At 46.5% G+C, this 110,384-nt stretch overlaps 2 protein-coding genes and 1 pseudogene across 7 annotated transcripts; 1 reads left to right on the top strand and 2 right to left on the bottom strand.

Annotated features, from left to right (window-relative positions):
* Window positions 1-5,092: 5,092 nt before the first annotated feature.
* LOC110569258 (large ribosomal subunit protein eL39-like) lies at window positions 5,093-5,320 on the bottom strand (annotated as a pseudogene).
* Window positions 5,321-11,045: 5,725 nt separating this feature from the next.
* Window positions 11,046-50,191, top strand: TCTN1 (tectonic family member 1). Of its 4 annotated transcripts, none has more exons than XM_021675521.2 (15): window positions 11,046-11,265; window positions 17,184-17,304; window positions 24,459-24,589; window positions 26,988-27,139; window positions 29,759-29,846; window positions 31,946-32,055; window positions 34,254-34,274; window positions 38,467-38,601; window positions 39,110-39,235; window positions 39,629-39,714; window positions 40,336-40,476; window positions 43,139-43,301; window positions 45,335-45,475; window positions 45,900-46,044; window positions 49,323-50,191. In XM_021675521.2, exons 1-14 carry the CDS (start codon window positions 11,046-11,048, stop codon window positions 46,041-46,043), a joined length of 1,779 nt encoding a protein of 592 aa, XP_021531196.1. In that variant the 3' UTR covers window position 46,044; window positions 49,323-50,191. The 4 variants fall into 4 exon arrangements, with proteins under 4 accessions (XP_021531196.1, XP_021531197.1, XP_021531195.1 ...); XM_021675522.2 differs by lacking the exon at window positions 49,323-50,191 and adding an exon at window positions 47,174-47,385 and having other exon boundaries at window positions 45,350-45,475; XM_021675520.2 differs by lacking the exon at window positions 49,323-50,191 and adding an exon at window positions 47,174-47,385.
* HVCN1 (hydrogen voltage gated channel 1) lies at window positions 46,936-86,414 on the bottom strand. Of its 3 annotated transcripts, none has more exons than XM_064379848.1 (8): window positions 86,393-86,414; window positions 85,683-85,766; window positions 80,326-80,365; window positions 59,514-59,792; window positions 54,061-54,162; window positions 49,345-49,576; window positions 48,286-48,398; window positions 46,936-47,618 (listed from the first exon to the last, which is right to left on the bottom strand). In XM_064379848.1, exons 3-8 carry the CDS (start codon window positions 80,344-80,346, stop codon window positions 47,553-47,555), a joined length of 813 nt encoding a protein of 270 aa, XP_064235918.1. In that variant the 5' UTR covers window positions 80,347-80,365; window positions 85,683-85,766; window positions 86,393-86,414; the 3' UTR covers window positions 46,936-47,552. The 3 variants fall into 3 exon arrangements, with proteins under 3 accessions (XP_064235918.1, XP_064235917.1, XP_021531199.2); XM_064379847.1 differs by lacking the exon at window positions 86,393-86,414 and adding an exon at window positions 86,166-86,231; XM_021675524.2 differs by lacking the exons at window positions 80,326-80,365; window positions 85,683-85,766; window positions 86,393-86,414 and adding an exon at window positions 61,675-61,791.
* Between the last annotated feature and the right edge of the window lie 23,970 nt (window positions 86,415-110,384).

The following is a 110,384-nucleotide window of genomic DNA, read 5'->3' as shown; positions in this document are numbered from 1 at the left end:
AGGCTGGAGTGCACTGGTGTGATCTCAGCTTGCTGCAACCTCTGCCTCCTGGGTTCATGTGATTCTCCTGCCTTAGCCATCTGAGTAGCTAGGATTACAGGCACACACTACCACACCCAGCTAATTTTGGTATTTTTAGTAGAGATGGGGTTTTGCCATGTTGGCCAGGCTGGTCTTGAACTCCTGACCTCAAGTGATCTACCCACCTCAGCCTCTCAAAGTGCTGGGATTACAGGTGTGAGCCACTGTGCCTGGGCAGGTATTGTTATTCTTTTATTGGTATTGTTATTTAGGACCATGCTAAATGTGTATTTTAGGATAAAGCAAATAATAAATTATGTTGGGGTTGTTGAGAACCAAGCTTTATGGTGTGACAAGAGATACATACATAAGATGAATATGGTTAAGTGAAACCTCCATAGTATTAATTTTAATTGGAAACATCAGTATGATGGATTTTATCTTTAAAGAGTACATATTTCTGACCTGGCACAGTGGCTCATGCCTGTAATCCCAGCACTTTGGGAAGCCGAGGTGGGTGGATCACTTGAGGTCAGGAGTTTGAGACCAGCCTGGCCAACATTGTGAAAACCCGTCTCTACTAAAAATGCAGAAATTAGCTGGGTGTTGTGGCACGTGCGTGTAGTCCCAGCTAGTTAGGAGGCTGAGGCAGGTGAATGGCTTGAACCCGGGAGGTGGAGGTTGCAGTCAGCTGAGATGATGCCACTGTACTCCAGCCTGGACAACAAGAGTGAAACTCTATCTCAAAAAAAAAAAAAAAAGAAGAAGGAGAAGAAGAAGAATTTACTAATAGGCTGTAGCTGGTAAAAGGTAAGTGAAAGAGGAACTATCTGGAAAGAATGAACACATATTTACAACACAGAAACAGAAACAGTAGTGGGGGAGGGGAGAGCAGGTCCTCAGTGGGACCAGGAAGCCAGCTCACTTTCATTTTTTGAAGCTCCTTATATACAGAAGAATAAACTATTTGTTCATTTCACATTTGACAAATACTTACAGCACCCCAAGATTAAAATGCAATGTAGATGTGTGTTACCAGGTGATTGGATTTCTTAAAAGCCAGTTAATGAAACTGCAAGTGGAAACCACCATACACACCTATCAGAATCACTAAAAACAAAAATGAAACATAGCTGACCATCCCAAGTGCCTGTGAGCATGGGAAACTGGGACTCTCATACATTGTTAGTGGGAACGAAAATAGGCAGCCACTTTGGAAAAAGTTGGGCAGTATCTTATACATTTAAACACATATTGACCATACAACCCAGAAATCTCACTCCTAGGTATGTATCTAAGAGAAATGAATTATTTTTAATCACCAAAAACCTAGAAAAATCCAAATTCCTTCAACTGATGAATGGATGGATAAATTGCAGAAGAGCCATTTTTGGAACACTTATCACTAATAAAAAGAATGGACTGGGCCAGGCACAGTGGCTCATGACTGTAATTCCAGCACTTTGGGAGGCTGAAGCAGGAGGATCATTTGAGGCAGGAGTTTGAGACCAGCCTGGGCAACATAGTGAAACCCTATCTCTACAAAAAATAAAAATGAACTGAAAGAAATCTTTGCATATATGGCTAAAGGAGTTTTGACAAGCATGCCAAGACTACACAATGGAGAAAGAAGAGTCCCTTCAACAAATGGTGCTGGGAAAACTGGAAATCCACATGCAAAAAAATGAAGCCGGATCCTTACTTTATACCAGATATACAGAAATGAATCCAAAATGGATTACAGACCTAAATGTAAGACCTCAGACTATTAAACTCCTAGAAGAAAACAAAGTGAAAAGCTTCAGGACATTAGATTTGGCAATGATTTCTTGGCTAAGAAACCAAAAGCACAGATGACAAAAGAAAAAATAGACAAATGGAACCATATCAGAGTAAAAACTTGTACACATCAAAGGAAAAAATCAACAGAGTGAAAGGCAACCCAATGGAATAGGAGAAAATATCTGTAAATCATATATCTGATAAAAGGATAATTTCCAGAATATATAAGGAACTCCTACAACTGAACAATCAATGACAATAAACAACCCAATTTAAAAATGGGCAACTGGGCTGGGCACAGTGGCTCACGACTGTAATCCCAGCACCTTGGGAGGCCAAGGTGGGCTGATCACTTGAGGTCAGGAGTTTGAGACCAGCCTGACCAACATGGAGAAATCCTGTCTTTACTAAAAATGCAAAATTAGCTGAACATGGTCGTGCATGCTTGTAATCCCAGCTACTTGGGAGGCTGAGGCAGAATAATTGCTTGAACCCAGGAACTGGAGGTCATGGTGAGTCAAGATCACACCATTGCACTCCAGCCTGAGCAACAAGAGTGAAACCATCTAAAAAAGAAAAAAACGGGCAACTGACTTGATAGACATTTCTACAAAGAAGATATACCAATGGCCCACAAACACACAAAGAGATTCGCAACATCACTAAGCATTAGGGAAACCAAAACTATGAGATATCAACTTATACCCATTAGGATGATAACTATGAAAATAACAGAAAATAATAAGTGTTGACAAGGATTCAGAGAAGTTGGGACACTTTCGCACAGTTGTTGGGAAAGTAAAATGATACAGCCATTATGGAAAACAACCAATTTTTTTACTTTCATAGAGACAGGGTCTTGCCAGTGGCCCAAGCTGGCTTATGAACTCCTGGCCTCAAGTGAACTTCCCACCTCTGTCTCTAAAATTGCTGGGATTACAAGCATGAGCCCCCTCACCTACATGTTCTACATCTTGATTATGGTTGTGGTTAACATGATTGTATGTGTTTGTTAAAACTCCCAAAATTAGGCTGGGCACAGTGGCTCATGCCTGTAATCCCAGCACTTTGGAAGGCCTAGGCAGGTGGATCACTTGAGGTCAGGAGTTCACGACTAACCTGACCAACATGGTGAAACCCCATCTTTACTAAAAATACCAAAAAAAAAAAAAAAAAATTAGGTGGGCATGGTGGTGCATGCCTGTAATTCCAGCTACTTGGGAGGCTGAGGCAGAAGAATCACTTGAACCTGGGAAGTGGAAGTTGCAGTGAGCCAAGATCGCACCATTGCACTCCAGTCTGGGCAACAAGAGCGAAATTCTGTTTAAAAAAAAAAAAAATCTCATAAAATTGAGCTAGGACTATAGGCACACGCCTGTAGTCCTAGCTACTCTGGAGACTGAGGTGGTAGAATCCCTTAAGCCCAGGAGTTCAAGGCTGCAGTGAGCTATGATCACACCACTTTATTCTAGCCTGGGCAACAGAGTGAGACTCTTTTAACCCAAAAGTTTAAAAAAAAAAAGAAAGAAAAAATATTCATAGACTTGCACATCAAAGAAAGCTGTACACTGATGTGTAAGAAAAACCTTACATTAAAACTATTACACAGAAAAGTATACTGAATACAAATTATCCCTCTATAAACCTAAGAAAAAAGAAATGTGAAGCAAGTATGTCAAAATGTCAATTTCTGAATAATCTTGGAAGAGTACACAGTGGCCACCTTTTCTGTGCCTTTCATCCCGTTAGGAAAATTTCAATCTGAAAGGAATAAAAACAAAAATAATTATAGCCGAGATTATTCGAACTACAGTCTGGTTCAACAATAGGTTGCAAAGTTAAAACTGTATAGTAGGCCGAGCGGTGGCTCACGCCTGTAATCCCAGCACTTTGGGAGGCCGAGGCGGGTGGATCACGAGGTCAAGAGATCGAGACCATCCTGGTCAACATGGTGAAACCCCGTCTCTACTGAAAATACAAAAAATCAGCTGGGCATGGTGGCGCGTGCCTGTAATCCCAGCTACTCAGGAGGCTGAGGCAGGAGAATTGCCTGAACCCAGGAGGCGGAGGTTGCGGTGAGCCGAGATCGCGCCATTGCACTCCAGCCTGGGTAACAAGAGCGAAACTCCGTCTCAAAAAAAAAAAAACTGTATAGTAAACTGGGCGTGGTGACTCACACCTGTAATCCCAGCACTTTGGGAAGCTGAGGCAGGTGGATCACTTGCGATCAGGAGTTTGAGATGAGCCTGGCCAACACGGTAAAACCCCCTCTCTACTAAAAATACAAAAATTAGCCAGGTGAGGTGGCGGGCACCTGAAATCCCAGCTACTTGGGAGGTTGAGGCAGAAGAATCCCTTGAACTCGGAAGGTGGAGGTTGCAGTGAGCTGAGATTGGGCCGCTGCACTCCAGCCTGGACAAACGAGTGATACTTCATCTCAAAAAATAAAAAAAGAAAAAGAAAAAAAAAACCCTTAAAACAAAAAAAAAACAATGGTATGGTAAACAAGGAATTTTTATTTCATTCCTGTCGGTGAATGTCTGTGACTGTATGTATTACTTTGTTTTAGAAAAGGTCAAATGCAAATGTGAGACCTTTCAAGAATGTGAAGTCTGCTCAAATAGCCCTTTTGTCCCTTAACTTTTCAGAAAACACTTAAAGAGCAAGAATAGTACTTGATAGTTGATGAGGTAGGTGGGGAGGGGGAGAATGAGAGCAGCTGAGGATTATTTTCTTCTGGGCGTTGATCTGGAAATCAATTACCCGACTGGTTACTTCAGTCCAAATGGTACAGCCAATCCTCCATCTTCACACATTCTTGACCCCTTTGTAGCTCTAAAGTAACCCCTTTAGGAAGCTTGATGACTCTGCCTCCTCATTTGTGAAATATTTGGGTGAGATGAATAAAAATAGACATACTGATTACTAGAAAAAAATTCATACTTTTTTTTTTCTCTCACTATGTTGCCCAGGCCAGAGTGCAGTGGTGTGATCACAGCTCACTGCAGCCTTGACCTCCTGGCCTCAAGTGATCCTCCCACCTTAGCCTCCAGAGTAACTGAGACTACAGACACGTGCCACCTTGCCCAGCTACTTTATCTTTTATCTTTTTTTTTTGAAAGGTCTCACATATTTATTACTGAACCCAGCCAACCAAAGCCTTCTTCTTCTTCTTCTTTTTTTTTAAACATGAATAATGGAAACACTGTGGGTTGTACCAACTAATGCCTTCTTAACAGATCCAGAGAGAAAACTCTGTTCAAAGTTCTCCAGATAGTGGTGACATTTTTCAGCTTGATTTGGTAACATGATTGTGACCTTCAGACAGCATAAATATGTGTGTCATCTCATGTGTAATTTCTTCTAGATCCATCTTGGTTCTTCTCCAATGTCTCCTTTTGGAGTTGTACCTGATTTTATTACCAGCTTTCATCTGAATCCACTGGGGAATGGGATGATTTTGCTTTTGTTTCTTGGCCAGGAATCACTTAATCCTGAAAGTCTCGTGAGAAGACATGGCGAGAAATGGAGTAAAGCACACACCAGGATGGCGGAGAAAGGAAGAGAGAGCTTTTATTTTTATTTATGTATTTTTTTGAGATGAAGTCTCACTCTTGTTGCCCAGGTGGGAGTGCAATGGCGCTATCTGGGCTCACAGCAACCTCCACCTCCTGGGTTCAAGCGATTCTCCTGCCTCAGCCTCCTGAGTAGCTGGGATTACAGGCATGCACCACCATGCCCGGCTAATTTTGTATTTTTAGTAGAGATGGGGTTTCTCCATGTTGGTCAGGCTGGTCTCAAACTCCCGACCTCAGGTGATCCACCTGCCTCAACCTCCTGCCCTCAGGTGATCCACCTGCCTCGACTTCTCAAAGTGCTGGGATTACAGGCATGAGCCACCGCACCCAGCCTTATCATTTATTTTTTCTAGAAATGAAGTCTCACTATGTTCCCATGCTGGTTTCCAACTCCTGACCTCAAGCCATCCTCCCACCTCAGCCTCCCAAAGTGCTTGGATTACAGGCATGAGCCATCACACCTGGCCAGATACCAAATTTTAAACAGGTTAGAAGCCATGACTTCAGCATAACAACAACAAGAATAGTAACCAAGTCACCTCAAACCACACCAAAGAGCAAGACAGAGTGGTTGACACTACCTTGTGAAGTCAGCCTTAGTTTTCTTCCCTACTTACATCCTCCTCCTATCTTTGATTTTTTTTTTTCAGGCTCCTAATATGTGGCAGCTTCTCGGCACAGAATTCAAAAAGCTGAATTGTCTTGATCTTCCCAACGTCAGCACACACTATAAGGAACTGTGAATGCCAATAATCCTGGAGAAACAGATGGATATTTAAAATCACACACATTTATGCACAAACCAAATGTTAAGGTTTTGGGCACAATATGGAACTCGATCTTAGCCACTTTTGTGTCCTTCCATCCTAATGAGGGAACCTGCTAAGGCCAGGGGCAAACAGAAGGGAGAAAGGGTGCTCTGGGTTGAAAGATGAAAACAGGCTAGCAGAAATTAGTCACCTGTGAAATGAAAAGTTCTACTGTTCCTAAGGTTTGCAAAATGTATCTGGGTAGGTGCAAGCCTCATTCAGAGTCAAATGTCATAAAATTACTTTGGAGTCATCTACCAAGTGTTTGTTTGAGATTGGACAAAAGAGGTAAACCATATCATAGCAGGTCTTGTTTGGAATAATGGGATATCAGACTTGAAGAGGACCTCAGAGGTCCCATAACCATAAAGACAAAAATTATAAAACTGGACAGGAGTGGTGGTTCACATCTGTAATCCCAGCACTTTGGGAGGCCGAAGTGGGTGGATCACTTGAGGTCAGGAGTTCAAGAGCAGCCTGGGCAATATGATGAAACCCCATCTCTACTAAAAATACAAAAGTTAGCCAGGCCTGGTGGTGCACGCCTGTAATCCCAGCTACTCGGGAGGCTGAGGTAGGAGAATTGCTTGAACCAGGGAGGCGGAGGTTGCAGTGGGCTGAGATTGTGCCACTGCACTCCAGCCTCCTGGGTGACAGAGCGAGACTCTGTCTCAAAAAAAAAAAAAAAAATTATAAAGCTGAAGGATGATTTATCAAAATTTAATCCAGCAACCTAAAATTTCAAAACAGAAAATTGTACAAAATGATTCACAGGATTTAGGAATAGGAAAGAAAGTAGAGGCCTGGAAGTAAAGAGAAGGCTCAAAAGCGAAAACAAACATGCCTGGCCTTTAGAAGTTATGAGATGGAGGTTTGGAAAATATACTTTTGGCTGTTTTTCTTTCTTTCTTTTTTTTTTTTTTGAGACAGAGTCTTGTTCTGTTGCCAGGCTGGAGTGCAGTGGTGAGATCTCGGCTCACTGCAACCTCCGCCTCCAGGGTTCAAGTGATTCTCCTGCCTCAGCCTCCTGAGTAGCTGGGACTACGGGCGCGGAACACCAGTCCCGCCTAATTTTTGTATTTTTAGTAGAGACAGGGTTTCACCATGTTGGCCAGGATGGTCTTGATCTCTTGACTTCGTGATCTGCTCGCCTCGGCCTCCCAAAGAGCTGGGATTGCAGGTGTGAGCTACTGCACCCAACCTATTTTTGGTTGTTTTTTTTTTAAAAAGGGGAAGCATTTCATCAGTTATTAAAAGCAGTCCAGAGTTTCAGTCAGATGCTAAAGCAATCCTTTGCAGAAAAAAGGGAAATATCTGTCTTACACATTTGAGTGATTCAATTATATATATATATATATATATATATTTTTTTTTTTTTTTTTTTTGAGACGGAGTTTCGCTCTTGTTACCCAGGCTGGAGTGCAATGGCGCGATCTCGGCTCACCGCAACCTCCGCCTCCTGGGTTCAGGCAATTCTCCTGCCTCAGCCTCCTGAGTAGCTGGGATTACAGGCACGCGCCACCATGCCCAGCTAATTTTTTTGTATTAGTAGAGACGGGGTTTCACCATGTTGACCAGGATGGTCTCGATCTCTTGACCTCGTGATCCACCCGCCTCGGCCTCCCAAAGTGCTGGGATTACAGGCTTGAGCCACCGCGCCCGGCCCTCAATTATATTTTTATACACTGTCTCTGGAATGCCACAGGAAGGTGCTAAAGATATCACTTTGATTATTCAGTTTTGCTAAATACATTTAATAAACTAGATATATACTATTTGGCATTCCATATATATATAGAGATATAGATATATACTGTTTGGCATTCTTCTGAATTGATACATACATTTCTTGAATAAATACTGTGCTATGTTTAAGGTTTCTTTGTTTTGGAGTGCAGTGGCACGATCATGGCTTAGTGCAGCCTCAACTGCTCCGGGCTCAGGTGATCCTTCCACCTCAGCCTCCTGAGTAGCTGGGACTACAGGCACCTGGCTAATATTTGTATTTTTTGTAGAGATGTGGTTTCAACATGTTGCTCAGGCTGGTCTCAACTCCTGGACTCAAGCGATCCTCCCAAAGTACTAGGAGTACAAGTGTGAGTGCACCTGGCCATGTTTAAGTATTTTGGCATCTACTTCTGAATTGTAAGGAGATTAAGTGTCAAAGGTGTAGCCAACATCTCTGGGCTTGGGTACCTCCTAAATAAGCCCATTGAGAATGGAGAGGCTTTCCTCAATCTTAGAGTCTCCAGGTCATTTTGCAGTGTTACAGTGGATTTGCTTTGTTTTCTTCTTTAAGACATCTAAATTATTTTACTTAATTTTTGTAAAAAACTTTTGTCTTTAAAAAGTTCTTGGCTGGGTGTGGTGGCTCATGCCTGTAATCCCAGCACTTTGGGAGGCTGAGGTGGGTGGATCACCTGAGGTCAGGAGTTTGAGACCAGCCTGGCCAACAGGGTGAAACCCTGTCTCTACTAAAAATAAAAAATTAGCCAGGCATGGTGGTGCACACCTGTAATCCCAGCTACTTGGGAGGCTGGTGTAGGAGAACTGCTTGAACCTGGGAGGCAGAGGTTGCAGTGAGCCGAGATCATGCTACTGCACTCCAGCCTGGGCAACAGAGTGAGATTCCATCTCAAAAAAAAAAAAAAAAGTTGTTAGACCTGGTGTGGTGGCTCATGCCTGCAATCCCAGCTCTTTGGGAGGCCACGGCAGGAGGGTCACTTGAGGCCAGGAGTTTCTGACTAGCTTGATCAAAATAGTGAGACCCCCCTCTCTACAAAAATAAAAAAAATACAGCGTTCATTTGTCCCCTTTATCACAATACAGCAAACAGAAGTTATCTAATGACCTCATGAGATGCAGCTAACACAAAAAAGGTGAAGCCAGTGTTGACAGAGTCAGGGATAGAGAGAATTCAGGGACAGTGATCTGACAGATCCCTATGCTCCTTCAAAACACCCACATTAGTGGGTTTTTTTTTCTTTTTATTAATGAACATAAAGTACCCAACTACAAAGTTACATTATGAGGTGGATAGTAAGGTTCATTTAACCTCAATTTTTCTGTCTCCTTATAAACGTAATATTGTAGAAAGGTTACCAAAATGTTCTTCATTCTCAAAACTGAACTAAGGTCTCTTTTTCAAACTGTGCCTTTTGTTTGAGACAGAGCCTTGCTCTGTCGCCCAGGCTGGAGTGCAGTGGCGCGATCTCTGCTCACTGCAACCTCTACCCACTGGGTCCAAGTGAGTCTCCTGCCTCAGCCTCCTGAGTAGCTTCCCAAATTTCCATCCAGCTCAGCTACTTGTGTCGGGACGTTTGTTAAAAATATTCATTCCTCAGCTGGGCACCGTGGCTCACACCTGTAATCCCAGCACTTTGGGAGGCTGAGGCAGGCGGATCACCTGAGGTTGGGAATTTGAGACCAGCCTGAGCAACATGGAAAAAACCCTGTCTCTACTAAAAATACAAAATTAACTGGGCATGGGGGCACATGCCTGTAATCTCAGCCACTTGGGAGGCTGAGGCAGGAGAATTGCTTGAACCCGGGAGGCAGAGGTTGTGGTGAGCTGAGATTGCACCATTGCATTCCGGCCTGGGTAACAAGGGTGAAAATATATATACATTTATTCCTGGTTGAAAGTGGTGGCTCGTGCCTATAATCCCAACTACACAGGATTTAGGAGGCCGGAGCAGGCGGATCACTTGAGCGCAGGAGTTTGAGACCAGCCCCAGGCGATGGAGGGAGACCTCATCTCTATTAAAAAAAATAGAAAAATTAGCTAGGTGTGGTGGCAAGTGCTACTCAGGAGGCTGAGGTGGGAGGATTGTTTGAGCCCCAGAGGTTGAGGCTGGAGTGAGCCGAGATTGTACCACTGCACTCCAGCCTGGGCGACAGAGAGACCCTGTCTCAAAAAAAAAAACCTCCAAAACTGGGGTACTGGGTCCTGCCTTAGACTTACTGATTCCCAATCTCATGAGGTGGTACCTGGAAATCCTCCCCACCTTTTTTTTTTTTTTTGGTTGAGACAGTCTCAGTCTGTTGCCCAGGCTGGAGTGCAGTGGCACCCTCTTGGCTCACTGTAGCCTCCACATCCCAGGTTCAAGCAATTCTCCTGCCTCGGTCTAGCCAGTAGCTGGGACTACAGAAAATCCGCATTTTTTTTTTTTGAGACGGAGTCTCGCTCTGTATTTTTGTATTTTTAGTAGAGCCGGGTTTCTCTATATTGGTCAGGCTGGTCTGGAACTCCCGAGCGCAGGAGTGCCCGGGGGCACTGGAGTGCAGTGGCACGATCTCGGCAAACTGCAACCTCCGTCTCCCGGGTTCAAGCGATTCTCCTGTTTCAGCCTCCTGAGTAGCTGCGATTACAGACATGCACCACCATGCCCAGCTAATTTTTTTGTATTTTTAGTAGAGACCGTGTTTCACCATGTTGGCCAGGATGATCTCGATCTCTTGACCTCGTGATCTGCACGCCGTAGCCTCCCAAAGTGCTGGGATTACAGGCGTGAGCCATCGCGCCCGGCCAAAATCCGCATTTTTTAAGCAAGCGCCGTAGACCCATTGGAAACTACACATGGGATTGACACGCCCCTCGTTTCCGCCAGCCTCACACCCGCCAAACTCACTCTCGCCCCCGCTGCCTGCCCAGGCTGCCTCACCCACGCTCCGCCCTCCGGCCTCATCCCCCTCCGGTCTCCGCCCCCTGCCTCGCCCAGGCTCCTCCCCCGCTCGTCTCTGGCTGCTTCTCGCGGCTTTGCGAGCTCCTTCCCATGATGCCCCGCGCCTGGCTGTCGCGGTTGCCCGGCAACGCAGGGTCCCTGGAGCAGGCCTCGCTGGAACCAGCTGGGCGATGAGGCCGCGAGGTATCCCGCTGCTTCTGGTGGTGCTCCTGGGCTGCTGGGCTTCCGTGAGCGCCCAGACCGAGGCCACCCCGGCGGTGGCGACAGAGGGCCTCAACTCCACCGAGACAGCCCTGACCACTTTCGGACCTTCCCCGTCGACCAGGCCCCTCGGGACGCCCAGGGCTCCAGGACCCACCTCGGGCCCCAGGCCTACCCCAGTCACGGATGGTGGGTACCATGTGCCAGCTCCTGGGGTCCACAGTGATTCAACCTGAAGAGGGGAGCCCGAGTGAGGACGTAATAATAATATAATAATAATGATAGCTAACGCTTACTGAGCACTTACTGTGTGCAGACGCTGCTGAGAGTTCCATAAACGTCAGTTCTCTAAACAATAACCCTGAGAGGTAGAGGTTACTATCACTGTCATGTAAATGAGAAAACCGGGTCTCAGAGAGTGTAAGTGGGACGGTATCAAATCTTTGAAAATGCTTGAAGTGGTCCCAGACGAGAGTAATGCAAAGAGTAATAATGAATGAATCCTTGCAGCCCAAGACGAAATTAAATCGTTTCTAGACAACGGTGGAAATTAGTGCCTAGGCTGCATTGAACTTTCATTTATTTAGAGATGCCAAAGGTCTAGCATACTAAATGTGACTAAGTTAAGACTCTTGTCTGTTGACCTGAATTCTAAAAACCCAGGATTCCTCTTGTGTTGAATTGGAGGTGGGAAGGTATGGAGGGAGGGGTTATGCTCACCTCTTAGGATTCTTATTTAGGAATAATTAACATTTTTTTCAGAAAGTGATTGTCTAATCCTAGAATTACACGTTTAGTGAAAATACTTTATAATCTAATTTGACGTTTGACTGGAACGGTTGCTCACACCTGTAATCGCTGCACTTTGGGAGGCCAAGGCAGGTGGATTGCTTGAGGTCAGGAGTTTGAGATTAGTCTGGTCACCATGGCAAAACCCTGTCTCTACTAAAAATGGAAAAATTAGCCGGGCATGGTGGTGCATGCCTGTAATTCCAGCTACTCAGGAGGCTGAGGCGGGAGAATCGCTTGAACCCAGGAGGTGGCGGTTGCAGTCACTACCACTGCACTCCAGAGAGGGTGACAGAACAAGACTGTCAAAAAAAAAAAAAAAAAAAAAAAAAGACATGGATAACTTCGGAGAATGTGACCCCCTAAGATTGAGTGCAAAACTTTGTGAATATGCCTTTTCCTGAGATGAGAATTCATAGCCGATTCTCCAAGTGGTTCATGATCTCAAAAAATTTTTTTTAATTTTCTGTTAGTGTGAATTGAGACTAACCCCAGTAGATATACGATACTTTTAATCTTTTTTAAAATCTTTTTTTTTTTTTTTGAGACAACGTCTTGCTTTGTTACCCAGGCTGGAGTGCAGTGGCACGATCATATTTCCTTAGCCTCAATCTTCTGGGCTCAAGGGATTCTTCTGCCTCACCCACCAGAGTAGCTGGAACCACAGGTGAACACCCTCAGCTTGCTAATTTTTTAAATTTTCGTAGAGATGAGGGCTCACTATGTTGTTCAGGCTGATCTCAGACTCCTGGGCTTAACTGATCCTCCCACCTTGGCTTTCCTAAGTGCTAGGATTACAGGTGTGAGCCACTGTGCCTGGCCTATCCTTTCTTAAGATCTTTTCCACCGGTCGCAGTGGCTCACACCTGTAATCCCAACACTGGGTTGAGGTGGGCAATCACAAGGTTGATCGTGACCATCCTGGCCATACAAAAATTAGCTGGGCATGGTGGCGTGCACCTGTAGTCCCAGCTACTCAGGAAGATGAGGCAGGAGAAACTCTTGAACCTGGGAGGTGGAGTTTGCAGGGAGCCGAGATCACGCCACTGCACTCCAGCCTGGCGACAGAGCAAGACTTTGTCTCAAAAAAAAAAAAAATCTTTCTCAAATTGATTTCGACTCAGTATTAGTTAAAAATTCATCATTGGCTGACATCCTGAACTCCAGGACTTAACTTCAGTTACTGAACCTTTATTTCTCCAAAAGTATTCTCCTTTCTCTCTCTCTCTTTTTTTTTTTTTTTTTGAGGCGGAGTCTCGTTCTGTCACCCAGGCCAGAGTACAGTGGCATGATCTTGGCTCACTGCAACCTCTACCTTCCTGGTTCGGGCAATTCTCCTGCCTCAGCCTCCCGAGTAGCTGGGATTACAGGTGCATGCCACCATGCCTGGCTAATTTTTTTTGTATTTTTAGTAGAGATGGGGTTTCACCATGTTGGCCAGACTGGTCTCAATCTCCTTACCTCATGATCCACCCGCCTCAGCCTCCCGAAGTGCTGGGATTACAGGCATGAGCCACCTCGCTTAGCTGTGTTTTAAATTGTTGATTTGATGAATTAGTTGGGAAGTTAAATTAGCGATAAACTGGGACAGAATAAAGCCAAGTATTCAGTGCCTGAAATTCTCTAAGGTTTTTGGACTGGATTTTCTTTTGTTCATGTAAGTACTCCATCTGTTAATGCATTTTCTCTCCAAAATAAAGCTATGCTTGAAATATCATTATTTTAGCATGCGTCCAAGGCTGTTTTTCCTGTATAGGGGACGAATTTGTACTTGTCCTTACACTTTTTATTTTTTTGGATACAGGGTCTTTGTTACTCAGGCTGGAGTGTAGTGACATGATTGCAGCTCATTGCAGCCTTGACCTCCTAGGCTCAAGTGATCTTCCCACCTCAGACTGCCAGGTAGCTGAAACTACAGGTGCACATCACCACATCTGGCTAATTTTTTGTAGAGACGGGGTTTTGCCTTGTTGCCCAGGCTGGTCTCAAACTCCTGGTCTCAAGTGATTGCCTGCCTCAGCCTCCCAGAGTGCTGGGATTACAGGCATGAGCCACTGCACTCTGCCTGTCTTCACTTTCTAAAAAGACTCCTCTTTAGACTTGTGACAGTAATAATAACTCATTTGTTAACTGTTTACTCTGTGTCAGGCACTGTGCTAAGCATTTTACCTGTGATGTATCTCGTTTAATCTTACAACGACCCCATGATGAGGGTACTGTTATCTCCATTTTTCAGGTGGGTAAATTATTTGCCTAATTTTAGGACACAACTTGTAGATGTTGGAGCAGGAGGCTGACTGAGTGGAGAGCTGGATGGAAAATTGCAGATGGCTTGAATGCAGTGTTGATGGAGAAGAGTGATAATCCTTCATCTTGAATCTGGGCTCTTTTCATTAGTACCTTGCTCTATAAGGCTCCTGTGCAGATGCACTAGGCGGCAAGAGCAGCTCAGTGCTGCTTAGACCTGACAAGGGCTCAACGGCCACTTGTTGGATGATTAAGTGCACTCATATCCTGGATAGAGACCTCCTTTTTCCCAAGTGAAGTTATTAAACACTATTGCTTTGTCCTTCGTCATCTTACAGCTACCTACAAGGGCTTTAAGTTTTGAAAACAAAGGAAGATAGTAATTTTCAACATAGAGGGAACCTAAAGCACATTTTATTATTATTTTTTGAAACCAAGTCTCGCTGTGTCATCCAGGCTGGAGTGTAGTGGTGCGATCTCGGCTCACTGCAAACAAACTCCACCTCCCTGGTTCAAGCGATTCTCCTGCATCAGCCTCTGAAGTAGCTGGGACTACAGGCGTGTACCACCACGCCCAGCTAAATTTTTGTATTTTTAGTAGATACGGGTTGCACTGTGTTAGCCAGGATCGTCTCCATCTCCTGACCTCGTGATCTGCCTGCCTCGGCCTCCCAAAGTGCTGGGATTACAGGTGTGAACCAAGGTGCCTGGCCCCACTTTTTTTTTTATATTAGCGTGCATAACTTATATCATTTTACTAAGCACATAGGAGAGTTCTCTACTAGAGAGAAGCACTGTAAACTTTCGGGGGAAAACTTTTGTGTCTCAGACTAAGAAATCATTGCATATTAACAAAGCCTTCCCCTTTACCTCACACACTTTTTTCCAGAGTATATTATACCTTGTATGGGGTAGTTCTTTCTTTTTTTAGAGGGAGACAGAGTCTCACTCTGTTGCCCAGGCTGGAGTGCAGTGGTGGAATCTCAGCTCTTGGAGATTGAGATTCTGCCAAGAGAATCTGGCAACCTCCACCTCCTGGGTTCAATCAATTCTCCTTCCTCAGCTAATTTTTTATTTTTATTTTTATTTTTAGTAGAGACGGGGTTTCACCGTGTTGGCCAGGCTGGTCTTGAACTCCTGACCTCAGGTGATCCATGCTTCCCAGCCTTCCAAAGTGCTAGGATTACAGGCGTGAGCTATAGGGTACATTTTTCTAAAGCTCCTTGTTATTGTGAAATAATTCGTATGTACAAATAAGAATGTTGGGTGGACACTAGCAGCATTTGCTTCAGATTCCTTTTTCATTATTGTTTTTTGGCTTGAGCTTATTTATTTATTTATTTTTGGTATTATGGTGTCTCGCTCTGTCTTCCAGGCTGGAGTGCAGTAGTGGGATCTTGATTTACTGCAACTTCTGCCTTCTGGGTTCAAGCAATTTCTCCTGCCTCAGCTTCCCTAAGTAGCTTGGATTACAGGCACCCACCACCACGCCTAGCTAATTTTTGTATTTTTAATAGAGACAGGGTTTCACCAGGTTGACCAGGGTGGTCTCGAACTCCTGACCTCAAGTGATCCACCTGCCTCCCAAAGTGCTGGGATTACAGGCGTGAATCACAGTGCCTGGCCTTGAAATCTTTTGAAAAAGAAAACATTACAGGTAAAATTGAAGGTTGATGTTATTTCTTCTCTTTCAGCAATAATCAAACCATAAATTTATTCTCTGCTATTTATTTAAAAGGGGTTTCTTTCCCTTATTTGATAGAATAAAATAATTAAAAATCCATATAATCATCTTTGTTAGAAAGCAGCAAAGAAAAATCATCCTTATTAAAAATTAAAAGTTGGCCAAGATCGGTGGCTCATGCCTGTAATCCTAGCACTTTGGGAGGATAAGACTGGCAGATCACTTGAGGTCAGGAGTTCAAGACCAGCCTGGCCAACATGGTGAACCCTGTCTCTACTAAAAATACAAAAAAAATTAGCTGGGCGTGGTGGTGCATGCCTGTAATCCCAGCTACTCAGGAGGCTGAGGTAGGAGAATCACTTGAATCCAGGAGGCGGAGGTTGCAGTGAGCCAAGATCAGGCCATTACACTCCAGCCTGGGTGATAAGAGCCAAAACTTTGTCTCAAAAAAAAAAAAAAGAAAAAGAAAAAGGCCGGGTACAGTGGCTCATGCCTATAATCCCAGCACTTTGGGAAGCTGAGGTGGACAAATCTTGAGGTCAGGAGATTGAGACCATCCTGGCTAACATGGTGAAACCTTGTCTCTACTAAAATACAAAAAATTAGCTGGGCATGGTGGCACAAGCCTGTAATCCCAGCTACCTGGGAGGCTGAGGCAGGAAAATCACTTGAACCGGGGAGGCAGAGGTTGCAGTGAGCTGAGATTGCACCACTGCACTCTAGCCTGGGTGACAGCAAGGCTCCATCTAAAAAATATATATGTATATAAAATACTTAAAAGTTGCGAAGTGGGGAGATTCCTACCCTGCCTTTATTGTCTAAATCACCAAAGACATTCTAAGCACCTGAGCCAGTTTGATTCTTGGCCACGGGTCTGTGAATATCAGTTCAGCTTCAAAGCAGCAGGTTATAGATGAAGAGAAGGGCAAGGTTGAAAAACCTCTTTCCAGAAGGTTTAAGTGGGGTCTTCCTCTGAATTGTAATCTCCAGAGGAGGGGTTTAAGGACTTTGCAGTTTTAAACTGGTGGTTCTTCTGGTCAGGCAAATGGTTTAGGCATGCTGGTTCTTAAACTTGTCTAATTATCAGCATCACTTGGAAAGTTTCTGAAAATTGCAAACGCCTGGGTTTCATATTTAGCTTACCAAATCAGCATCTCTGTAGGTAAAACTTTAACAGAACTTTCCAAGCGAGTCAGATCATTAACCACTTTGGGGAAGGCTCTGATTGTGGGGTGCTCAAACTGACTCATTTCTACCTCACAAATTTCCCCCAAAGTGCAAGAGGAAAAATGACCTTTTGTATGAAATTGACTTATGGTACACTGTGGTGGCAGGGGGCAGTCACTGCCTGCTGATACTCTGGATCCTACCCCTCTTTTTTCTGCAGTTGCTGCTCTGTGTGTCTGTGACTTGTCCCCAGCACGGTGTGATGTCAACTGCTGCTGTGATCCCGACTGCAGCTCTGTGGATTTCAGTGTGTTTTCTGCTTGTTCAGTTCCAGTTGTCATGTAAGTTTACGTATAACACATACAATTTTGATGAAATTTGACCAGGTTAATACAATTTGGGGAAAGGGAAGACTTTCCCAGGCTGAAAAACTGAAACCTCATTTCCTGTATTTTGCATCATTCCAAAGCCAGGCTGTCTAAACAAATATGTAAAAAAAAGTAGCTGTCCCTTATCTGCATTCAGCCAGGTGACTGTGCAGGCAAAAGAGAAGAGAGAATGTACATTAAAAAATGTAATGAAGGCCAGGCATGGTGGCTTGCACCTGTAATCCCAGCACTTTGGGAGGCCGAGGTGGGTGGATCACAAAGTCAGGAGTTTGAGGCCAGCCTTACCAACGTGGTGAAACCCTGTCTCTACTAAAAATACAAAAATTAATTGGGCGTGGTGACGCGCGACTGTAATCTGTTATTCAGGAGGCTGAGACAAGGGAATCACTTAAACCCAGGAGGTGAAAGTTGCAGAGAGCCAAGATCGCACCACTGCATTCCGGCCATTCCAGCCAGGGTGACAGAGTGAGACTCTGTCTCAAAAAAAAAAAAAAAAAAAAAAAAAAGTTATGAAACCTCTGTGTTTGGAGATTGAATTACATTTCAGTTTGAATTGTAAACAGACAGTGGTCACATTTTTTGTATCAATGAATTAGTATAGCCTAGGGTGAAAAGTGCAGTTTAATTTTACAACTTTTATTGTGAACACAGTATTTGTAACAAAACATTAGATAGAAAGCTTTGTTTTTACTTTTCTGATATGTAAATCTACCAGGAATTCTCACAGTTTGCATTGTATAGAACAATGGAAAATGACATTCCCAGCTGATTATAAGGTAAAGAAATAATCTGTTTTGAATGATCTCTTCTCATGATTGAGATTTCAAGGCTTGTTTTTTCCTTTTTTTTTTTTTCTTGAGATGCAGTTTTGCTCTTGTTGCCCAGTCTGGGGTGCAATGGGATGATCTTGGCTCACTGCAACCTTCTCTTCCTGGGTTCAAGTGATTCTCCTGCCTCAGCCTCCTGAGTAGCTGGGACTACAGGCATGCACCACCATGCCTGGCTAATTTTTTTGTATTTTTAGTAGAGACAGGGTTTCTTCATGTTGGTCAGACTGGTCTCAAACTCCCGACCTCAGGTGATCCACCCACCTCGGCCTCCCAGAATGCTGGGATTACATACAGGTGTGAGCCACTGCACCCAGCAGACTTTTTTTTTTTTTCTGAGACAGAGTCTTTCTGTGTCCCCAGGCTGGAATGCAGTGGTGCAATTGTGGTTCACTGCAACCTCTGCCTCCCGGGTTCAAGCAATTCTGTCTCAGCCTACTGAGTAGCTAGGACTACAATCACATACCACCATGCCTGGCTAATTTTCATATTTTTAGTAGAGTCGGGTTTTACCGTATTGGTCAGGCTGGTCTCAGACTCCTGACCTTAGGTGATCTGTCTGCCTCAGCCTCCCAAAGTGCTGAGATTATAGGCATGAGCCAACGCTCCTCGCTTTAAGGCTTTTTGAAAAACTAGCAGCACTTAGAAGAGGCTCATTAATTCAGGGTGGGACCAACCTAGTATTCAGTGATAGCTAATTTAAATTTAGTTTTACAGCAGATTTTAGCAATTGATACTTCATAGGTGAACCCTTTTTAGAAGTACAATGGGTTTTTCCTGTGAGAAACTATTTTATTGACCAACGGGAAATTGAGTCTATTTCTAGTATTGTAAAAATACTCAGAGAACAGGGCATTGTAGTCAGATTAATTTTCTGGCTACCTGGCCTGTAACATGTTTCAGTATTTGTTGAAAATCATTCTGTTTTCCTCCTTTAGTAAATACAGGAGCCTGAAAGTGAGATTTCTGCTCCAACTTGGGGCCATTTTTTTTAGAATGTCCTTTTTTTTTTTTTAGTTAGCCGATACAGTAATTTAATTTATTTTTAATTATTTAGTTTTTTAGAGACACGGTCTCGTGCTGGTCCACTGCTGGAGTTCAGTGCAGTGATCATAGCTCAGTGCAGCCTCAAACTCCTTGGCTCAAGTGCTCCTCCTGCCTTAGACTTCCAACCCACTATGCCTGGCTAATTTTTCTTTTTCTTTTCTCTTTTGTGGTATAGATGTGGTCTTGCTATGTTGCTCAGGCTGGTCTTCTTGAACTCCTGACCTCAAGCAACCCTTCTTTGGCCTCCCAAAGCACTGGGATTACAGACAGGCATGAGCCACCATGCCTGGCCACATTTTTTTTTAAATTTTGCTTCTGACTTTCTGCTAAATATAGAAATAACCATACCAAGAGTCATAATCCCAATTAACTGAGTATTCTTGTTACGTAAGTTCCAATTCGTAAAATGTTTATATTTGTTAAACCAACAATTCTGTCATCTAATAATTTGTAAATTTATTGGTAAATTTATTGGATTAGTGCCTGTTTTCCCCATTAGCTGGAAGCCTCATGAATGTCAGAAGAACTCTTTTCTTTACTTCTTTTTTTTTTTTTTTTGAGACGGAGTTTCGCTCTTGATACCCAGGCTGGAGCGCAATGGCGCGATCTCGGCTCACCGCAATCTCCGCCTCCTGGGTTCAGGCAATTCTCCTGCCTCAGCCTCCTGAGTAGCTGGGATTACAGGCACGCGCCACCGTGCCCAGCTAATTTTTTTTTGTATTAGTAGAGACGGGGTTTCACCATGTTGACCAGGATGGTCTCGATCTCTTGACCTCGTGATCCACCCGCCTCGGCCTCCCAAAGTGCTGGGATTACAGGCTTGAGCCACCGCGCCCGGCCTTCTTTACTTCTTTACCACTAGTCCCTAGTAGAGCTCCTGCCACATAGTGGGCCCTCATTAAGAATAAGTGGAGGCTGGGTGCTGTGGCCCACGCCTGTAATCCCAGCACTTTGAGAGGCCGAGGCAGGCGGATCTTCTGAGGTTGGGAGTTCGAGACCAGCCTGACCAACATAGAAAAATCCTGTCTCTACTGCAAATACAAAATTAGTTAGGTGTCGTGGCACATGCCTGTAATCCCAGCTATTCGGGAGGCTGAGGTGGGAGAATCGCTTGAACCTGGGAGGTGGAAGTTGCAGTGAGCTGAGATCGAGCCATTACACTTCAGCCTGGGTGACAAGAGCGAAACGCTGTCAAAAAAAATAAATAAAAAGGCCAGCACAATGGCTCATGCCTGTAATCCCAGCACCTTGGGAGGCTGAGGTGGGTGGATCACAAGGTCAGGAGTTCAAGACCAGCCTGGCCAAGATGGTGAAACCCCATCTCTACTAAAAATACAAAAATTAGCTGGCCATAGTGATGGGTGCCTGTAATCCCAGCTACTTGGGAGGCTGAGGCAGGAGAATCACTTGAACCCAGGAGTTGGAGGTTGCAGTAAGCTGAGGTGGCGCCACTGCACTCCAGCATGGGCAACAGAGCAAGACTCTGTCTCAAAAAAAAAAAAGAGAAAAGAAAGAATGAGTTGAATGGATGAGTGAATTCTCCCCTCTACCTCTGATTTTCTAGTGTCCCTTTTTGACTTCCTCTAGCATTAGTCTTTTAGACAGATAGCAGGCCAAAAACCTGGAGGCTCCCCTGACACCTACCTCTTCTTTCCTTTTTCTGTTTCAGCAGTCTTTCCCTTCTCCCCAACCTTTCTTGAGCACCTCCTGAATGCTAGCACCAGGGACATAAAGATGAGTTACGTACTCTCCTGCCTTCAAAGGGCTTACCGTCAAGTAAGGGAGACAGAGGAGTGGATGGCAGTTTCTGCATCAAGCACGATGAGAAGGCAGAGGAATGGCGTCTAACTCAGCCTCACTAAGGAATACTCCTTAGTGAGAAAACGGGAGCTGAGCTGAGTCCTGAAGGACACATGGAAGATGGTCAGCATGGACTGAGGGGAAGGGTATTCTAGGCCAAAGGAGCTACATGAGCAGAGATAGGGGGATGTGGGATGGCCTTCTTACTTAACTGCAGGTAACTCAGTGTGGCCAGAGAAGGGTGGGGTGAGAGGAGTGTAGTGAAGAGATCAGGGGTCAGGTCCCCAGGGGCCTTGTGTGTATGCTGAGGGGTTTGGACTCTTCCCTAAAGTCCCCAGGGGCTGGGTTGTAAGAGGATCAGATTCCCATCTTACATAATTCTGCAGCAGCATGTTCGGTGGATCACAAAGGCAAGCCTGTGGCAAAGAACCAAGTAAAAAGCTATTGGAGACAAGGATTAATGGTTACCCTCCCCGCCCCTCCCCAAAAGCTGTGACAGTGGAGCTAGGGAGAAGTATCTAGATCAGATGATGATACTGAAGTACTACACAGGATTGGGGAGCTGGCTGACTAGAGGGGAGTTAAGGAGTCCCATTCTCTGGAGCCTTCCATCACTCTAGCCCTCATGGTCGTCCATCCCTACCCCGGCTATATGAACTCATATCTCATCCTGTCAGGCACTCACTGAAAGACCTTCAGAAGTTGTCATTACCTGTAGACTCCCTAGTCTGGATTCAGATTGATTCCCGCCTTCTTTCAGAACGTATCGCCTGCTACTGTCTGTCTTGAATCCACTCCAGCCCAACCTTGGTACTCAGAGTTTCCCAAAGACCATGAGTTGTTACCCAGCCTCCACCATTACTGTTCTTGCACTTGGATTTGCTTCCCATTCCTACTGTCTGTCTGATTTCTACTTATCTTTTAAGGCCCAGTAAAAACTGAATGGTAATATACAGTATTGGCAAGAGTACAGGGAAATAGGCACTCTTACTACAGTGTTGGAGAGGATGTGTGTTTCACCCTTCTAGAGGGCAATCTGGCAGTGTGTCTCAGAAGCCTGAAATAATGTTACCTCCCTTTTGGTTTAGCAGTTCCACTTCAGGGAACATATCCTAAGGAAATAACTGGAGACACTCATAAATATGTATGTAGGCCAGGCACAGTGGCTCACGCCTATAATCCCAGCACTTTGGGAGGCTGAGGCGGTTCATGAGGTCAAGAGATTGAGACCATCCTGGCCAACATGGTGAAATCCTGTCTCGACTAAAATACAAAAAATTAGCCAGGCACGTCCCAGCTACTTGGAAGGCTGAGGCAGGGGCATTACTTGAACATCTGGGAGGCAGAGCTTGCAGTGAGCCGAGATCGAGCCACTGCACTCCAGCCTGGCAACAGAGCAAGACTCTGTCTCAAAAAAAAAAAAAGATGTATGTATAAGGATATCGTTACAGCATTACATATAATTGGGGAAAATTAGAAACCTAAACCAACAGTAGAGGATTGGTTAAACAAATTGGGAGATATTAATAACCTGGTATACAATGAAGCTACTTAGTATAATACTGCAAGTGCATGTTAGGTATTATATATTGAGAAAAGCCTTAAAACAATATGTAGAATATGGTCCCATTTTTGTTATGACTCTATATACCATTTATCTATCTGTCTGTCTATCTATTAATCTAATCAATCTATTTATTTTTTTTGTAGAGACAAGGTCTTGCTTTGTTGCTCAGGCTGGTCTTGAACTCAAGTGATCCTCCTGCCTTGGCCTCCCAAAGTACTGGCATTGTAGGTGTGAGCCACCGTACCCAGCCTCTATATTTTTTTGAGACAGGGTGTTGGTCTGCCATCTAGGCTGGAGTGCAGTGGCAGGATCATAGCTCACTATAACCTTACTCCTGGGCTCAAGCTGTCCTCCTACCTCAGCCTCTCAAGTAGCTATAATTATGGGCATCTGCCAGCATGCTGGGCTAATTTTTTCTTTACTTTTTGTTGAGATGGGGGTCTTTCTGTGTTGCCCAGAGTGGTCTTGAACTCCTGGCCTCAAGGGATCCTCCTCAGCCTCCCAAAGTGCCAGGATTACAGGCATGAGCCATGATACTTTGCCTATACCATATCCATATCTATAGCAAATTGATTGGGGTTTGTCAAATCTGGGATTGGTTAAAGACTTAACTTATAACTTTTTTTTTTTTGTTAACTTATAACTTTTTTGTTGTTGTTTGAGATGGAGTCTCACTCCATTACTCAGGCTGGAGTGCAATGGCACAATCTCAGCTCACTGCAACCTCCACTTCCCAGGTTCAAGTAATTTTCCTGCTTCAGTCTCCCGAGTAGCTGGACCTACAGGTGCGCACCACCATGCCTGGCTGATTTTTGTATTTTTAGTAGAGACAAGGTTTTACCATGTTGGCCAGGCTGATCTTGAATGCCTGACTTCAGGTGATCCACCTGCCTTGGCTTCCCAAAGTGCTGGGATTACAGGTATGAATCACTGTGCCTGGCCTTGTACCATAACTTTTAAGCATTAAACCTTCCAAATGACTCCACATTCTCTTACTCTCAAAATCATTTGAAGACAGCTTTATTCTATAGACAAGGAATTTGGATCTATTCTGGGTGCTTATAAAGAATCTGAAGGGTCTGCAAAATTTTTTCTAATTGATGCTATCAGAGTTTATAAGGTTCACTGATATCAAAATTATATCCTGATCTACATTCTTGACAAGATTTCCTTAAAGGTTATTCTACTTGCTTTAATTTTTTTTTTTTCATTAGAAGGAAAAGTTCTAAATACCAAACTTTTTTTCTCTCTTAAAAAGAGATAAGGGTCTCACTGTGTTGCCAGACTGGCCTCGAACTCCTGGCCTCAAGTGATCCTCCCATCTTAGCCTTCTGAGTAGTTGGTACTACAGCTACTGTACCTGGCCCAAATGCAAAATATTTTAACACAGAATAACTAAATAAAAATAGATCAGCTGGGTGTTGTGGCTTATGCCTCTAATCCCAGCACTTTGGGCGGCTGAGGTGGGTGGCTCACCTGAGATGAGGAGTTTAAGACCAGCCTGGCCAACATGGTGAAATCCTGTCTATACTGAAAATACAAAAATTAGCTGGGTGTGGCAGTGCACACCTGTAGTCCCAGATATTCGGGAGGCTGAGGCAGGAGAATTAGTTGAACCTGGGATGCAGAGTTTGTAGTAAGCCAAGATCGTATCACTGCACTCTAGCCTGGGTGACAGAGTGAGACTCCATCTCAAAAAAAAAAAAAAAATGGATTCAATTCTAATGTAATATCATGCTTTCATAAATATCCTCCACATAACTGTTAACATAATACATTACAAGCATCTGACAATTTTTAAATAATCTTGCTAAGATTATGTGCTTATGTCTTGTAACTTTGTATTATTTTTTTTTAATTTTCAGGGGTGACAACCAGTTTTGTAGTCAAAAAGCAGCCATCTATTCATTGAATTTTACAGCAAACCCACCTCAAAGGGTATTTAAACTCATTGACCAGATTAATCCATCTATTTTCTGCATTCATACTACAAACTGTAAGTATTTGACATTGACGTGAAACTCTGGACAGTTTTTCTCAAAGTAATGGAAAAATGTCTCAGATTTATTGTATTATTATTATTATTTTTTGAGATGGAGTCTTGCTCCGTCACCCAGGCTGGAGTGCAGTGGCGCAGTCTCGGCTCACTGCAACCTCTACCTCCTGGGTTCAAGCAATTCTCCTGTATCAGCTACCTGAGTAGCTGGGATTACAGGTGTGTGCCACCACGCCTGGCTTATTTAATTGTGTTTAGTAGAGATGAGGTTTCGCTGTGTTGACCAGGCTGGTCTCAAACTCCTGACCTCAGGTGATCCGCCCACCTCAGCCTCCAAAAGTGCTGAAATTACAGGTGTGAGCCACCGTGCCGGGCCCTGTTTTATTCTTTTTTCTTTTCTTTTTTTTTTTTTTTTTTTTTTTTTTTTTTTGAGACAGAGTCTCGCTCTGTTGCCCAGGCTGGAGTGCAGTGGCATGGATGTTGGCTCACTGCAACCCCTGCTTCCTGGGTTCGAGTGGTTCTCCTGCACCTCAGCCTCCCGAGTAGCTGGGATTACAGGCACCCACCAACACACTTAGCTAATTTTTGTATTTTTAGTAGAGATAGGATTTCACCATGTTGGCCTGGCTGGTCTCAAACTCCTTACCTTAAGTGATCCTCCTGCCTCAGCCTCCCAAAGTGCTGAGAATCTGAGGCCTTGCCCAGCCCTCAGATTTAAAACAACTATTCTATGTTTTGGTATATGTATAGTGTATATCTTTAGAGACCATGTCAGAGGTTAAGGAAGTAACTTTATATACCTATGGGCATGCACATTTTCTTTAAAAGTAACTATGCTCGTGTAGTTGTCTTTTGAAACCTTATACTTATCTCAAAGGTGTTTATAATATGCAGACATATATAGGAATCCAGGTTTCTATATATATATGTGTTTTTTTTAACTTTATTTCCTCCTGGTTTAATGGTTGAAAATCAGGTTCAGCTTTGAACATTACCTGTGGTTTCTATTTCCTTTTTTTCTTTTATTTTTACTAAGAATATTTGCATGAAAACAGGATCTTTATTTTTATCTGAGCATTTAGCTCAAATATATGTCTTGATCCAAAGTACATGTACGTATAAAATGTTATCACGATATCAAAGATCAGAGACATGTTTATGCTTTTGTCAATCAAACTCTGTCATATTTTCAGAATATCTTTATAGATTTTGGTTTTGTTCTCTTGTGATTTAAAACAGACTCTGTGCTCTGTATGATTTGTAATCTGAAGTGATAACTGGCCAGGGACTGTCAGGTTCTCTACCATAACACCAGCCCAGTGAACGTGCCAGCCTCTCTCTTGTGTACACAGCACATTTTGCTTCTGGGCTTTCATGGTGGCTGTGTGCGAGTAGAAATTAGATTCTTTCATTCCCGTAGCCATCTGGAGAGAGCTTCTCCTTACAGGTTGATACAGCAGACTCATCAGTCCAGAGGCTGGAGAAATAGACAGATTATTAATGGCTTCTGATGTACTGTTTACTTGTAGGTGCTAGAAACTATTACTTTCCCATTATTAGAAGAAGCAGGCTGAGTCTGGAGGTCCTGCTTATTTAATAAGCTTAAAAGATCCTGAGAGAAGTGAATATGGAAAAGGACACTTTGTTGTTTTTTTTTTTTTGAGACAGAGTCTTGCTCTGTCGCCCAGGCTGGAGTGCAGTGATACCCTCTCAGCTCACTGCCATCTCTGCCTCATAGGTTCCAGCGATTTTCCTGCCTCAGCTGCCCGAGTAGCTGAAATTACAAGTGCATACCACCATACCCAGCTAATTTTTGTATTTTTAGTAGAGATGGGGTTTCACCATGTTGGCCAGGCTGGTCTTGAACTCCTGACCTCAGGTGATCTGCCTGCCTTGGCCTCCCAAAGTGCTGGGATTATAGGCATGAGCCACTGCACCTGCGCCAAGATACTATTTTTATTTCATTTTATTTTTTTTTGAGACAGAGTTTCCCTGTTGTTACCCAGGCTGGAGTGCAATGGCGTGATCTCGGCTCACCACAACCTCCGCCTCCTGGGTTCAGGCAATTCTCCTGCCTCAGCCTCCTGAGTAGCTGGGATTACAGGCACGTGCCACCATGCCCAGCTAATTTTTTGTATTTTTAGTAGAGACGGGGTTTCACCATGTTGACCAGGATGGTCTCGATCTCTTGACCTCGTGATCCACCCGCCTCAGCCTCCCAAAGTGCTGAGATTACAGGCGTGAGCCACCGCGCCCGGCCCCTTTTTTTTTTTTTTTTTTTTACATCAGCCTAGTGCTACCAAAAACTGTTTCCAAAACCTATATATAGGTCATACATATTATACATATATTTTATACTGATTTAAAATACTGTTTTGTTTTTTTTTAAAAAAAACAGATAAACCTGCATTATCCTTTATTAATCCAGAAATGCCTGATGAAAACAGTTTTGATACATTGATGAGAACAGCTGATGGTTTTACATTGAATGCTGAATCAGATATTTCTTTCACAACCAAACTGGATGTTCCTTCTACTGCTAAATATGAGGTGAGCCTGAACTTGATTGATTCTTTTCATCCCATCACAAATATCTTGTCCTTGTAAGTTAATTTCCAAGGTTACTAGCAAAACTGGCTTCTCTGAGACATAGAGTTGATATTATAGACTAAAAAACTTAATGTTCATGCCTGCAAATCAAAGATCATGAAAATTAAATCTGAATATTTGAATTCTGAATAGGATATAAAGTTGTTTATTCTGTGATAAACTTGTATTTTTGTCTCTTCAGAGTTCTTTGTTCACCTCAACCTTAAAAGATATAGCCAAATGCTGAGATCTTGGAGTAGATTAGTTGGATGCCTGGTCATCTTCTCAAAATTGTATTTAGTTTTACAGATTTTGAAAGATTTTGCTGTTTTGTGTCTATTCAGTAGTACACCTTTAAATGTGACACATATTAACTTTGAATGAACCCTAATTTTTTGGGAAGCATCTTTTTTTCAAAGCAAAATATAAAACCAACATGTACTAATTCTAAAAGTTCAAAGTATAGAGGCATATAAGTAAAAGTTGAAAGATCCCTCTATCCATTAAAATTCATACTGCAAATCACTTTGAAAAGATTGGTATGTATTCTTCCTGATTTTTAAATATGTCTATTTTAATGTATATATAGTGTTGTATAGAAGTGGGATTTATAGCTATCCACATTGTTCTAGAAAATTCCTTTTTCAGTGATAAATCATGTGCATCTTCCCACAACAATGTAAAAGTTACCATTGAGCATTTTCCATGTGCCAGGCACTGTGAAGAGCTTTTCAGGCATTACTTCATGCACCCCCCTGGGAGGGATGCACTATTGTCTCCATTTACCTGATGAGAAAAACTTAAGCACAGGAAAGTAACTTGTCAGAACTAGTGATAGAGCTGCATTTTTTTTTTTTTTTTTGAGATGGAGTCTTGCTCTGTCACCCAGGCTGGAGTGCAGTGGCGTGATCTCGGCTCACTGCAACCTCTACCCTTCAGGTTCAAGCGATTCTTCCATCTCAGCTTCCCGAGCAGCTGGGATTGCAGGCACTCGCCATCATGCCCAGTTAATTTTTGTATTTTTGTAGAGATGGGGTTTCACCATATTGGCCAGGCTGGTCTCGAACTCCTCACCTCAGGTGATCTGCTGCCCTTGGCTTCCCAAAGTGCTGGGATTACAGGTGTGAGCCACCTCGCCTGGAGCTGTAGTTACAAAACATTCTTGGCTGGGCACGGTGGTTGACGCCTGTAATCCCAGCACTTTGGGAGACTGAGATGGGCAGATCACTTGAGGTCACAAGTTCCACACCAGCCTCCACAATATAGTGTAACCCCATGTCTACTAAAAATACAAAAACTGGCTGGGTGTAGTGACACATGCCTGTAGTCCCAACTACTCAGGAGGCTGTGCATCAGGATTGCCTGAACCCAGGAAGCAGAGGTTGCAGTGAGCTGAGATTGTGCCACTGCATTCCAGCCTGGGCAACAGAGCGAGAATCCGTTTCAAAAAACAACAACAAACAAACAGAATATTCTTTTTCTGTGTATGTATCTGAGCTGTTCCAGTCTTAACAGACACGTTTCCAGTTTTTGCTATTATAATCCACAATGAACATTCTCATATATACATATATTTTTGTACACTTCTCTGATTAAATCCTTAGGATATATTCCTATGAATGAGTTAGTTTGGTAAAAATGAATGGAAAACTTAAGTATTGATACCAGATTGCCCTCCAGAAAAATTGCAGTGCTTTATACTCTCAGTTCCAGTGAGTGGAAGGACTTGTTTTTTTTTTTTTTTTGAGACGGAGTTTCGCTCTTCTTACCCAGGCTGGAGTGCAATGGCGCGATCTTGGCTCATTGCAACCTCCGCCTCCTGGGTTCAGGCAATTCTCCTGCCTCAGCCTCCTGAGTAGCTGAGATTACAGGCACGCGCCACCATGCCCAGCTAATTTTTTTTTTGTATTTTTAATAGAGATGGGGTTTCACCATGTTGACCAGTATGGTCTCGATCTCTTGACCTCGTGATCCACCCGCCTCGGTCTCCCAAAGTGTTGGGATTACAGGCGTGAGCCACCGTGCCCGGCCCATGGACTTGTTTCCCATACTCCTGCTGGCACTAAAGCTTTGGATAAACTTTCAAATTTGAGAAAATTGGCTATAAGTCTAATAGATATCAATCTTAGTTTTGAAGATTGAGAAATAATTTTGTGGAGTTTGGTTTTGGGAAAGAAGGCATTCTTTCATAAAATTGATTTATAAAAAATGATTTTTATGATTTTAATGTATACTGTGTTATTTAAATAATTAATGCTAGTGAAAAATAATTCTCTCACCCCTGTGTCCAGTCACTTGGTGCCTGTCTGCAGAGGCAAACCCTTATGTCAGTGTCTCTTCCAGAGGAATTCCACGACTAAGAAGCCTACAAATACAGTAACATGCACACCCAGAAACACACATCCTTTTAAAAATGGTGAACACAGCTAGATGTGAACTTCTTGTGGGCAAGGACCACATCTGTTTTTTGCTCATCACTATGTCCCTGACGCCTGCAGTGCTGCTTGGCACACTGTAGATGCCCAATAGTGTTGAATGAATGCCTAATTATGCCATAATGACTGTTGGTTGTGTTTGCAGTATGGAGTTCCTCTGCAGACTTCAGATTCTTTTCTGAGATTTCCTTCGTCCCTGACGTCATCTCTGTGCACTGATAATAACCCTGCAGGTAAGAAAGTGGCCATTCTTCTCTCCTTAAACATTTGCTTTTATTAGGTTGGTGCAAAAGTAGTTGTGGTTTTGGTCATTAAAAGTAATGACCAAAACCGAAATTATTTTTGCACCGACCTAATACTTTACATTTATAGTAGGCATAATTAAACAGGCCTCGTAACTAGAAACAGAATCTTTGGGTTACAAGAGGCCTCAAAGGTCATGTAGTTCAATTTCCCGCCCAGGGCCAGTCTTTTCTACCACATGCAGTCACTGCTTGAGCACTTGTAGTGATGGGGAACTCACTACCAGAAAACAGCCTTCTCAATTGTTTAACACTTCCAGTTGTTGGAAAGTTCTAAAGTGTATCAACAGCTAACAATTATTAAGCACTTACTGTGTGCTGGGTATTGTGTTAAGTGCTTGCATTTGTTTTCCCTTAAAGCCTCAGTATAATCCCTTGAGGCCAGGTTAGTGTCTCCATTTTTTAGATCAGGAAACAGAGATGTGCAGATTCTTGCTTAGGTTCACTCAGGCAGTGGGGGAGTTGGGATGGACCCCATGCAGTTGGCCTGCAGCCTATGCTCCCCTATGCTCCTCTCTGTTCAGGAGCCTCCAGTAGTTTGCAGAATGGACCCCTAGGCAGTGGAAGGCAGCAGGCTTGGCTCTCCTATCCCCAAGGGGCCTCACTATGAAGAAGCTAAGTAATGGACAATAGGAAAATGTATTCTGCTGAGAAGACAGTCTTGCACACACCAAGAACAGTGTACATTAAACCCAAACCAAAGTCTGGATGAAGCAGCTAATGCCTATAATCCCAGCACTTTGGGAGGCTGAGGTGGGTGGATTGCTTGAGATGAGGAGTTTGAGCCTGGGCAACATAGCGAAACCCTGTCTTTATATAAAAATTAGCCAGACATGGTGGTGCACATCTGTAGTCCCAGCTACTCAGGAGGCTGAGGTAGGAGGATTGCTTGAGCCAGGGAGGTGAAGGTTGCAGTTGCACCACTGCACTCCATCCTGGGTGACAGAACAAGACCCTGTCTCAAAAATGAAAAAAAACAAAACAAAAACAAAAACAAAAAAACAAACCAAAGACAACCCCACCTCCTGCAAAACCAAAAAACCAAACCAAACTGAGATACTGTTTTCCCCTGTCAGATTGGCAAAGCTCAAAAAAACTGAAGCTGTGGGGAAATAGGCACTCACCTACATAGCTGGTGAGACTATAAATTGGTACAGCCTTGGTGAAGGGCAGCTTAGCAATTTGTATCCAAATTACAAATGAATGTGCTTTTCAACCCAGCTGTTCTATTTCTAGGAGTTGATCCTACAGAAATTCTGGCCCACATGAGAAATACTAGATTGCTGTATTGTTGGTGATAGCAAAGATGGAGACAACTTAAATGTTCATTAATAGGGAATTGGTACAATAATTATGCCACATCTATAATATATTAATTATCCCCAAGAAAGGAGGAGCTGCTTCACGTAGCAACAGGCCAATCTCCAAGATATATTGTTCAGTGAACAAAATGAGGGGCGGAATAGTGTATATATTGTACATTTGTTTCCAAAAGGGGAAAGAAACAATAATTCAAATATATGATGTTTTTTACGTATATATTTGCTTTTATTTGCATAGAATATTTCCAGAAAGATACACAAGAAGCTTCATGCCAGTTGCCTCTGGAGAAGGGAACTGGTGGTAGCTGGAGGGCAGGACAGGGATTGGAGGGGGACTCATTATCCTTTTGTGCTTTTTGAATTTTGAATCTCATAAATGTATTACCTATTTGAAATATAATTTAAAACCCTGTTTAAAACATTGTAGGCCAGGCACAGTGGTTCACGCCTGTAATTCCAGCACTCTGGGAGGCCAGGGCGAGTGGATCACTTCAGGTTAGGAGTTCGAGACCAGCCTGGGCAACATGGGGAAACCCTGTCTCTACTAAAAACAAAACATAACAAACAAATAACAACAAAATTGTATTTCTATGTTGTAACTTATTTTACAGTTTTACTTAGATTACAATTTTTTTGTTGCCATTGGACAATTGAAAAATTTCTTCTCTTTTGTATTTCTTTTTCCTTGGGAATGTTAATGATTTCCAGCATTTCTGGTGAACCAGGCTGTTAAGTGCACCAGAAAAATAAATTTGGAACAGTGTGAAGAAACTGAAGCCCTCAGCATGGCTTTTTACAGCAGCCCAGAAATTCGGAGGGTAAGAATTATTTTGAAGTGGAACTGATTCATTAGGTATGTTTCTGTTCTTTGTGCCTTTTTAAAATATGACAAGTACAGAATAATTTCAGTACGTGATTGACACTCGAGTTTAAATTTCTCCAGTACTTTTATATCAGTGATTGTTGAAATAATCCTTTAAATAATTTTTATTTTTATATAGTTAGCTCATATTTTGCTTTTGTTGATTTTTTTCTTTCATTCATTTTGATGGTAACCAATAATAACTGTCTTCTGAGTAAAAACAAATCTCTGGGGTCTGTTGGGGGGAAATAGGGGAGGGACAGCGGGGGGTGGGGAGTTGGGGAGAGATAGCATGGGGAGAAATGCCAGATATAGGTGAAGGGGAGGAAGGCAGCAAATCACATTGCCATGTGTGTACCTATGCAACAATCTTGCATGTTCTTCACATGTACCCCAAAACCTAAAATGTAATAAAAAAAAATAAAAAAATAAAAAATAAAACCCAAATCTTTACTAATAACTAAAAACTTTAGAAATCATCTTCATGTCTGTGACAGAGATCTTCAGAAAACATATTCATATCTGTGACAGAAATAATCTTATTAGCCCCAAAAAGGGATCTCTCTCAGAAGCAAGCCAGAAAATAAGAGGAAATCCACTTTCTGGTTGGTAGATGACACAGGCAGTCAGGAAAGAACAGGAAACAGGAGAAGAAGGCATGGTGGTGAAAGGTCCCCTTTTCTCTGGTTGCAGTGACTGAACCCTAAACTGAAGAAATGAGTGAGGCCACTGGCCAACATGACAGATGAGATGGAGGGTGGCAAGGGAGGAAAACTTTTCAATGATTAAAAGCCATATAATAGGCCAAGGCAGGAGGATCACTTGAGGCTAGGAGTTCAAGAACCAGCCTGGGCAACATAGTGAGACCCTGTTTCTACAAAAAATAAAAAACTAGTGGGGCATGGTTGGGCGCACCAGTAGTCCCAGCTACTCAGGAGGTTAAGACAGGAGGATCGCTTGAGCCCAGGAGGCTGAGATTGCAGTGAGCTATGATTGTATTCCAGGCTGGGTGACAGTGAGACCTGGTCTCTCAACCAAATGAAACAATCCCCCCGCCAGAAACATATGATTATTGTTATAGGGGTCTCCTTCCCAATTTCCTTTTTATGAGTGGTATAGGAGTAGAGTGGTTCATGGCACCATTATTTATCTGGACTTCAGTTTTCTTTCTTTCTTTTTTTTTTTTTGAGACGGAGTTTCGCTCTTGTTACCCAGGCTAGAGTGCAATGGCATGATCTCGGCTCACTGCAACCTCCGCCTCCTGGGTTCAAGCGATTCTCCCGCCTAAGACTTCCAAGTATCTGGGACTCCAGGCATGTGCCACCACGCCTGCCTACTTTTTCGTATTTTTAGTAGAGATGAGGTTTCACCATGTTAGCCAGGATGGTCCTGATCTCCTGCCTCGTGATCTGCCTGTTTTGGCCTCCCAAAGTGCTGGGATTACAGACGTGAGCCACTGCGCCCGGCCTGTAACCTTCTCCTCTTCCCTCCTTTTCCCTCTCTCTCGTGTAAGTCAGCCATCTAGGCTTGTGAATTCTTCCGGTTAGCTTGACCTAACAGTTGTCTTGAAGTAGCCTTCGGACATCCAGGTACAGTTCTTTTTCAGCACAGGTTTCTCCAAACGTGTCTATTTGTTTCCCTCCCCATATCTCCCAGTGGGCCCTTCAGAAAGACAGCTCTGGCTCTACTGGGGAAGCAAGAGTTTGTCATCAAGGAAGCTTGGGCCAGAGGCAGGAAGACCAGTTAGGAGGCTGTGGAAATTGCCTGGTCAAGCAATGATGGCCTTTCAGTATGGACAGGTACAGTGAGAGTGACCAGGAGTGCAAGAACCGTGCTTCCTACAGTGCTTATGGCAGTGAGACCATGTGGAAATACAGAATAATGACCCTGGAGCATGGAGGCTTCCTGAGGCTAGTGTGGTGAGCTTCACCTGGAGGAAATGAAGATAGAAGGAAAATGCAGTGTGACCTCTTTGATTAGGACATGGATTCAAACATATGCAAATAGGAAGTCTTGATCAAGGAAATTCTGTTTTCTTCTTTGTGAAACCTTTAATAAGGTGAATATAATCTTTAACCCAAGATCTGAAAAAGCAATGAAAATGCTTCTTTTTGTTGTACTTAACACAATTTTTTGTGATTTCTTTTTATCTAGGTACCTGATTCAAGAACAAAGGTAAGAGTATTTTAGAATGGAAAGTAAGATAGTTTATGATATTCTTATTTCTGAGCCCTTTTAAATGAATACAGTTATAATTAGAAGGGGACCTTGTTGCCAATAACAAGTACATTTGCGAAAAGCAGGCAGAAGTGCAATAGGGAAACTCCTTGGTGGGAGTCACACTTCCGGGCTCTCCAGCTGCCTCCGTTGTTATGGTTTTGTGGTCTTCCGTGGTTCGGTGACACCACTGTCATGACCAGCAGTGGGTGCGATTGACTTCTGGACATTCAGCCCGTCCCTTGCTCTCTTCTTGGTCTCTTGTTGAGAAGCTGGCCAGCTCCCAGATTGCTGCCTGTCCAGGGAAGAAGCTGTAAGCACTTTGCCCAGTGGGTGTCCACACCGTGTGGGAGGCATGCCCCGCGGTGTACCTTCAGGGCTTGATTTGAGGGTGGGTTTTTTTCAAGGCCTTATCACCCTAGCTAAGGGGTCTGTCTGGTTGTGGTCAGGACGCCAAGATCTCTTCGTGGCTATGTCAGAAGGAATGTGGATCCCTCACCCCTTAATCTAGGCTCTGTGCCCTAGGCCTGCCTGTGAACACAGTCCCCAAGGAGGCCTGAGTTTGTGGCTTTGTCATAGTCCCCTAGCCTGTGGAACTGGCCAACCTAGGTTCAAAACTCAGCTTTGCCATTATTTTCTTGTCTGACTGACACCACGGTCTCCCTTTGTCAAGTGGATGGTAAGTGCTCGCACAGAGGCATGATGCAAGGTCGAGTGGGAGAAGCACACGAGGTGCTGGTGTGGAGTCTGCATAAGGGACGCACTCAGGATGCGGACGCATCAGTTGTGATTGACTTCATTGATGCTCTGGACACAAACGTGTGTGAGGGAGATGTTTGAAAGGGGTTAGAGGGAGGTGAGAGCTAGCTCATTGCATGACTTTCAGACTGCATCCCCGGGAGCCCTAGGGTTCCACATGACTTTGGATCTCACATGATGGTGTGTGGGGCTGGATCCCCTCTTCTGTGAAGGTGTTTTCAAACTTGTTTTAGTTATAGAAACCCTTTCTCAAATGCATTCTGAAGTGGAAACCTCCCTAGAGTATAACAGACTGAATCTGAAGCTGTGCTGGTTAGAGCAGGGATGGGGCCTGAAGGTTTCCACCTGCCCAGCCTCCTTCTCTCTCCTCTTTGTTCCCAGTGAAGAATGCTAGGGCTTCCGGGAATGCAGTCTGAAAGTTATGCAATGGGCTAGCTCTCACCTCCCTCCAACCCCTAGAGAGTGCTTGGATTCTACCATTCAAAACTGGAACCATCTATGGGGGCAGCAGCCCATCAGCCTTATTCATGATATATCCTTATTTCTAAGGCAGTGTCCAGTATGTACTGGGCACTCAATGAGTTATGTATTTAGTGATGAATGTCCAGGAGGTTGGTCCAGTCAGGGTGGGAAGACCTATTATGAGGAATGATGGCTGTTACTGGAAGGCTTGGAGCAGGTGCCAGGCACTGTTCTAAGTGCTGTACGTGTCTGATGTCTTCAAATCCTTTTGGCAGTCTTAGGAGGTAGGTTCAGTTACTGTCACTCTCTGGCAGATGAGTCACAGGGAGATGAATGAGCTTGCCCACAGCTGCACAGCTGGGAAGTGGTAGAGCTGGGACAGGGATCCAGGCGGTCTGGCCCCAGGGACCTTATACTTTTCCACCATGCTGGGTCAGCTCTACTCTGTGAGCCCACATGACAGGCTTCACACACCTTCCTTCTTTGCATCCTGTGGCCACACAGGATGTGGCAGATTGGAACTTGGACTTCCAACTTACGTCTGTGTGACACCAAAGATTGTGCTCTAAAGGACAAGCATATAAACTAATAGTAGGGATTTGTTTGAAATTTTCTTAAAACGCAGATTTTAAGGTTAGAGGATCAGGAGTATAGAAATTGGGTTTAATCTTGCCACTAAGTGAAGACCGTTATGATTGCCTGGAATCATTGTCAGTATCTGTGGAGCCATCAACGAAAGATTCCAGGGTAGCCCTGTAGTTTCGTTGAGTATGCTGGAGTTCTTTACTAGTGTGTGGTTTGGGGATGGGATGTGATGGAAGAGGAATCAAGGAAATCAGCATGGCCCTACCTTTTCCTTCTTGTGACTATTGAGTGAGCTGTTGAGATGAGGGCAGCTCCTTCCATTGACACCAGGACTTTCCAGAGCTCTTTGACATGGAATCCTTCGGTTTTTGCCAATTCCACCCACATACCACGGAAGTAGCTCTGGCAGAGGTTGGTATGACAGGGTGTGCTGTATCCTGGAACCTAGTGTCATTGCTGAATCAAGAACCACTATGCTCAGAGTAAGGAACCCGGGGTTGCCCTTGTGTTAAACAAGAGCTAATTGAATCGCAGCCTAGGACCTCCTCCATGCTGAAACCTCTTGGTGTGGTGTGTTATGCAGAGGACCTCGTGGTGACTGGCAAGGCCCTTCTGCCACTCTCATCACATGACAGCTTACGTCTTTGTTACTGAGTCATGTCACGTTCTTTTTTTTTGAGATGGAGTCTTGCTTTGTCACCAGGCTGGAGTGCAGTAGTGTGATCTCAGCTCACTGCAACCTCCAACTCCCTGGTTCAAGCAATTCTCCTGCCTTAGCCTCCTGAGTAGCTGGGATTACAGGCATGTGTCACCACACCCAGCTAATTTTTGTATTTTTAGTAGAGATGGGGTTTCACCCTGTTGGCCAGGGTGGTCTTGATCTCCTGACCTCATGATCCACCTGCCTCTGCTTCTCAAAGTGCTGGGATTACAGACATGAGCCACTGTGTCCGGCCATGTTATGTTCTTCTATGAGAGGGTTTGACTCTCAGGTCTTCTTGGTCATGGGAGCAGACACATAAGGACTGTTTATTTATCTCTAAAATGGCTGCCTAAATACTTGGTCATTTTGAATTATAAACAGCATGGTGCATGATTGAGTGCAAGTTCAAAGTGGTATAAACAACTAATTAATAGATAGATGAGGTTCCTTCCTCAGCAGTGGTTTCCAAGAATTGAAGTTTAGAGCAAATGACAGATTCATCCTATAGTACAAGGAGGCCCAGCTTTAGAGGATGGCTTGATGCTTTGTTACTCTGCTGGCGGTGGCCATGAATGCAAAGTATCCTTTAATAGCACTGGGATAAGCAGGGCTTCCTGGTGCTGCTGAAAAGGTTTGTCTGTCTCTGTTTTCTCTTGCTTATAATCCCACCACCCAGAGAAACCACTGTGTGTGTGTGTGTGTGTGTGTGTGTGCATGCATGTATGCATATGTAGAAGTTGTGTATAAATTGGGTCAAATGAATATTCGGGGGTATGTGGAAGCTTAAGGATATGTATCCTGGGACTGTGTGTGAATGTGTATGTGTGGGTGTGGAGTATGTAGGAGTTGTGTTTGGAGGTGAGGATATATATATGCACTTGACAGTGTGATGGAGTTGTGTGTGTGTGTGTGTGTTTGAGATATAATTCACATACCATAAAACTCTCTATTTAAAGTATACAATTCTGTGGTTTTTAGTATAGTCACAGGTTGTACAACCATCACCACTAATTCCAGAACATTTCCATCACCCCAAAAAGGAGCCTTATGTTAGCAGTCACTCCTCATTCTTCCCCAGCTCTGTCCCCAGCCCCTGGCAACCACTAATCTACTTTTCATCACTATGGGTTTGCCTATTTGGACATTCCGTATAAATGGCATTAGATGTGTGGCCTTTCATGTCTGGCTTCTGTGACTTAGCATGTTTTCAAGATTCATCTGTGCTGTGGCATGTATTAGTACTATTTTTATGGATGAGTCATATTCCTTTGTAAGGCTAGGCTTTGTATTTATCCATTCATCAGTTGATGGACATTTAGGTCGTTTTTGGTTTTAGCTATTATGATAGTGCAGCTATGAACATTTATGTACAAGTTTTTGTGTAAACTTTATGTTTTCAGAGGCAACTGCTTTTAAAGTTTTGGTTATATCTTCTCAAGTATTTTCTTTGTGAATGTATGTATGTTTTTACATACAAATATCTACTTTTGCAAATGTGGGATCATGGTATACACACTATCGTGTAGCATGCTTCCCTCCACTTGGCTGTATATCAGGGAAGGTTTGTTTCCAGTTGGTTGTGATTTTAGCCCATTCTCTCTGGGTAGAGCATCTTCAATACTCCAGGTCTTCACTTCGCAGGTCCCTATCACTGTTCAGTCCATCGTCATTCAGTCTCTAAATAAAACGCTCACCCGATGGGAAGACACTGATGTGCTGCAGCCGGCTCTCGTCAACGCTGGACACTTTAGCCTTTGTGTGAATGTTGTGCTTGAGGTAGGTGCCGAATTTGGCTTTGAGAGTTTGTCTGTGACGGACTCAAGCCTCATGTTCCACTGGGGTAACTGGATGCCCTCCGAGGGCGCTCTGTCCTGGCCTGTGGCATGGCTTTTCCTGGCTTGGCTGCCTGCTTGCCTTTCTGTTGCCTCATCAAAGGATGCCTCTTGTCTCCACAAACCTAGTGACTTGCAGGAATACATCAAGTTGTTGTTGTCATTGCTGTTTTTAACATGTTTCCTCTGCAGAAATAGGCTTATTACATTCTGCTTAGACCAGCTTATATGGAACTTCTGTAATTGGGCGCAGTGCGGCTCAGATGACCCTGTCTGCTAGGGGTGATGCTGAGGGAACCACTTCTCGTAATCCAACTTGACAGCAGAGCAAAGCTTCAACACATGGAGAAATGGGGAAAGATTTGCTGCCTATGGGTGTTTTATTTGAGTTATTCATATAGCTTCTGAAATGTCATGGAACAGGTATATTTGGAGTATCATTTTGTTTTTAGGTAAAATACAGCCTCACATACACAGATGAAGGTGAAGTCATCAAAGCCGATCTCTCTTTACTTCTGGGGACAGTTAGCAATGTAGTGGTTCCACTGCAGCAAAAGTTTGAAATTCATTTTCTTCAGGTAAGGTTGATCAAGCTGGCATAAGTATTTAATTGTCAAGTTAAAAAGAAATAATGACTTCTTAGTGGATAAAAATGAATTTCTGAGTATTACACCCAAGACTTTGTAGTGTACAGAGGGCTTTGTGTAGCCTGTGGTGTTTGCAGTGAAACCAAGCATCCTCCTTGTATCTTTTTCCCTTTTGGGAATAGATTCCCTTCCACATTAGCTTGTTCTTTTACAGTATGATATACTCCTACACCTGGCAGATGTATTTATAGTTCTGAGTAGGAAGGGAGAAATACTTTTATTGGTTGGTAATTCCAGATTTTATTATAAAAAAAGCATTTGTCTCCCTCCTATGTCCTTATTGAAATGAGAATTATTTGGAGGCATTTCTGCATTGTCTTTCAGGAAAATACCAAGCCGGTCCCTCTCAGTGGAAACCCTGGTTATGTCGTGGGGCTCCCGTTAGCTGCTGGATTCCAGCCGCATAAGGGATATCCTTTTTGGTTCTGTAGAGGGTTCCTCTCTCCATGTGTGTGGACTGCACTGCTCTTTCTCGCCGAGGCTCCCCTGGGCTGCTTGTGGGAAGAAGAGAGCAGCCCCAGCGAGCTTCCTGCAGGTGGCTCTGGTGGGTGGCCAGTCTGGCTACACAGCAGGTGGGCTAGGGGGAGGCTGGCGGTTGGGGGTGAGATAGCATGTCCTAGGAAAATGTCAGTGGTGTTTTTTTTTTTAAATCTTTTTTTTTTTCCAGCCTGCCATTAAGCTACAAAATATGTCAGTGTTTTACAACGAAAATCTTAAGAGAGAAAAGTTGACATTTAAACGTTTTTAATTTCACATTTAAACAGACACTCCTAAACAAATTTAGTGATTTTGAAAATTTAGAATTTTGAAGGGCCAGTTTCTGAGAATTTTTCTTCTGAGGATCTACTTATTAAGGAAAATAGAGCTATTTTTTTGCTCACTCCTGGGAAAGAGCTGTCAAAATCCCAGAGGCCCAGAAAAAGGGTATTTAGGCCTCCTTCGTGTCTTATGTCACACAAATGACACCATCTTCTTACCTGATAACCAGGCTGCTCTAGCACTAGGTAGTTGTCCCTTAACTGTCTGTGAATGTCTGGAATTATTCAGATCACAAATAGATACAGACAGCTTACTATTCTTCATAGCACAACTGAGCAAGACTGCTTAGCACTGGAGGGGGTCCGGACCCCAGTATTATTTGGTTATACTATGCAATCTGGCTGTAAACTAAGGTAAGAGAGTCGCTTGCTTCTATTTGAACATGTTTGTGTTGATCAGAAAACAAGGCATTCTTACTTTTCCCCATTTTAATCAAATCTCTGCATCAGCTGATGAGCTCATCTGAAAGCTGCACATGTAGTATATCATCATTCATGAATAGTAGCAAAACGATTACAGTCATTTTCGTTATCAAATATGGCAAAGCAAAAATTTCAAGGCTTTGTATGTTTCTTTCTTTTTTTTTTGAGTTGGAGTCTCGCTTTGTCGCCCAGGCTGGAGTTCGATGGCATGATCTCTGCTCACTGCAACCTCCACCTCCCGGGTTCAAGTGATTATCTCACCTCAGCCTCCCGAGTAGCTGAGATTACAGGCACCCGCCATCATGCCTGGCTAATTTTTGTATTTTTAGTTGAGACGGGGTTTCACCATGTTGAAACTGGTCTCGAACTCCTAACCTCAGGTGATCTGCCCGCCTCTCTGCCTCCCAAAGTGCTGTGATTACAGGTGTAAGCCACCTTGCCTGGCCTTTTTTTTTTTTTAGAGATGGGATCTTGTTCTGTCACCCAGACTGGAGTGCAGTGGCACAATTTCGGCTCACTGCAACCTCTGCCTCCTGGTAATTGCCAGCTGGGATTACAGGTGCCCACCACCATGGCTGGCTAATTTTTGTATTTTTAGTAGAGACAGGGTTTCACCATGTTGGTCAGGCTGGTCTCAAACTCGTGATCTTGTGATCCACCTACCTCAACCTCCCAAAGCGCTGGGATTATAAGCATGAGCTACCACATCTGGCCAAATTTTGTATTTTTAGTAGAGACAGGGTTTCACCATGTTGGCCAGGCTGGTCTCAAACTCCTGACCTCAGGTTATCCATCTGCCTTGGCCTCCCAAAGTGCTGGGATTACAGGTGTGAGCCACTGTGTCTGGCCTATGTGTTTCATTTTTAAGATTGTTTAGCATTTGAGTTTGTAGCAAAAATATTTCCCCAGAAAGTCTTTCCTATGTTTCTGAATTTTAATATACACAGCACATCAAAACCAGTGAGAGGAAGCCTGAATATGATCTGTTTTTCATTTATCTTATTATTAAATAGGTACATAATATAAAATATCAAATAGCGCTGCATGGCTTTATGAACACAGTTCTTACCCTCATTTGCCCTGCTTTAGAGGCAACCACTTTCAACTCTTGTAGCTATTTTTTTCAAAATCTACCCCCAAATCCTGAGATAACCTACATATAATGCTACTTCTTGATTTTTTGGTTTTATGAATTTTTTATTGAGTTTCCATTAAGGAAGACAAAGGTTTGGCTCTTTCCCCTTCATCCCCTACCCCATGACCCACACACTTCCTGCATCTTCCCAGGAATATTTGGTGAGACCAATATTTACCATTTACTTTTTTTTTTTTTTTTTTTTGCGACAGGGTCTCCCTCTGTTGCCCAGGCTGGAGTGCAGCGGTGTGATCAGGCTCACTGCAGTCTTGGCCTACAGGCTCAAGCAATCCTTCTGTCTCAGCCTCCTGAATAGCTGGGACTACATACGGGTACCACCACACCTGGCTAACTTTTAAAATTTTAGTAGAGATGAGGTCTCCTTTTGTCTCCAGACTGGTCTCGAACTCCTGGGCCCAAGTGCTTCTCTTGCCTCAGCTTCCCAAAGTGTTGGATTACAGGTGTGAGCCACCACATCCAGCCACCATTTACATTATTAGTTCTGATCCATTTAGACCAGCATTTCTCAAAGGGAGGGGGTTCCATGGAATACATTTCCACGAGATGTCAGTAGGAGTAGGTCTATGGTCCAATATGTTTGGGAAACACGAAATTAAAGTTAACACAATGGTTCCTTCCTGTAGTACTCATCAGAGCCTTTAATAGGCAAATGTGCCTCAGGAGAGACATAGGGACATGGAGGTTCAGTGCGTCCCCAACTTTGGCCATGAAACTCTTCTTGTACACAAAGCTTCAGTGGAACAGTTTGGGAAATACTGTTTTAGACTCATCATCTCGCAGGTCAAGATTTTGCAAAGTTAGAGACTCTTTAGCTTCTGTCAGATAATCCCGTTTGGAGAGTGAGAAGATAATGAAACTGGAAAGGCATGCATGTCATCAAGGCCTTTAAAAACTGCTGGTGGGGTTGGGAGTGGTGGCTCAGCTCATGCCTGTAATTCCAGCACTTCGGGAGGCCGAGGCAGGTGGATTACCTGAGGTCAGGAGTTCAAGACCAGCCTGGCCAACATGGTGAAACCCCCATCTCTACTAAAAATACAAAAATATTAGCTGGGTGTGGTGGTGGGTGCCTGTAGTCCCAGCTACTCAGGAGGCTGAGGCAAGAGAATCACTTGAATCCGAGAGGTGGAAGTTGCAGTAAGCTGAGATCACGCCACTGCACTCCAGCCTGGGCAACAGAGCGAGACTCCGTCTCAAAAAAAAAAAAAAAAAAAAACCAAAAAACTGCTGGTGGGCTAGGTGTGGTGGCTCATGCCTGTAGTCCCAGCACTTTGGGCGGATCACATGAGTCCAGGAGTTTGAGGCTGCAGTGAGTTATGATGGTGCCACTGCACTCCAGCTTGGGCATGAGAGTGAGACCCTGTCTCAAAAAAAAAAAAAAGAAACTGCTGGTGGATGAACAACAGCCTCATTCTGTTGACTTCTTTTTCCTTCATCAAGACTGACCGGAGCTCTCCCATGTCGGCTTGTAGCACAGAAGGTGGAGAGCCTGCTGTGGGGGCAGGGTTTCCCAGATTACGTGGCCTCTTTTGGAAATTCTCAGGCCCAGGATGTGCTGGACTGGGTGCCCATCCACTTCATCACCCAGTCATTCAACAGGAAGGTAAAGGGGAGAAGGTGTAGGTTCTATACTAGCAGTCTCTCTCTTCTAGGTGGGGTGATGAAGGCAGCCAGGAAAGCCAGCTGTTAAGCAGGTGGGATTGCCCTGAGTGGGAGTGTGGGCTGAATCTTGGATACTGATTTTTGCCCCTTGTTAGCAATGTTGCCTCTGGCCAGGATTTTTATGGCTTTGAGCCTCTGTTTTCATCTGTGAAATGGGAACTCTAGTCATAGTGGGTGAATGGCCTCATGAGGCATTGAGGGGGTTAAGTGAGGTAACATTTATATGGCCCTGGGCATGGTACCTAGTGGTCCATAAATGGGAACCACTGTGATCCTTATCCTGTTGCCACCATCATTGTGATTGTTGGTGTCCCCTGAGCCCTCTCCAGGCATCTCATGACACTATAGATGAATGTGAATCCTGTATCAAAGACTGAGACTTTTGCGCACATGGCTGTCCCACCCATTGTCCCCTGGTGTATACAGGCAGCCCACACCTGAGAGTTTTCACTGCCACAGTTCCTCACAGAGTTGAATGGAAGCTGACAATCCTACAGATAGGTTCCTGGTCACATGTGATGCTTCTGCCCAACTTTTTCTTTTGTCTTAGCAGTCATTGTGTGGGCCTGCCTTGGCCAGGAGGCATGCTCTCCATCTTAGCCTGTAATTGCCCAGCTTGTTCTTGTCATGGTTTCTTTAGGCCTCTCATTATCCACTCTTGATATTTCTAGCATGGGCATAATGAGGGTAAGGACTGCTCACTGCTCTGATCCGCCTTCCCACCGAGGCCAGCAGAGACCTGGGATTACTCAGTCCCTACTATTCCACTGCGAAGTCTTGGCTCAGCTCTCCTGCCAGAACCAGGCACATCGCTTCTGGCTTCTTGGCGGAGTGAAGACATCCAGTTATTACTCGCCCTCAGAAGGCAGGACACGGGTTGGCAGGAGAGGCAGTAGTGCACACATGGCACCGTCAGGGTCTGTGCTGATCCTGGGTGCTCAGAGGGCCTGCAGCATCGGCTTTTGTACCAGCCCTGCCAGCACCCCAGGTAGAGGCAGAGCACGAGCACCTGCTAAGATGTTTCCACTAGCTGCATGCTGCATCTTCTAAGAACAGGATATTTGAGAGGATTATTCAGCCTGCACGGTTTTTAAAGGCAGTTCCAAGCTAAGGAATTCCATCAGTGCTTTTTTGGCAGCCACCAAATTTAGCAGGCCTGTGAGGTTTTCGTGTCCTGAAGAGATGTATTTTAAAACTTTTTTTAATGAAAAAATGTCAGACATACACAAAAGTAGAACTGTACCATGGAGTCCCCACGTACCCAGCCTGCAGCTTCAATAGTTCCCACGTTTGCCAACTGGAGAGACAGCAAAGGCAGCAAAAAGCCCCAGAAGGCCCAGTGCCCCTTGTTCCCTTGGGGCAGAGGCCTCAGAGCTGGCTCCTATAGCAGCCAACAAAACAGGCAGCTCCTTCATGGCACCAGCAGTGTTCCTGGTGCAGATGAAGAGTTGATGTCTTTGACAACATACGGACACTGCCTGGATACCCAAATGTCACATCTTAATTGCCAGTTGATGAAATTAGATAAATGAGAAGAAGGCACTTACATTTATCCTCAGAGCATTTTAACATGACATGCAATCAGGTTTTATTTACTAGTAATTATTTCTCCCCACTCTATCCCTCCCACCAGTTTCTCTCCCGAAGTCTCTCTGAGGCAGGTGTAAAGAGGTAGATGAAGGTAGAGCATTTATGGCCCTAAAGGGTCCACAGTTGGGTATTGGCACTACATACCAGCCTTTTTAGAAATAGGAGGGGATGGAAAAATTACGCTTCAGCTATTAAAAATATTTTTGGGGCATTGAGTTACTTTAAAATACGTACTTTCTCTAAGCTGTTTTTATATGAACTTCTAGAGTCTATTCATTTTCTTGTTCAGAACATTTTGTAATATGTGAAACCTTTTATAATTAAGACTCTGCACTGCAGATTAAGTCTGACTTGTGGTTGTGTAAGATTCTAATGGATTAACAGCATCTTGTTTTGCAGGATTCCTGCCAGCTCCCAGGAGCTTTGGTTATAGAAGTGAAGTGGACTAAATACGGATCTCTACTGAATCCACAGGCCAAAATAGTCAATGTAACTGCAAATCTAATTTCATCCTCCTTTCCTGAGGTAGGCCTAACCTAGTTTAAAGGCATAGGTTAAGACAGAAGTCTAGACACAACTCAAGTGTGGTAGGTGAGAGGTATTACTTTGTGAAAAAGATGACAATTTAAACCATAGGGGTTCACGAAATACTTCAGCAGTCATTCTTTTACCTAGAAAGAAACACTGATGGTGGTTCTATTTACATTAGCATCCTGGTTTAGATTGGATCTTTAAAATTCTCATAAAAATTATGATTGATATTCATGTGTTAATCAAACACTCTGGTAAAACTGTTTCTCTCATCCAAGTTAATGGCCGGTCAGTGCTCCAGAACCTATCAGATTCATGAACTGACAGCGGTTTAGTGAGGAAGAGAATGAAAAAAGTGTCTCATCGTTGTCATTCTGGGAGCACACTGGAGGGTGGGCCTTGCATCTGTTTATTACAGGCCAACTCAGGAAATGAAAGGACGATTCTTATTTCCACTGCGGTTACTTTTGTGGACGTGTCTGCACCTGCGGAGGCAGGCTTCAGAGCTCCGCCAGCCATCAATGCCAAGCTGCCCTTTAACTTCTTCTTCCCGTTTGTTTGATGTAAGTCATTACCTGAGGAAACTACGCCCCTCCTCTGAGGCCATCACCTTTGAAAAGTGTGCACATGGGTGCTAGAAGTCCCTAGGGGACACTGCATTTTATACTTTTTGAGATAGAGTCTTGCTTTGTCACCCAGGCTGGAGCACAGTGGTGTTATCATGGCTCACTGCAGCCTTGACCTCCTGGACTCAAACGATCCTCCCACCTCAGCCTCCTAATAGCTAGAACTACAGGTGTACACCAAAACACCTGGCTAATTTTAATATATTTTGTAGAGACAGTCTCGCTGTGTTGGCCAGGCTGGTCTCAAACTCCTGGGCTTAGGCGCTCCCCCTGCTTCGGCCTCCAAAAGTGCTGGGATTACAGGTGTGAGCCACTGCGCCCGGCCTTATTATACTTGTGACCTTTCAGCTTGCCTCCAAGCCAGCACACTACCCTTCTCCCCTCCCTTCCCGCCTTTTTTCCTTTTGGAAATGTTATTCTGTTTGACTTTTGAATGGGGAATATGTTCAACACACAGGTCATAGATGGAACCCAAAAAGTCTTTGGGGAGATGGTAAAGAGAATGAACAGACCCTGAAGCAGCAGAGGCACAGGGGATTTGGCCAGTTCACTCATCCCCTACTTTGAGTTATTTTAAAAATACTGTTTTTAGTTAAGGTTTTTTCCTTTTTAGGTTTGGTTGAAATTAGTATAGAAATAGCAAAATATTATATAAAATCATGTGAATAGAGTACACAGCCTTATGAAGGGATTGTCCCACAATTGCCCTGTTAATTACAGTGGAGTCTTGGGTCTAATTGCCATTTCTGCACCAGGCACTGTAGCTAGCTTGCTCTCTGACTGGCAGGCTGGTATGGGTGCCACAGAGGAAAGAATACAGTAGGAGGGTCCAGGGGAAAGAGAGTTTATTTTATACAGTAATTGTACAGTAATTGAGGGGAAACGTCAGGTGGCAGAACACAGTGGAGCCAGCTAGAGGCTGGCTGATGCAGCTGGGGCACACAGAGGAGGGGCCTGGGTACCCCTTTTGCGGAAACAGACAAGGGAAGCTATTTAGAACAGCTTGAAAATAAGACTTTTCTAGAGTGGGGTGGCAGCTAAAGTAGCTTCTTTTTCTTTCTTTCAGAATGCTCATATGAAAGGATACGTTGGTTCCTTAATATACATGTGAAATTTGAAAACTGTACATTCAATGAGATTAAATTTTATATACAACTAGCGACTGTCCAGCTTTGTTGCTCATTTTCAAGCAAGGCTAAAGTGTTCAACATGAGAAAATGTGATACATTTGATACAGTGCAGGGTGGGAATGAATGGGCAGCTCTTGGTTATACTGGACCTTCCTTCCACAAGGCTATGTCCACCCAGAATCCATGCTGGCAAGAGGGAGGCAGAGGCATCAAACAGAACCTCTCACCACGTGGCCCAGGAGGGGCAGCTGTTCCTCTTGTGACAGCACAGGCCCATGAGGCAATGTCTTCTCTTTGGCGGGAGCTGGTCTGGGTCTAGTTCACTTCACCAAGAAGTCCATGCTGTCGCAATAGCCTGTTAAGTCTTTCAATTTCTTGTTCCTATTGCAAAAGCAGACAAACACACACTGGCATTTGAGTGTCGCCAGGGATGTGACAATCATTCAGTGAGCCCCAGGCACAGGGCCACTGAGATGAATGAAAGCTACACTCTGGCATTCAATCTGCTGAGGAGACTGCTACAATCAGATAGGCTCCACTGAGCAGCAGTGAGAAGACAGAGGTGGGGGACCTGGCAGAGCCCTGGGGTACAGGGTTGGGCACAACTTCAGGGAGGATGTGATGACTGGGCTAGCTGTGAAAGGATAGGCAGGCTCAGCCCAGGGAAGGACGCTCCAGGCACATGAGCAGTGCTGTGCTGCAGACAGCTGCTGCAGCAGAGGCCAGCTTCCCAGAGGTGTTTTTTTTTTTTTTTTTGAGACAGATTTGCTTTTATTGCCTAGGCTGGAGTGCAGTGGCGTGATCTCGGATTCAACCTCTGTCTCCCGGATTCAGGCAATTCTCCTGCCTCAGCCTCCCGAGTAGCTGGGATTATACCCACGTGCCACCATGCCTGGTTAATTTTGTATTTTTAGTAGAGAGGGAGTTTCTTCATGTTCGTCAGGCTGGTCTCGAACTCCTGACCTCAGGTGATCCACCCGCCTTGGCCTCCCAAAGTGCTGGGATTACAGGCATGAGGCACCATGCCCAGCCCCCAGATGTGTCTTACCTTCTCAGAGCAGCTGAACTCAAGGTGTTGAATCTTGGCAGCCAACTGTACATTCATCTGTTTTAACCGTAAGAGTTGCCGTTCTGAACGTGTCTTAACCGAGATGATAATCCCTGAAATAAAATTGGGGGTCTCAGTGATACTGATTTCTAACTTGACCACTCAGGAAAAAAAAAATCTATATTCCTACACTTGTATAGAGTTGAGAAGAGCGGTGACAGACATGTGAGACAGTCATTACTTCAGGGCATCAGAACTGGGAGGACAGGGTTTCACGTCTGAACTACTTTTAGTACCCAGTAACACAGTTATCTTTCTAGCTGGCATGGCCGAGAAATCCTTAAAAATAATCGCTGACAAGATGAGCATTAGGCTCCTTAACCTAGAACCTGTTCACAATCATATGGGTGCATAGCGAGCAGCAGTGTGCTCAGGTGCCACGAAAGCACAGGGTGGGAAATGCCCTTTCCCCATAACAAGCATCTTCCGTAGGAACTCAAAGGCCTTTTTTCTTTCCTTTGACAGAGTCCAAAATTTTTTTTTTTGAGATGAGGTCTCATTCTGTCACCCAGACTGGAGTGTGGTGGCACATTCTTGGCTTACTGCAGCCTCCAAATCCTGGGCTCAAGCGATCCTTCCACCTCAGCCTCCTCAGTGGCTGGGACTACATGTATGCGCCACTACACCCAACTGTTTGTTTGTATTTTGTTTTGTAGAGACAGGGTTTCACCATATTGCCCAGGCTGGTCTCGAATTCCTGGGTTCAAGCGATCCTCCTGCCTCTGCCTCCCAAAGTGCTGGGATTACAGGCATGAACCACTGCACCCAACCTGTTTCATTTTATTTGCTTTAATTGCTTGATGTAAACCTGCTCATACCAGCTCCTAAAGGGCTGAAGAGGAAGAAAGTTGGAGAGGGAGGAGAGGAGGGGGCAGAGAGGAGGCCTCCGTAACGGGAGCCACTGTGAACTCAGGCGCCCAGAGTGACTGTGCATCCAGGCTTTGGATGCATGCCTGAGCCTTGCTCTCCATCCACAGCCTGGAAGTGCAGGAGACATACCGTTGATGATCCGGGCCACCCGCCACAGCCGGAGCAGAATCAGCAGGCCAAGAGCCTCAAACTCATGCTCCCAGAACAGGAGGACAATGTCGAGGACGAATGAGACCACCACCACTACGGCATCCAGGATCTCAAACTTGTGGTGAAAGAACTCCAGGCGGAAAACATATAATTTAAAGCTAATCTCCATCATAAAAAAGACCAAGATGGCGATGCTCATGTAGTGGAACACCTGAAGGGGACAAGGAACCACAGTCAGGGGAGATCAGGCCTCTGGGAGGTCAAGCTGCCCTCGCATGCACCTGCCTGGTCACCAGCAAGAATTCCTCTGTTGGACAAATCCAGATGCCACCAGACGCTGTTCTCGGTGCTGGAAACACAGCTGTGAACAACGCAGATGAGGCCCCTGCTCTCTGAAGGGCAATTGGGCAATGTCGGAATTAAAACATCCTCCAGACCCTTTGGACCAACCATTGCATGACTAAGAACTTATCCTATAGCTGAGCTCCCATATGCACAGGGACTAAGGATATTTATTGCAGCCTTGTTTGCAGAACAAACATTTTCTTCATTGTTTGTAAGACAACAGAAATGTACAATAAAAGGCGCTTTTGAAATAAATGGTGGCACCTCCATATGGGGCCCGAGGGACACAATTTTTAAAAAGACAAAGCTGGGTGTGGTGGCTCAAGCCTAGAATCCCATTTACTCAGGAGGTTAGGTGGGGCCTCCTGCCCAGAACCCAGTTTGAGGCCAGCCTGGGCAACATAGCAAGACCCCATCTCTAAAATAACTGAATGAATGAATGGAGGCAGATCCATATGTTCCAATTAGGAGTGATTACCAAGGTAGAGAAAAGTGAAAAGCATTCTGAGATCTTGACTTATAAATACTAGTCCTGGCTGGGCACAGTGGCTCATGCCTGTAATCCTAGCACTTTGGGAGGCTGAGGTGGGCGGATCACTTGAAGTCAGGAGTTTGAGACTACCTTGGCCAACATGGTGAAAACCTGTCTCTACTAAAAGAAAAAAAAAAAAAAAATAGAAAAAGCTGGGTATGGTGGTGCATGCCTGTAGTCCCAGCTACTTGGGAGGCTGAGGCAGGAGAATTGCTTGAACTCAGAGTAGAGGTTACAGTGAGCCAAGATCACACCACTGCACTCCAGCCTGGGTAACAAGTCAGACTCTGTCTCAAATAAACAAAAACAAACAAACCATGCATACATACATACACTAGTCCTCTTCACAGGGAGGGGAGCATCATACACCGGGGTCTGTTGGTGTTGGCTGCGGAGGGGACAGCGGGGGATGAGGAGGTTGGGGAGGGGTAACATGGGGAGAAATGCCAGATAGAGGTGACGGGGGGATGGAGGCAGCAAACCACATTGCCATGTATGTACCTACGCAACAATCCTGCATTATCTGCACATGTACTGCAGAACCTAAAGTACAAAAAAAAAACAAAAAAAAAAACCAGTCCTCACACTAAGGTAACAATTTCCAGATCTGGGACAGGGAAATTACAATGTGGGCAAGGACGTCTTGTGCCAGAAAGCAAGGAAGTCTTCAAAGACATCACAGAGTCATGTCAACAAGACCCAGCAGTCAGCTTGGAGAGGCTCACAGTGACAACATTTGGGACAATCTGAACATTGAAAAGAATGACTACGATTGATTGTAACACAGTGAATAAAAAATTCACAGTATGGCACATACACCCATGCACACACACACACACACACACGTGGGAAAACAGGGAAGTGCTTTTTTATAGATTACTGACTACTAAATGTAGAAGGAAAGATAGAATTAGAAAATCACCATTTTGCATCCCCCAGTGTAGTCACTAACTCAGGCAAGGATCACTAACAGACGCCAACTGGGGAAGAGGAAATTTGCATGCTACCAAAGCAGTACCGGGCAGATGATTTACCAGTGCAATGGGAAAAGTGCCCCCGGCCAGTGGAGCAGGCCAGCATTCACTACCTAAATCAAGTCCAACTGAGTTGGCCCCTGGCGTGGTGTGTCTCCTGAAAATGCCACATCCAGAACATTGCCCACCAATGAAGACTGCCTGCTAATCGTGGTGTGCAGGACATAAACAAGGCAGGGGACCTCAAAATCATCAGACAAATCCAGAACCTGGGACATCCTACTGGCTGGGATATTCCAAGAAGGAAAAAGAAAGCAAGAGGAGGATTTTTTTTTTTTTTTGAGACGGAGTCTTGCTCTGTCACCCAGGCTGGAATGTAGTGGTGCGATATCATCTCACTGCAACCTCTGCCTCCTGGGTTCAAGTGATTCTCCTGCCTCAGCCTCCTGAGTAGCTGGGACTATAGGTGTGGGCCACCACGCCCAGCTGATTTTTGTATTTTTAGTAAAGACGTGGTTTCACCATCTTAGTCAGGGTGGTCTTGAACTCCTGACTTCATGATCCACCCACCTTGACCTCCCAAAGTACTGGGATTACAGGCATGAGCCACTGCTCCTGGCGAGGATTTTTCTAGGTTAAGAAAGCCCAGGGAGGCCGAGTGCAGAGGCTCATGCCTGTAATCCCAACACTTTGGTGGGCCAAGACAAGAGGATCACTTGAGCCTGGGAGTCCAAGACCAGACTGGGCAACACAGGGAAACCCTGTCTCTACAAAAAATTTAAAAATTAGGTGTAGTGGCGCCTGCCTGTGGTTCTAGCTACTCAGGAGGCTGAGGCAGGAGGATGGCTTGAACCCATGAGGTCAAGTCTGCAGTGAGCTGTTTGTGCTACTGCACTCCAGCCTGGGTGACAGAGCAAGACTCTGTCTCAAGGAAAGAAAAAAAAAATTCCAAGGAGACATAACCAAATAGAATATTAGAATTCTCTATCGTAGTTTGAAAAAAAGTGCCATAGAAGACATTCTTGGGCTGGGCACAGTGGCTTGTGCCTGTAATCCCAGCACTTTGGGAGGCCAAGATGGGCAGATCACTTGAGGTCAGGAGTTTGATACCAGCCTGGCCAACAGGGTGAAACCCTGTCTCTATAAAAATACAAAAATTAGTTGGGTGTGGTGGTGAGTGCCTGTAATCCCAGCTACTCTGGAGGCTGAGGCAGGAGAATTGCTTGAACGTGGGAGGTGGACATTGCAATGAGATGAGATTGTGCCTCTGCACTCCAGCCTGGGTGACAGAGGATGAGACTCTGTCTCAAAACAAAAACACAAAACAAACAAAACATTTGGGATGAGTGAATAAAAGTGGTTGTTAGGTGGGATTATTGATCTTATTTTAGGTCTGATGATGCTCACATGGCTCTGTGGGAGAGAGACCTTAGTGGGCATGCTGAAGTATTTAGGAGTGAAGGGCCCTGACATCAAATGATCAGATGGAAATGTGTGTTTCTGTGGGGATGTATAGTAACAAAGCAAACACGGCAAAATGTGTCTTTGCCATTTTTCATAATAAAAAGTTGAGAAAAAAAGACAGTATAGCAGGTGTGTCAACGGATTCTATTAAAAATAGAGGAAGAGAGCCAAGTGCAGTGTCAGGTGCCTGTAATCCCAGCACTTTGGGAGGCAAAGGCAAGTGGACTGCTTGAGACCTGGGGTTTAAGACCCCAAGTCTCTGAGAAACACGGAAAAAATTATTTAAGAGAAAATAGATGGACAGAAAAGATTCTCCTCCTTCTATGCCAGCATAGATGTCACAGGGCTGCCTCTGGGAAAGGTGCCAGGAAGAAGGAGGAGATTTAATATTTCCTTCTGCCTTTTTCACCACTTGCAAATACGTGCATTTGCATATCAATTCCATTTGGTTTTTCAAAAAATGGGCATGGTGGTGGGGAGGATGCTTTTTTTTTTTCTTTTTGAGACAGAGTTTTGCTCTTGTTGCCTAGGCTGGAGTGCAGTGGTGCTATCATGGCTCACTGCAACTCTGCCTCCTGGGTTCAAGCAATTCTCCTGCCTCAGCCACTTGAGTAGCTGGGATTACAGGCATGCGCCATTACACCCAGCTAATATTTGTGTTTTTAGTAGAGATGGCATTTCATCACATTGGCTAGGCTGTACTCGAACCCCTGACCTCAGGTGATCCACCCGACTTGGCCTCCCAAAGTGCAGGGATTACAGGCATGAGCCAACATGCCCCGCCAGAGATGCTTTTTTTTTTTTTTGAGAATGGGGTCTCGCTATATTGCCCAGGCAGGTCTCGAACTCCTGGGCTCAAGCTGTCCTCCCACCTCTGCCTCCCTAAGAGCTGGGATTACAGGCGTGAGCCACAGCGCCCAGCCCCAGAGATGCTTTTAATTCTCCTGATCTCCTCCCTTGGCACCGAGGCAGGGTGTGTCCACCACCCCTTGGGTGAATGTCTGGGATGGGTTCAGTAACTGAATCAGTGAATAAACAGCACATCTTCTGATGACCCAGCATGGGTACCATGCAGACCATCAACAGAAGATAGGAGAAATGCCCCTCCTGCCCCAGAGATGGCAGAGTGGATCCACCCCACACGCTCCAGCTCACTAGCCTAGCATTGCTCAGGATTCCAGCTATCATGTGAAACAAGGTTTCCTGCTTGTAGTAAATGCTTATCCCTAATCTGGAAAGGAAGATGAAAACACCTATCAAACCACCACAGACCTTGCTACTCCAAGCGGTGTGTCAGCTGCTCCATTCTGCACTCCTTCTGTGCAGATAAACATAAGCAAAACATACGAGTAACACCCCAGAAGAGTTGCCAACCCCTACCCTGGCGGCATAGTTATTGTCAGACTGGATGATCTTCAGGTCCAGGATGAGCTCAGCAAGCACCAGGAGGGCGTCCAGAACCACCAAGCAGATGATGATGACCTGCAGATGAGGGAAGGCACCAGAGACTGTGAGACCCACATGGAAGCCCTCCCTCTTCCCATCATTAAGAGCTGGCTTGGAAGCACGTGGTTGAAACTGCTGGGCAAAGCCGTAAAGGATGGGTGACCATGGCCATAGCTCTCCAGAGCCCCTCCCTGTTCACCCCCCGCCAGGATGGAGGCTGCGCAGGGCCAGCTCCTTTTCAGGAGAAGCTGCCAGCCTCCTTCCTGCCACCCTCCCAGCCTGCTCTGCCTCCAGGCGGTACCCCACTTCCCTGTCTTCCCAGAACATCTTTGGCTCATTTTCTGACCCTTGGTCACTATTTCTGAAATACCACCTCTCAAACCAAACTGCCCATGTCTAGATGCAACAAATAATCATTTTTTAAATTTGTATTTTTCTTACTTTTTTTTTTGTTGAGACAGAGTCTCGCTCTGTCACCCAGGCTGGAGTACAGTGGTATAATCTCGGCTTACTGCAACTTCTGCCTCCTGGGTTCAAGCAGTTCTCATGCCTCAGCCTCCCCCGTAGCTGGGATTACAGGCACGCACCACCACCAAAATAAGTTTTATATTTTTAGCAGAGACAGTGTTTCACTAAACATGTTGAGCATATTGGCCAGGCTGGTCTCGAACTCCTGACCTCAGGTGATCCACCCACCTTGGCCTCCCAAAGTACTGGGATTACAGGCGTGAGCCACCATGCCCAGCCAAGTCTGCATTTTTCTATTCCTGGGGACTGCTGTTGCTGGGGTGCTCACAGAACAGATGCTCAATAAATAACACGGCCCCACCTCAGCAGTCCGAGTCCTGGAAGGGACCTTGGGGACTGCCTACTGCAGGCCATTCGGCTATAGGGACAGCTGCTATGCTCACAAACCAGCTTCTGCCCAGAGATGCGAGGTGCCTGCCCCAGCTCACGTGTGCTCATAGCAGGTGAAGAGGGTGAAGGGGAGAGGAGTCCTGGGTGTCCTGGAGAATTGAGGAGAGCTGCTAAGGGAAAGACAGCCTCTTGGGCTTTGTGATGGGCTGACGGAGAACTGATGATGGCTATGGGAAGCAGCTGGCGGTGATGGCAGTCACAGCGACAGCTGGTGATGATGTTGGCAAGGGCACTGAAAGCAGGGTGGAGGTGACAGCATTGGGGATACCACGGTGGCAGTGGAAATTCAGCAGTGGGAGAAGCCCCAAAGGACCTTGAGTGACCCCTCTCTTCCCTTGGAAATTCCATATCCTCACCGTCCTCCCCCTGGGTTTAGCCTCTCACGCTCTCAGATCAATAGATTCTGGCCTCTGAAAATTAATATGCCATTATTTTGGTAGTTTCTGCAGTTTCAGGTTAAAATTAAACAAGTTCAGGTCTCTGCAAGAACAGAGTATTAATCCTTTCATCCTTTCAGCCTGTAGGTAATTATTTCAGTAATTAAAGTATTTGATGACGTGGTTTATTGTGAAAATTGCATGGCACATTGCTTTGTAATGAAGTTTTCACACATATCCAAATTCAGCAAGCTTAATAAAGGTGCAAGCCTCTAGTGGGGTTTTTGTTGTTTTTGCTTGGATTTATTTTGGAACTAAAGGGATCTGAGAGCTCATGTGATGTAAAACCAAGCCACAGAGCTACAAGGGACAGACCTGCCTGATATTCAGCCATGAAAAGGATGAGGTTCTGACCCATGCTATGAAATTGTCATACTTAGTGAAAGAAGGCAGACAGAAAAGATCACACATTGTATGATCCCATCTATATGCAATGTCCAGAAATGGCAAATCCAGAGAGACAGAATGCAGGTTCATGGTTGCCTAGGGCTGGGGGAGGGGGAATGGGGAATGGCTGCATGACTGCTAATGGGTACCAAGTTTCCATTTGAAAATGCTGTGGGACCGAGTGTGGTGTCTCACACCTGTAATCCCAGCACTTTGGGAAGCTGAGGCAGGTGAATCACCTGAGGCCAGGAGTTTGAGACTAGCCTGGCTAACACGGTGAAACCCCACTTCTACCAAAAATACAAATAAATTAGCCAGGTGTGGTGGTGCATGCCTGTAATCCCAGCTACTTGGGAGGCTGAGGCAGGAGAATCTCTTGAACCCAGGAGGTGGAGGTTGCAGTGAGCCAAGATCACGCCATTGCACTCCAGCTTGGGCAACAAGAGCAAAACTCTGTCTTAAAAAAAAAGAAAGAAAAGAAAATGCTCTGGAACTAGATAGTGGTGACTTGTGCAACACTGTGAATGTATTAAATAAATGCCACGGAGTCATTCACTTAAAATTGATTGTTACGTGAATCTCACCTCAATTTAAAAAAAGAAACAACACAAAAGAAAAATGAGAGACCAACCCAAGGTCACAAAACTACAATGCCCAGATACCAACCCTGGCCTCTATGAAAACTCGTCCCTGGGGCCCTGAATCTGCCAGTTCATAGGCAGTGCTGCTTCTGAGGGGAACCAGGTCACAAAGAAAAATGCTGAGAATTCAGAGAAGCTGCTTCATTCCAAATCCTCACCCTGGCAAAGACTGCAGGGTCCATACCGTGGGGTGGCCAGTCCTGGGCTCAGCTCCCAGCTCCCCCATCTGCCTGGACCTTGGGCACATCTCTCAATGCTGGAAGCTTCAGCGTCCTCTCGGGGAAAATAGGGTCTACCCCAGAGCGACAATGGGAGCATGACATGAGTGAAATGTGAAGAGTGCTTAGCACAGTGTTGGCCTGCAGTGCATGGGAATGAAAGCGCAGCTCCCTGACCCCCAGGACCATCTTCCCTTGGCTCGACTCTGTCCTGCCCATTCATGGCTTCCTTGGGCTCTGAATCACCCTATATTCTCTCCCTGGGTTGTGCCATCCCATGTAAGAAGGGACTGCAGTTAACTTTTGATATATTAAGCACCTTGGCCATCTCCAACCACCCAAGTAAGGGATCCCAGGACCTTCCTGCCAATCGTACCTGCAGAGACCACAACCCTGAGCCTTCCCGCCTACTCTGGTGTGGCCTCGCTGCTGCCACCAAGTCACTCTACAAATCTGATCCCCCACTCATGCACTTAGAGCCTTCGAAGGCAGCCCATGGCCCATGGATGACCTTCCCTGGCCTCTTCTTTTGCTAAGTGCCTGCTGGCGACACCCACACCCAAGCCACGTGTATCCTCAATTCCTCCAATGCTGCAGGCCCTTGGCAACCAAAGCCCCTCTACCTGGAAGGTCCCCCCACCACCCATCCACGGGGCTCACTCCTGCTCAGCATGCAGGTGTAACCTCCTCCAACTCCAGTCCCTGATCAGGTCCCCCAACCCCCAGGACCTCTCAGAGCCTCCCTCCTCCCCGCGGAAAGCTTCTCTCCAATTGTAATCAGCGAGTCTCGGTAATTGCTCCTGTCATTCCTGCCTCTCTGCAGCCTGCCAAATTCTCTGTAAGGGCAAAAATGTGTCTGCTACATTTGTCACTGTACATAGCCGGTGCTCAATAAGTGACTGTTGCGTGGGTGGATAAACCCCTCCACTCACTTTATGACAGGCATTTGTCTTTCTCCCCACCAGGAGTGTCTCTGGGGGTCCCGGCTCAGGGGCCAGCCCCTAGCCCTAAGCCCAGGCAGGATGGGGACATCTTGAGGGGGCAGCCCAGGGCTCCCCTTGCAGCTGCAAGGAAGCTGGTTCCTTCCTTCTCCTCCTAAATTGAGGGTTTGGGATTTCAACCCCAACAACTTAATACCACGTTTCCTTTCCCGTCACAGCCACAGAGGAGTTGGGCCTCCAGGTGCTCTGGCATGTCAGCTGGCTTGCTTCTTTGCTTTCAGCCACACAAGAGTGGGGGAAAAAAAGACCAAAATAGTTTTTCTCTCTTTTACCCTGGAATAAAGTCAGTGATGGAAGAGACAAGGGCTGCATCTCTCTGCTTCCTGAAGGGGGACAGGCTTTAAGGAGGGACAGATCTGTTTTGGTTGGGGCCAACTGCAGCAGCATCCCCCAAATGCCCGCCTTTGAGAATTGTGTACTTCCCTGTTGTCCCCAGGCCTGTGCCCTCCCAGGACTTGAACGTGCTTCCAGGCACTCAGACACAGGCTCTGCCATCTTGGGAATGGGGATGGGGTCCAGAGAGGGCTGACCAGTCTGCCTGCATTTATCCTTCAAAATCAGAAATGTCCGTCTAGGCTGGGTATGGTGGCTCACACCTGTAATCACAGCACTTTGGGACGCCAAGATGGGAGGATTGCTTGAGACCAGGAATTAGAGACCAGCCTGGGGAACACAGCAAGATCTCTAAAAAAAAAAAAAAAAAGCCCTTTTAAATGGCAGGCCATGGCCAGGCATAGTGGCTCATGCCTGTAATCCCAGCACTTTGGGAGGCTGAGACAAGCAGATCACTTGAGGTCAAGAGTTTAAGATCAGCCTGGTAAATATGGTGAAACTCCGTCTCTACCAAAAATATAAAAATTAGCCAGGCATGGTGGCGGTGCCTGTAATCCCAGCTACTCGGGAGGCTGAGGCAGGAGAATCACTTAAACCCCATAGAAAGTTCAGTTACCTTTGCTCATCTGTGAGGACCACCCCTGCTCGGCTTTCTCCCTGTAATCACGTCTGGAGGCCAGCAGTGGTTAAGGCCAGGACAGGCAGGTATTTTGGGCATCACTCCACAAGAGAGACTGAGGCCCCCAGTGCGATGCGTCTCCATGAGGCAGGGGAGCCTCTGGCACTGAGTTTCGCAGAATGAACAGGTAAGTGTTTTTTCTGTCTCCGTTATTTACCCTTTATTTACTTTTTTTATGTGTGGTAAAATTTGCATAACGTAAAATTTACCATTTTTAAAGCTGGTGTAAAGTTCAGTGGCATTCAGTCCATTCACAAGGTTGTGCAATCATCACCGCTAGAATTCCAGAACATTTTCATCACCTCGAATGGAAACATTCCCACCTGTGGCAGCCACCAATCTGCTTCCTGTCTCTGTGAATTTGCCTGTTCTAGACATTTCGTATCAATGGAATCCTACACCTGGCCTTTTGTGTCTGGCTTCTTTCCCTCGGCACCATGTTTTCAAGGTTCATCCACGCTGTGGCATGGGTCACTTCTTTGCCTTTAATGTTGGCATCATATTCCACTGTATGGACGGAACACATTTGGTTTAATACTCATCCATTGGTGGACCTTTTACTTTTGGATCATGGCTCTTTGCTCCCTGACAACTCAGAGTCTGCCTCCTGCATGCCTAGCACGGTACAGGGTGCCTGGCACGTGGTAGGTGCTGGGAAAACATTCGTAAAATGAATGAGGCAGGGGCCGAGATGGGCTCAGCCCTGTCACCTGCCTCACATTCCGAGAGCTCTCCAACCAGCCCTGGGCCTCCCGGACTCCGGCCCCACCTACCTGAAACCTGTGGGAGCTGAACAGTTTCCTCAACATGCCCCTGAAGTCAAGGGGGGTCCTGGGTGCAGGGCCGGGGGCAGTGTCAGGGGCTGCAGCTCTGCCTTCCTCGCCGGAGGCTGGTGTGGGTGGCGGCTGCTCCTCCTCCTCCTCGTCCTCTTCATTCTCCCATTTCTTGTAGTTGATGTTCCAGGCCTGGTAGTCGTCCCCCACAACCGTGAAGTGCCTTAAGAACTTGCTCATCCTCTCTGCGGGAGCCACCTTGGCCCTGCGGGTGACTGCCTAGAGGGCAGGAACAGACAGCAAGAGCTTCAGCCAGGTGGCCCTGGGGCCCTCTGGACCACTCAGAGCCCACATGGCCCAGGCCGGGCCAGGCCACTGCAGGTGAAGACGGTCCTGGGTGCTCAGAGCCCCCTGTGAGCAGAGACAATGAGGTCACGGTGGTTTCTCATGCTTTTATTTTTGGAATCCCTGGTCTCAGTGTCTATGAGGTAACAGGAAACTCTAGCCCCCAGCAGGCCTGTCACCGTGGTCTGCTTGGCAGTAACCAACGGAATCAGTACTGCAGCCCGTCCCAAAACACCCCCCATGGGCCCATGCTTGAATACTGGAAGGGCCGCCCAAGGTTCAGAGACATCACAACCCGGAAACCGGAGGGGACTGCGGGCAGGGCGTGGGGAGGGGAGGCCAAAAGGACAAGTACACAGAGTTTCACAGAGAAGTCGCGAGATCCCCACCCAGCACGCCGCACATCAGACCAGACAGGCACGTGGCAGATGGACATTTTCCAGGTTCGGCCAGCGCTATTTCCAGGGACAGTTGTTTAAAGCAAAAGCAAATATCCATGTGCCCTCTCTCCACTTTGCCCAACTTGTCCTACCAGGCATCAAATTTCACATACATTTAAATAATTAATATGCATAGGTATGAGTGCAAAAGCAGGCTACATGACTCCTGGAACAGGCAAAGAGAGCCCAATGTCCTTGTGGGAGGCTTGAGGAGAGGGGGTGGCAGTCCAGACCCATGGGAAAGAAAGGCTGGAGAGGCTGGGACGCCTGGCTTTCTCAATAGGAAAAAAAAATCCAATCCCCACCTTGCCCCATACACAGAATACATTTCAGATGCACTAACGTTAATGTGTAAGGTGTATTAAAAAAGGAACAACTTAAAAAGTCTTAGAACAAAATATAGGCAAGTAACTTCATGAGCTTATGATAGGGAAAGATTGCTTAAATAACAAAAAATGCCACAAAATAGGCTGGGCACGGTGGCTCACACCCGTAATCCCAGCACTCATCCCACGGGCTAAGGCAGGTGGATTGCTTGAGGTCAGGAGTTTGAGAGCAGCCTGGCCAACATGGTGAGACCCCATCTCTACAAAAAATATAAAAATTAGCTGGGCATGATGGCACATGCCTGTAATCCCAACTACTCAGGAGGCTGAGGCCCCAGAATCGCTTGAAGCTCGGAGGTGGAGGTTGCAGTGAGCCAAGATCATGCCACTGCACTCCAACCTGGGAAACAGAGACACCCCCCTACCCGTCAAAATGAACAACACAAAAACAAACACAAAATAGATTTGACTGCATCAAAACTATCAAAACTAAAAGCTTTACTATGACATACACACACACACACACACACACACACACACACACCCCTACAAAGTTAGAAGACACACAAGAGACTGGGATATTTGTGATGTATTTGATAGACAAAGACTTAGTATCCAGAATATACAAAGAAATCTTATAAATCAAAAAGAGAAAGAAAAACTCCATGGAAAACTGGGCATGGCTATCAACAGGCAGGTTGTGTAAAAGAAAACCCAGACAGCCAAGATGCGCATCCCCACTAATACTCAGAAAAACGCAGCGTCAAGTAACAACCACACAACTTTTCACTCCTCAGGTTGGCAAGAGTCTTAAAGTCTACAACATCAAATATTGGCGAGGGCGGGAAGCAGTGGGGTCTCTCGAATACTGAAGATAGATATAGGCACCAGCACCATCATTTTGGGAAGCAATTTGGCATGGTCTTGTCAAGTTGAAGTTGTGTATATCTTTCTGAATGATCTAGTGATTCCATCCCTACATCCAAAGAGAACTTGGGCACATGTGCTCAAACAGGTGACATGTTCAAGAACGTTCATGCAAATATTCACCTAGTTGGCCAAGTGTGGCTCACACCTGTAATCCCCACACTTTGGGAGGCTGAAGTGGGAGGATTTCTTGAGTCCAGGAGCTGAGACCAGCCTGGGCAACATGGCAAGACCCCGTCTCTACAAAAACAAAAAAAATTAGCCAGGCATGATAGCACACACCTGTAGTCCCAGCTACTTGGGAGGCTGAGGCAGGAGGATTGCTTGAGCTTGGGAGGTCCAGGCTGCAGTGAGCCATGCTCTTCAGCCTGGGCAACAGAGTGAGACTCTGTCTCAAAAAAGAAAAAAATAATAATTCACCTAAATGTGGGAGACAGAGAAATGAATATTCTCTGTTCATGTGATGGGACACTACACAGCTGTTAAAGTGAATTAATTGCATCTCAGTAGGTCACTGGTGATGCCTGTGAGTAGCTACTTGGCAGCACGGGACACAGTAGACCAATCACTCGTTTCTTCAAACACTTCCTTCATTGGCTTCTGGGATGCTGCAGTCTCCTGGTTTTCCTCCTACCTCCTACCAGTAGTTGTTTCTTGCTAGTTTCTTTTGGCCAGTGGACACCTTAGAGGAAGACCTTACATTTAATTTTCTTTTCTTTTATTTTCTTTTTTAAGAGACAGGATTTCACTCTGTCACCCAGGCTAGATGCAGGAGTGTGATCATAGCTCACTGCAGTCTTGAATTCCTGGACTCAAGCAATTCTCCTGCCTCAATCTCGCAGGTAGTTTGTACTATGGCACACTATACCATGCCTGGTAATTAAAACAAAATTTTTTTTAGTGATGTGGTCTTGCTATGTTGCCCAGGCTGGTCTTGAACTCCTGGGCTAAGGCAACACTCCTGCTTCAGCTTCCCGAGTAGCTGGGATTACAGGTACGTGACACTGTGCCTGGCTTACATTTAAGTATTAAGTACAACTGTACACCCAGCACCTAGAACAGTGCCTTGCACTTAATAGACACTCAAAAATACTGAAATGTTTGTTAAGCAACAATGAATCTAGCAATGTGGGTAGGTCCTAAAAAATGTTGATTGTAAAGGAAAGATATGGAAGAATATGACCAATGCCATACGACTTAAGTAAAAATGTTAAATATATGGAAAATATTATTATATATTGTTTTGGAATGCATAAAACAGCAGTGTAAACGTACACAAGAATGAGATTTCTGCTTCTAGCCTTACTACACTATAGAGTAGCTAGTAGCAGATTATCCCTCTTGACATAACGAATTATAAAACTGGATAAAATATGTGAAATTTACCGTGATCCCTTAGAGAAATGAATGAGGCAAACCCCACAATCACCCCAGCTTTGTGCCTGAAGGTACTTTCTGGACTGCGAAGGCAAAGACTATGGTTAGGGGCTATTGAGGCTCCCTCCCCTCAGGAATCTGCATGGCAATGTACCACAAATAGAAAAGCTATGCAGAGGAGGAGATCCAAAAGTATGGACTTTGGTTCGGTCCTAAATGTTATGTGTGTGAAACAAGATTTCATGAGGCAGGGAAAAATACAACTTTCAGGAAAAAAAATCCCTTGGGGTGCGGTGAGCTGAACAACTACCAGAGACTACAAAGGACAGGGTTGGGAGATATGTGAGCTCCCAACAGCCAGAGTAGAGAGACCTCATTGGACACCTAAGCATTCAGCAGAGATCCCAGAAAAATCATGCCTTATAAGCAGACCTAATCTAGCCTTACAGGAAGGGCCACATTACACTCATCCCAACAGAGCTTAAGAAGAAGCCTTGACCAACCTGGCCAACATGGCAAAACCTGTCTTTACTAAAAATACAAAAAATTAGCTGGGCATGGTGGCGCGTGCCTGTAATCCCAGCTGCTCAGGAGGCTGAGGCAGGAGAATTGCCTGAACCCAGGAAGCGGAGGTTGCGGTGAGCCGAGATCGTGCCATTGCACTCCAGCCTGGGTAACAAGAGCGAAACTCCGTCTCAAAAAAAAAAAAAAAAAAAAAAAAAAAAAAGAACCTCAATAGAGAAATAGTAGCTACAAAAAAGATCCAGATGGATATTCTAGAACTGAAAAGTACATATAAGAAATGAAAAAAATCACTGGATGGATGGGCTTAACAGCTGAAAACATACTACCAAAGAAAAGATCAGTGAACTTTTAAAGACAGGGCAATAGAAAACATCAACTGGAAACACAGAGAGAAAAAAAAGCTGAAAGGAAAAATAAGCAGAGACCCAGGGACCACAGCTAGTAGTCTAATGTATGTGTACCTGTAGTGCATGGCCCTCCGGGGACTGGCATCTCTCCTTCCCACAGCTTCCTTGTCACACTCCAGCCACCCTTCCCTCTCTCTGATGCTCCACATCGAGCCATCATGTGGGCTGTTCCCTCAACCCAGAATGCTCTTCTTCCTACTCCAAGCTTGGCTCACTCTTACTTATGCTTGAAACTTCAGCTAAAATGTCACTTCCTCAAAGAGGCCCTCCCTGACCCCTAAAACCTAAATCAGTTCCCCTCCCATGTATAACCTCTCCTCACACTTTTCCTTCGAGAGCCCTTATTCTAGTATCTAACAAGAAACTGCTTGTGCAGCCATTTATTTATTCCGTCTTCCTCCTCACCAGCATTTACCCTGCATGAAGGCAGGGTCTGTGTCCCCAGAGTCTCGTGTGACACCTCAATTTCAGCAGAAGCTCATCATGTACCTGTTGGCTGACAGCGCTGGTACCCCATCTCCTGTGCTGGACTCTGGGCTTGTCTCAGCCAGACCAAACATCTCTGGACTCCCAGGGCTGGCCAGGGCCAAGGGTATACTGAAGCTCTCCAGGCAGCCACTGACCATAATTCCCTTTTTTGAGACAGGGTCTTGCTCTGTCACCCAGGCTGGAGGTCACTGTAGCCTTGACCTCCTGGGATTAAGCGATCCTCCCACAAAAGCCTCCTGAGTAGCTGGAACTACAGGCACACACCATCACATTTGGCTAATTTTTTGTATTCTTTTGTAGAGGCAGAGTTTTGCTATGTTGCCCAGGCTAGTCTCAAACTCCTAGACTCTAGTGATCGACCTGCCTTGGCCTCCCAAAGTGCTGGGATTACAGGTGTGAGCCACCATGCCCGACCCCATACTTTCCTTTGGAAACAACTCACCTGGCAGACAGGAGCAGCCTGTCCTATTTCTCAGTGGGGTGGGAACCTCAAGGTACTTTGCAAAAAGAGCATTTATATTTTATAGAAGAGGAAATTTTTCTTTCTGAAACCTTGCAACCAGTGAAGAAGCAACTTTTAGTAATTTGGGATGAAAATATCTAAGGCACTCAGCAGAGCAGAAAACATTTCTGGTTTTCAGTCAAGAGTCTGTCATGCCAGAAGCAGAAAAGTTCCAGAAAAGGGCAAAGATAGGGTTGATCATGAGAATGTGGTGGGCCTGAGCAGCTTCACCATGCACCCCGGGCTCCCGGCATTTGTGGAAAGACTGAGTCAGTGTGGCGCACAGAGCACCTTCCTTGGTGCCTGGCTTGGAGTAGTCCCCAGCTCTGGACGTGCCAGCTATGATTATCCCTTAACAACAAAAACTTGCCTGAGCGCGGTGGCTCACACCTGCAATCCCAGCACTTTGGGAGGCCGAGATGGGCGGGTCACTTGAGGTCAGGAGTTCGAGACCAGCCTGGCCAACATGGCGAAAACCCATCTGTACTAAAAACACAAAAAATAGCCACGCATGGTGGCAGGCGCCTGTAATCCCAGCCACTCGGGAGGCTGAGGCATGAGAATTGCTTGAACCAGAGGTTGCAGTGAGCTGAGATCGCATCACTGCATTCCAGCCTGGGCTACAAAGTGAGACTCTGTCTCAAAAAAGGAAAACAAACCCCAAAAGTCCTCTCCTCCAGCCTCATCGCCATCCTTAGATATTTCATTTCTCCGCCCACTGCCTGCCTCTGCAACCCTCAGACTGTTAAATTACACGAACTGATAGAGCCACTTTGTGACTTAAGCGACAATGAGCTGTGTTTCTGTCACTTATAGCCCCAAAAGTCTATAGGTGAAGTTGCTGATGCGGGACACCCCCACAGCTGCATCTCCCATGCAAGAATCCCTGTGGTTCCCACTGCACCCTGATGCTCCTCTGAGGTCACCTTTCCATATCAAAGCCCATGACTGTGGCTCCAGCCTGCCTGACTGTCCCACACTCTTTGATGCTGTTCTGCTCTGCTTGGCAGTTTCGCCCTCTGCTTCTCCTCCTATCTCTGGCGGCCCTCCTCAGGCTCCTGTACCATGTCTCTGACCCATGCCAGGAGTCCTGACCCTGTCCTTGGGCCGGTGACTCTGTCTCTCTTTGGGGGCCTTAGCATACCTGTGTTCTCGGTGCTGTTCACGTTCAAATTAAAGACTCCAGTCTGATTTTCAAGATCCTGCTTGGTTTGCTGTGACCCAAACTGAACTGATTTCTTACGTTTTTCCCCAAATCCACTCCTCCTTCCACATCCCCTAGGGCACGCTGTCACATCCACCTGGCTGCCCAGGCTAAGAACAGAAAGTAGTCCTTGGCTCCTCCCTCTCCCTCACGCTCCATCAATTTCACTTCCTGAACCTGGCTGGCCCTCCATCGTCCCCTCCCTGTCACCAGGACCTGCCCTGACCCTCCCTCCACTCTGCAGCCAGGGTCCTCCTTCTCCAATGCCAACCTGACTCCTTTCCCGCTGTGCAGCAACCCCCACACCCGCGACTGCCTTCGGGATCAAGTCCCAGCTCTCTTGGCTTCTCTAGGCCCTGGTCTCCCCGCCAGCCTCATTCCTGCCTCTGCCACCCTCCAGCCACGTGGAACTTGCAGTTATAGCGCGGACCACACTCTCTTGCTTCCAGGACTTCACGTGGCCTGTCCGCTTCCCATCTATCTTCCAGGTCGTACACCTAGATTTTACCTTCCTTGGGAAGCCTTCCTTAATTGTCCCCCACCCCGGTTGGGGTGTACATCACACCATCTTAACAACCATGGAGAAACCATCCCCACCACACTTGGCTGTGAACGCTGGGAGGGCAGAGATTCTTCCTCAGTCACAGGGAGAGATTCAAGAAATGGATAATAGGCTGGGCGTGGTGGCTCATGCCTGTAATCCCAGCACTTTGGGAGGCCGAGGCAGGTGAATCACTGTCAGGCCTCCATGTGCAAGCCTGGACCCAGAAAGTCTAAAGTCCTGCCTGCCTCAGCTGATCACCCTCCACCCCTGCCTGTGTTCGCCATTATGTGTGATCCACAGAGCTTCCCTGGACATAAGCTTCCCCCACCCCACGCTGCCATCTTAACTGTTATTATGATAATGTGAATACTCCTCAGCCCACCCTACCATCTTAACTACTCTTATCCCACCCACCAATTTAACTAAACTTATGGTAACGTATACTCCTTGCCCCTGCCCTCAGCGCTGTAACTGATCTTACTCTGTAACTTTCCACACTGCCCACCCTAAACCGATAAAACCAACTCCTATCCCACTGCCCTTCATTAACACCCTTTTCGGCCTTAGCCCACCTGCACCCAGGTGAATAAACAGCCATGTTGCTTACACAAAGCCTGTTTGGAGGGGGTCTCTTCATTCAAAGCACACATTTTTAACAATCACCTGATGTCAGGAGTTTGAGACCAGCCTGGCCAATGTGGTGAAACCTCATCTCTACTAAAAATACAAAAATTAGCTGGGCGTGGTGGCGTGTGCCTGTAATTCCAGCTACCCGGGAGGCTGAGGCTGCAGTGAGCCGAGATCGCACCACTGCACTCCAGCCAGCCTGGGTGACAGAGAGAGATTCCATCTCAAAAAAAAAAAAAAAAAAAAAAAAAAAAGAGAGAAAGAAAAACAAAGAAATGCTTAATAAATGAATTTACAAAATCTCAGGCGCTGCCCCTGCAAGTTAAACATTGCTGACCTCTCTCTTACAGGTATTAAACCAGAAAAACTACCACCTGGGGGAGAAGGGGAAAGTGAAACAGACAGACCTAGAAGTGAAGGAGAGAAAAGCGTTTTTGTGGACGCCTATTTTTACAGGCTCAGAAGCTGCCATCTGTGGGAGGGGGAAAGTCCCTAGTTCATGGTTATCTAACAATAGCAGAAAAAGGTACTTTTTAAGAAAGTCAGCCGACTCCCAATTCCCATGGCATGATGTCCCTTCAGTTTCCATTTCCCTATTCCCTCCCAGAGCTATTTTTGGGGACTTGATTTGCATATTAACTACCAACCTCATCCCCAAACTCCAAGACAAAGTGGCAGCAACGTGTATTTCTACAGTTGCTTATTCTATCGGGGCTCCTGTCATCTTAGCGTGCTGCTAACTTCCTTCCACACGCTATTTCATTTCAACTCCTAACAACCGTCTCAGGTTGAGGAGTTGAGAGCAGGATCTGCTGCTGAGCTCCATGACCTGGAGACTATGTTCTAGAATACACAGTTCACAGAAAGCCAGGCAGCCAGCGACTGGAGAGCCACCTGCTCAGAGGGCAGAGTGGGTGGAATTGTGCACCCCCCTCTAATTCCTGTCCGCTGGAACCTTAGAATGTGACCTTATTTGGAATTCAGGTCTTTGCAGATGTAACTAAAGATCTTAAGATGAAGATGTCCTTATAAAGAGAGAAAAGGGGTATCCTTATAAAAAGAGAAAAGGGGCTGGGAGTGATGGCTCACGCCTGTAATCCCAGCACTTTGGGAGGCCAAGGCGGGTGGATCACGTGAGGTCAGGGGCTTGAGACCGGCTTGGCCAACATGGCACAACCCTGTCTCTACTAAAAATACAAAAATTGGCTGGGCATGGTGCCTCATATCTGTAATCCCAGCACTTTCGGAGGCTGAGGCGGGCAGATCACCTGAGGTCAGGAGTTTGAGACCAGCCTGGCTAAACATGGTGAAACCCTGTCTCTACTAAAAATACAAAAATTAGCCGGGCATGGTGGTGTGCGCCTGTAATCCCAGCTACTCAGGAGGCCGAGGCAGAAGAATCGCTTGAACCAGAGAGGCTGCAGTGAGCTGAGATCATGCCAGTGCACTCCAGCCTGGGTGACAGAGTGAGATCTGAAACAAAACCAAACCCAGAAATTAGGCCAGAATGGTGGCACGTGCCTGTAATCCCAGCTACCTGGGAGGCTGAGGCAGGAGAATCACTTGAACCTGGGAGGAGGAGGTTGCAGTGAGCCAAGATCGTGCCATTGCACTCCAGCCTGGGAGACAAATTGAGACTTGGTCTTGAAAAAAAAAAAAAAGAGAAAAGAACATGCAGAGGGTAAGGTCACGTGAAAGTCACAGAGGTCAGAGTGATATGTCCACAAGCCAAAGACTACCAGCAACACCGGAGGCTGGGACGGAGGCCTGGGACAGAGCTCCCCATCCCAAAGCCTCCAGGGACCAATCCTGCCAACACCTTGATTTTGGCCTTCTGGTTTCCGGAACCGGTAAGAATGAGTTCCTGTTGTTGACACCCCCGCCCTCAACCCCCAGTTTGTAGTAATTTGTTACAGCAGCCACAGGAAACCAGGACAGAGGGTGTGTACCTGAGCGAGCCAGGATGGTTCATAGGTCAGGTGCTGTCTTTCTCTTTCTAGGCCATATATTTGTCCTGGCCTCAAGGAGAAAGCCGAATTCTCCTTGAGCCACCCAGCCAATTTTTGTATTTTTAGTAGAGACAGGGTTTTGCCATGTTGGCTAAGCTGGTCTCGAACTCCTGACCTCGAGTGATCCAAAACCACTTGGAGAAAGCCCGATTCTGCAGCCAACCCCCGCAACAGCAGCTCCTCATGCTCAGAGCTCACTGGTCACACCACCTGCTCTCACTTGATGCTTTTAATGCTTCTAAGAAGTAGGCAGGCTGGGTAGGCGCAGTCTCTCCATTCTGCAGAAGGGGAAACTGAGGCCTGGGAGGAGGGACCACTTATCTGAAGTCACACCATGCCACATACTGTAGCAGGGTGACAGAGGCAGAGGGAAGTGGGCACTCCTATATGCCAGCTGATGGGCATGTAATGGGTGTGCCCTTCCTAGGAGGGTAACAGGGCAGTTCCTTTCACCTTTTGAAAAAATATTTGAGTCTCTCTCATGCGCCAGGCTTGGGGATAAAAGAGAGGATTGGCCCTAAACCAATTTATATCAAATTTTTATTTTATTTTATTTTCTGAGATGGGGTCTCATTTTGTTGTTCAGGCTGGAGTGCAGCCTCAAACTCCTGTGCTCAAGCAATCCTCCTGCCTCAGCCTCCCAAGTAGCTAGGACTACAGGTGCATGCCACCATGGCTGCCTTAGTTTCTATCAACATTTAAAATGTTCTTATTGTTTGACTTGACAGGACAATAACACGTGCACACAGGTGCTCGCTCCAGTCCTGCTTCAATAGCCCAAAACTGGAAACCACCTCACAGTCTGTTGCCCAGGATACCATGGAAGAAGGCCCACATCACAGCACCACGCCACCATGTGGCAGGCCTGTAAACTCACGCACCCACAGGGAAAGGGCTCCTCGATCTATGGTTATGGGAAAATGGACAAAATAAATCCCAACTCCCAGGAGGAGAGAGGGACTGGGTTGGAAGGTGAAACTTTCCATTTTTTTCTAATAGGTTTCATATGGTTTGGTTGTGTCCCCACCCAAATCTCAACTTGAATTGTATCTCCCAGAATTCCCACATGTTGTGGGAGGGACCCAGGGGAGGTAATTGAATCACAGGGATCAATCTTTCCCATGCTATTCTTGTGATAGTGAACAAGTCTCATGAGATCTGATAGGTTTATCAGGGGTTTCTGCATTTGCTTCTAACTTTCTCTTGCTGTCTCCATGTAAGAAGTACATTTTGGCCGGGTGCGGTGGTTCGTGCCTGTAATCTCAGCACTTTGGGAGGCCGAGGTGGGTGGATCATGAGGTCAAGAGATTGAGACCATCCTGGCCAAGAGGGTGAAACCCTGTCTCTACTAAAAAAATATAAAACTTAGCTGGGTGTGGTGGTGTGCTATTTGGGAGGCTGAGACAGGAGAATCACTTGAACCCAGGAGGTGGAGGTTGCAGTGAGCTGAGATTGTGCCACTGCACTCCAACCAAGCAACAGGGTGAGACTCCGTCACATACACAAAAAGAAAAAATAAAAAGAAGCACCTTTTGCCTCACACTATGATTCTGAGGCCTCCCCAGCCATGTGGAACTGTAAGTCCAATTAAATATCTTTTTCTTCCCAGTCTCAGGTATGTCTTTATCTGCAGTGTGAAAACTGATATGGTAAATTGGTAACAGTAGAGTGGGACATTGCTGAAAAGATACCTGAAAGTGTGGAAGCAACTTTGGAACTTGGTGTCAGGCAGAGGCTGGAACGGAAGAAGACAGGAGAATGTGGGAAAGCATGGAACTTCCCAGAGACTTGTTAAATGGCTTTGGCCAAAATGCTGATAGCATTTGGACAATAAGATCCAGGCTGAGGTGGTCTCAGACGGAGATGAGGAACTTGTTGGAAACTGGAGAAAAGGTGACTTTCGGTATGTTTTAGCGAAGAGCTGGCAGCATTTTGCCCCTGCCACAGAGATCTGTGGAGCTTTGAACTTGGGAAAGATGATTTAGGGTATCTGGTGGAAGAAATTTCTAAGCAGCAAAGCATCCAATGGCTGGTGTTAAAGGCATTCAATTGCATAAGGGAAGCAAAGCATAAACATTTTGAAAATTTGCAGCCTGATGATGTGATAGGAAAGAAAAACCCATTTTCTCGGGAAAAATTCAAGCTGGCTACAGAAATTTGCATAAGAATCAAAGAGCCTAATGTTAATCCCCAAGACCTTGGGGAAAATGTCTCCAGGCTATGTCAGAGACCTTCACGGTGACCCCTCCCATCACAGGCCCAGAGGCACAGGAGGAAAAAGTGGTTTCATGGGCCTAGGGACTTAATGCCCTTTGTCCTAACTGCTCCAGCTGTGGCTGAAAGGGGCCAACATATGGCTCAGGCTGTGGCTTCAGAGGGTGGAAGCCCCAAACTTTGGCAGCGTCCATGTGGTGTTGGAAGTCAAGAACTGAGGTTTGGGAACTTCTGCTTAGATTTCAGAAAATGTATGGAAGCACCTGGATGCCCAGGCAAAAGTTTGCTGCAGAGGCGGGGCCCTCATGCAAAACCTCTGCTAGGGCAGTGCAGAAAGGAAATGTAGGGTGGGAGCCCCCATACAGAATCCCTACTGGGGCACAACCAAGTAGAGTTGTGAGAAGAGGGCCACAGTCCTCCAGACCCCAGAATGGTAGATCTACCGACAGCTTGCACCGTGTGCCTGGAAAAGCCTCAGACACTCAATGCTAGCCTATGAAAGCAGCCAGGAGGTGGGTTATAAGCTGCAAAGCCACAGGGGCAGAGCTGATCAAGACTATGGGAACCTATCTCTTGCATCAGCCTGACCTGGATGTGAGACATGGAGTCAAAGATGATCATTTTGGAGCTTTAGAATTTGACTCCCCCGCTGGATTTCAGACTTGCATGGGCCCTGTAACCCTTTTGTTTTGGCCAATTTCTCTCATTTGGAACAGCTGTATTTACCCAATACCTGTATCCCATTGTATCTAGGAAGCAACTAGCTTGATTTTGATTTTTACTGGCTCATAGGTGGAAGAGACTTACTTGCCTTGTCTCAGATGACTTTGGACTGTGGATTTTTGGGTTAATGCTGAAATAAGCTAAGACTTTGGGGGACTGCTGGGAAGGCATAATTGGTTTTGAAATGTGAGGACATGTGATTTGGAGGGGTCGGGGCAGAATGATATGGTTTGGCTGTGTCCCCACCCAAATCTCAACTTGAATTGTATCTCCTAGGATTCCCACATGTTGTGGGAGGGACCCACAGGGAGGTAACTAAATCATGGGGGCCAATCTTTCCTATGCTATTCTCATGATAGTGAATAAGTCTCATGAGATCTGAAGGGTTTATCAGGGGTTTCTGCTTTTGCTTCTAATTTTCTCTTGTTGCCTCCATGTAAGAAGTGCCTTTTGCCTTGCACCATGATTCTGAGGCCTCCCCAGCCATGTGGAACTGTAAGTCCAATTAAACTTCTTTTTCTTCCCAGTCTTGGGTTTATCTTTATCAGCAGGGTAAAAACAAACTAATACAAGGTTTGACCCTAAGAAACTGCTGTTTTTGGAGGGAGATCCAGCCTGCAGGGAGTTAAGTGGTTAATAAAGTATTTAGTGGAGGTGGGAAGAGAAACCAACATATTCATGACTGGAATCTCTGAATAAGGAAACGAGTTTAACAGACTAGAACAAAGATATAATTCAAGAAAACTTTCCTGATATAAAAGAGGACTTAAAAAAATGCCATCTTTGTAGATAAAAACTAGAAGAAGTTGACAATTTCCTATGATTCAACCTAATATATACCTGTTTGCTATTTGAATTTATTATGCCATACATATGTTCATGTACAGTTGTTAAAAAACAAATATAAGACTGGGTGCTGTGGTTCATACCTGTTATCCCAGTGCTTTGAGAGGCCAAGGTTGGTGGATCACCTGAGGTCAGGAGTTCAAGACCAGCCTGGCCAACATGGTGAAACCCTGTCTCTACTAAAAATACAAAAATTAGCCAGGCATGCTAGTGCACACCTGTAGTCCCAGCTACTCAGGAGGGTGAGGCAGGGAAATTGTGCTTGAACTCGGGAGACGGGGGTTACAGGGAGCTGAGATCATGCCACTGTACTCCAGCCTGGGCAACAGAGTGAGACTCCATCTCAAAAAAACAAAAACAAACAAACCAAACAACCCCCATAAAACTGTAAGTGATAAAGCCAGCACAGGAACTCAAGTCCTCCAGATTGTCCTTTCCTCTGCCGATATGAAGAAAAAAAATAGCAGAAAAGATTTTTTTTTAAGCAACTGACATTTTAAGAGATGGGACTGGGTGCGGTGGCTCATGTCTGTAATCTCAGCACTTTGGGAGGCCAAAGCAAGTGGGTCGCTTGAGCCCAGGAGTTCGAGACCAGCCTGGCCAACATGGTGAAACCCCACCTCTACTAAAAATATGAAAGTTAGCTGGGTGTGATGGTGGTGGTACGTGCCTATAATTCCAGCTACTTGGGAGGTGGAGGCGTAATAATCACTTGAACCTGGGAGGTGGAGGTTGCAGTAAGCCAAGATCACACCACTGCACTCCAGTCAGGACAACAGAGCAAGACTCTATCTTTAAATAAATAAATAAATAAAGAGAAAGGAATCAAGGTTCTGAGATGCAGTCTTTCCTCCCTTAGCAGAGGAGTAAACTGAGGCCTGCAACATGGTAACCACTACCTGTCAGTGGACAGTCCAAAGACTTGTACCTGGGTGTGCTGCTTCCTGGTCCCGGGTCTTTTTTTTTTTTTTTTTTGAGATGGAGTTTCGCTCTTGTTACCCAGGCTGGAGTGCAATGGCGCGATCTCGGCTCACCGCAACCTCCGCCTCCTGGGTTCAAGCAATTCTCCTGCCTCGGCCTCCCGAGTAGCTGGGATTACAGGCACGCGCCACCATGCCCAGCTAATTTTTGTATTTTTAGTAGAGACGGGGTTTCACCATGTTGACCAGGATGGTCTCGATCTCTTGACCTCGTGATCCACCCGCCTCGGCCTCCCAAAGTGCTGGGATTACAGGCTTGAGCCACCACGCCCAGCCAGTCCCGGGTCTTAATGCCACCCAAGCAGGGCCAGGGCAGTTGTCCCCAGTCCTAGCTTCAATTCCCCTCTCCTATAGCCCTAACCAGCACGAAGCCTGGTGCATTTCAGCAACTAAATGATCCCTGATCTGCCACCTACTTCCCCTACACTTTACCATCACCCTGGCCAACCCCCGTCTCACTTGGAGTCCGTCATAGCTCCTCTCTGCTCTCTCCTTCCCCGCCGCATTCTCTATCAGCGGCAGGGGAGCATCCTTCCAAGCATGATCACGTCACTCCCTGTACAGAAAAGGGCCAGTCCAGCGGGCCCCACGCTGCCCTCCTCAGACAGGCCTGCCTGGCCTCCACTGGCATCTGGGAACGTGGACTTCTGGAAAATTCCCACTATTCCCTGCTAAGAGCAGCTCACTGTGCCTAGACTGCTTGTGGAAACAGCATGGTTTGTGCTGAACTCCTGCTTTCCTTTGGAGAGTCTGGAACTTTTCTAAGTGCCAGGCAGAGGGTGCCTCTGTGCCCAGCCCCAGTGAAAACTCTGGGCATTGGGTCTCTAAGGAGTTGCTCTGCTCGTGAAGACTTAACACATCCTGTCACAACTCCCTGCTGGAGGAATTAAGTGTGACCCCCTAGGACCCCCGCCCCCAACCCAGGAGAGGGCTCTGGAAGCTTGCGTCAGGTTTCTTCTGAACTTCACCCCATGCGCATTTTCCCTTTATTGATCTTAATTTCAATCCTTTTGTGGCAATTAATGAGCCAGGAGCGCATCTGCATGCGAGTCCCATGGGTCCTCCTAGTGAGTCACTGACACTGGGCAGGGGGTCTCGGGGACCCTGACACATTCCTTTAAAACTTTTGGCTGGGTACAGTTGCTCATGCCTCCATGTGAAGAGGGAGACCCAGGCATCTCAGATCAACTTCCCCTTTTTTATTCCTAAGACTGTAAACTTCCCCTTTTCATTCCTAAAACTGTAAACCGAAGCCCTTTTCATATGTAATTCCTGAGACGGTAAACCGAAAGCCTTTTCATATGTAATTCCTAAGACTGTAAACCGAAACCCTTTTCATATGTAATTCCTGAGACTGTAAACTGAGACCCTTTTCATACGTTAAGTATAAACCTAAGATTCTTCCACATGTAACATCTAAAGTATAAGCCTATATAAAGACAGAACCTTCCTTTGTTAGGGGAGCTTGATTGTTAGGCAACTATGCCACCTTGCTCCCGGCCGAATAAACTCCTTCCTCCTGTGTTCGGTGTCTGAGAGATCCATTTCCCACAGCCGCTCCTGCTACACATGTAAGAAGTGCCTTTCGCCTTGTGCCATGATCCCAGCACTTTGGGAAGCTGAGGAGGGAGGCTCACTGAGTTCAGGAGTACAAGACCAGCCTGGGCCACAGAGTGAGATCCCATCTCTACAAAAAATCCAAAAATTAACAATGCATGGTGGTGCTCACCTATAGTCCCAGCTACTCAGGAGGCTGAGGCTGGAGGATTGCTTGAGCCCAGAATGTCAGGGCTGCAGTGAGCTGTGATCATGTAACTGCACTCCAGCCTGGGTGACAGAGCGAGACCTTGTCTCTAAAGAATATTAAAAACAAAAACAAAAACAAAAATGCCAACACCTTCCAGAAGCCCACTCCTGTTCTGTGTGCTGTGGCCTCTGTCTGCCTATCTGACCTCCCCTCTCACCTCTCCCCCTACTCTGGCCACATTGTCCCTTTTGAGCCTTTCATACTTGGCTGGTTTCCTCAACCACAGGGCCTTTGCACCCATGACGTCTTTCGCCTAGAATGTGCAACCCCCTTTCACCCTGTCATCTATCTTCTTCTTCATCCCAGCTCTCAGGGGCTGGCCAGGCCTTCCCCATCATACTCTCATGGGGCCCGAGGATTCACAGCATGACCTCCGTGCCTGGCAGACCACAGGCTCCTGCTGAACCTGCCTCCTCCGGGATGGTGGAATGAAAGCCCTGAGCAAACCTCTTCTCTGGGGTAGGCAAGAGGACTCCAGGCAGCAGGCTCACCTGCCCCAGCACTTCTCCCCTCCTGTCTCAGGGGATCCGCGTTCTGAGGAAGGCCTATTTTTAAAATCAGGGAAGTCTTTAAATAAGCGTAGCAGCTTTTCCTTCTCTAGGGTGGGGAGGAAGTCTGAGGTTGATGAAAACCACCACCGTGACAGCTCCGTCACAGACCTTTAGCTCTGGCAGGAGGGGCTGCTTACAGGCTGAGGAGTTTAACTGGTGGCCCAGGTCCCCCTAAAGCCATGGTCCCCAACTCTCTCTCCTTTTTCTATAGGGTTAGGAACCCTCCTGACTTGGTAGATGAGCCGGTCAACCTGGCGAGACGATGGCGGGGCTGCATAGAAACGAGATGGGAGATATTTACAGGAGTGGAACTGTGATCATTCCGACTATCCCCAGAATATCCTCAGAAAATATTAAACAGCACGTTGGAATCACCTGGCAGCCTTAAGGCACCCTGAAACCTGGGTCCTGGGCTCAGAGCTTCCAATTCAACCCATCTGGGTGTGGGGTGGTCAGCGTGTGGCACAGGTGGGTGAGGAACCCCAGCTGCACCTGGGGCCTGTGCACGCTTCATGAGAAAGGAGCCCAAGAGCTGCAGGGAGTTCTACACACACCTGGCTCTCAAGTTCCCCAGAGGTGGCTGCTGAGTGCAATAACCTGCGCTGAGGAACAAGGTCAGCTGATGGCTGAAAAGCCAGTCCAGCCTCATGACAGAGCCAGCAGCTCCCATGTCTTCAATGCAGGCTGGAGCTGGGCACCCGGCTGAGTGCTTTCCACATGCAATCTTGTTTAACCCTCACCTCAACTCTGTGAGGTATGTGATCATTCCCATTTTACAAAAGAAGAAAACCGAGGCTCTGAGAGGTGGGAGGGGCAGCAAGGGGCTCTGAGAGGTGGGAGGGGCAGCAAGGGGCTCTGAGGAGGTCAGGTGAGCCTAGCTCCGCAGCACTGCAAGCCAGGTCTGCACATGGCTACAAACCCCACCAGTTTCTCTTCCAGCACACTGTTTTCCTCTCAGGAACTAGGAGAGCTGATGCTCAAAAAGCTCTGAAGTAATCTCATTGAGATGACTTTTTCCAAAACAATTAATTCCGTAAGGGCAGATCATGAAAAGGAACACGTTCTTTACACCAGTAAGAGGCTTATTTGCCACAAGTGGTCCTGGCCCTGTCCCCAGTTCCCCAACGATGCCCTCCTGACAACGCCCTCCCAGGCTAGCCTCTGTGTGATGACAAGCAGGCTCCAGGCCCCGGGAATTCCTTAAGGTGAGTCCCTGGTTCTGCATTTCAGTCCCTACCTCCCTTGCTGTCTCTATGCCCTGGTATGGGCTTCTGACAAGGTCCTCACCCCACCAACTCATCCCTGCAACCCCGAGACTCAAATGCATACCCCCAGCTTGACCTGCTGCCACTTACCCCATGAACAGACCTTTAGCATTGATCTATTTCTTTTAGTATTACTATTGTGAAAAGAGGAACAGAAGAAAGGGAAATAAATTCATAACAATCTCAGCACACCAAACTTCTGTATCATCTACCTGTCTACCTCTTTCTCTCCCATCTGTCTATATCTTTTATAATTATAATCAAAGACAGTAGGCCAGGTGTGGTGGCTCATGCCTGTAATCCCAGTACTTTGGGAAGCTGAGGCAGGTGGATCACTTGAGACCAGCCTGGCCAACATGGAGAAACCCTGTCGCTACCAAAATTACAAAAAAATTAGCTGGGGATGGTGGTGCATGCCTATAATCCCAGTTTCTCGGGTGGCTGAGGCCCAAGAACACTTTGAACCCAGAGGTGGAGGTTGCAGTGAGCCAAAATTGCGCCACTGCACTCTAGCCTGGGAGAGAGCCAGGCCCTGTCTCCAAGAAAAAGACAGCAAACAATTTTGTATCTAATTTTTTTACCACTATATGCATCAAATTCACACCTATTCAGAGGCCAGAAAACTTAACAAGGAGTCAAATGGTCTCATTATTGCATTTTGCATGGTTTTTACCCATTCTGCATGGTTTTATGGTTTTAAATCCAATTCTAAGACGACGTTTTATCACATTTTAACGTCTCTGAAATCTGGATGGGCCTGACAATTGATCGGTTTCAGCCTTGTGTTAGTTTTTATCACAGTAAATGGCAGCACATGCTTTGCTTCATGTTACATAAAATAAGGTGCATCTACAGACAGCGTTGCCTCATGTGCCGAGAAACATGGTGCCATAAATTGTACTTTTATTTTTTTATGTTTTTCTTTCCATAAGTGAGATGACCAGGCTTGAATATGGGTATTTTCAATATTCTTGATACACAGTCAAATTTTGTTTCTAGAACAGTGGCACAGGTTGACCTAGTCCCCCGTGCTACGTACGAGTGAGCTGATTTCACCACAGTCTAATCATCATGAAGCGTTTCTGAATGTTCTTTTTGGTTTGCCTAATTTAATAGGGAACGACAAATGAAGGACAAGCATGAGCAGTTCCCACTTAACCTTTCTTCCATGCTGACTTTCTTTTTTTTTTTTTTTTTTTTTGAGACGGAGTTTCGCTCTTGATACCCAGGCTGGAGTGCAATGGCGCGATCTCGGCTCACCGCAACCTCCGCCTCCTGGGTTCAGGCAATTCTCCTGCCTCAGCCTCCTGAGTAGCTGGGATTACAGGCACGCGCCACCGTGCCCAGCTAATTTTTTGTATTAGTAGAGACGGGGCTTCACCATGTTGACCAGGATGGTCTTGATCTCTTGACCTCGTGATCCACCCGCCTCGGCCTCCCAAAGTGCTGGGATTACAGGCTTGAGCCACCGCGCCCGGCCCCCATGCTGACTTTCTTAGTAAGGGTACCCGGAGCTCCTGCGGCTCCTAACTCTTACAGTTACCAGGGTCATCAATTTGATGAAATACACAATCACCATCATCATCATCCTGTGGCCCTTCTGATGCTCACATTTGCTTCTCAGACTCTGCCCCACTCACCCCTGCTGCTGCCCTGAGCTTCCTGCTCTGCCCTTGCCAGCTTGGCTTGTCCAGGCCCCCAGAACCTCGAGGTGAACAGCTGATGTGGAATCAACACTTCCTTTCTACCTTGCCCCCAGTCTTCACAACCAGTGCCCCCAAACCCAACCTGTATCCCAGATATTAAAGACACAGTCCATTTTCTACTGGAGATGGCCGTAAGATATGGGAGGAAAGCATTTCCTCTGGAGTCAGGCCAGGTTGAAATCTCAATTTCTTTTTTCTTTTTTTTTTGGAGATGGAGTTTTGCTCTTGTCACCCAGGATGGAGTACAATGGTACAATCTCAGCTCACTGCAACCTCTGCCTCCCAGGTTCAAGTGGTTCTCCTGCCTCAGCCTCCTGAGTAGCTGGGATTACAGGTATGTGTTACCATGCCTGGCTAATTTTTGTATTATTAGTAGAGATGGGGTTTCACCATGTTCTGGAACTCCTGACCTCAAGTGAACTACCCATCTTGGCCTCCAAAACTGCTGGATTACAGGCATGAGCCGCTGCACCTGGCCTGAAATCCCATTTCTACCACCATCTAGCTGTGTGATCTTGAGAAGTGACTTTACTTCTCTGTGGCCAAGTGTCATTACCTGTAAAACGGGCACTAAGGGAAAGCCCTGTATGGGCTCAGCACTTGCCTAGCATTCTGAGACCACTGTCTTATCAAATCTTCCCGACAATCCTTCAGGGGCAGTGGTGGTAAATAATCTTTTCACTATTTTCCAGATAAGGAAACCGAGGCTCAGGGAATTGAAGGGCACACAGTGATTTTCTGCCTAAGGACACATAGTTATTAACATGCACACAGTTATGCAGGGCTGGGATTCAAATGGTCTGATGTGGATGATCAGGGTATTTGGAGGTTTTGTCAAGTCCTTTCACAGCTTTTCATCATTGTGATTTTAAGTATTTCAGTGTAGTGGAAACACCTGAACAGGTGTGTTCTCCCTCTCCCGTCTGAAACACCAAACAGAATTATTGTCTCAAGGCTGGGATATCCTCTAATGCTGCAAGACCACAAAATCCATTTACCTTTTCGTCCCAGGTGGCCATGTCCCTGTTGCTTCTGGATCTGAAAAATAAGAAGACAGTTGTCTAGATCTGTCATCCTGCTGTCATCTACCTCAGTATTTGCACTGCAAACCTTTCTTACAAATTAGTTTTAAGTTAGTTTAAACTGTGTCTGAAAGTAGTGTAAAGTTCAAAGTGTATGTAGGAGGGCATACATCCTGAATATAGAGCCAAATGAGCTGAAACAGGGACTCACACCAACGCGTATTTGTACGTGAAAGTTCATAACCTTTCACAGCATTATTCTCAATAGCCAAAAGGTGGAAATGACTCACTTGTCCATCAAAGGATGAATGGATCAACAAAGTGGGTCTATCCACACAATGGAATGTTATTCAGCCATAAAAAGAAATGAAGCAGCAGGGCAGGGTGGCTCACACTTGTAATCCCAGCACTTTGGGAGGCCAAGGTGGGTGGATCACCTGAGGTCAGGAGTTCGAGACCAGCCTGGCCAACATGGTGAAACCCTGTCTCTACTAAAAATACAAAAATTAGCTGGGCATGGGGGCAGGCACCTGTAATCCCAGCTACTTGGGAAACTGAGGCAGGAGAATGGCTTGGACCAGGGAGACGGCGATTGCAGTAAGCCAAGATCATACCACTGCTCTCCAGCCTAGGTGACAGAACAAGACTCCATCTCAAAATAAATAAATAAATAAAAAGAAATAAAGTACTGATACATACTACAATGTAGATGAACCTCAAATATACCACGCTAAGTGAAAAAAGCCAGACATAAAATGTCACATATTGTATGATTCCATTGATATGAAATGTCCAGAACAGGCAAATTCTATGACAAAAAGCAGATTGGTGGCTTCCAGGGGCTGAGGGCAGGGACGAATGGAGAGCGACTGCTTCATGGATTAGGGGGTTTCCTTTTGTGGTGATGAAAATCTTCTGTGAAGCCAACAAGGTATTTTTTAAAAAGCAAAATGATGTATTATTAAATTTAATAAAAACAATGAAAATGTTCTGATAGAGGTGACGGCTGCACACTGTGACACGTACTAAATGCCACTGAATTATTCACTTTAAAATGGTTAACTTTATGTCATGTGAATTTCACTCCAATTAAAAAGAGACAGACATTACAGTGTTGGAGTTGCTCTGTAAAGCAGCAAAACCTTCTGAACATCTGCCACCAGCTACGTCAGTGAGTGCACCTCTGAGCGGCGGAGCTGCTAGTGCTGTGGAGCGTTCACATGTGGATGTGGAAAGACGCTGACCACAGAGCAAGCAGTGGAGTCACATTACGGCAGAGTCTACAGGATGACCCCATCTACATCAAAAGAAATACAGATGCTTTTTTTTTTTTTTTTTTTTTTTTGGTCTGTAAGGATCTGTCTTCGCAGTGGTTATCTTTGGAAGAAAAGGGAGTGATCTGGGTGTGGGGTTTTCCTTCTCCGCCTCTGGGAGGCGTGAACTTTTACAATGAGGTGGTGTTACCTTAAAATATTATTTTTAACGTAGATGATCTACGCATGTAGTAAAAAATTTAAATTATACAAAAAGATATTCTATGACAAGTCAGTCTCCCCTCTACCCATTCTCCTTCCCAGAAGCGGCCGCTCTGACCCATTTCCTACATCACCTTCTGGAGTATTCTATGCCCTCACAAGCACATGAGTATATACTCTCCCCTGACCTTCTATTTTTTTCCGTAAACAAATGTGAACCCACGTACTGCTCTGAATCTTATTTCCCTTTAGGGTGTGGTAGGCAAAATAATGCTCCCCTTCAAAGACGCACATGCCCTAATCCCTGAACTTGTATATTACTTTACGTACCAAAAAGGATCTTGCAGATATGATGAAGTTGCCGCTCTTAAGATGGAGGGAATGATACTGGATTATCCCAGGGGACCCAATGTCATCAGAGGGGTCTTTGATAAGTGGAGGCAGGAGAAGAGATGTGAGGACAGAAGCAGAGGCTGGAGTCAGAAAGATCTGAAGAGTCAATGCTTTAAAGATGGAGGATGGGGCCTCAATCCAAGGCATGTGGGCCTCTCTAGAAGTTGGGAAGGAAAGCAAACAGATTCTCCCCCAGAACCTGCAGCAGCAACACAGCCCTGCCTACACCTTGACTTGAGTCTACCGAGATCGACTGTGGATTTTTGACCTCCAGAACAGTAACATAAATGTGTGTTATCTTAAGCCACCAAGCTTGTGGCCATTTGTTACAGCAGCCACAGAAGACTAACACAGTATCTCAGAGGTGGTTCTATGCCAGTGCATCCTGCATGAAGTGCACGCCTTGTCACGGCTGCACAGGAGTACCGTGTAGGAACGAGTTTAATCCCACCAGTGATGGACACTTAAGGTGTCTCCTCCTACCCCAATGCTTCAGTGAATAACCCTGCACACCCTGTTTGTTTTGGAGTTGAGGGTCTTACTCTGTCACCCTGGCTCGAATACAGTGGTGCAATTAGAGCTCACTGCAGCCTCAAACTTCTAGGCTCAAGGGATACTCCCACCTCAGCCTCCTGAATAGCTGGGACTGTAGGCACATACTACCATGTCCAAGCCTATTTTTACAGAAAGGGGGTGTCTCACTATGTTGTCCAGGCTGGTCTCAATCTCCTGAGTTCATGTGATCCTCCTGCCTCAGCCTCCCGTGGTGTTGGGATTACAGTTGTGAGCCATTGTGCCAGATCCCTCTATGTAACCTCTATAATTTTTTTTTTTTTAATCTGAGACAGTCTCATTCTTTTGCCCAGGCTGGAATGCCATGGTGTGATCTCAGCTCACTGCAACCTCTGTCTCCCAGGTTCAAGCAATTCTCCTGTCTCAGCCTCCTGAGTAGCTAGGATTATAGGTGCCCACCACCATGTTCAGCTACTTTTTTTTTGTATTTTTAGCAGAGATGGGGTTTGGGTATGTTAGCTAGGCTGGTCTCAAACTCCTGACCTCAAGTGATCCATCTGCCTCAACCTCCCAAAGTGTTGAAATTACAGGCATGAGCCACCATGCCTGGTCTAATTCTAAAAAATTATTTTGAAATAAACTTTCACAAAAACTTTTTAAAAAAGTTATTTCTCTCCCCACAGTTCCAAGCGGAGGGTGCAACGGACTCTCAGAGTTTCTCTCTGGTTGACTGGCAGAGCAGCTTCTGCACCCAGCAGAGTTCAGCTTTGCACTGAAAGTGTATGGTCCCATACCAGCCCCTGGGACCTTCAACCTGCTCTCACGAGAGGGGCTCAAGTGGAACCACCAGCACAAGAGGAGGTGAAAGGAAGAATTAAGGTGCCCTGGAGATTTCCTTCCTTTGTAAGATAGGAACTAGAACCAGCACACACGCAGAGAAACACTCAGCTTCAGCAAGTCAAGCAACAGAAAATTTAAAACTACCCTACCCTTCTCCATTAAACTAGCCAAAACATAAAAAGGATAAAACCCAATGCTTGCAGAGCTGCAGGGAAATGTGCATGCATTCCTGGGGATGCTTTTTCTAAATAGCCACCTGGTCACAAGAGGTAAGTGCCTTCAAAATGATCCCACCCTTGACTTGCATACCTCAGTTAGGAAACTGCATCTCCCAGAAGTCATTTGATAGCCAAAAACATGCACAATATGGACAACCACATTTATAGCTAAGTTGAATATTATGGCTAAAACCTGGAAGTGGTCCTCAAGCCCTACTTTAGGGAAAAGCTGAGGAAGGCAGTGGGCTCTTGGGAGGAATAATTCTGAGGTCTCTACAGAAATGGGAGGAAAAAATGCTGTCAAGCATTGAGAAGAAAAATAGAAGAGATGGCTGACACACTGCCTGCAACTATACAAAAATATCTGAGTCTTTTCTAGGTGCCAAGCACTGATTTCTCAGGTTCTGGGAAATCCAAGGTGAAGAGGCAAAGGCAAGGTCAGGAATCCCGGTAGGCTGACATGTTACCTGGGGAGACAAGGAAGAAAGGAAACATACGAGACAGACCACACCCCAGCTAAGCGCTGGAAAGCAAGCTAGCCAGCCAGAGTAAGGGGCCAGGGAGCAGGCGGGGTCTCCTTAAGTTAGAACTTGCTGCTGGCCTAGACTGTAGGGAAGGGAAGAGGAGAGGGGGTGATTGGGGACAACGCAACATTTATGGTGCCTCCTGAATTGTAAGGGAGTGTGTCACAGGTTGCAGAGAAGAGCATTCCCGTGAACAGGAAGAGCATATGCAGCATACACAGCCCCTGAGAGAGCAGAGAACTTAGGAGGAGGTGGCTAGGGACAGGAGTGGACAGGACAGTGGCCAGAGGGAAGAATCTAGAATAATCACATAGGGCCTGATCACAGAGAGGGCTTGGCAGGTGATGCTGGAGATTTGGGTGGGAGTGAGGGGTCAAGGATGATGAGGAGGCAAGAGATGCTGGGGCCTGGACTCGGGGTGGAAGTAGGGAGGAGTGGCCGGATTCAGGATATGCTTTGGGTTAGAACTTGCTGCTGGCCTAGAATGTGGGGAAGGGAAGAGGAGAGGGGGTGGTGGATGACAGCACCCGGGGCCCAGTGACTAGGAAATGATCAAGTCTGGGACAAGAACACTCTGGCTTCCTCCTTCTTGCTAAACCAGGGGCAGGGAGGACAGGGGGTCACGGAGCAGCTCTGGACTTTGTGCAAGCAAGCCTCAGCCCAGAGATTTTCAAAACCCTGACCTTATCAGCCTTTCCCTCTGGGGAGTCAGAGCCAGAGAAGTCGCCCGCCCCGCTACCTCGGTCTTACTCAAGCAACTCCTAGTTGCTCGTGGGGCTGTCCGGAAATCCTGCAGATCTCAGATAGCTCTGAACAACCTGAAGTGAAAGGTGCCCAGGACAGAGAAGTACTCTCAGAGGGGCGGGAGGCAGGGTGGAGGCACGGGAACCATGAACTTTTGGTAGTAACCTGGTGCCAGGGGTACACCAAGCATCTCATGTCATCTTCTCAGCAATCCTGTGAGGTAGGCACATGCTTAACCCCAGAGGACAGATGCAGAAACGGAGGCACAGACAGGCCAAGTCACTAGCTGAGCCTGCAAGAACCCCGACACCCAGCACTGGTAAAGGTGGTGGGGAGAACGTTCCTAGAGGGGGTTCCAATGAGGAACTGCTCTCCCCTGTCTTGGCTTACCCTGGCCTCAACACTCTTCTTCCTCAGTATCTCTGTCTCCAAGAGGTGGGTGTTTTTAAAGTGTTTCCAGGGAAAACTTTGCTGCCCCGGGGCTCCTCCTTCAGGGATGGCTGGGCCCGCTCACTGCAGCCTTCTCCCGGGACACCCAGCACTGCCTCTGTCCCTACTTTTCTCTCAGTCTCCCGGGAGGGCGGCGGGGAAGGGACGATGCATCCAAAGACTTAGGGGACACAGACCTGGTTGTGAGTTCTGGGTCTGCCTCCTGTGGCTGTGTGACCCAAGGCAAGGGGTTTGGCCTCTCTGCGTCTTGGTTTCTTCACCTGTAAGAGGAAGACGATGATGGTCACCTATGGTTGCTGCGCGGATGGTGAAGGACTGAAGGCACCTGGCCCGGGGAGAGTGAAGACCTGAAGGCACCTGGCCCGGGGCGGCGCGCAACACGAACTTTCAAGGTTGTGGGGGTGTCACTGGGGCCAGCGTCTCCCGCCTCCCCCTCCCCGGACTCCAGTACCCGCGGAGGGGAAGCACTGCCCGCCCTCGCCGCCCGCGCTGGGACACGCCAGAGCCGAGGACTGGGGTCCTGCCCGCGGTCCGCGGCGAGGCCTGGACAGCGGAGATCCAAGGGGGTCCCCTCTTCTCGGAGGGATCGGGTACCGGGGGTACTGGAGAAGGGGCTGCACGCCAGCAGGGGTACGCCCCCCGCCGGCCCGAGAACTTACCCGTAGCCCCACCTGCCCGCGGCCACAGCAGCGACTGGGAGCCTCGGAGTCTGTCCGGCCCGGCCCGCCCCATAACAGGCCCCGCCCCCGTACCAAGCCCCGCCCCGTACAAGGCCCCGCCCCCGCCCCCGCTGCCCCCTACTGTCCCCCACTGCCCGCAGCCCTCCAACGCTCCGCGGGCGTCTAGGCCTCGGCCCTCGCCTGGGTCTCAGTCCCCTTGTCCCTGCCTGTGGTCAGTCCACCGGTTCGTCCCCCACGGCCGCCTTCCGCACCGCAGGCTGGGCCTGGGCCGCCCGCAGTTCTGCAGACGGACAAAGGTCCCGCCCGTGGGAGCGAATTGCGGATCACGAGGATCCTGCCCCGGGCCAGCCTAAGGGAAGGGTGGGCGGAGGGAACCACTTCCTTCCTCCGCCAGCTGGAGCGGGAGAATCCACCCCCCAACCCCTCTAGGGGAGCTTCTGCTTCATCCCGCCGTCTCCGGGCCACCCTTGCCTCTGGGTCTCCTGATTCCTTGGGTTCGTCCCCTGGACAGTTTCTGCCACGCAGGGGTGGAGGGTGGGCAGCATGTTCTAAGGAGTGAGCAAACCTCGCAGCCCTCAGGACTTCCCTTGGTCGGGGGCCTGAGGCTGCTCAGGGGATGGTACTGGTAAAGGGAGCCTTCCCGCCTGCAGCCCCTGCCTGGCCTGGACCACCTTGCTCCTGGCCAACTTGTACGGCCCCACAGGCCCAGCTCTGAAGTCCCTTCCCTGTGGGCCCTCCCAGCACCCTGTTCACCCAGTGGAATCAGTTCTGTTAGCTTCTGTCTTCCCCCAGAGACCATTTGTCCCAAACATCCTGCAGAACCGTCTTCTGCACACCTCTCCCTTCTGGTTGGGTCAGGGCTGTGGGGAGAGGCTCACCTCCTTGGGGTTGTGTTAGTTTCTTCAGGCCGCTGTAACAGATCACCACAAACCCAGTGGCTTCACACAAATGTGTTACCTTACAGCCCTGGAGGTCAGATGTCTCAGATGGGTCCTACAGGCCAGAATCAAGGTGTGGGTGGGGCTGTGCCTCTGAAGGCTGGCTCCAGGGTAGTGTGTTCCTTGCCTTTCCCAGCTTTGAGAGGTGCCTGCGATCCTTGACTGCCTCTATCTGCCCTCTGCCTCCGTGGTCACAGCACCTTCTCCCTTTCTATTCTAAGGAGCCCTGTGATTATGTGGGACTCACCTGGATAATCCAGGCTAATCTCTCCAGCTCAGTATCCTTCACCTGTGCAAAGTTCCCTTTGCCACTTAAGGCAACATACAGGTTCAGGGGGTTAGGATGTGGCTATCTTGGTAGGAGGGTGCATTCTTCTGCCTCCCATAGGGGTACTGTTTCCATGGCTTCAACTGACTTGGCTTTCCCCAATCCTGCTGGGCAGCTGGAGTTCTTTCCTTTTTTTTTTTTTTTTTGAGACAGAATCTCACTGTGTCACCATACTGGAATGCAGTGGTGCGATCTCGGCTCACTGCAGCCCTATCTCCCAGGTTCAAGCAATTCTCCTGCCTCAGCCTCCCGAGTAGCTGTGAATACAGGCCAGCATCACCATGCCTGGCTAATTTTTGTATTTTTAGTAGAGACGGGGTTTCACCAGTCTCTGTCCAAAAGGTTAGGCTGGTCTCGAACTCCTGACCTCAAGTGATCTGCCTGCCTTGGCCTCCCAAAGTGCTGGGATTATAGGCGTGAGCCACTGCGTCCAGCAACAGTCTCACTTTGTTGCCCAGGCTGGAGTACAATGGCACGATCTTGGCTCTCTACAACCTCTGCCTCCCAGGTTCAAGCGATTCTCCTGCCTCAGCCTCCCAAGTAGCTGGGATTACAGGTGCCTGCCCCCACACCCGGCTAACTTTTGTATTTTTAGTAGAGATGGGGGTCCCATCTCCTGACTTCTCGGGGTCATGTATTATTACAACAGTCCCATGCCAGTTCCTAAGGCATAGTCTGGTCCATTTTAAACATCAACTTCCTTATATTTTATTAAAAACTCTCCTCCTTCCCCAGGGCCAACTAGACATAGTGGAGAGGATATGGGGACTGCTCCTGACAGCTCCTGCTTGGTGCTCACTCCCCTCTGGTTGAGAAAGGGGAAAGGGAACAAGTATCCCATCCCCTAGCTGCACATCTTGAAGTTGCAGTCCTCTGTTTTAACATCTGATCCTGCCTGTAGTTAGATGCTTAGTGCAGACAGGTGGTGGCCTCAACAGGCCCTGCAAGGCTCAAACCCTGGCCTGGCTGGACCCTCTGGCTGCCTTCCCCCACTCCTTCCCCTACAGAGGCATCGCTCTGTCTTCTCCAGTGTACTTGCCTCTGCTCCACATTGCAGTGGCCCTGGGAAAGTCTGCAGCTCCCAACCTCACTAATGCCCTGGGACCTGGGGCCACCAGCAGGAACCTATGTCCATACTTTTTGGGAACCAGGATCTCAAAGGAGCAGCTCAGCAACCCTAGAGAATTTGGTGATGTTCACAGCATTGCTGTGTTCACTGAAACCCTCTGACTGTTCAGGCATTTCAGTGGAGAGGAAAGATCTCAAATGTGTTATATCGTTATCCCCAGGCACAGGGTTTGACCCGTGGTAGGTACTTTACGTTCCTATTGCTTAAATTAATGAGTAGTGAGCATAATAAGATTGGGGTGTCCTCCATCATTGCTACTATTCAGTGTTGCATTGATGATCTCAGTCAATGCAGTAAGACAAGAAAACAGAAATACAAAGATTGAAAAGAGAAAGACTGTCATTTGCAATCTGTGTGATTGTCTACTTAGAAAATCCAAAAGACCCAACAGATTAACAGGTAACCACCTACTGTGTGGTAGGCACTTTCAAGGTACTAAGTATAAGATGAAGGAACAGGCTTTGTTCTTTGTGAGCTCCCATTTTAGTTGGGGAAGTGAGGCCAACAACATTAGGGGAGACGGCTAGGCACAGTGGCTCACCCCTGTAGTCTGAGCACTTTGAGGGGCTGAGGTGGAAGGACTGTTTGAGCCCATGAGTTTAAGACCAGCCTTGGGGACAGACAAGACCCCATCTCTACAAAAAAAGTTTTAAAAAATTAGCTGGGCATGGTGGTGTGCACCCATATTTCCAGCTACTCAGGAGGCTGAGGTGGGAGAATCCGTTGAGCCCAGGAGTTTGAGGCTGCAGTGAGCTACGACTGCACCACAGCATTCCAGCCTGGGTGACAGAACTAGACCCTGTCTCTAAAAAAAAAAAAACATAGGGAAGAGTAACCTGAGGTCCACAAAAAGAATCCAGGAGGTCCATGAACTTGGGTGGGGAAAAAAATTAAGTCTTTATTTTCATTAACCTATAACTGAAATGTATTAGTACTTTGTTTAGAGACAGGGTCTTACTTTGTTGCTCAGGCTGGAATGCAGTGGCAGCGTGAGCACAGCTCACTGCAGTCTCAAATTCCAGGTTCAAGTGATACTCCTGCCTCAGCCTCCCAAGTAGCTGACACTACAGGCGCATGCCACTGTACCCAGCTAATTTATTTTTTATTTACTTTTATTTTTTGTAGAGACGGGGTCTTGTTTTGTCTCCCAGGCTGGTCTCAAACTCCTGGCCTCAAGCAATCCTCCTGCCTTAGCCTCCCCCAATTTTTTTTTAAATTGGGATTATGGGCATGAGCCACTCTACCTGGTCTTTAACTGAAATTTAATATTTCCTTCAATTATGAATATAGGTAAAAAATGCAACTCTAGTTGCATTAAAAATATCACTAGCTGGCCGGGCGTGCTGGCTCATGCCTGTAATCCCAGCACTTTGGGAGGCCAAGGTGGGTTGATCACCTGAGGTCAGGAGTTTGAGACCAGCCTGGCCAACATGGTGAAACCCTGTCTCTACTAAAAAATACAAAATTAGCTGGGTGTGGTGGCACATGCCTGTAATCCCAGCTGCTCGGGAGGCTGAGGCAGGAGAATCGCTTGAACCTGGGAGGTGGAGGTTGCAGTGAGCTGAGATCATGCCACTGCACTCCAACCTGGACAACAAGAGTGAAACTCCATCTCAAAAAAAAAAAAAAATCACTAACTTTGTCATCAGTTGAAATCACAGATGTTTTTAAAATACAATACAGTTATTGGAGATATCTCAAAATATAACTTACATGAATCATTACTTCAAAATTATAATAGTTACTGAACCAGCTGTTAGTTCTTATAGTTTAATGTGTACTATAAGAATTTCATCTATTTATTACAAGTAAAAAAAAATTAAAACTGCAATGCAAGATAGCTGGCATCATTTGTAATACAATGCACTCATTGTTTCATACATTGAAAAACATTACTCTCGGAAGAGGTCCAAAAGCTTCCCCAGTTGTCAAAGGCTCCAGATTACAAAAAGATTAGGAACTGCGTTAGAGGAAGAACTTGTTATGGTTTGGGCAATGCCAAAGCAGTTCTCTTACACTCCAGCCCCACCCCTGGTCCTCTGCATTTCGTACTAAGCAAGGAGCCCAGCTTGCTTGAGTTGATGTTCATGGAGCGTGTACTTACTTATTTAGGGATAGAGTTTTGCTCTGTTGCCCGGGCTGGAGTGTAGTGGTGCAATCACTGCCCACTGCAGCCTTGACCACCTGGACTCAAGCTATCCTCTCATCTTAGCCTCCTGAGTAGCTGGGACCACAGGCATGCATCACCACACCTGGCTGATTTTTATTTTTTTTTGTGGAGACAGGGTCTCGCTATGTTGCTTAGGCTAGTCTCAAGCTCCTAGATTCAAGGGATCCTCCCGCCTTGGCCTCTCAAAGTGCTGGGAATCTAGGCATGAGCCACTGTGCCTGGCCACAAGGAGCATTTAGAGGAAGATCTGAGTATAGCCCTGGGGGACTGGGCCACGCCTGGGCTCCAGGACAGCTGGGGCTGGGCCAGGACAGTGGCCAGCTCTGGCTTTGCCCAGAGGGAAGAGAGACAGCTGCCTCTGCTGGTTTTGGTTCCTCCAGGGCAGTTTTCAAGGGCTGCAGTTGACCACTTCCCTTCCTAGGGCAAAAAGCTGGTTCTGGCTCTGGTAGAATGCGAGAAAACGGACAGAAGGAGAGAAAAGTAGACGAGTTCTCAGCCAGGGACAGGGTAGGGGTTCTGTTGGCATCTCTCAGAGTGACATCTGCTATCTAGGCCCAGAGGTGCCTTTCCCAGCAGATGTGATTTATCTACAGCAGCGACAGCCACACGACGGGATCTGCACAAGACCTGGGCACCAATGCCTGATGACGTAGCTATGTGAAAAGGGCACGGACACCTCCGACTCTCTTCTCTGACACTCGGCTCAGCCTTCTGCCTCACAGTTCAGAGTCACATGGAAGAGTAGGAAGAATACAGGAGCTGCATCAAAGAGACCTGAGTGTAAATTCTGCCTCCATCTTTCCCTTGCCCGCTGGGTGATCTATCAATTCAGCAAATAATTTCTGAGTGTCAACTATGTGCTACGCAGAGAATACAGAGTTGAGTAAGACAGGCAGGTCCTGCCTGCCCTCATCAAACTTAGTCTGTATAGGAAGGCACACAAATACCAAAAGACAAATTATAAAATAATAAGTATTGAAAAGGGGCTGGGTGCAGGGCACATGCCTGCAATCCCAGCACTTTGGGAGGATGAAGTGGGCTGGGCAGATCACTTGAGGCCAGGAGTTCAAAACCAGCCTGGGCAACATAGTGAGACCCAGTCTCTACCCACCCCCAAAAAATATATAAATATTTTTATAATTATAATTGTATAATTACATATACATTTTATATGTTTATTTGTGTGTGTGTATATATGGATCTATGGATATATATATACACACACACAAAACCTAGCCATGTGTGGTGGTGCATGACTGTAGTCCCAGCTACTCAGGAGGCTGAGGCCAGAGGATTGCTTGAGTCTGGGAGGTTGAGGCTGCAGTGAGATGTGATCACACCACTGCACTCCAGTCTGGGTGACAGAGTGAGACATTGTCTTGAAAAAAATTAAGTATTGAAAAGGAATGAGCTGGGGGTTGTGGTGGAGGTAACAGAGGTGGAGGTGGAGACCGAGATGAGGACCCACTGAGGCAGGACGGCAGGGAAGGGCTCTCTGAGGTGATATTTAAACAGACACTGAGAGCTGAACTCGAAGCAGCTAGAAGAGAGAGAGAAAACCTTTTCAGAAGAGGAAACAGCATGTGCAAAGGGCCTGAGGTGGGAAGAGCTTGGCCTGATGAGGCCAAAAAGAGGCCAGGATTGTGGACACACAGAGGAGGGGAAGAGAGTCATGAGAAGTAAGGCTGGGGAGGAGGCTGGCTGGGGAGGAGGCTGGCTGGGGAGGAGGCTGGAGGCTTGCAGAAGGGGCTGGCGTCCATGCAGAGCACAGGAAGCTCAGGGAGTTCTAAGCGGGAGGCCGGGGGAGGGGCTGTTTTATTTTGTATTTTATTTTATTTTTGAGATGGAGTTTTGCTCTTGTTACCCAGATTGGAGTGCAATGGCACGATCTTGGCTCACTGCAACTTCTGCCGCCTGGGTTCAAGCGATTCTCCTGCCTCAGCCTCCCAAGTAGCTGGGATTACAGGTACCTGCCACCACACTCAGCTAATTTTTGTATTCTTAATAGAGACGGGGTTTCACCATGTTGGCCAGGCTGGTCTCAAACTCCTGACCTCAGGTGATCCACCCACCTTGGCCTCCCAAAGTCCTGGGATTACAGGTGTTGAGTCACTGAGCCTGGCCGGGACCTTTTGATTTTTTTTTTTAATTGTGGTAAAATATACATAACATAAATGTTACCATTTTAACCGTTATCAAGCATACAGTTGGTGGCGTTTAGTACATTCACAATGTTGTGCGACCTGCACTATTATCTACTTCCAGAACCTTTTCACTTCTCAAAAGGAAACACTGAAGCCATGCATGGTGGCATGCGCCTGGAATCCCAGTCACTTTGGAGGCTGAGGCAGGAGGATTGCTTGAGCCCAGGAGGTCAAGACCAGCCTGGGAAACATAGCGAGACCCCGTCTCTAAGAAAAAAACAACAACAAAAAAAACAAAAGCAAAAACAGAAACCCTGTATCCAAGAAGAAGTTACTCCCATTCCCGTCTCCCTCCAACCCTAAGAACCCACTAGTCTACTTTCTACCTCTATGGATTTGCCTTGTCTAAATGGAATGTCATCATATATGGTCTTCTGTGTCTGGCGCCATTCATTTAGCACAATGTTTTCAAGGGTCATCCATGTTGTAGCACGGTCCTTCATTCCTTTCATGGCCAAAGGATATTCCACTATATGGGTGTACCACGTGTTGCTGATCCTTCCATCCACTGATCTGGTTTGATGAAAAAAGATAACTCTAGTTGTTGGGTGGGGACTGGATTATAGGGAAGACAAAAATGTAAGTGTAGATGAGAGATAAGGGTGGTTTGACAAGTCTGTTGGGCGTAGGGAAGGAAAAAGGGGCAGGATTCCAGATCCATGTGGGAGAGAGAACGGACAGGTGGAAACTGTGGGTGGCCTGGACGTGGAGGGGAGAGGAAGGGGCAGAGCACCGGGGTGCCCTCCGAAGAGCAGAGAAGCCTGGGAGGGGCCAGGTGGAGGATGTCCCTGTTTTTGATAATGTTTTGTTTGAATTGTCAAAGTGGAGGTGTTGCCTGGGCAGTAGGATCTGAGTGTGAAGTTTGGCAGAGAGGTTTGGGCGTCATCAGTGCACACCTGGTATTGACAATACGGCCTGGGCTGGGACCCCCTTCCAGAGTGTTGACAAAGGGGCTTGGGACCAAGCTACGGCTTGCACAGGTGAGGAAGAGGCTGCAAAGCAGACAGAAAGAGTAGCCAGGAGGTAAAGGAAAAACCAAGGGCATGTGGGATCCTGGAAACCAAGAGGGGGTGTTTCGTGGAAGAGGAAGGAGTAAGTGATGTCAGATAGAAACTGATAGGGTGAAGAGTGAAGGGAGGAAGTGGAGAAGAGATATGAAAGCACTTGAAGGGAGCAGAGAAATGGGAGGGCGGTGGGAGGGGCCGGAGGGGACCACAGTGGAGTCCCTGCGAGCCTAGCACAGTGCCTGGAATGCAAGAACACACATTGATTCAGCTCTTACTATATGCCAGACACCACGCTAAACATCTTTTTTCTTTTTTGAGATGGAATCTTGCTCTGGCGCCTGGGCTGGAGTACAGTGGCATGATCTCAGCTCACTGCAACCTCTGCCTCCTAGGTTCAAACGATTCTCCTGCCTCAGCCTCCTGAGTAGCTGGGATTACAGGTACGCGCCATCATGCCTGGGTAATTTTTGTATTTTTAGTAGAGATGGGGTTTCACCATGTTGGCCAGACTGGTCTCAAACTCCTGACCTCGTGATCTACCCACCTTGGCCTCCCAAAGTGCTGGGATTATAGGCATGAGTCACCGCACCTAGCCGTTAAGCATCTTGTTTCCATTTCACAGCTAAGGCTGAGACTCAGAGAATTATTCACAAGGCCACACAACTAGTAAGAGGCAGAGCTAGGACATGAATCTGGCTCCCATTACAGGATTCTCAGTGGGCTCCTTCCCTCCTGCAGACAGACAGTGGGTGCCGCTACTGTTCATGAGTCAAGTTCTCTAGTCCTCTAGGATCTTTCTTGTCTGCTTATTATTACTGGGTTGTTTTTTTTTGTAGAGACAGGGTCTCACTATGTTGCCCAGGCTGGTCTTGAACCCCTAGCCTCAAGCGATCCTCCTGCCTTGGCCTCCTAAAGTGCTGGGATTACAGGTGTGAGCCTCTGTGCCCAGCCTTTCCTGTCTGTTGAAGTGGGTGAGACTTAACATTGGGAAGATGGGGGCAGAAGACACTGGAAATATGTTCTAACTTAGTGAGCAGAGCCTCACACTCAATGGTTTAGCAGCATCCCCTTGTTCCACCTGCTGGTTGCTGGTGGAAAGTGCTCCCTGTGCCGTGGTTCCGCCCTCCTGGCCAGCTAGAGGCTCTCACAGCTGTGGCAGCATGGGAGCAGAGCAGACCTGGGAGGACTCGTCTGTCTCCACCGCAGGAGTCTACATTGACCTCAGCGATTCCACCCCGCCCCCTACACCCCTTGCCGTTGTTATCTGTTGCAACAGAGGGCATGTGATCGTCAACTGCTCTGGTCAGGGGGACCCGAGCACTGTGTGGGGGGACTTCCAGGAGTTTCCTCCACTTGCTTCTCCTTCTCTGGACAAGGCCTGGCCTACACCTGACCCAGGAGGAGCTAAGAACGGAAAGTACCTGGGTCCTGCCGAGGGTGCTGAGTCACTCTGTCCACTGGCCCCGGGCAGCCCTGCTTCCCTCCTTCCCTTTTTGAGAGGAGCGGGCCTGTTTCCTTGCTGTTGGGTCAGGGTGTCTGGTGCTTACTGTTAAGGACAAACAGCCAGCCCAGCATGGTGGCTCATGCCTGTCATCCCAACACTTTGGGAGGCCGAGGCAGGAAGATCACCTGAGGCCAGGAGTTTGAGACCAACCTGGTCAACATGGCAAAACCCCATTTCTACTAAAAATAGAAAGATTAGCCAGGTGTGGTGGCAGGGACCTGTAATCCCAGCTATTGAGGAGGCTGAGGCAAGAGAATCACTTGATCCCAGGAGGCAGAGGTTGCAGTGAGCCGAGATTGCACCACTGCACTCCAGTCTGGGCAACAGAGTGAGACTTGGTCTCAAAAAAAAAGAGGAAAAAAAAAAAAGAAAAAAAGAAAACCACTCATAGCCCCTGATCACACTTGACCTTTGCTGGGTCCTAGATGCTGCCCAGGGCCCATTTCGTGTTCTTGGCACACTCGCTGGGTCCTGGGGTAACTATTTATCCAGGCATCCCTCTCTTCCTGCTGAGGGGTGGGCCTGGGACAGGAGCCGATGGGAGAGAGACAGAACCAGGGCGAATGGTCACATGTACTCCTGTTGGGGTGGGCTCCTGCAGCATAGAAGCTCCTGGATCCCCAGCCAAGCCTGGGTTTCCAGGCCTCTCTCATCCCATGGGGGCCCCATTGCCTTCCAGCCATCTTGTTTGCTCGGATCAGCCTGAGCTGATTTCTGTCGTTAGCAGCCTAGGAGCCCAGGCCAGGAGCTGAGGGAGAGACAAAGGTCCTAGCTGGTAAGGGACACACTTGAAGTGCAGGAGGCAAGCTGAGAAGAGCAGCTGTAATGTGAGGCCGAAGAGCGAAATGGCCGGTAAAGATGATAAAGGGGAGATAATAACTGTGCCACCACCCCCTCCTCTCCTGGCCGTGGGCCAGGCACTGTGCCAGGCACATGACGCATATTTCCTAGTCTTCACAATGGCCTTGAGGTAGGCCCGCCGATGAGTTAGGATCAGGTTCTGTGCAGTAGAAAGTCCAAAATATCAGTGGCTGAAACAAGCTGGTGTTATTTCTCATGCCAAAGGCTGCCGGTGTGAAGTCCAGGGCTGTAAGGTACCTCTGTTCCACAGGGTGTCAGGGACCCCCTGCTCTGCCAGGCTAAGGGCCTTCTTCCTCACGGTCTAAGAGGGTGGCATCTGCATTTCAGGCAGGAGGACCCGGGAAGGGGCGAGCAAGAATGGGACCATAGGTACACGCTGGCCGCCTCTCCGAGGAATTGCCCAGAGTGGCCACAGGACGCTGCTGCTCCCATCCCATGCGCAGCACTTAGTCCCAAGAACCAGGGAAACAGAAAATATGGCCTTTATTTAGGGCACCACATGCTAAGCTAAAAAGTCTGTGATTGTTGAAGAAGTGAAGAGATCTGCTGGTTATGGTACAGATGAGAAAAGCAAGGCTCAGAGAAGTGAAGCTGTTTGTCCTTGTCGCCCAGCCATGAAGCAGCAGGGCAGGGCTTAAATGCCAGTGGGACTTAAACTCCAACTCACACAGAGGACAGCAAAATCACGGGGAGCTGGAGGAGGCCTTTGGGGCAGTGGTGTTTAAGGTGGGTCTCCTGGGCTAGGAAAAAGGGGGACGGGACATCGTAAAGCCAACTTCTAGAAGAGTTATCTTTTGAAGAAAACCGCTTTTCTTGGGGTGGCATTTCTGGGCCATTGCTTGACTATCTCTAGCAATGGGGAGCTCATTTCCTGTGAAGCAACTCATTGTACTGGGGAATATTTCAATATTTCCCTCTCTCTTTGTGTTTGACAGGGTCTCACTCTGTTGCCCAGGCTGGAGTGTAGTGATGTGATCACGGCTCACTGCAGCCTTGACCTCCCAGGCTCAAGTGATCCTCCCGCCTTACCCTCCCAATGTGCTGGGATTACAGGTGTGAGCCACACACCTAGCCTACTTGAAGAGATTTCTAATTGGAGTTTTCCCTTAGAGAGTGTGGCTGCTGTCTTCTGTTTTTCCCTGCTCGGCATCTCTTTCCCTTCTTTTTTTTTTTTTGAGACGGAGTTTCGCTCTTGTTACCCAGGCTGGAGTGCAATGGCGCGATCTCGGCTCACTGCAACCTCCGTCTCCTGGGTTCAAGCAATTCTCCTGCCTCAGCCTCCCGAGTAGCTGGGACTATAGGCGTGCGCCACCATACCCAGCTAATTTTTGTATTTTTAGTAGAGATGGGTTTCACTATGTTGACCAGGATGGTCTCGATCTCTTGACCTCATGATCCACCCGTCTCGGCCTCCCAAAGTGCTGGGATTATAGGCGTGAGCCACCGCGCCCAGCCCTCTTTCCCTTCTTCTGGAAACACTGACTGTCCCCGAATTTCAGTCCAGGTGGTTTGAGAGGCTGACCCAACCAGGCCAGTGGGGCTTGAGGGTGAAACTCCAGCTGGAACTCTTAGTGGAGAAGTCTCAGCTGGGACTGCTATTTGCAATGATAGATGGGCCCAGCCCGGTGGGGCAACACATGGGGAAGGCCTGCCTGGGAGTTAGGCCAATACAGGGCAGACAGCAGGGCCACAGAATGGAGAAAGAGAAGCTGCATCTGGTCTCACTGAGACCTTGCATCCAGCTGTGCCCAGAGCTACCCTGGACATGTTAGTTGTACAAGCCAACAGATTCCCTCCTCGCCACAGCCAGTTTGTTTCTGTCACTTTCACCTGAAGAGCACTGACTAATGGAGATAGAGCACTCGGGCCTGTTTTTTTCACCATCTAGGGGGAGCTGGGGAACACCTGTGTGTTTTATAAAAGTACTAGGGCCTAGAGCAGCGTTTCTCCAAGTGCAGGCCACGAAAAGCCAAACCAGCACCACTCTGATACTAAACTTGATGAAAATGCACATTCCTGGGCCTCAGCTTCCAAATCAGAATCTCGGTCAGTGAGGCCCAGGACTCTGCATTTTGTCTATCACCCCAGGGGATCTTCAGGGCACCCAATTTGAGAACCAGTGGCTGAACTACGTGACCTGGGATCCGATCCAGTTCAGAGCCTGCCATTAACTTGGATGTTAAAACAGGTCCCTGGGCTGGGTATGGTGGCTCACAACTGTAATCCCAGCAATTTGGGAGGCCAAGGTAGGCAGATCACCTGAGGTCAAGAGTTCAAGACCAGCCTGGTTAACATGGTGGAACCCCATCTCTACTAAAAATACAAAAAGTAGCTGGGCATGGTGGCACATGCCTATAGTCCCAGCTACTGGGGAGGCTGAGGCAGGAGAATAGCTTGAACCTGGGAGGTGGAGGTTGCAGTGAGCCAAGATGGAGCCACTGCACTCCAGCCTGGATAACAGAGTGAGACTCCGTCTCAAAAAAAAAAAAAAAAAAAAGGCCAGCCATGGTGGCTCATGCCTGTAATCCCAGCACTTTGAGAGGCCGAGATGGGCGGATCACCTGAGGTCGGGAGTTCGAGACCAGCCTGAAGCCTGACTAACATGGAGAAACCCCATCTCTACTAAAAATACAAAATTAGCTGGGCATGGTGGTGCATGCCTGTAATCCCAGCTACTCCAGAGGCTGAGGCAGGAGAATCGCTTGAACCTAGGAAGGCGGTGGTTGTGGTGAGCCAAGAATGTGCCATTGCACTCCAGCCTGGACATTTGAGAGTAGAATGGCTCATCCAAAATGCTCATTTGCAAGCAACTAACTTCATGACCCTGTGTTACAGATGGTCCCACTTGGTCCCAAGCCCCTGGTAAGTACCTGTGTGCTCACCAAAGATTGACTCAGGGCTACATAGATCAGGCCTAGCCCAGAAGGGGTGAGGGACCTGGGCTGATCTAGAACCAGAAACCAGGGCCATTTGGATGCCAAGACTTCCTCCATCTGGTTTCTTCTGTAGTCTTCTAGATCATTGTCTTTGCAGGCATATGTGTATGCCAGTGATGTGTCAGACCATGTTTCAGTGACCTGTAGTCCCAGCTACTCAGGAGGCTGAGGCAGGAGAATCACTTGAACCGGGTGGTTGAGACTGCAGTGAGCCAAGATCATGCCATTGCACTCCAGCCTGGGCAACAAGAGTGAAACTCTGTCTCAAAAAAAAGAAAAGAAAAAAGAAAAGCTGTTGGTATGAGGCAGGCAGCGTTCTCTTTGGAAAACAGGAGGGCAAGACAATACAATAAACTATTTTATTTTTATTATGATATTTTTTGAAACAGAGTCTTGCTCTGTCGCTCAGGCTGGAGTGCAGTGGCATGATCTCGGCTCACTCCAAGTGCCGCATCCTGGGTTCAAGCAATTCTCCGGCCTCAGCCTCCCGAGTAGCTGCGATTACAGGTGCCCGCCACCATGCCCAGCTAATTTTTGTACTTTTAGTAGAGTCAGAGTTTCACCATGTCGACCAGGCTGGTCTTAAACTCCTGACCTCAAGTGGTCTTCCTGCCTCGGCCTCCCAAAATGCTGGGATTACAGGAGTGAGCCACTGTGCCAGGCCCAGTAAACTAGTTTTTTTTTTTTTTTTTTTTTTAACAGAGTTTCGCTCCATTGCCAGGCGCCAGGCTGGAGTACAGTGGTGCGACCTCAGCTCACTGCAACCTCCGCCTCCCGGGCTCAAGCAATTCTTCTGCCTCAACCTCCCGAGTAGCTGAGACTACAGGCGCGTGCCACCACACCCAGCTAATTTTTGTATTTTTAGTAGAGACGGGGTTTCACCATGTTGGCCAGGATGGTCTTGATCTCTTGACCTCATGATCCATCCGCCTCGGCCTCCCAAAGTGCTGGGATTACAGGCATGAGCCAACTGCGCCCGGCCCAGTAAACTATTTTTAAAAATTCAAGCTAGGTGCAGTGGCTCCCAGAGCTTTGGGAGGCCAGTGTGAGATGATCATTTGAGCCCAGGAGTTTGAGACCAGACTTGGCAACATAGTTAGATCATGTCTCAACAAAAAAAAATTTTAAATTAGCTGGATATGGTGGTGCATGCCTGTAGTCCCAGCTACTTGAGAGGCTGAGGTGGGAGGATTGTCTGAGCTCTGGGGGTCGATGCTACAGTGAGCTGTGATCCCACCACTGCACTCCAGCTTAGAAGACAGAGTGAGATCCTGACTCTAAAAAAGAAAAAGAAAAAAATTAAAAAAAATCATCTTGTGGAGATCCAAGCAGAAATATTTATACATAAAATGATATCTAAGACTTGCTTCAAAATAACCATACTGGGGGAGTGCAGTGAAGATGGCACAAATTTGGCTCCAACTTGATGCCCGTTGAGGCTGAATGATAGGTACGTGGGGCTTCAGTACTCTTCTACTTGTGTATGTATTTGAATTTTGTTCAGAGTGAAAAAAAAAATAAAAAGGACCTCCCCACTTTATTTCTCTCTCTCTCTCTCTCTTTTTTGAGACAGTCTTGCTCTGATGCCCAGGCTGGAGTGCAGTGGTGTGATCTTGGCTCACTGCAACCGTTGCATCTGGGGTTCAAGTGCTTCTTGTATCTCAGCCTCCTGAGTGGCTGGGACTACAGGTGTGCACCGCCATGACTGGCTAATTTTTATATTTTTAGTAGAGACAGGGTTTCACCACATTGGCCAGGCTTATCTTGAACTCCTGGCCTCATGTGATCTGCCCACTTTAGCCTTCTTAAGTGCTGGGATTACAGGCGTGAGCCATCACACCGGGCCTAGTTTTCTCTTTTTAAAAATGTATTGTTTCTCGGCTGGGCACAGTGGTTCACACCTGTAATCCCAGCACTTTAGGAGGCCGAGACAGGTGGATCACTTGAGGTCAGGAGCTCGAAACCAGCCTGGCCAGCATGGTGAAACCCTGTCTCTACTAAAATTATAAAACAATTAGCTGGGCATGGTGGTGAACACCTGTAATTTCAGCTACTTGAGAGGCCGAGGCAGGAGAACTGCTTGACCCTGGGAGGTGGAGGTTGCAGTGAGCCGAGATCGCACCACAGCACCCAAGCCTGGGTAACAAGAGCGAAACTCCATCTCAAAAAACAAAACAAAACAAACAAAACAAAACAAAACAAAACAAAAAGATGTATTGTTTCTCTAATTAAAATTTTTTTTGGGACCTCCCCAGTTTGATCAACAATTTGACTCCATGAAATTCATCCAACACAGAGCACCTAAGCTGAACAACATGTATACCTAAGTATGGGCCAGGATATTCACTCTGGCATGATTTATAGCTGCAAACAAGGGCAAACAACCTAAAAGTCCATCCACAGTGGGGTGGTTAAATAAATTATGGTAAAACCATACAAAAGAATAGAGTGTGGTTCTCAAAGAAGACTAAGGTAGCAATATGCACACATCATACAGAATGCTCCCCAAGATTTGTTATTTAGTATAGGTTCATAGACTTACTTAAATAAAAATGTAGAAGTGTACGCCAGGCATTGGAGGCTCATGCCTATAATCACAACATTTTGGGAGGCTGATGCGGGCAGACTGCTTGAGCCCAGGAGTTTGAGACCAGCCTGGAGCAACATAGCAAGACCCTTTCTCTGCCAATAATAATAATAAAAATTAGCCAGGTGTGATGGTGGGTGCCTGTGGTCCCAGTTACTTGAGAGGCTAAGGTGGGAGGATCACTTAAGCCCAGGATTTCAAGGCTGCTGGGAGCTATGATTGTGCCACTGCACTCTAGCCTGGGCAACAGAGTGAGACCCTGCCTCTAAAAAGAATAAAGTTAAAAAACAATGTTCTTTCTGTGCTGACTTGACTTAGACAGGCCTCCTGACAAAACAACAACAACAACAACAAAAAAAAAACCAGAACACACCTTCCTAGGTAAACGAATTCAGGGTAGTAGCTAAAGCACCGGCACTCTGAGTGAACAGTCATACCTGGTGAACAGCAGGCCCGCGGGAACCCCCTGGGCTGGGTTTCAGCGATGGGGCCCTGCCATTCCTTCTGGCACGCTCCTAGGGCTGGCCTGGGGCCCACTGAGCTCACTCCCTCTTTTGGCCCCGAGGCAGTGGGCACTCCTCCACCTGCACATGTTCACCTCCAGGAGGCAGGCTGGGAACGAGGCTCGTTACAAAGAACAAACGTTTCCAGGCAAACACTATCAGCTGTGCTGGCATAAAACAAGTCCCCATGTCTGATCAAATGGATTATTTTTCCCCACATACTTTTTTTCTATTGTACTTTTGGCTTCACACTTCTCTATTTTCAACAAAGTAGAACCTTATTTCAATAGCTTTTTGAAAAATTAGAATCAGGGGCTGAGTTGAAAGAATAGAATGAAATAGAGCTCTACAATATACTAATATGGGAAGGCTACAAGATACAGTAAGTAATGAAAACAGTGGTTCAGTGTCATTTGTTAGAAAGATAGGTACTTAAACATGCTGGCGCAAAAATCAAACAGGGACAGTTTCATCTGGGGAGGGATTGGGGCAAAGGGACAATTTACTTTCACATTTTAAAATGTCTGCATTTTTGTTTTAAAAGGCTATTTTCCAGTCTGGGCAACATGGAGAGACCCTCACCTCAGGCTCAGGAGTTGGGGGATTGCTTGAGCCTGGGAGGTCGAGGCTGCAGTGAGTCGTGATTGCACCATTGCACTCCAGCCTGTGCAACAGAGCAAGACACTGTCTCAAAAAACAAATAATTTTTTGGAGTGGCTTTATGTTCATGGCAAAATTGGGAGGAAGGTACAGAGATTTCCCATATACCCTTTGCCCCCACTCCGTGCATAGGAATATTTGGATCTTTAAAAAATGATTTGCATGCTATTACATCTATTTAAAAATTAATTAAAAATGTTAAAATATGCTAAAAGAAAAGAACGTGGGAGGCTGAGGTGGGAGGTTGGGAGGATCACTTGACGTCAAGACCGTCGTGCGCTGTGACTGGACTCCAGCCTGGGAGACAGAGTGAGACCTCATTTTGAAAAGAATCAGTAATTGATTTTGTTGACTGTATGAAATTACTTTTCCTTCAGTTTCCCGATTGGCTCTGTGTTGCTTATGGAAAGCTTGTGGATCTCTGTGGAACAGAATTTCCTAACAGTGCTTTTAGCAAACTATCAACTACATGATGGTAGGGAGTGGAGTTCTTGTTTTGTTTTTTGTTACTGTGTTTTACACCTTCCATCAATGCTACCTGGATTTGGTGGCAGGGAATAGTCAAACAATGAAAATAATACCTAATATTTGCTACCTATTACGTGTCTGGGTTCTTTCCACGTACTAACTTCTTTCGTCTCACAGCAACCATTGCTGTAGATGCTACTATCCCTGTTTTAACTAAGGGAAGCAGTGAGGCACAGGGAGATTAAGGGATTTGCCCAAGGCCACATATAACCAGAATGCAAGTCAGGATTCCCACCTGGGCCACTGGCTGCAAAGCCCAGGCTTTAACCACTGCCCAGCATGGCCTCTCAAGAGAAGCAACAGCTTCTAGACGCTGCCCACGTGGGCTTCTGTAGACTAGGGTGCCAGTGTAACTAGCTACCTGAATCCACCAACTCATTACAGAACGGGGTACCCTGCTTCTGTAAGAGCTAGGTTGAGCTGCATCATTTGCAAAAAAACTTATTATAGTTTTGAGTTAGTTTCCTACTTCTTTATAACAACTGGCACTTAAAGGAATAGAAAGCTTAAATGGAATCTCACCCATCTGTCTATATTGTTTAGAAACTATTAGCAACTCAGAAAGTTCTCTCATGGCTGGAAGATATATATGACTCCAATGTTTGTTCATCAAAACAAACACATGCACAACAAAAATATTACAGTTTTACCAATGGGATCTCCATTACTCTCGGCAAAAAAACTTTATCCTGAGAATTCATAACCAGGACCTGCAGGTTTGTGGCCTAATTTCATAAGACTTGTATGATCTGAAAAATGTCAAGTGAGGATTTAGTCTAGGTTGATACTGCCCCAGCTTACCAGCACAGGCAAACTCTAATCTCTGGAGGAGCTCAACTTCAATTCAGGCCACAGAGAATCCCACGGATAAAGATCTGAGGAAAATAGGCAACTCTGTCAAAAAATTACAACACACACAGAGAAACAACTATGAGAAGCAGTAGGAACAACAGATGATAGAAACATTCAGAAAAATGGCAAAACCCCACAAAAACCCACAAACCATAGACACAAACCCGCAAAGACTTCAGAATTGAAATAATCAGATAGAACATAAAATAACCATGTTTATTATATTTAGAGAAATAAAACATAAATTTTAAAAGTTTTAAAAAGATTAGCAAGAAATAACAGACAATGAAGAATGACCAGGCAGATTGTGAAAAACAAAAAACCCAATAGAACTTGAGATAAAAATGTAGCAATTAAAATTAAAAAATACAGTGGATAGATTAGATTAAGCACAGCTGAAGAAAACATTAGTACACTAGAAGATAGAGCTGAGGACATTATCAAGAATGCAAACCACAGGGAAAGAGACGGAAAAAAACAAGATGTTAAAGTGAAATGAAAGACAGGATGAGGTCTAACACACATCTCATTATATTTCCCAAAGAGAATAGGAAGAAGAGCAAAGATAACTTCTAAAATTAATAATGCAAATTAAGGCCAGGTGTGGTGACTCAGGGTGTAATCCCAGCACTTTGGGAGGCCAAAGTGGGCAGATCACCTGAGGTCTGGGGTTTGAGACCAGCCTAGCCAACTTGTAAAACCTCGTCTCTACTAAAAATATAAAAATTAGCTGGGTGTGGTGGCACGTGCCTGTAATCCCAGCTACTTGAGAGGTTGAGGCAGGAGAATCACTTGAACCTGGGAGGTGGAGGTAGCACTGAGCTGAGATCATGCCACTGCACTCCAGCCTGGATGACAGAGCAAGACTCTGCCTCAATCAATCAATCAATCAATCAATCAATCAATAGAAATAGAAATAGAAAAATAATAGCTGGGCATGGTGGCTCACACCTGTAATCTCAGCACTTTGGGAGGCTGAGGCAGGCAGATCATGAGGTCAAGAGATCAAGACCATCCTGGCCAATATGGTGAAACCTGGTCTCTACTAAAAATACAAAAATTACCTGGGCATGGTGGTGTGCACCTGTAGTCCCAGCTACTTGGGAAGCTGAGGCAGGAGAATCGCTTAAACCTGGGGAGGTGGAGGTTGCAGTGAGCCGAGATCGTGCCACTGAACTACGGTCTGGTGAAAGAGCGAAACTCCGTCTCAAAAAAGAAAAAAGAAAAATAATAATACAAAAATTATCTGGGCATGGTGGCGCACACCTGTAGTCCCAGCTACTTGGGAGTCTGAGGTAGGTGGATTGCTCACTCGGCCTCACTGCAGCCCAGGAATTCGAGACCACAGTGAGCAAAATATGAGCAAGAAAGGAGGGTGGACCCCGTCTCTTACCTGCAAAAGCCATAAAATGGGAATTTAGCAAGATATTACAGATAAATTTCTTAAAAAAAAAATGCATGCTGGGCGTGGTGGCTCATGCCTGTAATCCCAGCACTCTGAGAGGCTAAGGTGGGCAGATCACTTGAGCTCAAGAATTCAAGACCAGCCTGGGAAACAAGGCAAGACTCTGTCTCTCTAAAAAATAAATAAATAAATTTTTTTTAGGACGGCACAGTGGCTCACACCTGTAATCCCAGCACTTTAGGAGGCTGGGACAGATGGATCATTTGAGGCCAGGAATTCGAGACCAGCCTTGCCAACATGATGAAACCCTGCCTCTACTAAAAATACAAAAATTAGCCAAGCGTGGTGGCATGTGCTTGTAATCCCAGCTGCTCAGGAGGCTGAGGCAGGAGAATTGCTTGAACCCAGGAGGCGGAGGTTGCCACTGCATTCTAGCCTGGGTGACAGAGTGAGACTCTGTCTCCAAATAAATAAATAGAAATTTTAAATGCTGAAGGAAGCCATTCACAGAAATACATATATTTCTCTTTCTATGAAGCTGAAAAATTGCTAGCCTCTGTGGTTCGCACCTATAATCCCAGTTACCTGGGAGGCCGAGGCAGGAAGATCTCTTGAGGCCAGGAGTTCCAGACTAGCCTGAGCAATACAGCAAGATGCTGTTTCTATAAAAATAAATAAACTGGCAAAAATTAACAGTATATTGCTTAGGGGTATACTCACACAATGAAGAAAAGTAAGGAAGTGATTACTTTCAAAATTCAAGATCATGATTAACTTTGGAGGGAGGGAGTAAGTATGTAACTGGGGAGGTACACAGACGGGCTCCTAAGCTATTGGTAATATTCTACTTCTTAACCCAGGTGATGGGTATGTGGGTGTTTTATGTATTCTTTTGTATTAAGACATTTCATTTAAAGCATTCACTAAAAATACAGTGACAGGCTGGGCACAGTGGCTTGCGCCTGTAATCCCAGCACTTTGGGAGGCCGAGGCCCGTGAATTACGAGGTCAGGAGTTTGAGGCCAGCCTGACCAACATGGTGAAACCCCATCTCTACTAAAAATACAAAAATTAACTGGACGTGGTAGCACACACCTGTAATCCCAGCTACTCAGGAGGCTGAGGCAGAATTGCTTGAACCTTGGAGGTGGAGGTTGCAGTGAGCCCAGATCACTCCACTGCACTCCAGCTTGGCCAACAGAACAAGACTCTGTCTCAAAAAAAAAAAATTCACAGTCACATGAAATGTTGCCTAATGAGGTTTCAGTCAATGATGGACTGCATATGTGATGATGGTCCTGTAAGACTATAATATCAAATATTCACTGTACCTTTTCTATATATTTATGTATGTTTAGATAGAGAAATACCATTGTGTTATAATTGCCTACAGAGTCCAGTGCAGGTTTGTAGCCTAGGAGCAACAGGCTCTACCATATAGCTTATGTCATCTAGATTTGCATAGGGACACTCTATGATGTTTTACACAATGATGAAATTGCCTAATGACACACTTCTCAGAACGTATTCCCATCATTAAGTGACACAGGACTGTATATATTATATAAAATAACACATAAAACGACAGTATGCCTTATAAATACACACACACACATTGAAAAACAGACACACAGGCTAGGCACGGTGGTTCACACCTATAATCCCAGCTCTTTGGGAGGCCAAGGTGGTTGGATGGCTTGAGGTCAGGAGTTCGAGACCAGCCTGGCCAACATGGTGAAACCCTGTCTCAACTAAAAATAAAAAAATTAGCCATGCATGGTGGGGAATGCCTGTAATCCCAGCTACTTGGGAGGCTAAGTCAGGAGAATCGCTTGAATCTGGGAGGCGGAGGTTGTAGTGACCCGAGTTAGTGTTACTGCACTCCAGCCCGGGCAACAGAGTGAGACGCCATCTCAAAAAAAAAAAAAAAAAAGAAAGAGAAAAGAAAAACAGACACAGCAAGAAACAAAAGTGGTACTGAAATCCCCTTGATGAAAAACCCTGGTCTGCTAAAGGATGCTTTGTTTGAATCTGCAAAATGCTTCTGATCTCCTATGTTGTGCTAAGAAATGAAACCAGCTAAATAACTGAGAAAATGGTGGTTACATGTTGACTTTTTTTTGGAGATGGAATCTCACTCTGTCGCCCAGGCTGGAGTGCAGTGGCACAATCTCAGCTCACCGCAACCTCCGCCTCCTGGGTTCAAGCAATTCTCCTGCTTAGCCTCCTGAGTAGCTGGGACTATAGGCACACACAGCCATGCCTGGCTAATTTTTTTACATTTTAGTAGAGATGGAGTTTCACTGTGTTGCCCAGGCTGGTTTCGAATTCCTGAACTCAGGCACTTTGACTACCTCAGATTCCCAAAGTGCTGGGATTACAGGCATGAGCCATGCACCTGGCCACGTACTGACTTTTTACTTGGAGAACACTTGGATTGAACTTCTTAGCTATTTGAATTTTAGACAAGCCATCACAAAGTCGGGGAAGGCTCCACCTAGTAGGTTGTATTACATCTCACCAATGCTAGTCTACAGACACAGGCTTGTATGTAGCAGCCAATATTTCTCTTAGAGCGTGGTTTCAATCCTTTGAGGTGGAAGCTGTTGGGGGACAGGTAGCCCCCAGCCCCTGCTTTTAACAGAGCTGTTCTGATTTTAATCATTTTCCATGAGGCCTCTGATATGATTTTGTTTGAAGGTTCTACCTGTCAAAAAAGTTTGAACAGCATTGCCTTAGAGGAATTCTAGTTTTCCAGAGTTGAGAATGCAGATCATTTTCTCAAAACTTTTATTTTAGTGCCAGGTTCAGTAGCTCACACTTTTGGAGGCCGAGGCAGGTGCATCACCTGAAGTCCAGGAGTTCAAGACCAGCCTGGCCAACATGGTGAAATCCCATCTCTTCTAAAAATACAAAAATTAGATGGGCATGGTGGTGGGCACCGATAGTCACAGCTACTCAGGAGGCTAAGGCAGGAGAATCACTTGAACTTGGGTGGTGGTGGTTGCAGTGAGCCGAGATTGTGCCACTGCACGCCAGCCTGGGCAACAGAGCAAGACTCCAACTCAAAAACAAACAAACAAAAAACAAAAAAACCTTTCATTCTGGCAAGATTATATTGACCTCAGCAAGATTATGGCTTCTAAAAATAAATGTATAAAAACATGGCATTCATGGTAACCAAATTGTGCATGCAATGAGTACTTTGCACTGCCGCAAATCTTAGATTGCCTGCTTGCTCTCCTCTCCGGAGTCCACCGTCCTAAGTAATACCCAATGGCCCTAGAACAGTGAGAGGAACATGGGCAGATCTGAAACCAATCTAAGCCAAGCTGGTGGTAAAATCCAGTTAACCCTCTGATCCATGCTGGATCTGTGTGTCCTTCACTTTATGCTGGACAGCCTCCTTAGTGGCGGAATGTGTGAGTTTATGATTGGCCAATTCCACCTCTCAATCTGAAGGGCAAGCACTAGAGAAGATATGGGGTGTTTGTGGGTCAGTAATCAAAACTTGGGAAGCCCTGTAATCCCAGCACTTTGGGAGACTGAGGTGGGTGAATCACTTCAGGTCAGAAGTTTGAGACCAGCCTGGCCAACATAGTGAAACCCCGTCTCTATTAAAAATACAAAAATTAGCTGTGTTTGTGGCATGCATCTGTAATTCCAGCTACTTGGGAGGCTGAGGTGGGAGAATTGCTTGAGCCTGGGAGGCGAAGGTTGCAGTGAGCCAAGATTGTGCTACTGTACTCCAGCCTGGGTGACAGAGCAAGACTCTGTCTCAAAACAAAAACAAAACTTGGGAAGTCATTTCATTATGGTAACTTAACAGGTATGGAACTGGGCTCCTTGAGAGGCTCATGGAGTTGAATGAGCAAAGCCCTATCAGATGGTAAACACTTCGACCAAACTCAGCAAGAACGCCCTTTATCCCACCTGCTCCCTCTGCCACACCTACCTAACTTGCCAGGGAAAGGCCAAGCAGCCAGTCTGTCCAAGCATATAATGACTAGTTTACTGTTCTCTTGTTCACCAGCCCTGAACAACTGGTGTGTAGACTGTTCCTTTCTAGGAGACATGGTATTTGATACTGTGCTAATTGGGTGGCTAGAAGAAAAAAGGAATACACATTTTTAATTGGCAATTTAGAATTGTTTCAAGAGTTTCACCAAATATGCATTTTGGCTGAATATTAAAATCAGTATTTGGTGGTCATAGCTAAATATTGCTATTAGGTAACTGGTTGTTTGGAACACAAGAATTTGAAATTCTATCAAAAATTATTGAGACAGGGTCTCACCCTGTCACTCAGGATGGAGTGCAGTGGCATGATCTCGGGTCATTACAATCCCAGGCTCAAGCGATCCTCCCACCTTAGCCTCCCAAGTAGCTAGGACCACAGGTGTGCCCACCATGCCCAGCTAATTTTTTGTATTATTATATTTTTAATAGAGACAGGGTGTCACTATGTTGCCCAGACTGGAAAGAATCTTAATTGATGCCATTTAATTATTACAATCGTCAGGCTTCTCCCAAGTTTGATGCTGGGCTGGTATGCCACCTTCTTAGCACTACCAGTTGCTTTATTG

The sequence above is a fragment of the Aotus nancymaae genome, unplaced genomic scaffold, assembly GCF_030222135.1.
Source record: "Aotus nancymaae isolate 86718 unplaced genomic scaffold, 86718_ANA_hifiasm-v0.15.2.pri h1tg000021l, whole genome shotgun sequence".
Classification (NCBI taxonomy): Eukaryota; Metazoa; Chordata; class Mammalia; order Primates; family Aotidae; genus Aotus; species Aotus nancymaae.
This window is presented reverse-complemented; position numbering and strand designations above follow the sequence as displayed.

What these genes read in the sequence shown, in the direction of transcription:
- TCTN1 (XM_021675521.2), top strand. Translation starts at nt 11,046, where the DNA reads ATGAGGCCGCGAGGTATCCCGCTGCTTCTGGTGGTGCTCCTGGGCTGC. An exon ending in GCAGCCCAGAAATTCGGAGG is followed by an intron (nt 32,056 to 34,253) that starts GTAAGAATTATT and finishes CTTTTTATCTAG; the next exon opens with GTACCTGATTCAAGAACAAA. An exon ending in GTGTGAATGTTGTGCTTGAG is followed by an intron (nt 38,602 to 39,109) that starts GTAGGTGCCGAA and finishes TTTTGTTTTTAG; the next exon opens with GTAAAATACAGCCTCACATA.
- HVCN1 (XM_064379848.1), bottom strand. Translation starts at nt 80,346, where the DNA reads ATGGCCACCTGGGACGAAAAG. An exon ending in TGGCCACCTGGGACGAAAAG is followed by an intron (nt 59,793 to 80,325) that starts GTAAATGGATTT and finishes CCTGCCCTCTAG; the next exon opens with GCAGTCACCCGCAGGGCCAA. An exon ending in AGTTCAGCTGCTCTGAGAAG is followed by an intron (nt 47,619 to 48,285) that starts GTAAGACACATC and finishes CTTTTGCAATAG; the next exon opens with GAACAAGAAATTGAAAGACT.